Here is a 121896-nt window from a genome sequence, read left to right on the forward strand (position 1 = left end):
GCCTTAATTTATTATTATTATACACATCAAGGCAAAACCAAGGATAAATTATAAAACCTACCTTTTCAAAAAAGACTTCAATTGTACGCCCGTGATAGCCTTAGTTCCTATCAAGAGATCCCTGCGGGACAATAGACGACCGCAGACGCCGGCTCTGCCAAAGTTACAAAACGTATAGTTATACTAGGGACCCATGTGGATGACTAAATGCCTAATAAGGTAACGCGCAGTTTCTTTATCGTTTCTCACCTTATTATTCCAAATCTTCTCGTCCAAACTCCTCGTCAAACTTCCTCGCGTTTCCAGCATCAGGAAGCGCGTAATACGCCAGCGGGATTATATCCGGCTTGGGGAGGAATTAGAGCTAAAAAACGGACTCTATTCCACCATAAGGGAAATGGAGGGCAGACTATTCATTACATCAGGGTGGCTAGTGGTCATTATAAACACCCGAATGTTACTTCTAATTAAACTAGAACCTGGTAATACCACTTGTAGGTAATTTTTTGAAAAAATCAAATTAAATTATAAAAAAATAATTATAAATAATAAATAAATATATACAAAAAAGGTCACCTTATAGCCCAGTGTGAACCCGCCACTCCTTACAGTCTTTCTTACATATATCGATTCATCATCTGACAATTTTTATACCAAGTAAATTATTGGACCCTGTATTAAAGAAATAACGAAGAACAACTCACATACTCAATGCCTTATTTGCCACTGACGTGTTTTAATACAATAATGACCATATTTCATCTCTGTCATTCAATCCCAAAACTGTAGTGTGATATTTTTCAATCAGTCTGGCTTCCAATCTATTTAACCTTGTCTGAAGTTGGCTTTTTTCCAGGTTGCCAACTAAGCAAAGTACTGACCATTTAAAGTCGTTTTCCGAATGATTAAAAGTCTGGAAATGTTGTACTAAGGGAGCACCTTGGGCTTTACATTTTATTCGCGACTTATGTTGCAGTATTCGTTTTTTCATCGGTTGTATAGTCTGTCCAATGTAGTATTTATTACACGGGCATTTGATGCAATAAATTGCATTTTTGGAATTACAATTAGAAAAAACTTTTTGGTAATGTATTTGGTCATTGATAGTCAATTCTTTGGAATCCTCTGTTAAACAACATGCCGAACAATTCTGGCATCTATAATGGCCCACTACAGGTGGTAAGTTTAAAAGATTTCTAAGATCTTTTTTAGGGGGTATAGTTGGTCTATTTGCCTTCACCAGTTGTTGCCGGATATTTCTACCCTTTTTAAAAGCAAACAGAGGTTTAGGAATTCCCAGGGTTTCAATCAATTTCCAATTCTTTTGGACAATCTTTTTAATTTTATTTGCCTTGGGGTCATATGTCAATACACAAGTCAAGGGGGTATTTTTGTCTTTTTCTTTTGGTGTTAGTAATTCCTCCCTTGGAGTATACCAAGCTCTTTTTAGCGCACCTTTCACAAGTTTTTTGGGGTATCCTCGTGCTATCAATTTCTCTTTGAGGATCTCTGCATTCATGAAATAATCTGATTTATTGGTACAGTTTCTCCTAATACGGAGAAACTGTCCATATGGCAGATTCTCCTTTAATGTGCGCGGATGACAACTTGCAAAGTGTAGTAAGGTGTTTCGATCTGTGGGCTTGGTGTATAGACACACTCCTAGTTTGTCAATTTCTTGTTGGATGAATACATCCAAAAAGTTGATCTTCATATGATCAAAGCTCATTGTAAACTTAAATTCCATTGTCCTGAAGTTCAACCAATTGTGGAATTCCTTTAGTTGAGAATCATTTCCTGCCCAAATCATAAAAATATCATCTATATAGCGACACCAAAACCCAATATGATTTTTAAAGGGATTGGTGTCGCTATATATCCATCTTTTTTCAAATTCCGCCATCACCAGATTGGCTATTTCAGGCGAAAAACTGCAGCCCATAGCTACCCCAGAAATTTGGAGATATAGGTCCCCTTTAAAATTGAAAAAATTGTTTTTCAAGCACAAGCTAGCTAATGCTACTAGAAATTCTGTTGGGACTTGATGAGGGCGGTCTCTTTTGTCAAGGTGGTATTCCATCACAGCCAATGCCTCTTCTTGGGGTATATTCGTATATAGAGATTCGATATCAAAGGATACCAAGAGTTGTTTTTCTTTATCATAAGGTAATCCTTCAACCTTTGATATCAAATCCATAGTATCTCTTATATACGAAGGGGTCTCTTTCACCAATGGGATTAGAAAGGTGTCAATATATTTGGCTAATGGCTCTAAGATAGACCCACAGGCAGACACAATTGGTCTGCCTGGTGGATCTATCAAGGTTTTATGAACCTTCGGCAAAACATATATATTAGGTGTTTTAGTATTGTCATTATTCAAGTATTCGAATTCATTTTTGCATAGCCATCCTTCCTCCAAACCCTCCTTGGTAATCTCCATGATTTTAGATTTTAAATCAAGTGTGGGATTAATGTCTAGTGCTCTGTAATGCAAGGGATTAGATAATTGACGAATTATTTCTTGGTCGTATTTTTCTGTATCCCACAGAACGATTCCTCCCCCCTTGTCAGCCGGCTTGATTATGATCGCCGGATTATTAGACAAGTCTCTTAGGGCTTGAAATTCATTTTTAGAGCAGTTAACATTATAGAAAATTTTCTTTTTTTGTAGAGTGTCTAGTTCGCGTAAGATTTGTTCCTCAAAGATTAGAATTTCTGCTGGTAAAAATATACTTTCTGGAACAAAGTTTGATTTCTTTCGTAAACCACTTATGTTAATTTGTTCGTTGCTTTCTCTTTCTAGGAAAAATGCTTTCAGTCTGACTTTTCTGAGAAAGTGTAAGATTTCAGTTTTTGTATCTACTGGATTTTGTAATGTTGTTGGGACAAAGGATAGGCCTTTACTTAAAATCATCAATTCAGTTTGGGTAGGAGTGTATTTGGACAAATTGTAGATGGGTATAGTTTCTATTTTGTCCACTTTCGCAGTATCACATCTATTTAACGTCTGTATGTTTTCTTGCGGGTTCTGAACGTCTCTGAATCCTGATTTTGGTACTGATCCGGGGTCTGGTATTGGCCCTGTTGTTGATACTGGCCTGATTGAGTATTGAAATTTCGCCATCTTGCTCCTCCTCCCCTGCCTCGATACCTGCCTCTGCCAAAAAAAGGTTGGGATCTAGGGTACTGAGAATAGTTCTGATAATTATTGTATGACCCTTGATCTGAATCAGAGGATGTACCAGAAAAAGTGATGAACCTATTTCTTGACCTACCTCTGTATTGTGAGTTTATTGAACTTGGATTATTATTTTGATAAAAATCCTCCTTCAAATAAGGATATGTCTCTTCCAGTTTAAAGTTTTTGATGTCTCTAGCTACTTTCGTAGTTTTTTGATTAGTGGTGTGTATCTTGAAATCTGCAATTGTTTTTTCGACTGATTCAAGCAAAGATTTGCTATCTTTTATCGTATTATCTCCTAGAATTTCTTGTTCTAATAACTGAATTTCCTTCAATTCTTCGTCATTTAATCTAAGGGCAGTTTCTATAGACAATGCCATCCAGTCCCTAGAGCATTTTGTTCCTACTCCCCCAAATTTTCCCAAATATACCTTATCAGTAATAAAAATTACTGGGATATTTCTCACTTGGAGGCCTACTGGGACAGTGTTATTTTTTAAATGTTCCAAAAGAACCTGAGCGTGTAGTTGGGTTCTTATGTTTTTCTTTTTCAGTTGTTTCAATCTTTCAATTTTGTCAATGTTCAAGACTTGAGTCGCACATTGATCTCCACTTAACAATGAGGGAATCTTACACAGAGCACTAATTTCTTCTTCGGTATAACTAACCAATACAGGTTCTGTCATGTCAATGAATATCTGTTCCCTTGCCAATTTGTATGCTCCAATGTGAAAAAAGAAAATATTTATCAAAGTTGGGAAGAATTAGTATGGCTAACAATTTCTTTTATTCTCAATACTACTCATAAATGATGTATAGTTATTTCAATTGTATACCCTCACACTTAACCAAGTGCAATCACAAACTTTCAGAAGAAAAGGGGGAAAACCCATACTAACCCTTTGGTGTCTGGGTACTTAAACAGGTAGAAAGGAAAAACTAACACCTAGGGATTAATAATATAACCATGTTACGGTGACGAGAAAAATCAAATATCTCCTCCCTTGAGTTAATTTATCCTCAAATATAGACTATGTTATCTTTATTCTTACTAGTCATACATAGAAAATCCGACCCAACAATGAATATATCTTTCCTTAGATCTGCATCTAAGTGTATTTATTGTTTTATATTTCACCAAACATATATAAGAAGATTAATCTTTTAGACATATATACAAAAACATTTATAATATTTACATTCTTTTCTTGAAAAAAATCAATACACATATACATCTATACGACCCTATATTTGAATTAGGATGCTTATAGGATTAATCTGTTCCAGCATTCCTTTCTGATGAAGATCAAACCTAAATGAGAACTTTAGAGATCTTTTTTCATTTTGATCTCTACTTTCTTAAAAGTGCTCCGCTAGACATGAATCAACACAAAATTTAATCAATTAACTGGATGTCTTCCAATTCGTTGTCGACGCGTTTCAGCCCAAAAATTTTAAAGGCCTCATCAGGACTAGGGTACATGTATATTCGATTTCGTCAAAATTCACCTATAAATACAAGTTCAATATTTCTGTATTACTATTTTTTTATATACAATATAATACAAACCTATATCATTATTTACACTATATATACACCTTGGAGCATAAAGACGGGTCATGTTGTCTCATATTTACAAACAAAAACACATTTTTAGAGAATCACTGAAGTGGCGGGCAAAATATATCCCGATTCAAATGTGTCAAACACGAACATAATAGTGCACTAAACACCACTGTGTGTCGATTATCTTTATGGATGCAAATATTAAAGAAGAAATAATAAATAAACAATATTTTGACTTGAATCTCAATGTATATATATATCCAACCTCCCTTGCAACTAAAGGGAGTGTGGCCTTACGAAGTGTAATATTTCTTAACCAAGTAAGTACTGAAGAAAGACTTTTAATGTAGTACCTGCGGCACCCTGATTCACAACTTCATTCATAGGGAATGGTGTGGTTCCATAACAAGATCCAATTCATGGAAAAGTACTAAAACCATCTTTACCCTGATGTACACACATTCTAAACTTACTAATAGAATCCGTGCTGTCGAGGTGTCTCGTAAAAATATATTCGTAAAGGACTTCTCCAAGCCTTCATTCAATGGAAAATCATAACTGCAAAACAAAATAGGGGATGCCTAACCGTAAAACGCCTTAATTTATTATTATTATACACATCAAGGCAAAACCAAGGATAAATTATAAAACCTACCTTTTCAAAAAAGACTTCAATTGTACGCCCGTGATAGCCTTAGTTCCTATCAAGAGATCCCTGCGGGACAATAGACGACCGCAGACGCCGGCTCTGCCAAAGTTACAAAACGTATAGTTATACTAGGGACCCATGTGGATGACTAAATGCCTAATAAGGTAACGCGCAGTTTCTTTATCGTTTCTCACCTTATTATTCCAAATCTTCTCGTCCAAACTCCTCGTCAAACTTCCTCGCGTTTCCAGCATCAGGAAGCGCGTAATACGCCAGCGGGATTATATCCGGCTTGGGGAGGAATTAGAGCTAAAAAACGGACTCTATTCCACCATAAGGGAAATGGAGGGCAGACTATTCATTACATCAGGGTGGCTAGTGGTCATTATAAACACCCGAATGTTACTTCTAATTAAACTAGAACCTGGTAATACCACTTGTAGGTAATTTTTTGAAAAAATCAAATTAAATTATAAAAAAATAATTATAAATAAATAAATATATACAAAAAAGGTCACCTTATAGCCCAGTGTGAACCCGCCACTCCTTACAGTCTTTCTTACATATATCGATTCATCATCTGACAATTTTTATACCAAGTAAATTATTGGACCCTGTATTAAAGAAATAACGAAGAACAACTCACATACTCAATGCCTTATTTGCCACTGACGTGTTTTAATACAATAATGACCATATTTCATCTCTGTCATTCAATCCCAAAACTGTAGTGTGATATTTTTCAATCAGTCTGGCTTCCAATCTATTTAACCTTGTCTGAAGTTGGCTTTTTTCCAGGTTGCCAACTAAGCAAAGTACTGACCATTTAAAGTCGTTTTCCAAATGATTAAAAGTCTGGAAATGTTGTACTAACGGAGCACCTTGGGCTTTACATTTTATTCGCGACTTATGTTGCAGTATTCGTTTTTTCATCGGTTGTATAGTCTGTCCAATGTAGTATTTATTACACGGGCATTTGATGCAATAAATTGCATTTTTGGAATTACAATTAGAAAAAACTTTTTGGTAATGTATTTGGTCATTGATAGTCAATTCTTTGGAATCCTCTGTTAAACAACATGCCGAACAATTCTGGCATCTATAATGGCCCACTACAGGTGGTAAGTTTAAAAGATTTCTAAGATCTTTTTTAGGGGGTATAGTTGGTCTATTTGCCTTCACCAGTTGTTGCCGGATATTTCTACCCTTTTTAAAAGCAAACAGAGGTTTAGGAATTCCCAGGGTTTCAATCAATTTCCAATTCTTTTGGACAATCTTTTTAATTTTATTTGCCTTGGGGTCATATGTCAATACACAAGTCAAGGGGGTATTTTTGTCTTTTTCTTTTGGTGTTAGTAATTCCTCCCTTGGAGTATACCAAGCTCTTTTTAGCGCACCTTTCACAAGTTTTTTGGGGTATCCTCGTGCTATCAATTTCTCTTTGAGGATCTCTGCATTCATGAAATAATCTGATTTATTGGTACAGTTTCTCCTAATACGGAGAAACTGTCCATATGGCAGATTCTCCTTTAATGTGCGCGGATGACAACTTGCAAAGTGTAGTAAGGTGTTTCGATCTGTGGGCTTGGTGTATAGACACACTCCTAGTTTGTCAATTTCTTGTTGGATGAATACATCCAAAAAGTTGATCTTCATATGATCAAAGCTCATTGTAAACTTAAATTCCATTGTCCTGAAGTTCAACCAATTGTGGAATTCCTTTAGTTGAGAATCATTTCCTGCCCAAATCATAAAAATATCATCTATATAGCGACACCAAAACCCAATATGATTTTTAAAGGGATTGGTGTCGCTATATATCCATCTTTTTTCAAATTCCGCCATCACCAGATTGGCTATTTCAGGCGAAAAACTGCAGCCCATAGCTACCCCAGAAATTTGGAGATATAGGTCCCCTTTAAAATTGAAAAAATTGTTTTTCAAGCACAAGCTAGCTAATGCTACTAGAAATTCTGTTGGGACTTGATGAGGGCGGTCTCTTTTGTCAAGGTGGTATTCCATCACAGCCAATGCCTCTTCTTGGGGTATATTCGTATATAGAGATTCGATATCAAAGGATACCAAGAGTTGTTTTTCTTTATCATAAGGTAATCCTTCAACCTTTGATATCAAATCCATAGTATCTCTTATATACGAAGGGGTCTCTTTCACCAATTAGAAAGGTGTCAATATATTTGGCTAATGGCTCTAAGATAGACCCACAGGCAGACACAATTGGTCTGCCTGGCGGTGAATAAAAGGAATTACTTACCCACTGTGTGGCATGTCGAATAAGGGCAACCTTTTGTTTTGGATATTTGGAGATATATATATATATAAATTCACTGAAAAAACCATAGGTTTCACACATGTTATAGTTAGCGGAAATTTTACTGATAAAAAACCAATGAAATTCCCCCGTTATAGTTAGTGCAGGCAACTATAACTCACGCGACCGCAATCCTCTGCTGATGCTAATACTGTATTTAGACACTTATTTGCCCAGGTCTTCTTCCATACATTTTTAGCTATACATATATTACAAATATTTTTTTTTCATAAAGACACATATGTCATCAGCAGAAGATTGCGGTCGCGTGAGTTATAGTTGCCTGCACTAACTATAACGGGGGAATCTCATTGGTTTTTTATCAGTAAAATTTCCGCTAACTATAACATGTGTGAAACCTATGGTTTTTTCAGTGAATTTGCAAGGTTTTTTAAATGCTAATTCCTAACTATAACGTGTGTGAAACCTATGGTTTTTTCAGTGAATTTGTACGGTTTTTTAAATGCTAAGTTACTTTACGCCATTCGTGGCGTGCGCGCCCACTTAACGCAGTTCGTACCGTGCGCGCACAGTGAGCACGCGGTGCGCTTCGCGCACCGCGCGCCCACTTTACGCAGTTAGTGCCGTGCACGCACGGTGGGCACGCGGTGCGCTACGCGCACCGCGTGCCCACGTTACGCTAGATGGGCCATGTACGCACGATGCGCTTCGCGCACCGTGCGCACATGGAGGACATATGATGCACTTCGTTTTGAAAGGTAATATTTTAATTTTTCGTATATTTTATAAGCCATGCACAAATGGTGCCCTTCGGGCACCATTTGCACACGGGGTGGAGAGAGTGTGGATAATTTTTTTTTTTATTATTTTTTTTAAAAATATTTTAGTTTATCTCAGGTGTAATAAGCCATGCACAAATGGTGCCCTTCGGGCACCAATTGCACACGGGGTGGAGAGAGTGTGGATAATTATTATTTTTTTTTTTTAATTTTTTACCGTACGCGTACGGTAAGCGTAATCGGCGAAATTACCGAAAAAATAAAAATTCCGTTTTTGGCCTTGGGGGATCTTTGGGGACTCCCTCAACATGGCTATGTGTGTGGGAGCTGTCTAAACAGCCCCTTTACATGTTTTTGGGCTTTATATTTTAAAAATCACTCTCAGTGCGAGAGAGAAAATGGCGGCCGCCGCTTCCTGGTTTCGGCCGATTCGAATGTTTACTTAGATCTAAGAGCCAATCAGAATCGCGCTCGCGCACGTCACCGTACGCGTACGGTAAGCGTACCGTAAGCGCACCGTAAGCTGGCTCAGATATATATATTGATTTAAAGGCTATTTTCTCAGAATCTACTGAACAGATTTACACCAAACCTACAAAAGGCACTTCCTTGACCTGAGGACTACCTCTCTGCCAAATTTCTAGTAATTCTGTTCAGCCGTTCGGGCTGTAGCCCTGTCTAAAGGTCCTATGGAAAAATGCATGGGAAAAACGCGTTTTGGGACCCCCCTTTTATCTCAGCCCCCGCTTGACGAATCCCCCCGAGACTTTCAGGGTAGGAGCGGAGCGTAGCGCCCCACCTATTTTGAAAAATTTGCGAGGATTCGTCGACCGGCGCCAAAGTTATTCAAAATAGAATGTTGCGGATTTCCTATGGAAACGTGGTCCTAACTATAACTACCTACTGGCGACCGCCAGTAGGTAATATATATATATATATATATATATATATATATATACCACCAGAAACCTTCCCTTTACGAAAGGAACAAGCCCACACAGGTTCGCAGGGGTTTTTTCTCTTTTAATTCAGTATCACAGGTGTGGCATGACCGGTTTCAGCTCCATTGCCTTTATCAAATGCCTCCATCACCGTTTTAACTAACACTGTTAACTTTTAAATGTAGAGTGCCCCGCTTCAATTGGTGCAGACACTCTAGCAGGCAGGAAAAGTCTCCCGAACTCGGTGCTCCGAGCTCTCGCGCTGCAGGTACACTCTCGTAAGTACTCTCCCCAGTGGGCGGTGCCTGCAGCTTCGCCTCACCTGCCTGGATGTCATCGAGGAGAAATTGAGGAAGCCCTGGATCCTTCTTTCAGCCGCCATTAACCCACAAGATGCCCAAACGCACTGTCCTTAAGTAAGTATATGCGTTGTTCGTGAAGTCACAAATGGATTAAAATCGGCATAATCCTTTGATGGTTGGCGGCGGTTCGGCGTTCCCCAAGAACGTTGAGAATGACCAAAGCTTTGCCACTGCTGCCGCCGAACTACTTCAGAAAGGGGGCTTTGAGGTGCACGTGGCCACACACCAACATATGCCACCAGAAACCTTCCCTTTACGAAAGGAACAAGCCCACAAAGGTTCGCAGGGGTTTTTTCTCTTTTAATTCAGTATCACAGGTGCGGCATGACCGGTTTCGGCTCCATTGCCTTTATCAAATGCCTCCATCACTGTTTTAACTAACACTGTCCACTTTTAAATGTAGAGTGCCCCTCTTCAATTGGTGCAGACACTCTAGCAGGCAGGAAAAGTCTCCCGAACTCGGTGCTCAGAGCTCTCGCGCTGCAGGTACACTCTCGTAAGTACTCTCCCCAGTGGGCGGTGCCTGCAGCTTCGCCTCACCTGCCTGGATGTCATCGTGGAGAAATTGAGGAAGCCCTGGATCCTTCATTCAGCCGCCATTAACCCACAAGATGCCCAAGCGCACTGTCCTTAAGTAAGTATATGCGTTGTTCGTGAAGTCACAGATGGATTAAAATCGGCATAATCCTTTGATGGTTGGCGGCGGTTCGGCGTTCCCCAAGAACGTTGAGAATGACCAAAGCTTTGCCACTGCTGCCGCCGAACTACTTCAGAAAGGGGGCTTTGAGGTGCACGTACATACACACACGCACATCTAAAATTGATTGATATATATAATTTATCTTCTGATTTGTCAGGGAGTTTTTTTTTCCCTCCCGTCTGCCATTTCGGTAACATGGAACAAGTTCCCTGGAACTGAGCTATATGATTGGCTGGCTACACTGAGGAAGAAAATGTTTTTACCGCCATTATAGGACTTGGTGACTCAATTCCAAGATCTTGAAAATGTTTTCACAAAAGGGCATAAGGAAGGCAGTGTAGGGACACACTGGCATCCATGTACTTGTTGTGGGAACCCAGTGGGGAGCTAAAGGGGCTGCCCCATGACACTCTCGCAGGAACCAACTCAGCTTTCCTGTGAGGTACGTAGTTATCCTGCGGGAGTCGCTGTACATGCTTCCATCCCACGGTACTGCAGCATCGCACGGCCAAAGGACATGTGCAGCAAGACATTGGCCAGTGGTGGTGCGGTTGGATGTGGCAGAGGGATGGAGGGGGTTTACCAGCCATGGGGGTGTGTTTGGCAGAGGTGTTGGGCACACAGCTTTGCTGGAGGACGTTGGCTGAAGGTTGCCTGAAAGGTGTTTGTGCATGCTCAATTTGAATATGAACAAAAAAAAAACACCGAAATTCACTGGAAAAAACAAAGGTTACAGTGAAGCTATAGTTAGGTATGGTAATAAGATCTTAGCTTACATAAAATAAACAAATTCACTGAAAACACAATGGTTAAAATGACATTATAGGTAGGTGTTGAAGTGAGATAAAAATGATTACTTAAAACATTAAGAACAATGAAATTTACCAGTTTTAGTTTAGTGAGCTAACTAGAACTTGGGGCCCACCATGCACTACTTACCTCACTTATTAGATCACTCGTGACATGTTAAATGAAATCATTGAGGATATCACAGATGACAGCTCAAATTATGTTATTAATGTCCTCATTGATGACATCACAGTCATTGTGACAGCATCCTATAGGGTTTGTGGACTTGAGGAAATTCAACATGCTAAACCTGTGGCCACTTTTAAATTCACCTTTATGGGATTACACCCTTAATCCCACAACATTTTTAAGTTAAGACATTGTCAGTTATGCTTTTGCCACAGAAAAAACACCTTCTACCAGGTCCTGTGGACAAACTTCTGTAGTTTGGTACAATGCACTGCAAGTATTCCGGAGATGGGCACAATGGCATACAACCTTAGAGCCAAGCTTATAACACCAGTGTTAGATAAACTACATGAGAGTTGGATACCCCTACAATATACATGATTCAATAATCTGCATTATCTTTAAAGTTTCTGAGACATTCTAGAAATAAACAGCCACACCTTATAAACATCCTTGTTACAAAGACTTTGTCTACAGGACTCTATTACAACTATTTTACACATACATGTATCCAGATGTCCACTGGTGGACCATCTATTGTCGACAGAAGCTTTGTCCTTTCTCAGATTTTTGGAACAGTTAATGTTAATGAGATTTATTGCGCGCACAAATACCCAGAGGTGTCTTTGGCTTTAAGCCACAACCTACTTTAAAAACATACCTCTCCAACCAACACCAGGTGCACTCAGTCTGTACCTTGTTTAACATGGAGTAATACTTGCACCCCAAATGTTAGTAATTTGCAAATGGTGTGCCATATAACTTAACATGTAAAAGCCTGTACATGTACACTCAGTAACTTTATGCTGTGTGTGGTTATGGGGTTATCAGTGATGTCATCCATGATGACTTTTGAGATGTCATGAGTAGTGTAATATGAAAAGTCATAAGCTATGCATGCGGGGGAATAGGTTATAGTTAGCCAAGTAAACTGTAAAACGTTTGTTTTTATCTTAGTTCAACACCTAACTATAAAGTCACTTTAACCTTTGTTTTTTTCAGTTAATGTAGGAGTATGTTTTTGAAAAAAATCTGACAAAATGAAATTTTATTTTAAAAATGAAGTTCATTTCTTACACACATTAAATTGTATTTTTAAACTTATTAAAAGAAAGGTATACTCATTAAACCAACTTTTAATTAAATGTACTAAATATTCATTAGAAATACTAGTGAATGGTGGAATTTGTCATGAATTAATATTTTAGAGTTATTAAATACATACAAAATATTAACAAAATTATGTAGAACAATTATTATAAATAATGATTGATTGATTGGCTTTATTTCGATATATGAATTTAATAAAAGCTTTACAACAAGTAAAAATAGTCACAGTTATTACAATATATACAAAAGAGAAATAAAAACAGTGACATGATCCAATAAAATACAGTTAAAAATAGAATTAAATTGAGACTGACAGCCTTTTTACACGAATCAACCAAGACCACTTTAGAAATTTTGACACCCCACAAACCACCAAGGTGGATGTGTCGGACAAAAAGATGCGTAGGGCCACAATGTGCTGGCGAGTACCTAAAAGTCTACACAGTGGTTTGAGCCAGCGCCTCCTAGGTGTACAATAATCTGGGCATTCAAAAAGAATATGTGCCACCGTCTCGACCCGCGTGGGACAGAGGGCACAGAAGGGGGAGGACTGGAGGGAAATAATGAAGAGTTAATTTGCTGCTGCACTATTTGAGCCATTTCATTTTATTAGCTCTATTTTAAAAAGAATTGCTTTTAATTGTTTTCCAATTCTATTTAACATGATTTTCTTTATTAATAAACTTTATTAGTCTTCCCTACACACCTATGAGCAGTAGCAGATTTACATGCGAGTAAATTTTAATTTACCTCTGTTAATAGGCCATGTAGTCTCAATGCACCTTAGGTAAACTGCACGTAGGGCTCAATTCAATATTCAGTCGGTGACTGAGCACAGTTTTAAAAGTTAGTGCCTTAAACAAAAAGGTCAAGATTAGCAGTGTACAAAATAAACAATTTCATGGGTGCCTAATGTTTCCTATTCTGATCTTGGTTCCCATTTCTTCTAACGTGTGTGCCTAAAAGCTAATATTGAGAAAAAAAAGAGTGGCAAACTGTCACTCATCTGACAGACAGGGCATGGATCCTAAGAATTCTACAGCTTTGCGATAAGTGTAACCCCTCCAGGTGACATTTTCTGGTGCCTTAATGTGGAGGGTCTGTGTAGCATGGCTTCTATGACGCTGCCATTCAAGTCAGCCAATTACAGTTAAATTGTCACAATACTCTGTTCTCCCATTCTTGTGGGTGCTTTCACAGTGTACTTCTTAAAACTCAGGGGTTCCTTCAAAACAACTTCTTAGCAGATACATGTATCTGGCCTCGTCTAAAAACAAAACTACACTACTAGGCAATACCAGGATAGTAGAACATAAAACTGTTGAATAAGAAACATAATAAAAGTGCAAGTCATGATCAACATGGAAACAAATACATAATGCAGACTAAATGGCTAACGCAGGTATTTGTATATCGTTGTGCGACAAAGTACTCAGGATTGTGTACAGGGAACAGCTGCAAGTCCCAGAAACCATTGTTTGGACATTGGTGCACTACTATCTAGATTAGAATTCCTAACAGTTATGGCCACCAAGACAGAAATCTTCCATGGGAAAAGCTTCAGATTACATTATGCCAACATCCTAGTTAGGCCTAAGAAACTATGGGATACCCAGTCAAAGGAAACCAGTGCATAAGACTCATGAAGGTTTAAAAACATATATATATTATTCCTTGCTAAGTCCCAAATAGGTTTTGTGGTCCACAAATCATCCACACAATAAGTGGGCTTTTCAGTTATGGCAATGGTGCAATAGCAGAACCGTAGTCATTTGTTCCTTTATTGCGCTCTAGTGGTAGATTACCTGGCAGCCACAATGACATCCATGATACTTTGTTGGAGGCTAAGATAGGTAAACACTAACTCTCCTGTCACCACACTGAAATGGAGCCACGTTATGGAGAAATGCCACCATCTCACTCATTTCATGGACAAGAGGGTCTCTACTCTAAAGGGGGGTTGGGGAGGATGATATGGTCCTTTTATAAAAAATGGAGCAAGACGGGCAACTTTATTTGTTGAAGACAAGTTGGCACCACTATTATAATTATATAATGGGTTGTTTGATCTTTTGGAGGGATCGTTAGAATCTGAGGATGGCATATACAAATTGACATTTTCTGTCGAATATTAGGCAACCCCCTTAAATGCAGCTGCAACGGCTGTATCTGGAATTTAGTCAGCAATGGAATCTATAGCTCAGCAACCCCATACTAAAAGGGAATTGAGGTCTTACTGGTGGATTTATCACTTTCCTGGAAAGAGGAAGCATCTGATCAGGTAGTCTGCCCTGGTATTGAAAGATCAGTTGAAAAAAAATGCAAACCTTTGATCACCTATTGATACAGCTCTACTGCCCCTGCTTGTTTCTTCCCACAGTAGGGACCTGGGATCCAGATCTAGGACTATCATGCTAGATCTCACCACTGGTAGGAAGATTTTCAGTGCTACAAAGAATACCTTTACCTCCAACATGCTTTAAGTGGAGTTACAAATCTAATCTGTCCCGGAAGGTGGTGAAAAACGTTCCCACATTAAGCCTCTCACCCACACTTCGAGTCAGTTGTGACCATAAGTTGTACCTGGATGAAGAAAGAGCATCCCACCACAATGTTTAGAGCGTGCGCACACCATCTCAAAGTTGGGTTCAAGGATGAGAGAGAAACTGAATAGACATGGATTGAATAACCCCCAGATTGTCCAAACTAGCTCCCCTTAGAAGGCACAAAGGAGAACTGGTGCAATGAAGAGAAAACACAAGTCTGAAGAAGATCCTTAGGGTCGAGATTAGGCTCCATACCAAAATGATGTTTGGCTCTGACTCCTTTCCAATGCTGCATTGATCAGGAAGCAGTTTATATGGGGCTATGGCAGGGAAGCCATTGAATGGCAGTCAATCAAGCCAGCATGTTTATAAAGTGTGGACTTGACTCGATCCAGTAAGTAGAACTTGAAAGTGGTGCAGGCGGCCCACAGGATATATTATTTGATGTAAGCTTTGACCACACTCACGTGCATGAGTGGTGTGGATCGATGATTAGGGGCCCAGGGTTGCTTGATTCACTTTGTGTGGGCTGTACTGATGGTCACATTTAATATAGCACCAAGATGTGTTTGATGTACGGTTTGACCATACTGGAGTGCAATAGTATGCTGGGAACAGAGTGGTGTGAACCGAGGATTAGGTGTCCAGGTGAGTCAATTCACACTTAGGGCTACCCTACCTTTCTTCTAACATTGTTTCTAAGCATAGATGTGCTGGTTTTGTTTTTTAGACACACATGGTTCACTAAGAAACAAGAGTTTGGGGAGGTTCGGTTCCATTTAATCTAGAAATAACATGAATAATATCATTCACTCATCAAACTTGTGGCATGGAGGATATACTCTTGGGAACAACGTATGCTATAAAAAATCCATAGGCCAATAAATAATTGGATATTGGCGTTCACTGTAGTAACCAGAACATTGAGGTGGTGACATTGAGAGGACCTTTGTACTTGGACAGAGTGTGGTGAGTAGATATTTGGTCAGAAAGTGTATGTTGATTTATGGACAACATCAATACATGGACTTGGTTTTCTCTTCTCTCTTGATACAATTGTATTTATCAAATGACAATGGTCCTGAGGACACCAAACGAATTATAATACGGATTGAAACAAACACCCCATCCCCTGTTATATCATTGAAATAAGTGATGAGAGATTGTATAAGGATAGATGCCTATGTCAACAGTCCAGAATTACCTCGGGGATGTTGTACAGTGTACCTGTGATATATATACATATTATCTACTGGCAGTCGCCAGTAGATAGTTATAGTTAGGACCTATTTTCCATAGGAAACTCGTTTTTTGTTTTCCCAATAACTTTGACGCCGGTTGACAAATCTTCGTGAAATTTTCAAAACTTATGGCCCGTTACGGTCAGCTCCTATCGGGGTGATCCGCCAAGCGGGGGCCGAGAAAAAAGGGGTGTCCCAAAACATGTTTTCTTCATGTTATTTCCCATAGGAAACTTCAGACACGGCTGATCTGCTGAACGGAATTACACCAAATTTGGCAAAATGGTAGCCCTTGGTTCAGAAAGAACTCTTTTTGTTAAATGGTGTAAATCCGTTCAGTACTTTCTGAGAAATTCAAGAAAAAGTGGTGAAAAAATCAATTTCCCATAGGAAACTTCAGATACTGCTACAGCTCAGACTGCTGAACGGAATTACATCAAATTTGGCAAAAAGGTAGTGCTTGGATAAGAAAGCACTCTCTTAAATGGTGTAAATCCGTTCAGTAGTTGCTGAGAAAATCCAAAAATAACAGTTACGATATCTATGGCCGCAGTGGATCCGTGCACCCTGCCGATCACGAGCTGCATTCTAATTGGCTGTCAACACTTCATACCAGGAAGTGTTGGCAGCCATCTTGTGCCTCGGTAGAACCGAGCAAAACCAAAGGAAATGATGGACGGAGTGTTGAACATTGCAAGCACTCACCCCCAGTCAACTGATCTGGGTTTAATCCATCACCGTTCTTTAGCCCACTCTGCCACCCCAGTTCAGACAAGGCCATATGCAAATCAGTCTGACCCTGTGCCTCATGGGAACAGTCCAGCCCGAACTGCTAAGCCATGTCTTCCCTGGACCGGAAACAAGCTTCCTAGGACCGGTTTCTGGCATTTCAGCTGTCTTCAGCCAGGCTTGCTGAATCGAGTGGCAAAGTGAGCAAGGGACTCACGTCTGAGCATACCCTGCCAACTTATGACGAACAAAGCGCTACCAAAGGGGGTGGTGATGGACGGAGCTGCATCCTGACAGGGAGCTGCATCTTAGCAGCTCCCAGTGTGAAAAAACAATGCAGTCTCCCGCAGGAGGCAGGGGCCGTGAGGGCATTGGGGCTCCCCCCACGGTCCCCAACGAGAGGGCCAGCCCCTGGGATGGAGTCCCCGGGGCTAGAAGTGGCCGGGGAGGGGGGCCACCCGGCCCCCCTCCTCAAAATAAATACAAAAACGAATGGCCAGGCCCCAGAGGATGGGGTCCCCGGGCCTGAAGTGGCCCGGGAGGGTGCCACGCAGCCCGCCCTCCCCCCCCAAAAAGAAAAAGAAAGTCCGGCCCTGGGGGATAGGGTCCCCGGGGCCAATAGAGGCCTCAGGAGGGGGGCTGCGGTGCCCCCTTCCCGGGGTAAGGCCCTGGGGGATGGGGTCCCCAAGGCCCAAAAAAAGTAATACGAAGGGGGGCCACAGAGCCCCCCTTCTAAAAAGATATAACAATACAGAACACCGCGATCGTGCCGGAGGCCCCGCCTCGTCCCAGCAATACTCTGCAAACGCGCCCAGTGGCACGTTTTACAATGAGAAATTAATTCCCCTTCAATACTGGGGGTTCCTGGGGGCCAACTAGCCCACCAGGTACCTCCAGTAAGCGCCACAGAGCTGCGTTGCAGAGAGGTGGTCCAGGCAACGCCCCTTTTTACACCTCTTTGCAACGCAGCTCTGTGGCGCTTACTGGAGGTACCTGGTGGGCTAGTTGGACCCCAGGGACCCTCAGGGTTCAAGGGGACATGATCCCCCAACTTAAAACACGCCACGGGGCACGTTTGCACAGTGGTGAAGGGAGGGGGCGGGCCTGAGGTGACGTGTGTAAACACGCCCTGTGGCGCGTTTTAAGTTGGGGAATGAATTCCTCTTCAATCCTGAGGGTCCCTGGGGTCCAACTAGCCCACCACGTACCTCCAGTAAGCGCCACACAGCTGCGTTGCAGAGTGGTGTAAAAAGGGGCTTAATCTCCCAACTTAAAACGGCCACAGGGCGTGTTTGCACACGTCACCTCAGGCCCCCCCTCACTTCACCACTGTGCAACGCGCCCCGTAGCGCTTTTAAAGAGGTAGTTTTAATCTCCCTGCCCTATTATGTACTAGGGCCTTACAGAGGAGGTCATGCTAATCACAGGGGTACCCCAATGCATAGTGTTCCCTAGTGTATGTAGGTGTTTTCACTGTATTCTAAGTGTCTTTTAGCATAGCACTGGCTCTAGACCCGGTTAGTCAGTCAGTCCCCACCAGTACCTGTCTGAAAAAGTTGTGGGCACAAGATGATTTTGCAACAAGGCTTCTTTCTGCTCCTCTGTTGGTTCTTTCTGCACATGTCTTGCTTCTTCCTGCCCTGTTCTTCGTCTTTGTGGACTTCGGTTGCTTCTTTCTGCATTTATTTTACTTTCTGTGCGTTTTTTCTTCTTTCTTCACATGTCCTACCTCTGTAGGCATAGTTAGAAACTAGCATTTGAAATACCTTTGAAATTCACTGAAAAAAACCATAGGTTTCAGGCACGTTATAGTTAGAAATTAGCATTTAACCCCTTCGATGCTCATGACGGAGCGGTTCCGTCATGAGCATCGGTTGGGCTGTGCTCATGACGGAACCGCTCAGTCATGAGCACAGCCCCTGGGGGAAGCGCTGGCGCTCCCCCCCTGGGGGCTCGATTTTCGCACCAATTGGGGGGTTGGCAGCGGAAGAGTTTCCGCTGCCACCCCCGAGCCCCCCACGCTTCCTGATGACGTCAGCACGCACAGCGCGCGCCGACGTCATCAGGAAGCGTTGGACGCGCTGGAATTCATTTCTTCCAGTGCGTCCAACGGAGCAGGTAGGTGTTTGGCTCCGGTGTGGCGGGGGGGGGGCAATTGGGAGGCCTTGAGGCATCGGGGGAGAGGAAAGAGTATTTCCTCTCCCCTGATGTATCAATGCTGGGCATTCCTGCTCCACGATTGCCCCACTAGACATCAGGGATGTCTTTTTCTTTATTTAGGAAGCGACCCCTTGGGCAAGGGTCGCTTCCTTGGCGGCATAAATAATTGGAAGACTTTTCTGCTCCCCCTGGGGGTAGATCGGTCGTCTTTCTGTCCGTTTCTGCTCCCAGGGGGGGGCAGAAAAGCCCACTAGACACCAGGGATGTATTTTTCTGCATGAGGAAGCGACCCCTTGGGCAAGGGTCGCTTCCTTTGGGGCATAAATAATGGGAAGACTTTTCTGCCCCCCCACCTGGGGGCAGATCGGTCGTCTTTCTGTCCGTTTCTGCTCCCAGGGGGGCAGAAAAGCCCACTAGACACCAGGGATGTGTGTTCTTAGAAGTTAGGAAGCGACCCCTTGGGCAAGGGTCGCTTCCTTGGCGGCATAAATAATGGGAAGACTTTTCTGCAGATCGGTCGTCTTTCTGTCCATTTCTGCTCCCAGGGGGGGCAGAAAAGCCCACTAGACACCAGGGATGTATTTTTCTGCATGAGGAAGCAACCCCTTGGGCAAGGGTCGCTTCCTTTGGGGCATAAATAATGGGAAGACTTTTCTGCCCCCCCTGGGGGCAGATCGGTTGTCTTTCTGTCCGTTTCTGCCCCCAGGGGGGGCAGAAAAGCCCACTAGACACCAGGGATGTGTGTTTTTAGAAGTAAGGAAGTGACCCCTTGGGCAAGGGTCGCTTCCAGGGTGCAATTTTTTATAATATGTATTTGGCCCACCCGCCCCGGGACACAGTAGCCTTTTTTTTTTTCCTGCTGTTTTCTGCCCCACCTGGCACACAACCCGATTGACCATTTGGGTAGTAACATAGCATGTTATAATGTGTATTGTTATATTTTTTGTGAATTGCAATTGCAATGTTTTTTTTTTTTACTTTTTTGTTCTAGGAGAAGGCTTTTGCTCTTTCCAGTTTGCCGTTTCGTTACTGGTGGTTCTGCTGTTTGTGTAGTTTGGTAAGAGACTCTTTTTGTACAATGATTTCTCTGCATGATTTTTTTTTGCAAATGGTGTAATAATAGCAGTATGTTTGGTTTTTGAGTGTCAAAAACTGTTTGCATTTGTGCTCGATGTGTATTTTGTTGTCTTGTGAGTAATTGTTTTTTTTTTTCTTCTCTCTAGTTGGATATCGTTGGTTTTTGCTGTGTCACTGCAGAGTAGGTTCTGGTGAGTGTAGCTGTCTCTTGTAATTGAATTCTATAGTTTTTGAGTACATTGATCTTTGTGATAAAGGTACACATTTCTTTACTTACTTGGTTTGCACATGGTTGGTTGTTGTTGACTTGTTTGTGCAGTTTTCTATCTTAGTAAGTATAATGGCTAGCCGCAGGATTACTGCTCAGCAGGTTGTTGGTTTGCTTTTTGAGTCTTCCTCTGACCATGGTTCAGAGACTGACTCTGCATCTGAGGGAGAGATGGCAGGGGACGATTCTGGCAGTGAGTTTTCTCTCCATATGGAGTCATCGGATGATGAAGATACTCTTAGTGCGGATGAAGTGCCTGTGTTAGAGGAGGAGACTGATGTGCCGATAGTGCAGCAAGAGGCATCTGGGCTGCAGCCTGGGGCTGCAAGGCTTCCTGTTGGTGTAGTGCGGCAAGAGGCTTCTGGGCTGCAGCCTGCGGCTGCAAGGCTTCCCGTTGGTGTAGTGCGGCAAGAGGCATCTGGGCTGCAGGCTGGGGCTGCAAGGTTTCCTTTTGAAAGTGATGACCTCTGGGTTGCCCCTGGCATGGTGCAGCCGGCATTGCCAGACTTTACTGGTGCTCCAGAGTGTAGAGTGAATACTGAAACATTTTTGCCGATACATTTTTTTCAGATGTTTATGGACAATGTGTTTTTAGCAGAGATTGTTGAGCAGACTAATTTGTATGCCGAACAGTTTTTGAGGGACAACAGTGCCAGTCTTAAGCCATACTCTAGAGCTACCTGGTGGACTCCCACAAATCTTGAAGAGATGAAGAAGTTCTTGGGTTTAACTTTTTTGATGGGCTTACTAAGGAAGCCATCAATGTCTTCATATTGGTCTACTAGTCCCTTGATGGCAACTGCTATTTTTCCGGCAGTCATGAGTCGTGACAGGTATTTGCTTCTGCTTCGGATGATGCATTTTGTTGATAATGGTTTAGCGTTGCGACGAGATCACCCTGATTGTGACCATCTTTTTAAGATTAGGCCTGTCCTTGATCACTTTGTTGATCGATTTCCTGAGATCTATGCTCCTGGGAAAGAAATTGCAGTGGATGAGTCTTTGGTGTTGTTCAAGGGCCGCTTGGTTTTTAGGCAATATATTCCTAGTAAGAGGGCACGCTATGGAATAAAGCTGTATATGCTGTGTGACAGTAGGACTGGATATGTCTCTAATTTCAGGGTGTACACCGGTAAGGAATCCAGGATTAACCTCCCTGGTTGTCCGTCCACTTTTGGAGTGACTGAGAAAATTGTTTGGGAACTTGGTAGAGGAATTTTTAACAAAGGCCACCATTTATATGTAGATAACTTCTACACTGGTGTGCGTTTGTTCAGGGAATTGGCCAAAGTGGACACTGTTGCTTGTGGCACAATCCGCTCTAACCGTAAAGGTTTCCCAAAAGAACTGGTTTGTCAAAAGCTTGTGCGGAGACAGTGCAGTGCGTTGCGAGGAGCTTCTTGCTGTGAAGTTTTCAGACAGGAGAGATGTCTACATGCTGACTACCATCCATGATGAAAGCACTGCACCTGTGACTGTTTGGGGTCAGGTCGCTGAAGCGCGCAAACCTGTGTGCATTTTAGACTATAATAGGCACATGGGTGGTGTTGACAAAGTAGATCAGAGGTTGGAACCTTACGCTGCTCTTCGTAAGGCTTACATTTGGTACAAGAAGTTGGCTATCCATCTTTTCCACTTGGCAATGTTTAATGCTTTTGTTGTGTTCCAGGATTCTTGCCCTGAGTCAAAGATGACTTTTGCTAAGTTTCAGGAGTCTGTAATAGGCAGCCTTCTTGTAGTGGAACAGGCAAGTGTTCCTAGAGTTGGAGTGGTGGAGGATATTGCTAGATTGAGAGATCGACACTTTCCTGATCACATTCCTCCCACACCCTCAAAAGATTTTCCTAGTAGGAGATGTAGAGTTTGTTGGCGAAGAGGTATGCGGAAGGAGGTTCGTATGTACTGCCCCGACTGTCCTTCTAATCCTGGGCTGTGTGTCCCGGCTTGTTTTAGAGCGTACCACACGCAAAATAATTTTTGGGAGCATTCATGAGTGGTAAAGTGAACTGCCTGGTCTGTATTCTTTTGAAAATTTGATTATGTTTCAAGGTTGGCGTTAGTGCAATGTATTTAGTTGGTGATTTTGTGTTTGTAGATTTGTATCTATTTGCGATTTGTTTGTGTTTTTATTTTTGTCTTTAAAAATCCTAAATGTGATGGCGGTGTGTGTAGGCTGGCGCTTGGCTGTTGGTGTGTGTGGACTGGCACTTGCTTGGCGGTGTGCGTGGAATGGTGCTTGGCTGGCGGTGTGCGTGGACTGGTACTTGGCTGGCGGTGTGCGTGGACTGGCGGTGTGCATGGACTGGTGCTTGGCTGGTGGTGTGCGTGGACTGGAGCTTGGCTGGCGGTGTGCGTGGACTGGAGCTTGGCTGGCGGTGTGCGTGGATTGACGATTGGCTGCCGGTGTGCCTGGACTGGCGATTGGCTAGCGGTGTGCCTGGACTGGCGCTTGGCTAGCGGTGTGCGTGGACTGGTGTTTGGCTAGCGGTGTGCGTGGACTGGCGCTCTGCTAGCGGTGTGTGTGGACTGGCGCTCGGCTGGCTGTGTGTGAGTAGTGACTTGCTGCTGGTCACTATACACACTGCTAGCTGAGTGCCACTCCACACAATCCATCAGCTTGTGTAGTTGCTGTGTCAGGAATGTTGGCGTGTGAAAGTGATGGGCCCTTGAATGGCACTGTGTGCTGGTGTGAGTTTTGTTATGTGATGGGCCCGCGGCTGGCGGTGTGAATGGTTTTGTATGTCTCACACGTATGAAAGGTGTATGAATGGCCTGTAAAGAGGTTGGTGCCTTGTCGTGGCTTTACAGCTCACAAGCTGTGAGTCAATGCTTCAGTTTCTCGTGCTTTCAATTATTAACAGTGTTTTTCATTTTTGTGAAATCACTTGCTAATACAATTGTATATACTGAACCATCACTCACCCTCGGGCCAAATCCAACCAGTATGTGTGTGTGTGCTTGAGGATTAGATGGCTGTGCAGTAATATTTGTCTTTCTGAAGCAAGGTGTACCTTGTCCCTTTTTGTGAATTTTGTAATGTGTTTTGCTTTTGTGCCCGGTGGTGCGAATGGTCTTGTTTGTATCATGTATGAAAGGTGTGTGAATGGCCTGTAAAGTGGTTGGTGCCTTGACGTGGCTTTACAGCTCACGAGCTGCGAGTCATTGGTTTGGTTTTTTGTGAATTTAATTATTGACAGTGCATTTCATTTTTGTGAAATCTCTTGTTAATAAAATGTAATACACTGAACCATGACTCGCCCTCATGCCAAATCCAACCAGTATGCGTGTGTTTGAGGAAAAGATGGTTGTGCAGGAATCTTTGTCTTTAGTTTCTCTGCCAAGGTGTACTTTCCATGCAAGAATAACCCACCAACTGTAGATATTGTTGAAAACCCTTGGGAGTTCATGGTGATGTCTCTCTTGTGAATTCAAAAAGTTTTTTTATCCCCAATGTCCTGCAAACCTCAAAATGTCTGCCACATTTTCATTGCAATATTGTTCCAAAATGCTCACGCTGTAGAAACAAACCAATAATTATGTCTAAACTATCTGGTTTTGCAAGGGGGGTCACTTTGGTTTTTGGCCCGGTGCTCGGCGGCCATCTAGGGAAACCTACCAAACCCACACATTTCTGAAAACTAGACACCCGGCGGCTTCCATGGAGGTATGGCTTGCGTGGATCCCCAACGTTTCCTTACCCAGAATCCCCTGCAAACCTCAATTTTAGCTGAAAAACAAATCACTTTTTTCACACATTTTGGTGTGGGAAAGTTGTGGCATCACTGGGCTCACACAAATTTACCACCACCCAGCGTTCCCCCAGGTCTCCCGGTAAAAATGGTGCCTCACTTGTGTGGGAGGCCCAAGTACCCGCGGCAGGCAAGGGCCCAAAACGTAGTGAGGCGACATCAAAATGGCCTTTCGCAAAACCACCTGGTTTTGCAAGGGGGTCACTTTGGTTTTTGGCCCGGTGCTCGGCGGCCATCTAGGGAAACCTACCAAACCCACACATTTCTGAAAACTAGACACCCGGCGGCTTCCAGGGAGGTATGGCTTGCATGGATCCCCCAACGTTTCCTTACCCAGAATCCCCTGCAAACCTCAATTTTTGCTGAAATAAATCACTTATTTCACACATTTTGGTGTGGGAAAGTTGTGGCATCACCGGGCTCACACAAATTTACCACCACCCAGCGTTCCCCCAGGTCTCCCGGTAAAAATGGTGCCTCACTTGTGTGGGAGGCCCAAGTACCCGCGGCAGGCAAGGGCCCAAAACGTAGTGAGGCGACATCAAAATGGCCTATCGCAAAACCACCTGGTTTTGAAAGGGGGGTCACTTTGGTTTTTGGCCCGGTGCTCGGCGGCCATCTAGGGAAACCTACCAAACCCACACATTTCTGAAAACTAGACACCCGGCGTCTTCCAGGGAGGTATGGCTTGCGTGGATCCCCCAACGTTTCCTTACCAAGAATCCCCTGCAAACCTAAATTTTTGCTGAAATATTCACTTTTTTCACACATTTTGGTGTGGGAAAGTTGTGGCATCACCGGGCTCACACAAATTTACCACCAACCAGCGTTCCCCCAGGTCTCCCGGTAAAAATGGTGCCTCACTTGTGTGGGAGGCCCAAGTACCCGCGGCAGGCAACATTGAAAAAAAATATATCTAAAATAAAGTTTGGGCATATAGTTAAAAAAATATTTTGAAAAATATAAAAAAATATGTTTGAAAAACACATTAAGTTCAAATAATATTTTTTAATTTTTAAAAGAATTAATATACACTGTTTCACATATGTAGTTACTGTCACATGTACAACTGAGATATACATTCAATCACTAACACACCCTTACATACACTCACCCAACCATACAGTCCATCACAGTTGCACTCTTAAAACCATGCACCCATAGAATCACCCACTCACACATCTATGCACAGAGTCACACACACCCCACCCACACATACATACACTCAGGCACCCATAAAGATACTCAGACAAACAATCAATAACCCATAGAGACACTCATATTGCTATTCACAAAACCATGCAGCCGTTTATACACCAACAGATAGACAGATACAGACATTCACACAGTTTAGTCACTAGTCTGCAGTAAGATACATTTAATGACTCACTTACAGAGTCAGTTACGCACCTAGAAAATCACCCATTCACACACTTGTACACCCACTTATTCTTCAACAGGCCTCTCCCTATATATATTAAACCAGGGGTCTCCAACCTTCTCTGTAGTGAGAGCTACTTCTGCTCAAGAAAAGTCTGCCCGAGCTACTAGCAAATTTTATAACTGTAAAATAAGGACTATACTATGACCACCATAAGCAGGATTACCAGTAGTTACCACCCAAGTATTCCAAGTACGGGTAACACCAGAAATGCCGGGAAAATCTTCATCAATATAAAATGCCTCCACCTGACTTGTGAAGTAACATTCAAATCTTGACATGCCCTATGGCACAAAGGACATAAATACAGCAGTAGGTCTCCCCAGCTCAGCTTGAATTATCATTCATCAGTTTCTTAAAATGCACATTTTCCTATCAAATACCATTTTCCACTGTGGGCGAACAGACTCAATTTTCCAGAAGAAAACCCATTTTTGAAAGCAAAAACTGCCTTTAAAATATCAGTTTTCAGAGTTTAGGAAATGCACAGTCCCAAAACAGCAGGTTGTCATTTTCATTGAGTACTCCTATGTAAAGACTACTTTGAATACCCAGGTATTACAGTCATATGCCATGGATGCTCACGACAGCACCACTGATGCCTGTATTATGCCAGTAATGCCCACCATTATACTATGACCACAGTTATGACAAGGCTGGAAACCATAAGGGTCAGGGCAGAGACCATATATCAGTCATGACCATTATTATGCTAGTAATGAGCAAATGTAGACCAGTCACACTCCTAGTACGTAAGTGATGGCTGCCAGTAAACCACAACTAGACCACAAATACCCCAAATAGTCATGGATGACCATTTTTATGTCATTGGCACTATTATGCCTGGAACAAGCACAATTATGTCAGAGATAAAACCCCTATGATGGGGGCTAGCATACACATTTGGTGGTCCTTGACACCAGGCTTAGCTTTCAGGAATCAATAGTGTTTATTATAGACGCAGATAAATGCTGATGAGTCTCTTAATTTTCTCTGGTCTGGATCATGCCCTGTTCACAACAGGTCTTGCGCGGATCATGCACCCAACTGACACATTTTCACTCTGACTCCTGCAGTCCCACACTTTGGTGGGTCAGCACTGATTACTGCTCAGGCTACTGCTGCCATGCTTCTTTTATGGTCCACTGTTCACCCACGTTGTGTCTGATACAGCAGGGACTACAACATGGTCAATCTCCTTGTGGCTTAGTTATATTGAGATTGGATACAGACTGTCACGCGGCAGGCTCTATAGGCTGATACAGTGTGTGTCTGAGTATTAGTATGAGTTACTTCCAACAGTACGGCTGGCTGTCACTGTAAGGTCTTAAAATGAGCAGTGCTGCCTTTTTTAATAGGCATCCACTCTGAATTTGATACTGGCTTGACACCTCTGAGAGCTACTTTGAAGGTACTGGCGAGCTACCAGTAGCTCACGAGCTACTCGTTGGAGACCCCTGTATTAAACATATTAAAACTGTTCAGAAACACATACTCAATGGAGGACGTCATCAGTGATGTCACTGACCATATCATGAGTGATGTAATATGTGACATCATCAGCAGTGCATTGCGGGGGCGCGAGTTATAGTTAGCTGAACTAACTAGAACAGGGGAATTTCTAGGGTTTTGTACGAGGGAAATGTCCAGCTAACTACAACGCCCCTGAAAACCTATGTTTTTTTCAGTGAATATATATATATATATATACACACATACATACATACATACATACACACACACACACATATATATACACACACACAAACATATATATACATAAATACACCCCCACCCCCCAAATTCTTCAGAATGTAGTTTCCTCCAGGGGGTCAGCTGCACCAGGTGTCACAGAAATCATCCACCATAAGGCACTGTGCAAAAATGTATTCATGTCACCATACATAACGAGACGTGGGAAGCCAACACCTTCAAACTCGTGCAGAATTCTTGGGTCGCCAAATGAGGGACAGGGGGACTGGATGGTGGTACTGGGGAGCGCAACTGTTCCAAACCACTCAAAAAACTATTTTGATAATATGGGTATGGAATGGTAGTGAAGAAAAAGCCTGCTGTCCTCACTGAAGTGGAGTAGGCCACTAAAATGGTGCTGTGGAGGTGATAAATCCACAGGACTCCGTGGGATTTCAAAGCCTCCTGAGCGTTCAATGTTTGCCTGAGGCGCCCGGAGACTTTAAAATATCAGTTTGGAGAACAGCTTCCTTTAGATATCCTGAGTTTAGGGAGGTAGGATGGGGAAGTCAATGCTACAATCAGAGGATACATGTCCTTATTCTCAGGCAACCATGCAGAGCTTCATTTGGCAGTGCATTAAAGCCTTTGCCTTGGCTGCATGGAAAACGCTGGTTGGATGATTGTACTGCGGCCTTTGTACACGCGTCCAGGTTGGTATCCTGATTCTCCAAGCACTAGTTGTGTGGAGACTGCATTGGAGACAGAGAAACAGAGGTGGTGCCTATCCCTGAAGGTCCTCCTCTAGCAGCCTGGAGAGGGTCTGGGAATTGTAGTGGGGCAGGTCTGTCAATGTCAGATGATTGGGATCTGGATCCGGGGGCTGGTCCCAAGGCACCAGGGTTAGCATAAACTGCATCACAGGCACCTGAACTTGGGAAGGATGGACTGCAGCTGCCATCCTTGCATCAGTGTGGCAATTAAAGAATACAAAAAGGAGCCTGCACGGTTGATGAAAGACCTCATTCAGGTACAATTTGACCTTGGATACCTGGAAGTGTTGTGACCTTGACAGGCTGGGCAGTCAGAGCTGTCGGTTTGGTGCCTCTTCAGTGCTGGGGCAAATCCTCAATATGAGTGCTATGGCCTGCTGGGCTGTGAAGACGGATTATTATTAAATATTCCTTTTCCACTATGTTTGCATCTTCTTGTTTTAGGGAGAGGACAAGTAAGCACTGTGCGAGTCTGGTCTCCTTCCTTTCCTGTGGAAGGCTCTCTCCACTCTCAGTCATGTGACAGCAGAGGAACTTGGCACAAGCGCAAGGTCAAAGGAGGAATCAGGCTCTGGACCCATCCTGGCAGACTGGTACTGTAGAATACAACACATATAGGAGAAGCTACATCAAGGAGCAAGTCTAACAAATCAGCAGAGCTCAAACCAGAACTTGGGCCCTCGACCACACATCTAAGGAGGAAGCCTATATCTTGGTGCAATTGGACTGCAGCATTGAGTTTAAAAGGTGAGGCTGACTTATTCCCAAAGTGTTGCTGCACTTTGGGACTTTTAAGCCAAGAAAAGGAGCTGTGGTTGATGTGATAGTGCAATGGAGTCTCCAGTGCCACAGGGTATTTAATCTCTAGAGAGTACTCAACTTCTTGGCACTTTGCCGGAAAACAACCCAAAATTGCTTGGGAGTTCCTCACACGTTCATTTGAGCAGGGTGGGCTAGCTGCGCCAGATATGGACCTTTACTTCTACAGTGCACAAGCGCAATTTGCACACTACTGGCTGTACCCTATCCAGTTCCTGGCCCTAACAGCACCCAAACAAGACCACACAGCTCTCTGTCTCCTTCGCAAGGCATTGTACCAGACCCCAAGGCCAAGCTAGACACTGTGAAATGCACAGTGTGGGAGTCGGACAAGCTGAGGAAGAGGGCCTTTATGGATGTCCTTTTTTGCCCTTCCATTCCGCTAATAGGCCACCCTGCATTACCCACCACACACAATGCTGTCAAAGGCACTAGACTGCGCAGGCTGCACCTCACAACCAAGAGCAACATTTATCAAGAGGGCTCCTTTATTACATCACAGCAAGCTCTACAGGGTCAAGCTACCTCTATGTTCACATGCTTCCAACTGAGAGCAGCGATTTGTGGGGTTCATAGCTTGTTCCCTGCGGTGCATCCTACTTTTCGAGCCCTTGAGGCCTTCCTGGTGAATCCGTCCCCGTGCAGGATGTTCACTAGAATATACACTATTAGACCTTAAGACCTGGCTGTTCCATCAGTAATGTATGCTGTGTAGGACTAGGAGTATCTAGGGTCTCTCTTTCCAAGGGGTACTTTCATAGCGCCGGGACACTCCTCGGAGTAGCCGTGCGCTTAATAAATCCCCCATAACATAACTATGTAGGAAATAGGTCTGGTGTGTACACCTGGCACTCAACAGGTGTGGTCTGATGCCCTTGCTACCCTCATTTCGGATGAACAGTGGCTCTTCTGCTGCGCTCAAGCTAGAGCACTTTCGGCCAACTACCGACTATGCTTAATCCACTTAAAAATATTACACTTGCGTATCGCACTCTAGAACGCCTACACAGGATGGGCCTCCAAGAGGATGCACACTGCATTCGATGTTCAGCACTGTGCGTTGATTTTTTGCACTCCGTTTGGGACTTCCCGGGTGTGGGATCGTTCTGGCATGCCGTTTTCAACATAATTGATGAGATTACCGACCTGCGACTAGAGCGGATGCCCCGGGTTGCACTGCTGGGTTATGTAAAGGAGATACCTTCAGACTGGAGAAAGTTGACTGCGCTCCTGCTACTACTAGCCAAGAGGCGAGTAGCGATGCATTGGGGATGCTGCCCTGTTTCGCAGAGGGATACCTGGCTTAAAGATGCAGCGCACTGTCAAGACAATCTGACTGCTTTCTGGGAGTTGATGCCTGTGAGATCGCATCCTAGAGGCATTTGGTCCCCCAACCCCCCCCCCCCCCCCCTCCCGGAGATATACCTGGGTGCACGGGTTTTGTGGGGACAAAGATGCCTCTGCTCTGGCTGCTTAGGTGGCAGATTAAGGGAGAACGTGTATAATGCCTGCGCTCCCTTGAGATGTTGCAGCTCAGGATACTGCGGGCTGCGCCTAACTGAGATGCTTCTGAGGCGCTGCTGATATCACAACTGTAGGATCCAGACCCGCTTTGCTTCCCGAGTGGCTTTATACCCCCCTTTCTTCCCTTGATGCAACTCCTTTGTCGGGAGTGAACTTTGGCATGGTGCAGCAATTGGCTACACGATATATCGTCATATATGAACCCTGTTGATGAACGTAATCCCCTTGTACTACTGCAACACCTCTGCTTCTCACTTATTGTATTTGTCTTTAAAATGCCGATAACGTATTATTTTTTTTAACAAAAATAAAATAAAAAAACCTTCTAGGCACTTTGTGGCCCTGCTCTTGGCTACCAGAACTAGCGAAAAAAAAGGATTGTTTGGCACTGGGAAATGGTCCAACATCCATGTGGGTTCACCTTACGCAAGGGCTACTTGCACAATTTGCAAAGAGGTGATGAGTGACCTCTAGAGAGCAAGGCCTCAGGGAAAGTTCTGTCCACACTGTTTACTGGAAAAAAATGGAACAAGCGAAAGTATACAGATGTGCAGTCAAGAGGATGTGACATGTGACTTATCTACCTTCGAGTTACTGACATTCAAAGCTCGGATTACGCAATCTTTGAACTAGTTCCTTGTCCAGACAATAGTTGTAAGTGACACCAACACGATGAGAAAAGAAAAAAGAAAGTATCGAACCATCTTTCTAAACAACTCTGAAGGTGCAATGTAGAGGATGCCATCATGTTTCCAAAGATGAGAACAAGGATTCAGAATATAAAATCAAGTTCACCTAAGGGGTAACAGCATACTTCCTCTTCCAAATAGCTGTGGCTGCCCCGAAAACACTCCTGTTCAGAGACAAATTGATTAAAAATTTAAAGAACCCTCACTGGAGGTAGAGGAGTCCCAGAGGCAGAAAACCTGAGGATATAGTCAAAGGTCTCCTACATTTAAGGTTATAAAAGTCACTGGCTAAGAGCATTTGACATATCTTTACTACACTTTGTCATCTGCCTTACCAGGGGTCAAAATATGGTTGGTTCATCGAAGTTCCTAAAAAAAAAAAAAACATTGTTGTTTCAACATCTGCTATTAAAAAAACAGCTTTATCAATAAGAGGATTATTTTAGGTTGACAAAATGTTCTTGGCTGTATGAGGGGGCCAAGCCCTCTCACACGGCAGTTGAATTTCTCTTTAAACATACCTAGATGTTTGTAAGCATCGGATTTGTTGTGAAGGTAAGGATTGATCCAAGAAATACAGACCTCGGTAGACACAAAAGGGTGAACTTTAATTTGCTATGTGCCCTCTGTGGAATCCTATTAGGCGTGATAGGTTTTTACCAAAGCTCTCTTAGAAACCAACATACACCAAGGGCATACTCTGACTACAACGAAAACAAAATGGTATGCAGATCCTAATGAACACTATTGGTTGATGTGCAAATAATGAGTTCAGAGGTACACACTAGAGGCAGGAGGAGGTTTCCTCCTTTCGGAAAAGGACCCTCACACACCCCCCCATCAGTGGGGTGTCTGCTCCTTATCGGGTCGGCGCTGCAATACCCTATCGGCACCCACTTTGGGGTCCTTTAGCGGAGATCTTTTTTCCTTTTGCCTTAAGGTGCAGTGCGTGTGAGGGCCCTAGTGAGTGTAGATGCGGAAGATACAAAAGTGAGGTTAAAACAGGAGGTAGAGGTCCACCCAGAAATGTTTTAATGAATGTGGCCACTCTCCTGATTAAAAACGTGAATATCGCGCACCCCTGTTATAAGGTCACAGAGACATGCGCTGTTGGGGTCAACATGTTTCTTGCCATTTTTTCTATTCGAAGGCAATTCTTCAGGACCGATGCAAGATCTATCCACACTTTTTGGAAGTGGTCCCTAATTAAATAACTAAGTGGCCACCCATACAGTACCCTAAAAAGTGGTACCTGTCGATCTAGGACATCCACCCCAATCGGGTCAGATTATTGTTTTATCGGTTTCCGGCAGGAGTTGACACTGAATAGTGCAGTGTCTTGTGTTATCCACGCTGCTGGGGGAAGACCTACCCTCACTCTGCCGGTCCCGGGAGGTGACTACTCTGACTACAGTCAGCCCCTGATGCTAAGTACATACTGACAGCAAAATTCGCTGTTATGGGCATTGAGGGCTCTTCAACTTCTGGTCAACTGGCAGAAGCATGCGCTAAACTTGACCCAAGTCCATTACAGGATTTATATAAAAAAAACTGGGACATGTCACAATGAGCAGAATTTAAATGAGTAGTTGACTCGAGCCGTTTTATTTAAAAAACAAAAACAAAAAAGAACATAAAACAATCAAGTAAAAACAGTCTTGATTAAGCCATTTAAAAGGATGTAACAATATGAAAACAGTATAAAAGAAAGTAAAGGAAATGTTGCGGTAACGACCAGGCTACAATGTTCTTCATCAGAGAGACAGTGATGTGGAGGGAACAGCGGATTTATCACAGTTCAAAGGCAGTGCAGTCGGATTATAACGCAAGTAAACAAGTTTCTTCCTGAATTTGCAACCCCCTCCCTCACCCCACCCCACTCCAATCCAATCAAACATCAAGCAACACTGTCCATCGACCGCCATAGTCAGTGCAGATTACATCGCAGGAGTACGTGATTTACTTCGTGGCGGCGGCCCAGGCTCCTCCCATGCGCCAGGTTTCCTTCAGTCCTAGGTGATGGGAGAAAGGCAGATGCCAGACCAGGAACGCCGTCCGCCTTTATTCTCCAGAAGCCTGCATCTGCTTGCAAAAGGCCTCGAACTGCTGCTGTTCTAGCTCAGTCATGACTCGGTTGAGAGCATATATCTAGAGGGGCGACAAAGAAAGCGCCGTGTGATGAAGGGTATGCAGAGATGGTATCATTCAGAAGTATACAAATGTTTGTGCCGCTTATACTGGCGAAGAAAGGTAAAACAGAGAAGCACAGTTTTCTTACAAGGATTTTTAAGGGGACTCTAATACTTTATGCCCCTACCCTCTCTCCTTGCAGCAGAACTATAAACTATGGCTCATGCATTTTGAAATAAAAGAAGAGCCAAAATTGGCCATTGGCATGACTGGACGGCCAGCTCCTTGCTTGCCAGCGCACATCATGCGTGCTCTCAAGCTGAAGGGTTTGGAAAATAACAGAAAAAAATAGTGAACCGAAGAAGAATCTCATCTCTGTAAAGAACAAACAGCAAACGAAGATTGTAATTTTTAGAGCTTAACTGGTGAGAAACAGCCAGCCAGGAACACAGAGGACAGACTAACCATAAGATCTTTAGAAAATCCTTCAAAGCATATGAGCTCTGCAAGACTCATTTGTTTTGAGGGCCTTTCCTTATACCTAAATGTGCAGACTCTATCCTCCCACTTCGCCCCAGTTTCTACGCAGTTAATGAGAGTGGCCACATCTGACCGGTACCTAGAAATGGTGCCCACTGTAATGTGTGACATATACATGCATGCACCTTCACTCAACAGATTACAAGTCATTAGTGCGACCTCAAGCTTCATAATGTTGAACACAAAGAAAATCCTGCAAGTAAAGAAGCATAGGACTGCAGGATATCAATTTACGGAGTAACGGTACTAGAACATTGCCTCTACTTATTAACTTCAGATATAGTAGGGGTGTAGGCTAGAGGGTAGGTGTTCTTTAAAATTTACATAAGTATTAGCACAGACGGCTAAAAATCATGTCCACAGCGTATTTCAAATGTTATTAATTTTCACTCATCTCTGTAATGGATGAATCTGGTAAGCACAGATGATCAAGATAAGCCTACTGTTTCCTGAAGAATGGCGAGGACAAAGCAGGAAGCTGATGAAACGGATAGCATTTCACTAGCCCTCTAATGTCAACCCTTGGTGAATGTTCTTGCACTTTTGATAATGGTCCACCCTTGATTATGAATTTTTCCCCATTATTTTTAAAATGGCTTTTATAGATTAGTACGAGGGCCTTTAATTCAGAGCTGTACCCAAGGGCTATCGAAACACAAATTGTTAATCAGGAGTACGTTGTGTAGGCGTCAGTTGTTACCACTACACACAAGTACAGAACTTAAATGGTTGCAATCATGGTTTTTTATTTAGCAATCGCATTCAAATGAAAACCCTTTCATAATTAAAACTGGTGTTGATGTCAAAGAACCTTTACGTAGACACCTTCAAAAGCTAGGTATTTAAAAACCACAATAAGTTTTGCCTCTCTGGCTCATGTTCCATTAACAACGACAGTCTATTGACAGACTGAGAAAAGGAAGCATACGGACAACTCCCATGACACCTTGATCTCACCAAGTAATTAAGAGTTGTTCTGACATTACAACATGCAGATTTCCATACTACAAAAGGGTTGAGTGATGCTAGGAACCACATGTACTGGGAGAACTTGGATGATGGGGAGATCGGGTCACCTGGATTGCCAATAATTCTGGCAAACGAATACAAGACAAATACCTTTGTGCTTTATAAAAATCAGATGGTTGGTCCATACAAAAGGGCATATAGTAGAATCATACGAGGTCAAAACCTGGAGGCTTTGGGTTGTATTCCTGGTATGTCTGAAGGGAATGTATGGGTGTTTGCGTGATGTTAGCAAAACCTTTCTAGACCTGGCACTGCTTCATGTGATTAAGCTGGAGAGGTGGGTGTCGGTAGACAAAATCAACGTAAGGGTGTCAGGCAAGTTAGAAAAGGTTCCCAGCACATGAAACCAGGGTAGTACGAGCTGTAGTTGGTTGGAGCAAGATGATAAGAACATCTATCCTGTCAGGAGTCTTTTTTTTTTATAAATAGAATGTGTATATTTTTTCCAGTTTCACATTATTGAATACATATCAAGCGTTATGTTATACAACTGTTACAAACATGCAACAAACTTTATAGCCATTCCATCCTTCCCCAGAGCGGTTTCCATGAGTCAAGTCGGGTGCCATCTGCCTCCTAAATGGCACTCACCTACAAGAGAGGATTTTATAAAGATATTCTCAACTGATGTAGTCCGAGGTGTTGTCAAATGCAGTGATGCAGGAAAAGGGGTCACGGTAAAATAAAATAATTGCCACCGATCACACAGTTTGTTCAACTGAGGAAAAGATGCAGGGACTGATGACAGGTTTCCTGGATTCACACTGCGCCATTCAGTCATTAGACTTTCATTAAAGTGCTCGCACTGGGAACGCTATCTGCATTTTAAATTCCTCGGCGTTGGCGTTGGTTGACCCTCTGCAGCAAGACAGCAGAGGAAATGGGTTGGGAAGGCAACTTTGAACAATGAAGTAAGAGCATGGGCGGCAGGGCAGGGAGAACCCGTTTTGGGTTCGAGGTACCGCGAGGCTTTCGAGCCTGTCATGCATTTGGCTCGAGCCTTCAGTGGCTCGCCCACCTGTACTAATCAAACAATGCCTGGAGAAAACCCACTGAGAGGTGAATACAAACAGCACGGTCTGCATGCCCACACTACTGGTGAACACACTATTCCATTAGGCCATAAACATATTATTTGCTTTGGACATCTGCTTCCCTAATGTTCTCACAAAGAGCAGAGCGGGAGCATAGTTATGGGAAAGAGTGAGTGACGCAAAGAAGGAGCACAGATTGAATGGGACAGGATGAATAGAGCGGTCACAACATAATTTCAAGGCGGCGTATGGGAGAGGAGTAGACTTGTCTGTCAATTAACGTTTTAGAATGAAGAAAAAAAGGATTTAAGAAGGTATGCTGGGGTCTAAAAACAAAGCATTTGCTGTGTTGCTACAGCTGGCAAGCTGCTGCCCGAGTCAGATGTCTGAGCTGCAACCACTTTTGGAATGTGGGGTGTGCCAGCACTATGACTCAAGGCAGCTCGTGGAGCCAGGCAGAGGTCTGGAAACCTTCATAGGGGCTTGCCAGGCACGTGACACAGGCAGTTATAAAAATAACATCACAGAGCATCGGCTTTCAATCAACGGACTGCCTTTCTCCGTTCTACAACCTTCTAGAAAAGAACATTAGGCAGTGCTTACTTTGTAAAATAATAAGTGCCAGGGCTATGACCAGGGGGCCACTGCAGCTTGCTATCGCCCCTGTCATTGCTGAGAAAACAACTAGTAACCATCTCTCTCGCCTGCAAGTGCGACAGTTCAGATTATTCCAGGTCCCCAAAGCTAAAGGAATGCTTGGGGAGGCAAGAATCTGTAATTTTTAATGTGTATTGTATTCATATCACCGTTGTTATGCTTATCTCTAAATTAGATGAGCAGCGCCAACATGTAGCAGAGTGTCATAAGTGCGGTGTTAACAGTTTAAGTGCAAGTGCTGAGGCTGGAAACCAATTAAGTGGGGGTGCGGAGAACCGGAACCCGCAGGGTCAAATTAAGAACTGGCAGTAGATGTGAAGAAAACAGCACAAGACAAATTCAAATTCTCCACCCTGCTTACTCTAGAGGAATTCAAAGGAGAAAGGGGTCTTGGATTTTTTTTTTTAAATTATAGCTGTAGTTGCCACATTCTGGAACAACAAACAACCTCCAGTGCCTTTTTATAAGCAAGCTGACAGAGTTTGAATGCACCTAACGAAACCAGAGGGACCATAAAGGCGGTGATTGTTAAATGGTCCAAAATCCCACATTTTACTAACAAGTCAAAAAGCAGGTGGCGCGGGGTGCTCGAGTGGAAACCAGAAAGCATTCAATTCAACCATCCTATCTGTAATCTTACAATATCGATTTTCAACTACAATAGTGCAATTAAAAATGTTCTTCAACAAATTCCAGACTAGTTGTCGACCAAAAGGATAGAATCAGAACTTATTTAAAGCCCATCGTATTTATTCTATATCTCTCGAATACACTCTTTAGTTGGTAGGGTATGGGAATTTATATAACAATTACTACCACTGATGAGGCACCGATGTGCTATGTGACAGGCAGCATGTTAGTGATAAGTCAAGCTTAAGGGTCGTAGTTAGACGTGCTGTTTCCATACCATGCAACTGTCAAGCAATTTGGAATATTGATACAAGACTGTACAAATTCCAGTGTGAAACAAATTTCCCACACTTGGTGTCAAAATATTAGTAACATTGTCATAAATATGGATAGTAGATGTTCATGCTGTTTGTAGCCAAGCATATGGGTAAATCTATTGTCAGGTAAATTGTGGTCAGTTTAGCATAGTTAATTTTGAGAAATTAGTTATGTTGAGTGTTTAAGGTGCCATTTAGGTTGAGAAGTCTTAACTTTTCAAGATGCAGTACAGAACTGTTTTACTGCAGAAGTCATGTTCTGTGCATAATAATACAAGAATAATGTCACAATGCCTCTGATCTCTGTGAAAAAAATTGTTTGATGGCTATCAAAGAGTAGTGAGCTGCGGATGTGAAGGCAGAACCATTCTGGTTTACTTGAGGTACAGTTGCATGGTTAGAGTTATTTCTATTTTTGCTGTGGTTGGTATTATTTTTGTGAATGAGGTACATATTGTAGCGTCTTACCTAGCCTGGGTACCTGCTAATGACTACACCACACATACGGAGTTTAGTTTTACACGTCTTTGTCTCAACCACTATTTCCCTCAACATTCTAAATCCAGCCTTCACTGCACTCTGCTTCTACACTTGCGTCACAACTCTACAGTCAATCAGGAGCCAAAAGGGTTCCATCATTGCTAACTCGCAAGACACTACTTCTCCCCCTCTGTTAAGTGAAAAATAATTTTAACTATAATATTATATATATAAATTTCACGCGCAAAGCCACTTCAGCAGCGCAAGTAGGAGAGCACTCGCAGGTCCTTATCAGAAGTTATTTATTGGTGCACAGACCTCCCCGCACTGACAGACGAGTTTCGGCAATCTGCCTTCTTCGATATATATATCTATAGATCTCGTCCTCTGTTCGCGGCAAGTTTCCCTCGGGCAGCCTGATAGTTGGTGGAGCTTGGTTTCAGCTCTCCGCCGCGCACCGATTTTACGCCAAGAATTAAGGCTTCCTTCTTTATATACACATATATACAATATGGCTTCCACACAACATATACATGTGTATATATATTTATATTTATTACCTACTGTCAAAAGCCAGTAGGTAGTTCTAGTTAGAACCAAATTTTCATTGGAAAAGCATTTTTTGTTTTGACAATAACTTTGGCGCCGCTTGACGAAATAAAAAAAATAAAAAAAAATATTTTGGTCAGCTGCTGTGTTGAAAGTTTCGGGTGATCCGTCAAGCGGGGGCCGAGGGAAAAAAAAGGGGGGGTCCCAAAACGGGTTTTTCCCCCATGTTAGGGCTATGGGCAGTTAAAAAATTTTGAACATGACTACAACCCGAATAGCTGAACAGAATTGCACCAAATTTGGCAGAAAGCTAGATGCTGGTCCAGAAAGTGTTCTTTTTGTGATTTGTTGCAAATCCATTCAGTAGTTCAGCGATATTTAAGTTTAAAAAAAATAGAGGTATCTGGGGACGTGTGTCCTTGCAGTGGACTCGTGGACCCTACTGAATATTGATTACCTGCCAACACTTCAACCAGGAAGTGTTGGCAGCCATCTTGGGAATCGGCCTGAAGCCAAGTCCTACAAAAAAAGTAAAACATAAGGAAAAGGGGGCAGGGTAGAAATACCCCGCCAGGGATTAAAAGCATTTAAAAAGACATTTGCCGCAATCTCGCGGGTGGATTCACGGCAAAAAAAAAAACCACAAAAAAAGAGACTCATGGACTCCCCGCATCTTCACAAGAAGCCCCCGGGTGAGTTCAATCCTGAGGGTAAGTGTTTTATGATAAAGTGGGGGGTGCCCATGCGCCCCCCCTTTGCCCCAGGGACGCCACTTCCCCAGGGCTATTGATTACAATTAGTGCGGGAAGGCCCGTATGGCGTCTCCCGTAGACCCAGGGAATGCCACCTCCACGCAGCTAATGAAGTGGGGGTGGGGGGGGGGGGTGGGGGGGTTTGCTGACCCCCACCTCCCAGGGGCTTTTTAATTTTGACATGGCCCTGGTCCCAGGAACCACCACGTCCCCTGGGCCAAACTTATATTCAAGGACTGGGAGGGGGTTGTGTGCCCCCCTCCTTGGCCTTTCTCGGCCCAGGGGACTGCCACCCCCCAGGGCTGCCATCTCCCGAGGTGCCCACCTCCGGGAAATAGTGGTTTACAATGGCTTGGCGGGAGTTTCACTGCTCCAGCCAAGTCATAGCAAACTGTGCTCACTTTTGTCAAGCAAGAGCATTGAAAATGCTCTTGCTTGCTGAAAGCGAGCATAATTGCTTTTGACAGAGAGGAAGTAGCAGGTCAGCAATGCCGGCTCCAGCAGGTGGCGGGGAGCCAACAAAGACTGCGGGGGACTTAAGGCTACCCCACAATACCAGTGGTGAGTGGGTGCCCTGCAGGAACCCACTTCAAATGGCCAGGCCCCGGGGATTGGGTCCCCGGGGCCCAAATCGGCTGAGAGGGGGGCATACAACACCTCTGCCATATCTGTAACTGGCCGGGGGATGGGCTTTCCGTGGCTGAATTTGCTCGGTGAAGGTCTGCATGGCCCTCTCCCCTAGTATTAATTTAACATTTTTAAAAAAAGGTAGGGGAAAGGGGTCCCCGTGGCCAAAATAGGCACAGGAGGGGGTCCGCTTGCCCCCCCCTTACCTTAAATTAAAAAAATTAAGCTGTGCCATGGGGATGGGGTCCCTGGGAACAAAATCGGACCAGGGGCTAGGGCCACGTTCCCCCCTCCCCCATTCAAAATAGCCTAGCCCCGCAGGATTAGCTCCCCAGGACTGAAATCGACCCAGGGTAAGGGGTGGCCACACAGCCCACCCCCATTATAGAAAAAAAACAGACCAGCAAGTTGCTGGAGGCACCGCCCCCTTTCTGCACTGCTCTGCAGATGCACCTCCTGGCACAAACTTGTTGGGGATGAAGTCCCCTTGGCTGCAGAGGGTCCTTGGAGGCCAAGTACTCCTCCTATTACCTCCAGTAAGTTCCACACAGCTGGACTGCTAAGTGGTCACCGGTGGCCACGCTCCCTTTCTCCACCACTCTGCAAACACACCTTATGGCACACTGCTGGTTAGGGGATGAAGTCCCCTTGGCTCCAGAGGTTCCTTGGGGGTCAACAAGCCCTCCTGTTACCTCCAGTAACGTCAACAGCAGGATTCCTGAGAGCTGGTTGGAGACCTCCCCCTTTTCTCCACCGCTCTGGTTTTTTAGAGTAAATTCCTAAGGTTTTTTTAAGTAAAGGTTACTCGGACGATATAGTTAGGAAACATAATTTAAAAAAAGCTTAGAAAATCACTGGAAAAAAACAACAAAGGTTACCGGACATTGTAGTTAGGCTCAGGTTTTACTCTGGGGGTCCCTACTGGCTTCCCACCCTCTGCGGGAGCCGGCATTACTTTGACACAGAGGGTAACGCTAATATGCAGTTCCCCCTATGTAAAAGCAATTGTGCTCGCTTTCCACAACCAAGAGCATTTTTTTCTGCTCTCGTTTGTTGAAATTGAGCACAGTTTACTATGGCATGGCGGTAATAATACCCTGACCCCTATTTTTTTTTTAACAGTTTTTTTTTATTGGACTCAGCTTCAAGCAGAGTCCCAAGCTGGCTGCCAACACCTTCTGGTTGAAGTGTTGACAGCAAATCAAATGTTGGTAGGATCTGCGAGTCAACTGTAAGGACTCACGTCCCACATTTCTATATTTGTTTTAAGTTAGATATCTGAAAAACTACTGAACGGAATTACATCAAGTCACGACAAGCACCCTTTCTGGACTAACATCTAGCTTTTCACCAAATTTAGAGAGATTCCGTTTAGCAGTTTGGACTGTAGTCATGTTCAAAAAATGACAAGCATTGGCATAGCCAATAAGTCTTGCATTTGGGACCTTATACTGGTTGATACAACATCTACTGTTTTTTTTTTAATGAGTATGTTTTGACACTAATAGGTACATTATAGCATTGCATTGCGAAGTACTTATTTAAAGTGTTATTTTTGTTTAACTGGTAGTCTCAACTACTACATCTGGAAGTGCTTTCATACGAGATAATGAAGAAAAAAAGAGTTCTTGTGAAATAGATAATTTGTCTGATAACACAGTTTAAGCAAGGAATCCACAAGGCGTCCAGGTTTTCTGGTTTCAGTTTAGCAAGTGCGCATTGAGTTATACAGTGAGCAATGAAAATGAGGCCCTATGGCCTTGTTTTGAGGAAAGAAAACAACAACAAAAAACACTGACTATGGTGTAGCGGGTCCCCCAAAATGTGTGAGCCTGGTGGCGGGCTATACCTGCTGCACTCTGGTGCTTGGCATGGTGCAACAAGACCAGCTGTGGTGTTGGAGGGCTGACTGTCACAGGCACGCAGAGCGCTGGCTGATGTACAAGCATGGGTGCAGGAGCAACAGCTGTGGTGAACTGCAGGAGCAATGGCTGTGGTATAGGAGAGCACTGACAGTGTTGCAGTACCAGAACATTGACTGTGGTGATGTCGGAGCCCTCAATGTGGTGTAAAAGTGCTGTCCGTGAAGCACAAACGCTGGCTGTGGTGCAGGAGCGCTGCGCCACTGGAGCGCTGTATCAGCTGTAGAAGCGCTGTCCTCTGCGCCTGAGCACTGACTGTGGTAAATGACTGAGTTTCAGCTTTCTGGATTGGTGCCTGGGCTGTCTGCCATGAGCCCCACAATGAGGTAAGTGAGCCTAAATGTTTGCGGCTGCAGAGACTGACTTCTTTTTCATCACCAGTCTCTGGTTCAAAAAAAGAGAGAGAAAGGCCGAAAAGGAAGAAAGGACGAGAAAGAAGAGGAAAACAACGAGAAAGGGGAAAGCATCGATTATAAAAAAGAACTTGCGAGTGTGATATGAAGAGAGAGGATGTATAACGTGGTAGAAGAAAAATGCATGAGTTGGAATCAAGACCGGATGCTATTGGTCTTCAACTACATGCAGACAATCCTGTCTTTATAATTATGTATTACAGCTCCTTAATATCGGTAATAAAATAGCACAGTTTTTATGGTTCTTTTAAGCATTTTAAGATTGACAGATGAAAGACTAAATCCCTGAAATTTAAAGAGATCTCCCCGAGTAGGCTCAAATCTATAGAGTCCTCCAACCTCGAAAACATTGATACAGTTTGCCATTGCCAGTTCAAACTGCCCATACAGACAAACATGTGTCACTTTAAAGGAGGCGGGGGGGGGACGTTTGTTTAATATCAGAGAAAATAATAGAAAACCCGGCCCAAAATCGGCCGACCCACTGTCATGTCAGACCAGCACCTACGGCTTTGTCCACTTTGGGAGCCCTGGACATATTCCGCATAGAAACGTGCAACAAACCTCACGGAAGCTTCTGCACTGGAGTGCTGATATGGGAGTATGGCAAGCTGCCTTTAAGTTCAAGAACATGTATTTCTTTTGACTCACTGGAGCATTATACCTTCATCCACGGGCGTGCTGAAACAGGTCTTAAACGAGTTTTAACTGAGAAGCATTCCTGCCACGGCCCTAGTGGCAATATTGCAGTGACTAGAAAGCGAACCCATATTCCATCCTATGTAGTACAACATTATAGGCCATTAAATCAAAACAGAGGTTGTTAGACCCGCACACAACCAGAGCCCAAGCATCTGAAAGTTCTCACCTACAGGACAAGTGACATGAAATACATCCTTGCCCAGGATCACACAATGTGGTTGAACAAGGGAGTTGTGACCGATACCAGACCTTCTGCTACACAATGTGCAATTAGCCACCAGATGGGTATCTCTTTGGACAGCACGTCAGTGTTTCTTTCCGGATTACATCAGAGTGAGGGCTACAGGCAGAACCCGCGTGTTATCATGATACGTTTTACATATTAAAAGCGTTGCCAAGAGTGATTCACCACAGAAACAGGCTAAGTTATAAACATATATATTCCAAATAGAACTACAACTACCATGCTAGCTGCGTTCTGATCTAAATGCGAGGAGATGGGAGCGGAACATGTGAAGCGATGAGCCGATATAACAATACATTTTTTACGCACGTGCTTAAGAGGCTCTGGCGCCAGGTTGAGAATAGCCAGTCTAAAATCACTTTGCATTCACCAGGAAACAGCCCTGTAGGTGTTTTTCTTCTTTTTTTTTTTATGTGGGGGTGACTACGCCTTCTTCAAAAAGGGAAAGAGAAAGGTCCCGAGAAGGATTTGAAAGGAACCCGGAAAGGACCATAGTCTCCTTGCCCAAAATCACTCCGGGATTTTCTTAAGGAGAATATAACCATACGTGTAGAACTGGCTGTCTCCACCAATACCCCCACTTGCCTTTGAAAAGGTAGTTATACTCGTCGTCTCCGGTTCCCATGACTGCAGCTTCTGTTCTAAGGTCTGTATCCGGAGAAGTGAAATGGTAACAGCCCCACCCTGCACCTGCTACTGCACTTCTGGACCGGCCCACATCACGGAAATACCCCTAAGTGCTACATCCCAGGCTATACCGGAACAAGTCAAAACGAAAATCATTAGAATCGCCATTTTGGAACAAGCCAAAGGGGCGGATAATATTGTAGCATCCTTGAACTGGCTGTACGGACTGTGGTACCGTTCTGCTACGTAAGCTTTACTTTCAGCACAGAACACGCTTGGATTTCATATTTGAGGCGCAACCCGCACGATCAACTTTTTATTTCATTTCATGCTTTGGGTCCCTGCGTTTGCTCTTTTTTCCATAAAGCCAGGGATTTAAGTGGGATGAAAAACATTATCTTGGAGGAAAAGCAAACCTCTCTGAAAAATCTTGTATGGGAACTAATGACCAGACCGAGGTTTTAAGGGGAAAGGGGAGTGAAAAGGACAAGGATACAAAAAGAGGAGAGAGAAAAGGATGAGGCAAGATGCGGCGAAAACAGGAGCGTCAACTAATAAGTTAAAAGAGGGGATGCGGAGAAATCTAAAGCAGGGAAAACAGAAACACACAGCGTTTCCCTTGGGGGAGCGAGCAGGGGCCCCATCTGTTTGAAAGTTAATTACAAACAGATGGTTTCAAAGCTCGCTCCCGCAAGGGAATCACCAAACGTGCACGCATTGCTATTGAAAGCAATGGAAAGTGTGCACGTTTTCGGCCGAAAGGGAATCAATTACTAAAGGTCCCTCCTGTGCAGCGCATGCGCGCTGCGTAGGCAAGACCTAATAAAATCACTATAGACTTAACATGGGAAAACGATTTGGTACACCCCCTTTTCCTCGACCCCCGCTTGATGGATCACCCCGATACTTTCAACCCAGTAGCTGAGCCAAAAAGGGGACGTTTTGAGAAAGTTTCATGGAGATTCGTCAAGCGGCACATAGTTATTGGCAAAACAAAAGACGCTTTTCCTAAGAGCTAGATATATATATATATATATAAAAAAAATTCACTGAAAAAACCATAGGTTTCAGGGGCGTTCTAGTTAGCTGGACTTTTCACTCGTACAAAACCATAGAAATTCCCCCGTTATAGTTAGTTCAGCTAACTATAACTCGCGCGCCCGCAATGCACTGCTGATGACGTCACATATTACATCACTCATGACATGGTCAGTAACATCACTCATGACATCACTGATGACATCTCAAATGACATCACTGATGTCATCATCCAGTGAATGTGTGTTTTTCTGAAAATTACATATGTTTTATATATGTATATGTCAAGGTCGATGGAAGAATAAATGGGTATATAAGTGTCTAAATGGATGATTTGTTTTTGAAAAATTGATTGTATAACTGACTGATTAAGTGTATCTTAGTGAATACATGGCTTAGTGAGTAATGTTTAAATATGTAAATATCTGTATCAGTCTCTCACTTTGTGTATACGTGGCTGCATGGGTTGGTGAGTAGCTACATGAGTGTCTATATAGGTTATTAGTTGGTTTTTGAGTATCAGTATAAGTGTCTGATGTCTGTATGGTTCGGTAGGGGTATTACGTAGTGCATAGGTGCATGAATGAGTGACTCACTGTTTGTATGTGTTGAAGACAGCATGTGTGCAGGACTGTATGGGTGGATGAGTGTGTGCATGGGTGTGTTAGTGAGTGAATGACTGTCTCAATAGTGTCTCTATGAGTAACTACATATGTTTTAAACTGGTATATGTGACTATTGGTGTATATAAGTGAGTATATGTGAGAGATAAAAAGAGTTCCTGTATGAATAAGTATGTGTTTCTATAAGTGATTGTTTAAAAGACTAAGTATGTGTAAGTTTCTGTAGAAGTAAGTGTGGTGGTGTGTGTATAACTGTATATGCAGGTAAACGGATGTTTGATTCTTTATTAGCATGAGTGACTATGTGTGTGAGTAACTTTATGGATGAGTGGCGTTGTGTAACAGGATGTATAGGTGTATGAGTACATATGATGAGTGAGTACATGTATGAGTGACTGTATAGGACTGTTGGTGAATGAGTGGATGTGGATGTGGATCTTACAATTACTGAATAGGTTGTTGTAACTGGTATTGGTATGTCCATTGTTTTGAAATGTTGAGTCTCTATTTTTGAATGTGTGTATCAAAGGTTATATTAGGGTGAGAGGAGGTCTGCCACTATCACAAGGATGATGTCATCAGTGATGTCATCAGTGATGTCATGAGTGATGTCACTGACCATGTCATGAGTGATGTAATATGTGATGTCATCAGCAGTGCATTGCGGGCGCGCGAGTTATAGTTAGCTGAACTAACTATAACGGGGGAATTTCTATGGTTTTGTACGAGTGAAAAGTCCAGCTAACTATAACGCCCCTGAAACCTATGTTTTTTTCTGTGAATTTCTAAGGTTTTGTAAATGCTAATTCCTAGCTATAACGTGCCTGAAACCTATGGTTTTTTCAGTGAATTTCAACGGTTTTTTAAATGCTAATTTCTAGCTATGCCTACAGAGATAGGACATGTGAAGAAAGAAGGAAAAACGCACAGAAAGAAAAAAAAGAAATGCAGAAAGAAGCAACAGAAGTCCTCAAAGACGAAGAAAAGTGCAGGAAGAAGTATAACGTGCAGAAAGAACAAACAGAAGAGCAGAAACAAGCCTTGTTGCAAAATCATCCTGTACCCTCAACTTTTTCAGACAGATACTGGTGGTAACTGAGTCTGACTAACCAGTCCTAGAGCCAGTGCTATGTTAAAAGACACTCAGAATACAGTGAAAACACCTACATACACTAGGGCACACTATGCGTTGGGGTCCCCCTGTGATTAACATGACCTCCTCTGTAAGCCCCTAGTATATAATAGGGCAGGGGATTAAAACTACCTCTTAAAACGCACCACAGGGCGTGTTTGAACACGTCACCTCATGCCCCGTCCCCTCCCTTCCCCACTGTGTAAACACGCCCTGTAGCCGTTTTAAGTTGGGAGATTAAGTCCCCTTGAATCCTGAGGGTCCCTAGGGTCCAACTAGACCACTAGGTACCTCTAGTAAGCGCCACAGAGCTGCGTTGCAGAGAGGTGTAAAAAGTGGCACGGCCTGCACCACCTCTCTGCAACGCAGAGCAGTGGTGCTTACTGGAAGCACCTGGTGGGCTAGTTGGACCCCAGGGTCCCTCAGGATTGAAAGGGAATTATTTCCCCAACTTAAAAACGCGCCACAGGGCGTGTTTGCACACGTCACTTCAGGCCCCGTCCCTTCCCTTCACCACTGTGTAAACGCACCCTGTGGCCGTTCTGAGTTGAGAGATTAAGTCCCCTTGAATCCTAAGGGTCCCTAGTGTCAAACTAGCCCACTAGGTACCTCCAGTAAGCGCCACAGAGCTGCGTTGCATGGAGGTGTAAAAAGGGGCGTGGCCTCAGAACACCTGTCTGCAACGCAGCTCCCTGGCGCATACTGGAGATACCTGTTGGGCTAGTTGGCCCTCAGTATTGAAGGGGAATTAATTCCTCAACTTACAACTGGCCAGGGGGCGCGTTTGCAGAGTGCTGCAAGGAGGGGGCGTGGCCTCCGGCGCGATGACGGTCTTTTTTTTTTTTTAGAAGTAGGGCTGTGTGACCCCCTTTCTTTTTCTAATTTGTTGAAAAAAATTAATTTGGCCCTCCCAAGGCCTTAATCGGCCCCGGGGACCCCAACCCCCGGGTCATGGCCTATTTTTTTTTTTATTCTTTAGGGGGGGGGGGGAGGTGCTGTGTGTGTTGCCCCCCTCCTCAGGCCACTTATGGCCCCGGGGACCCCATCCCCCTGGGCCGGCCTTTGATTTTTATTACTTTAAAAAAATATATATTTATAGAAACACCTAGGACATGCTGGACAAACCGTATGTACCTATCACCATGACGATTTGCGTGATATTCATTAAAAGGCGACTATGCATACAATGAATCCACGTAGAATGTATTCACACCGCTAGTGAAGCTCTGACATGTCTGACACCCTACCGTGCCTAATCCCGGTGCCCCGCTGGTGGGTACTCTCCAAGTAGACACCCTTGTCGTTTATTTATACAAACATGGGTAGCTATTGACGGGCACATTTAATACACATGCACACCAAGCCATTCAAAGGGGATTCGACAAAAATTCGACCAAACTATGCAAGAAACCCCCTCACGGTTAATAAAACACACATCCACCGCCGGATGTGTAATACTTTTTATTTTACTCTCTGGAAAGGAGACAAACCTCACTTGAGAATCACAGCGTGCTCCTGGCTGAGCCCAATGCTGTGTTACACACACCATTGCCCGCCGAGTGCCACACACCTCTGTGTTGTATTCCACGAGCTAGTGCGTATGCTATGACACTCTCTAGCCCATGTGCACTGTAACACCACCCCGTGAATATGTCATGCCACACTTGCCTTCGCACGGGTTATATTGCCCCATCTAACGTGCCTTCCTCGATGCCTATGTTAAAAGCACAGCGCTATGCCATACATATTATAATCTGGGATCCATATCTTTGTCACAGTGCATATGCAATGTTACACTACCCAGTACATATTTTATATTACAACTTTAGAGACTACTTAGGTTACAAAACACTGCCCTGTGCATATTACACTCCACGGCACATATCACATAGCAAGCGCTAGTGCCTGTGCTATCTCGCGCTCTCCAATGAATCTGTCATTGCGCACAATGTATTGCTTATTATATTTCAAGGCCCGGTTCATCTTATATCACACTTTTTGGTGCATAGTTTATACCATATACTATATCTAGTTTTCCTTTTCAATCGTGCTCTAAGGACTATGTTCTATATAACACTGCGTCCACCAACCCTTTTCACGGGCATTACATTTTGCGATGGGGGGTGGAGGGTCAGGGGATGTTTCTGCCAAGTGAGCCCGGAGTCACAGTCCCAAACGTCCTCTTCTTCCTGAATAAAAGTGAGATTATGCTGCATACTTGTTCATATTTTAAGGAGTTTGCACAGACACACATTTTAAAAACAATAAAGTTCCTAATAGCCACCTTCTATGAACAGTTAGCTTGCTGCCCCATCCACCTCCTCCCTATCCTCTGTTGTCTGAATCCATGGACTAGCCTCCTCCCTCCTGCCATGCATGGTCTGATGTGCTGCCACTGCCCTCCATTTAGCATGATGTACCAGTCCACTCCTCCTGCCCTCCATTGCCCAATTCTATGGCCCATCATTGACCTCCTGCTTAGCCTCTGTGCTTAGCTTGCTGCCCCTATTCTCCTTCCCCCTGCCCTCCGATGTCTTTGTGCATGCCCCTGCTCCATCCTTTTTGACCACCATGTTCCATGGACCTGCCACTCCTATCTACTCCGAGTGTTCTGTTGAGCTCCCCTCCCACCTGCCTAGCATGGTCAGATGACTGTAACCTGTCCCTGCCACCTCTACCCTGCCTGTCCACATGCCATTCCCCTATCCCCTTCCTCCTGTCCTCCATTGTCCATTTTACTGCCACACCCTTCTGCCCTCCCTGGTCTGTTGTGCTGCAACTGCTCCTCCTACCTGCCCCGCGCGGTCTGTTGTGAGGCCCCCCCTTCCCCTGAACTCTCTTGTCTGTGCCCAGGTCCTGACCCTCCTTTCTATTCTCCATGGTCCTTTGTGCATGCCCCTGCACCCTCCTTCTTGCCCATCATAGCCATTGTGCTGCCACTTACCCTCCCGCTTGCCATGCATGGTCTTCTGTGCTGCCATGGCCCCTCCCACCTTCCCTGTGTTGTCAGCTAGCTGCTTCTGACCCCCTCCCACCTTCCCTCCATGGTCTGTGTGTATGCCATCATAGTCTCACTGTTGCTCTCCATGGTGTGTCTTGTTTCTAGTGCCCATCCTGCCTGACCTCCATGGTCATCTTGCTGCTCCTGCCCTGCCCCCTTGCCCCCAGCCCTCTGTTTCCATGTGCAGACCCCTATTCCCTCCCTCCTGGCTGGTCGGTTCCATTGTAATGCCCCTGATCCGTCCCTCTTGCCCTTTATGGTCTGTTATGCTGCAGCTTTCTCTCCTGTCTGTCCATTATGGTCAGCTAGCTACCATTGCCTCTTTCCCCTCTGTTGTCCATGTGCATGGTCCTGTCCCCTTCTTATTGCTTTCTATTGATTGTTGGGCTGCACTCCCGTCCCGCATGCCCTGTGTGGTGTATTGTGCTGCTGCAAACCCTGATGCCTGCCCTGTAGGGTCAGTTTGGTGCACCTCTCAATGTCCCTCCTGTCCTCTGTTATCCGAGTCCATGTCCCTACCCCAATTCCTCCTGCCTACCATGATCCAATGTACCATACTTGCGAACATTTTGAACTTGGTAAGAGGGAGATTTTGAAATAAAACTGGGGTATTGATTTTCCCCTTTGAGTTACATTGAAAAAGAGAAGATTGTAGACAGGAAACAGATCAAGTAAAGCCCATTTGAGCTTAAAAACATTGGACGTTTCCTGGCTGAAACGGGTCTGTTGGCATGTATGGTTGTATGACCGCTGCCTCTTCCTTCTGCCCACAATGGTCTATTATATTGCCACAGCCTCTCTTGCCAGTCCTGTGTTGTTGGTTTGTTGCCCCTGCCCCCCTTTTCACTGCCCTCTATAGTCTGTTGTGCTGCCACTGCCCTTCCTGCCTGCCTAGTGTGGTCAAATTGTTGCCTCTGCACTCTCCTACCTGCCTTCAATTTTCAGAGTCCGTGCCCCTGGTCTCTGCCTCTCAACAGTATCCCAATGAACAACTAGATTGCTAACATTCTATATTTATTACAAAAGTGTGGAACGCCTGACGTCATCTTGATGTAATCAAAACTGTAATGCCAAGAGCATTTCCTTTAGAAATTACATATATGAGAGGGTCTTATTTGCATCAAAATTATGGCTAGTGCTCTAAAAAAACTAAAATGAGGACATATTTTCTGAGTTTTCAAATAGCGACAAAGAACTTTTAAATTATTTGTAATCTTAGTTTTTTTATCCAGTTGACCACTTGATTAAATGTTGCATCCAAGGGGAGAGGGTGTGGTGTTACTTCCAGAGCTGCAGACTTTGTAACTGGGGAACCAGGTTGGAGTTTCTGCTTCAGCTCAACATTCTGTGATTCTGGTCAAATCACTTAATCTCCCCATGTCTACAACCAAAATGAATTTGATCTTGTGTGATGTAACCGATGCTCATGTAAAGCACTCCAATACCTGACAAGTCTGCACTATATAAAACTGCAAATACACAAAAAATAAGTGTTTTGCACACTTCTGTCATTGGGCTACATGTGGGCTACATCTAGGTGATAGTTGTGCTCCATTTGGGCTCTTTTGTCTCTGGTGGCCATCTTGGGAGATTTATTTGTTATGAAGTTTCCTAATTTCCTCATTTACTGCAGTCTCCTCAGTAGGAAATGCTTTCAGTTTTTTACTTTGATTCCATCAAGAAGGTATTCAGATATGTCACACATTTGCCATAAATTCTGAATGTTAGCACTCTAGTTGCTCATTAGATCACTGTAGTAAAGCTACTGCTCACCACGGAAGTCTGCTGCTAGTATTATAAGTGCATGTTTCAGTCTGCATATCAGAATTTTTTAATGAAATAGAAGAGGATTTGAGAAGTCACTCAAAATGTGCCCTAATTTTTCTTTCTTCAGCACTAATCATAATTTCTATGGCAAAATGAACCCCCTCATTGTGTTCCTTTTTAAATTAAATGTTTTAAGTGTTACCAGTTTATTCCAATCAAGATGGCTTCAGGTGTGCCATACTTTTGTCATAAGTAAGACTGTTAGCGCTCTAGTTGTTCTTTAGAGCACTCTGGGAAGCTGCAGTAGAACACAAAGGAATCAACTGACAGTCTCTGCCCTTGTTGGATGTACATGTTTTACTGAGAATGTCAGACTTCATTCTTACATGACTGAGAAAGAGAATGTGAATTTACAGAAAATATGCTCTCAGTTTAGCTTATAGATCACCTTCCAAACCTCTGTGGGAAAAGCATGAGAAAATAGTTCTCTCAAACATGGTTCATGATATCACAGCAGAAGGCTTTTTCACATGGTAAAATCACCTTAGAACACACCACAATTCCTAAAATGAGTATGGTACCATCAACAAATGATTTATAATGTAACTAAAGTCTTAAAGCCTTCTATTAACTGCAATGCTTTTTAATGAGGTGCTATCATGTATATTGGTCCCAAGATGGCTGCCAACACTTCTTGGATGAAGTACTGACAGCCAATCAGATCTCACGATGAGATGTGTCGTTAGGCTCCGCCCAGATATAGATGTGATTTTACTTTTGATTTTCTCAGGAACTACTGAACAGATTGACACCATATATGCAAAAGGCACATCCCTGAGCTGAGGACTACCTCTCTGCCAAATTTCAAGTAATTCTGTTCAGCCGTTCGGGCTGTACCTTGGACTAAAGGTCCCTATGGAAAATTGCATGGGAAAAATGCATTTTGGGACCCCCCTTTTTTCTCAGCCCCCGTTTGATGAATCCCCCAGAGACTTTCAGGGTAGGAGCGGAGCGTAGCGTAGCGGAGCGCCCCGCCTATTTTGAAAATTTCGCGAGGATTCGTCAACCGGCGCCAAAGTTATTCCAAATAGAATGTTGCGGATTTCCTATGGAAACACGGTCCTAACTAGAACTATCTACTGGCGACCGCCAGTAGATAATATACACATACATACATACATACATATACGCATATACATACACACACACACACACACACACACACACACACACAACACACATACACGCACTTAAATCTCTTTAATCAATCTTTTTGGCGCTTTAATTGTTTGACCTGATCTTGTCATTGGAAACTGAGAAAAGTCACCATCAATGCCCAGAATCTGCGTTGACGGTGGAGAGGCAACAGCAGTCACTGGTGCTTCAGAACTAGTCTCTCCTTCGACATGTAGATCGGATGAACGAGGAGTTAAATGCCGAAAGTGAGAAGAGTCTCTCGGTATAAATTTCTCAGAGCACTGGACAGTCACCATGTGTCCCCTGGTAGTCCCCACTTGAAAAAATTATACATTAAATGGCGCATCAGATTTTCTTTTCTGCATCTGGCATTCAAGCACTCATTCTCCTCTCTGAAAGACGATGTCCTTCACATATCTTTTGTCAGCATACACTTTCATCATTTGTTTACGAACTAAGCACTTCTCACGGGTTGCATTCTCATCTTTCGCTCTCCAATTGGTCCACTGAGTAATCTTGGATGTTATTGTTCTCCCCAACATCAATGTCACAGAACTTTCACGTGTAGGCGAGCGAGGTGTTGGAAGAGAAGCTCTTAGGGTAGAATTTAGCGCAGTTTTAGATCGAGTGTCTCTAGAGTAGCATGCTGCACTGCTGTATTTAGCATACACCTAAAGCGTTCAACAAGTCAGTTGTGTTCTTTTGATGCTTTTTATTCAGATGCTCTAAGAAATCTTTGAACTCTCAACTGTTAAAAGATAGGCCGTTGTCAGAATTCAATACAGCTGGCACACCCATGTTGCAAAGATGCCATCTAGTCTCTCAATGACTCGGTCTTGAGTGGTAGATGAGAGATCTTCAATTAACAGAAATCATGAGTATTCGTCCACAATCACCATCAGGTGATGTCCACTGTCAAGTGGACCAAAATTGTCAATGGCTGCTGTCTCCCAGGCATACTTTGGGAGTTCCGACATATTTAAGATGTGTTGAGTAACTTTTGTAGAAAGGCAGTTGCATAGATGACAGGCTTTTAATTCCTTTTCAACCCGCTTATAGAGATATGGAAACCAGAGTCTGTCTCAGAGAGTTTGTTTTGTGGCAACAATTCCAAGATGTACTTCGTGAGCCACTTCAATCATTTTCTAACGCAGACTCTCTGGAATCAGGATCTTTGACCCTCACAGTATAACTCCTTCTCAAGTTATGGACAGTTCATCTTTGACATTTTTGTATTTTGATTTGTATTTTGATATTGAGGTCGAGGGTGCTGGTTTCATGACTGATGCGTGATTATATCTTTCAGATTTAGCAAGTCACTATCATGGCTCGTAGCAGTGATAATCTGGGTTAACGAAATGTTAAGTCATGTTATATACACTTGTAGAGCGCAATGCTGCCCCAGCAACAGGGCATCCTAGCACTAAATCTAACAGAAATCAGACAGGCAAGGAAGCTAAAGGTTGGAGAGAAGCCATGTCTTTGAAAATTTTCCTGAAAGCCCAATGGTCTTGCGTGCCGCGGGAGGAAGAGGAATGGAATTCCAAAGGGCAGGTGCCAGTGCCCTGGATGAGCGCCCCTTTGCTCTTGTCCTGCGCACCCACGGGACTCAGGCCAAATGCAGGTCCGCGGAGCGCAAGGCTCTGGCCGGAACATACAGCAAGCACAGCTCACTCAGAATTTGCGGATCCAGGCCATAGAGGATCTTGTGTGTAGTACACAGAGCCTTAAAATAGACTCTCTGCTCTATAAGCAAACAGAGGAGCAGGCGAAGGTCTGAGGCATGGCAATACTTAGGTAGTGCAAAGAGCGTGCGGGCATCTGCGTTCTGTGCCCGTTGAAGTCTTTTAGTCACAGATTTATTAACTCCAAGTAGTAACCAGTTACAGTAATCTAGCCGAGACAGCACGGTGGATTGGACAATCGTCTGTCGGGTGGGTGCGTCAAAAAATCCCCAAATGGGTTTCAGGCCGCGTAAGAGACCAAAAGAAGTACCTGCCACTGTGTAGCATGCCCTCAAGCGAGAGGGCACCGTCCACCAAAACTCCCAGATTCTTAACCATGGTTTTCAGTTGGGGGGGGGGTTCCAAGTGCCATGGGTCACCATTGGATTGCTCTATAGATGGGTTTCTTGGCCCACCAGAAGCTCTTCTGACTTGGTGGAATTCAGTTGCAAGTAGTTGTCAGCCATTCATTCAGAGATGGCCGTAAGGTTGCCATGGAATTTCGCCAGATCATGCTTAGAGTTGTCGGAAAAAGTGAACACCAATTGGGTATCATCAGCGTATGATACCATGGCAATGTTCCGGGCTTTGGCCAAAAGGCCCAGAGGGCGGACGTAAATATAAAAAAAAAAGTGGAGCTCAGGGCAGATCCCTGCGAAACACCACAGCAGAGAGGGTGGACACTGGAGGTAAAAGGGGGAGCAGAGACCTGGAAAGACCGATCGGTCAAGAAGGACGAGAACCAGGCCAGGGCCTTGCCACTGACCCAGATCTCCATTAAGCTGATGTAGCAGGGTCCTATGGGAGACCGTGTCGAAGGCCGCTCTAAGATCCAGCAGAATCAGTGCCAAGGTTCTGTCCTCATCCAAGGCGGACTGTAACTGCAAGTAGTGCAGATTCGGTGCTCTGTCTAGGACGGAAGCCATTTTGTGACCTATCTAGAATCGAATCTGCTTCCAGTGTTTCAAAATGGTGTTGACATAGGACTCCATGATTTTGGCAAGGTACAATAGCAGAAATATTGGGCAAACGTTTTCCGGCAGAGACGCATCCAGCGTAGGTTTTTAACAAGGGGATAACTTTAGCATGTTTCCAGGACTTAGGGATCACCGCCACTGACCGTGATCTATTAATCACCTCCCAGCCCTCCGATAGGAGGCAGTTGTGGAATATTCTAAAGAGGTCTGGTATTAGAGGGTCATCAGGGAGCCTGATTTTACCTTAGCCGGCAGGGCCTCCATGTCTTTAGAGGACATGGGCAGGAGATCCTGGAGGGAGTGAGACGTAGCGTCTATGAATGGATTCTCCTGAAGATCAGAGCAAGCCTTCCCCGGACAGAATGCGCTGTAGATGCGTTCCACATTGCTAATAAAAAAATTTAGCCAGTATCTCACGTCGTGAGTTCGAGTTTATGATGCTATTGGCAGCAGGCGGGGGTTTTACCATTTCTTTCATAAGGGCAAAAATGGTTTTAGTTGGATTTCTGCTAGTAGTGATTATGTTAGCATAGAACATTGCCTTGGTGTTCCGGACCAATTCAAGGTATACTTTAACTGCGTTCCTATAGGTTGTCTTTGCTGTGAGATCGTAGGAACTTCTCCAGGCCCGTTCTAGGATCTTAAATTTTTTCTTTTCCGCAATCTGGGACTCATCGTACCATGCGTGGGTTTGGATACGCTAGGTATGGGTCATTATTGCCGTGATACAGCAATCTAACGCTTTATTGACCCATCCCTGGAAGGCAGCATCAGCTACCTCTATATCTGTTGACCATTCTGGGCGGTGAGAGTTTAGAGTGGCTGTAAAAATGGTCGGGTCTAATTTGTGCCATGGGCGCTTCATTGAAGGTGGGCGAGGGGATTGCAGTGGGGGGCCTTCTAAGCAAAGTCTCAGGGAGATGAGGGAATGATCCGTCCAAAGCATAAGGAGGGGGGGTTGGCCTTCATAATCTGGAGTTTCGAAAATAAGGGGTCAAGGAGGTAGTCAAATGGCAGCTGGTGTGTTTGATTTTACAATGAAATTGATATAGGCTTCAACCATCTTGGGTGGAGTAAAATGGCCTTGTATAGGCACTCTAGAAAAGTAGTCCGCAGGGTTCTGATCCTTCCCTGGGCAATGCACAATGCTGTAATTGTATTCTTATAATCGCAGGTCCCATTGTGCAATGCAAGTAGGAATCCTGGCCTTTGGACTGCCAAATATAGTTAGTAAAGCTTGATGATCTGTTAAAAGTGTAAAAGACTTTCCATACAGGATTACATGAAAAGGTTTGCAAGCCTATACAACAGTTAAAGTTTCTTTATCAGGTTATGAATGAGCACGGTCTGTTTGAGACAAACTCCTACTTGCATATGCCACAAAACGCCTTCGGGTATCCACTGTGCTGGGCAAGGATAGGACCTAACCAGACTGGGCTAGCATAGACAACAACCTCTGTATGAAGCTTTGGGTTGAAATGAGCCATTTTAGCAGCATTCTAATTGGCTTGTTTGATTTTCTTCAAACTTCTCACATTCATGTGACAAATGAAATATTATTTATCACCATCACTCTCACAGGAGCACTTATAGTGGCAAAGTCTTGCATATATCGGAACAGTAGCTGGCCATCCCAAGAAATGAACACACCATAAAAACATCTTTTGAAAGATCAGCATTTGACACCACTTAGACTTTAGCAGAATATGGCCAAAGAATTTTAGCTTTGTCTTGTGAAACTCACATTTATCTACATTCAAAGTCAAATCTGCTTCAGCCAGTAAACCTACTTGTGAGAGAGCCTTATTGTGCTCTTTTAGTGTAGCTCTGAAAACCAATATGTCTTTGCTACAGTTGAATGCATTCATGACAGTTTGTATGACACATCGAATGACTTCTTGAAAAAGCTAGTCAGCCGATGACACATCTAAACTTAGTCTTTTGTATCAATTCAGACCAACATGAGTCGAAAAGGTTGTAATGTACCTGCAATTTTCTTCGAGTTCCAACTGATGGTAACCTTTATTTGAAAATCTCTTTATTTGTTTTAACACAAGGCACATGCATCATGACCTTACCCCCTCCACTGTCCGAGGACGAACAAATATGCATTTTCATTGTAAATCTCATCATGTAGGTCCTGTAGATGGTAACCTTTATTCAAATCAACATGAGGAAAGACCTTTATACCATTTAATTGCGTTATGTCAGCAATGTGTGGACCTGGATGTAGTTCTCCTTCAACTGCCTTATTTGCCAGACGCATTTCAACACATATGCATACAGCTCCTTCACTGTTCTTTTTGGGCACTACCACTATGAGAGAAACCCATGGTGTCGGACCAGTATAACGCTTAATGATATTATGCATAAATAACAATTCAAGCTCCTTTTCTACAGCATCTTGTAAATATAAAGCAATTCATCTAGGTCAACAACAGTACGGACATTCTCAATAATATGAAGCTTTACAAGCTTTACTTTCATAGTCTTAAGGTTTCCTAAACTAAGAAACAATGAAGTGAATTGACTTACTGTTTTGTGGTGTGCATTCATGTTGTAGTTTTCAGTAGTTGTTGTGAAACAGAGTAGGCAGGCACTTGATGATGTACCCTGAATCACATGGATGGGTGCTTTCACCCTCGTTTTCTTGAATTTCATGGTCACTACAAATAAACCTTGACTTTTTAAGGGGGTTGATGCAGTCCATGTGTAAACTTTGTTTTTTGTTGGCATAAGTTGCGGTAATGGAGACAATTCATTATATTTCTTCTCAGGAATATTGTTTATCGAAACACCATTGTCAATGATGAAAGATATCGAACAACCATTTACCTTCAGTGTAATCTTTGGACAATGATTGAATGACGTTGTTGCTTTGGCATCTCCACTTTTATTTAACTAACATTTCCATCCTATGCGGCCAATCGAACATGCACACTCTTTTCGGAGGTACACATCGGCATGGCACATGCATATTCTTCACTTTCAATTGATACCGATACAGAAGAACTGTTTGACGATGATTTTGATCAAAATCTACTTAGTTTAATGTTGATTTGTCTTGACTGACGTCGCCGCTTGGCCTTGTGGGTGCTGCAACAAATGTTGCTTCAGGGACGCTCTGGCCACCATTTTGTCTTCACACCAAGACGCACATGCTTTTTCATTTGCTGTGCAAACCATCACAAAATGGTTCCTTCCCACAGCCTTTACACAGCTACCCAATGGTGGGATATTTACCTTCGCAGGTAAATGAAAACCCACATCTAAAACACAACTTTTTACATGTTGACATCACCTTGTATCCTTCAGTCTTTTGCTTTGGCATACTTTTCACATTCATAACGGATTCATTCTGGGCACCACCGGGCTCTGTGTCAGCAGCTTGTCTATTGGCACGCTCTTCAGCTCTGGCAGCCATTAACACTCACTCCAGACTAAGAGTGTCTCTCAGCATTCATGGTCTGAATCTGATCTGACAAGCATCCATCAATAACTCTAAGATGTATAGCTTCTTCATCATTAAATTCATTGAACGAACAGTGATTGAGGAGTGTGTTGAATCTCTCCACGAAATTCACCAATGGTTTCACCAACTTTGTCGTTCTTGACTGAAAATGGTTTCAGGGACGCAGCAGCGTCGTAGACTGGTGTGGAACTTGATGACACTGCTTAGGGATCACAATGACTTGGTTTATGCAACTCATCTGTGAGGCCTTGCGATGTGCTGGCTTCTGAATAAAAAAATTTTTGTATTATGAAAGGTATCACTGACACACACAGCCGATTGCCTACAACCCTGGGGCCGGCAGCGTTTATACATAAGGCACATCACAAGGCTACTTTGCCCACATCCCGGAGGTCAGGCTTCGCCATTCTTAAGAGTTGCAGTTTTGGGTGATATACAAGGCGAGACTGCTGCGCTTCAGTATCTTGAATGAATATTAAAAGTAAGATTATTTTTAATTTTTTTTATAACAAACAAACAAGGAGGTGTCAGTTCAGCCAGTCGCTGTCAGGACTCTTACTTGTTGCGCAACAACTCGACAATGGAGCTCTGTACCTGTCGCCCATCCAGCCTGATTCCCTCCCGCCACTATCATGTCTGCCCACTAATTTCCGCCCTCTGTTCCAACCCGATCTCTCAATCCAAACTCAGCATTTTCCCCAGCTTGTAGTGCGCATCTTGGTCCATAATCTAGCCATGTCCTCTATGAGGCTGGGGTATTGGTTTCCACTTCTACTCCTGCCGCTGTTTCCGCAACCGTACCCTCTCCCCTGCCTTTCAGGTATGTGGTATATAGCCCCCAGAAGTTCTTCGGCCTGCTCCACAGTGGGAGCAGTTCGCTGAAGACTGCGTGCAACAGTAAAGGACATCGTGTGACCACTGTCACTGTGGGCAAGGGACCCCTTAACCAACACATTGCCACTCTATGTTTTGCCATCAGTAGGCCTAAGTCAACCAGTCTACGAGCTGCCTTCGGGAGTTTTTTTTTTAGAGTAGCACAGCAACGCCACCGCCGGGTCAGGAGGTATCTCCAATTCAGCTATAGTGCTGATCTCATGAAATATATTTTCCCAGAATCGAAAGACACCTGGGCAGCCCCACGCTAAATGTATGAAATCCGCTGTTGGTGAACGACATGTGTCACAGGTTGCATCCTCGCTCAGTCCATACCTGTGTAGTCTCTCTAGTGTGTAGTACACTCTATTAATATATTTGAAATGTATCAGTCTGTGTTTGCCGTGCAGTGATATTCGCTTCGTGTTGGTGCAACAGTAGGACCACATGGCATCATCAATTGTTATGTCCAAGTCACGTTGCCAGGCCAGCCTTGCCTTGGTGTACTGGTTAGCTCTCTGGGACATTGCCAATTTATAAATATTGGAGCCAAGTTTGCGGGAAGATTTAATTTTAATTAGATATGATAGTTCTTGTATCTCAGGGGGTTCGTCTAAGTCGTCCCCCAGTTGTTGGCGGAGCGCACTGTGCACTCTGTGGAACTGGAAGCGTTGCAGTGGAGTGGGTGCTTCTGTAGTGATCGTGACTTTGTCCCATGTTTTGGCGACGCCTTCTGAAAACAGGTCCCCCACTTTGTGAATACCCAGCGCTTGCAGCGCCTGTACGACCCCTTTGTTGCTGCAGGGGAACAGCCAGACCAGACTGCCCAATCTATTGGCATTTACGGGGAATATAACAGTGCCCCTGCTTGCTGGTGTAATAAGCTGTGCCAGGCATGCCGTGTCGAGTTTAGGGAGTCCAAGAACCCAGTTCTGCGATCTTCCGGCTCAAAGATGATGGCAGGGAGGGGGAGTGGGTCAGCAAACAACCTCTCAAGTCTAAGGTATGATATGTTATCAGCGCCTTGAATCCAACTATCTGCTTGCGCAGCTCTACAATACAGCTCTAGATCGGGTGCACCCAGTCCCCCCAGGTGGTATGGCAATGTGAGAACCCGCCATTGAACACGTGCCTGCTTGCAGGCCCAAGCTAGCCTAACTAAAGATTTATTTAGCCTGGCAAAAAAGGAGCGCGGTAGTACTATTGGCATATTTGTAAATAGGAAGAGGAATCTAGGGAGCACTACCATCTTCATGATGGAGACCCTACCGATTAACGACAGCTGTAGCCCAATCCAGGTTTCGACGTCGTCCTCTAGTTTGGCTACCGCAGTCCCATAATTCTTGCGAAAAACGATTTCCGAATCAGTATGTAATCTGATGCCGAGGTACCTGACCGAGTCGTCGGACCACAGCAGTGAGTACTCCATCTCAAATTGTGAAGTGGACGGAGTGAGCGGGAAGGCTATGGATTTAGTCCAATTGACCTTCAACCCAGAGAGTGCACCATAGTGTGCCACCTCTCGCAAGACCGGGGAGAGATTGTTTTCGGGATTTCTCACAAAGCAGGGTATCCTCCGCGTACGTTGACACCACGATTTCGTAGGTAGGAAATCTCACACCTCTATGGCCGTGATATTCCCCGAGCGTGCACGCCAAGGGCTCAGCGACCAATGCATATAGCATCGGTGACAAAGGGCAAACCTGCCGGGTAGCCCTGGCGAAGGAAATGAAGTCTTGGACCAGGTTCCCCAGTCTGATGCAGAGGGGCCATTGTATAACACCCCGAGGAGTTGCAAAAAGACAGGGCCAAGTCCCATTCTGGTCAGCACTTGCCGCATAAAGGGCCACTCTACCGAGTCGAAAGCCTTCTCTGTATCCAAAGAAGACCGCGCTAGCCTTCGTATCTGGTCGCACATGCTGCATTGTGCCGAAGACCGTACGTAGATTATAAGTGAGGTTTCTATCAGGCACAAACCCTGCCTGTTCTGGGGCACTAAGTTCCAGGGTCAAAAGGACCAGTCGGTTAGCCAGAATTTTCGCGAACAACTTAGTGTCCACATTAAGCAAGGAAAGCGGTCTATACGATCCACATTCCTCCCGTGGTTTACCTGGTTTGGGAATAGCGACCAAGATAGCTTCCCTCATCGTTTGCGGCATCTGTCCCGTAACGCACGTCTCTATGAAGGTCTTATAAAAGTTCACTGTGAGGCCATCCGTCCCTGGGGCGCTATACGCCCTCATTCCAGTCAGTGCTTCAAGTATCTGGTCTTTTTCAATGGGAAGTGAAAGGAACTCTCTGTGCGGGTTTGATAGAAAGGGCAACTTAATATGTTCCAAGTAATCTAGTATTTCCCCATCCATATCCAGCAGGCGTGAGGCGTACAGGTCCGAATAGTATTGTTTAAATCTATTGGCGAAATCTACTTAGTCAGTTAGTAGGTCACCCTCTTCCGATCGGATTGCAGTGATTAAAGTCTTGTGACGTTTGGCTTTCAGCAAGTTAGCCAGCACAGATCCCGGCCTATCTCCCTCCCAAAACGCGCGCGCTGTGGCATATTTCCCCAGATGCTTCACTTCACTGTCCGCTGCCTCCTGATACTCCTCCAATAATTCCTTCATTCTGTCTGTGGTCTCCCCGTCTGCCCCGGACGCCCGACGAGTTTCCAAGTCACCCAGTTTGCGCTCCAAAGTCGACAGTCTCTGGCGGATGTCGCGAAGTACGCCTGAGTGTTTAGCCATGGCCACCCCCCTAATGTATACTTTGAAAGCCTCCCATACCATCTGGATACTATCTACAGACCCAATATTACTAGCAAAAAAAAATTCTATAGCTTCTGCTATCGTTTCTTTAAAGAGAGGGTCCAACAGTGAGTAAGGAGGGAAACGCCATATGAATGGAGGGATTGTCTTCTTGGGGGTGGACAAGTCAGCAGGAGTGGAGAGTGGTCCGACAGTGTGCGCGGCAGGACCTGACATGCACGGATCTGGGACATGAGAGATGTCGATGCGAGCCAATAGTCAATGCGTGTGTGAAGGTTATAGTAGGCAAAGTAGTGTGTGAAACCACCATCCAGCGGGTGGAGCTTCCTCCATACATCAGTGAGTTCTTCGCTAATCATAACTCTTTCTATAGCTCTGACCGCCATCGCCGGCCTTCTTACCGGCCCCCTGATCTATCTAAGCTCGGGTTCCTGACAAGGTTGAAGTCACCACCGCAAAGCATATGTGTCGCCCCACATCCGTTCACCGGGTTAGCCAATGTAGCAAAGAACTCCGGGCAGTCGTAGTTAGGGCCTTATATGTTAACCAGTAGCAGATCCAATCCCCCTCCCTGACATCTGGAGATCACGAACCTGCCACCTGCGTCTGCCGCCAGCTCTCGCAACGTGTATTCAGATCTGGGGTTAACCCATGTCATTACTCCTCTAGCATGAGTAGTGAAACCTGCGGCATAAACATTACCCACAAGGCCCCTGGAGCACATCATTGGACTCTGCAGCAGGGCAACATCTATATTATGTCGGTTTAGATAGTTCAGCACTTTGCGTAGTTTGCGATGGTCATTCAGACCCCTCACATTCCACGACAGCGCTCTGAGGGAATCTATAGGTCTCTGGTCAATAGCCCCCCCCCTAGTCGTAACCATCCCGTCTGTCATGCGTCTCATAGCGTCCTGAGTCCTGTGGCTGATATATGTGCTGTACCTCATAAAACAGCACGGCTGACCTCCCCTCTGTCCTGGTAATTTAACAGTTTTGCTATGATTGGGCGTGGCGGGGCTCCCGGCGGGGGTCGGGGCCCTAAGGAATGGTGTGCCCTTTCCACCACGAACACGTTCAAGAACACCTCTGCACCCAGAAGGTCGACCAGCCGCTTCTCCACGAAACGTTCCATGTTGCCCATTTGTGTAGTCTCCGGCAGGCCCGTAATCCGCAAGTTACAGCATCTTGAGCGGGCCTCCAAGTCTTCCGCTTTTTCCTGCAGCACCCGCATAATCCTTCCGAGCTATTTATGGTCCGAATCCAGTGTTGTCTGCGCCTCTTCAATTTCCGTGAGTCGCCGATCAGACATATCTAGCCTCTCCGCATGCTTATCCAGCCTTTCCCCCATTTTGTCCATCCGATATGAGAGGGCGTCGATTTTCGTGCCCAGGGATGAGATGCCGCTCTGCAATCCCATTTTCCATAGATAACAGCAAACTACGGATATCCGGCTCTTCTTCCATAGGAGTTGGGGGCCGATTAGTCGCCTGCGAGGCAGAGTCATGCGACTTAGAGCGTGTTTGTTCGAAGGATAGCTTGGGCTGTTCTACCCATTGTCTTCCCTTGTGTGAGGGAGTTGCTCAAAGACTGTTGTGTGCTTCCGCTCTGGGAGTGAGCGGGCAAAGACTAGGCCGCGAGATCCCACTCAGGTAGCAATTGTGGCATTTCAATCCGGCAGGCGGGACGTGGTGTCTGTCAGTAGCACCATCGAGTATTCCAGCTACAAGGGGCGACACTAGTTGTTGCTGGTGTCACTTCTTTTTCTTGCTGCATCTCCACTACGTAAGAGGCCAGCCAGCAGAGCAATGCCAGCCCTGGTCACCTCTTGGGGCAGCCAGATCTGTATTGCAGTTTTCCCCTTGTGCTGCACTGTGCGAGGTCCACCCCACTCTGCTAGCATTTCGGGGGTTCGCCGTTATGCCTCCAAGGCATGCTGTAGTCGGTAGGTATGGTGCCACCTCCACCGGAATCCCCACTGCCGCAGCATCCGCGGCCCGGCCAAACCTGTACCGTCGGACCTCGTCTCTGATGACCAGATGTCCCCAAAGGTGCAACTCTCATTGCAGCGTCATCAAAGTCATTGCTGTCAGCGCCGGCCCCACCACACTCTGTGAACCTGTAGGGCCCGTATCTCACGTAATCCCTTGTGGTGGCCGGTGCACGTGAGTTTTCTGGCTGCACGTACCACAGCTACTCCGCTTGGCTGCAGTTCCTTGCCCATGCCGCCTGCCTGATGGTCTCCACAGGAATAATGCAACCCCAGCCGAGGAACCCCCCGTTGAGGACTCCGCCGCACAGCCGGGCCGCGTCCCTCAGTACTGTGTCTTTCAGATGCCCGCTGCCAGCGCTGACTTCCACGGCACTCAATTAAGCCTCGGTGGGCCCACCCAATGTGTGCTCCTGTGGCAGCTGGCGCTCACGTTCCCTCTGGAAGCACACATAATGGCGGCACCGCTCGTCCTCCAGACTCTGCCCGTATCGCCTGGGCTGTGAGCTGCTGTCTGCCCCCCCCCCCCTCCCTTTGAACTCTTCCGTTCAAGCGCCCCCGCTGCTCATTACCTCCACTGCGGGCCGCCTCGGTGTTTCTTGCTACGGCCCGGCTGCCTCACTCGCGCCGGGGGGGGGGGGGGGGGGGGGGGTGGTGGAGGGGGGTGGACTCCTCTTGGTGTCTGTCCTCAAACCTTGCAGCGCTCTCTCATACTCCTTCCCTGAGCGGGCCGCGGTTCCGTCAGCGCCCCCGTGGGGTCACGCAGGCGTCCGAGCGACTCAGGCCCTCGAGGTGTAGGGGACCGGCTCGTCTCCGCATGCACGGGGACGCAGCTCCGCCCCGCGGTCACTCCAGCTGGGGGGGTCAGTGGCCCAGCGCTCCGCCCGCTGATCATCGCGGTATCTTCGGACAGGGGGGGGGGGGTCCGGGTGGGTCAGGGTCAAATTTCCAGGATGCGACGGCCTTCCGACGATCGGATGTCGGTCTGTAGCTCGCTTTTCAGTGGTGGGAGACCAGATAATTGCAGGATTATTGATCGGTGTTAAGGAGCTCAAGGCTTAGGCGGCCATTTTCGTCGCGAGCCAAGCTCCGCCCCTGGATCATCTTTAATGATAGCTGGAAACATGAATTTCTACGCTGCCATCTGAAAAATGCCACTATTCCAAGAGTCGCTCTCAACTCTTTATTCTTGGAAGACCTGTGAAGTTGTTCTGAGCCCCACTCAGGAGTTTTGGTGGCTGGCCACTTCTTGCATGGAGGGCTCGGTAAGCACAACCTTGGGCACATCTTCTTGAGCCATTTCACAGAGTGCAGCAGTACGATTCTCTTTAATGATTTGGGTATGTTATTTATTTATTCTTTTATAAACCTACATTTGCACTTTGACACCTGGTTTATCTTACCTTCCAGTGCTTCTATTCTCAGTGTTCTTTTATAATTTTTGATGATCACTGTCAGTTCTTTGAAAATCTGTTCAGCAGTAACACTCTGTATAACTTTATCTTGTGTGGCAGCATGGTACCTTTACATATGGCCTGACCAGCAGGTTCTCGGCCAGCGACGTGTAGACTCTCTGTAATGCTTTTGTTGTCTCAAACGGCTTCACAGCGGCTGAAGCTGCGCTTTGACTCCGCATGGATTAATAATTGATTCTGTACTTTGACTGCACACGTGGCACGTAGGAGCAGTTTGCTTGGACCATGGCAAACTCTCTGGGAGAGAGCAGTCTATCTTCGGGTTACTTATCCCCTAACTCGTCACAAATTGTAGTGTCTTATCCAGCCTTGAAACCCGCTAATGATTACGCGACACATGGATTTTAGTATTACGTCTTTATTCGTCTGGGTGTAACTGCGAACTCAACATGCTAAATCAGCTTTCATTGCATTCTACTCTAACACTTATGTCACAGTTCTACAGAGTCCATCAGGAGCCATATTATAGTCTTTATTCTCGGCTCTCGGATGCTGGAGTATTGTCATTTAGACTTGGGTGTGGCTGTTAAGTAATTTCTTTAAATAGGATTATTTGGTACCTATGTTGCTAATGGAGTAGCTGAATAATAAGGATTATGCTGGCTCCAGAAGACTCTGGCAGGATCAAGCCTAGGTTTCTGAGTCATTTTAGGCCCAGGAGGGGGCTAAACGCCCCCCACTCATGCAAAGTTAACATTGCCCCCCTCTCTCCCTGGGCCACTCAGGAGGGTGTTAAAAGACACTCTTTATTAAATTTGCACAGATTTGCGGACCCTCTGCGAATCTGAAAAAAAAAATTTTTTAAAACCTTTCTTGGTCCCCCAGCAGGCCTAGGGGGTCCGGGTATCCCTACCCTGCCCACTTAAATATTTTTTTTTCCTTTTTGGTAAGACTTGGGACTGAGTCCCGGGTCATAAGATGGCTGCAACTACTTCATGGATTATGTGGTGGCAGCCAATCAGATCTCAGCTTCAGGTCTGTCGGCATCATGGAGGCTCCGTGGACCTAGCTATACAACGTTTTTGAGCATTAATTGCTCAAAGATTACTGAAAAGATTTACACCGAATCATAAAAAGCACTCTTTATGGACCAAGATCTAGCTTTCTGCTAAATTTGGTGTAAATCCGTTCAGTTGTTTGGGCTGTAGCATTGTTTAAAATTCCCATGGATAAATGCGTTTTGGGACCCTCACTTTTTCTCTGCCCCCACATGGCAGATAACCCAACATTTTCCATGAGCTAACTATTCAAAAAGTCGCACTTTTTGTTAACTTTGTTTGGAACCTTTCGTAGAGGTTTGTCAAACAGTGCCAAAGTTATTAACAATAGAAAAAAGGCATTTCCTATGGAAATACGATTCTAACTCTACCCAATACGATTGCCACTGGGTAACAGGCATGCAACTTCTATTCATGAATTCTCAACATTGATAGACAAAAAAAAAAAAATAATAATAATCAGGAAAAATACACAGAGAAGTGTTAGGGAAGCCACCAAAAAACATGGAGCGCAAATTACTTTGAACTAACACAAAAGTTATTTTCAAATTCAAAATCAGCTTTATTCGGTGCAACAAATCTCACCACAAAAGTTATCATTTTATCAATTTTCCAGAAGGATGAATGAATAGTCTGTCTAGTAATATTTGCATTCAAGACCTTCAAATTACACAAACATCCCTGCAGCAGATACATTCTTCCACTGAGGCATACTATTAAATAGTAGAAAGGTACTACTTCTTATGCAGTACAAGCAGAACCAAAAGGCCCGATCGGCACCTAAACTTCCAGGGCTCACAAGTCCTCCACATTTACTCACTCAACTACCAAATTGCTTATTTGGACTGCTCTCTCTCCATAATCAAGTCTCAGATACCTTCTCAAGTTTCCATTTGTTTGCAAGCTTTTAATCCCTCATCCCTGAATGCACAATTTTCTGAGTGGGTGGGTGTGGAGCATTGCGTCAAGTAACTAAAATCCTCTGGGTTGTAAAAAACCCAAGCGCTACTAAAAATCTGAGCTTTCTACATCAGTCAACCAGTTTCAGCGACTCAGTTTTGATTGGGGAAGAACAAGGCCCATCTGCATATGTAAATAAGTAAGGTGGTCACAGGTGGTCTCCTGATTGGTGTGGGTTAGGCCCCTTGAGTATTGGCGTGCCCCATCTCAAACTTCATTAACAGTATACCGCATACAGAAAATTCATTGATTGTGAAGTTTACCAAGCCAAAGAAGGTGCAGCAAAACCAAAGGGTGGTGTGTCTCTTGCCATTGCTACTGAAAGTGTAGAAATTATTTGCAAAATTCTGATGGTGGAGGTGCTATAATTCTCAGACTCGTTTATTAGTTTGCAGTTTCAAAAATGACCTTGATGCGTTCTTCCTCTGCAGCCCAAATCCTTTAAAATGTCCAGTATAAAAATGTTTTGTCTAGTCTGGTTAATTTCAGAAATCGACGCAAACTGAAACAGCTGCCATAAGGACAACCATTAATACTGTGACAGGAGAAATAATGGACATGAAGAATACGGTATTCTTCTAAAGTAAATAGTAAAAGGCCTATTGAGTCTAACAAATTCTGATTTCGGAAATAGTGTGCCAACCGAAATACTTTCCCCTATTGCTGCCCTACAATAGAATATTACCTCAATAACGTACTAGGAAACTGCTTCTCAAAATATTGGTCAAAGACTTAGCAAACAAAGGTATGTGGTCTATATCATCTTAACTCCTCAACTGGGATTCCTAAATTAGCGGGACACCATTTTGCCAATCTTTTTACTTCATAAATCGGTATTTTCACTGGTGGTAATCCAACTGGTTCACCTAAAATCAGATAAAATGCACCTCAAAGAAACCAATAATTTCTTACATTAAAGTTGAAGACCGAAAACATGTTGTCCTGCTGATGTGGAGGGATCTGGCAACCCTATTCCTAGTATTGCAAAACAGAGGCAAAGCCAGCACTGGGCAGCCGGCCATCTTGGAGTACAGCTCATGGAGAGCAGCAATTTTGATTAATTGCCTCCAGTGCTCCGAATCCAGTGTTGGTACCATCAAACGTTGAGATCGCTTTATAGACTGGTGGGAACCCATTTTCAGAGTTATTCTCAAGGTATATATTATAATAACTGAACACATATGACACACTGAAATAGTTGTAAAATCCAAGATCACAAAATTAAAAGATACACAATGGTGTTATTTTTGGACACTGGGCCAAAATGGGAGGTAAGTCCCAAATGCAGAAGCTACCTTTTTGCTGTGCTTTATCCCTCAATCGGGGGGGGGGGGGGGTTGTGTTACTATGCATCATGCCTCACTTTAAACAGTTACTGAATGTCTTGCACAATTTTAACAAGATATTTAGCAGAAGCGTTTTACTAGTGGTGAGGTTGTAGTGTCTTTGCATGCTGTTGTACGATTTTACATTTTTCACTGAAATGGTAATATTTCATTACACAAGTGGTTTTACACGTAAATTGATAGGTGTTGATTCCGAGTCATGCATGTGGAATTAGCACCTCCCATGGGTATAAGTTTCACCAGGTGCAGAAATTCACCAGGTGAAACTGAATGCTTATCTGCACACATTTGCCACTTGCTACAAAAAAATGTGTGGAGTCCAGGATTCACATACATTACAGAGCCCAGTATTTGTAGGATCAATGTAGTTCTGCATTATGGGCCATCGTGTGATGAGGCTGTGAAAAAGGCCAGAACTGGTAGTAGTGGCTTCAATATTGCCACCTTCTGTTACCGGTCATGTCATAACAACTGCAATGATGCAGTCGAACAGCGTGATGTATGGAAAGCTGGTGTCAGCATAGGGGAGCTGTATGCGCTACACTCTTAATCAGCGCAAATATGTAATAAGGGAAATGAATGGAACTCTACATCAATGATACATTTATCATTACTCCTATGTCAGAATACAATAAGTGTAGACCTTACATTCTATCAGTTTAACATAAAAATAGCATCTATTTCAATCATGGAAATATGAAATGAGAGCAGGTTTTAACAGCCCTGTCAGCCCAAATAAACGTTTGTTTCCAAATTCTTTGTTTCCACCACACTTAACGTTAAAAAGAAAAAAATGGACTTCGCTTCTGGTTATATTTCTCTTGCTGCGGATATGATTTTAAAATAAATGTAATATTTACTTTAAGTCAGCAGAAGTTCTTGACAGGTGTCTTACAAGCAAAGTACTCAAGCCTCTCACGCAGAACTCATAGAAAGAAGGATCAGTAATTTGTCAGATACTGCCTGCCAATTAACTTTGTGTGATAACACGGAACAAATGCTGCTAGAAATCAAAACACAAGCATCTTTAATCTTTAGTTTGCCATAAACTGCAAGGTGGCCTGGTGATGCTGCAGCACCTCTCACATCCCCAGCCCCAGGGCCAGAGCAATGGCCAGCTTCATAAGGGACCAGCTGCTCCCCGAGTGAGCGGTTAATGGATCCTTAAATAGAAAAGAATACGTGCATGATTTTATAAGTACATCCGGGGACTACAACAACAGGACAATGTATGTATGCATGCATTACTGCGAAATTAAAAGAATCAGCACGAGATCGATAGACAGACCTCGGCACCATCACTGGACCAAGAGCGATCTCTTCTGCAGACGCAGTTCATCATTTCTCGACAGACCCGAACTTCCAGTCAGGGCGAGGAGGTGCCCCTTTAATTCGAGCGGCGGCTCGTCTCTTGGCTGCACAGACATGGGCGGGGAGGGAGGGTCGGTGACTCAGAGCTCCCACTTTCCTGCAGTTGGCAGGCGAACAAGAACGCGTTGAGGCGGAGCAGCCCGTTCCAGTGTGCAGAGGCAGACGGAGAGGAAAACGCTGCTTCGCCCCGGGATCCAGCAAAGGCCTTCGGCGACCCCTCAGAGACGGCCTTACGACCACCACCAACTCAGTCAAAATGTTCCTCGTGAAGAATGTTCTCGGAGGACTATCAAAAGGTGGCCAGGCAGGTGGCATCATGAACGTAATTGGAGGGCTGATACCCGGCCAGGGTGGCAGCAGTGGTGGAGGTGGCGGTGGAGGTGGCCAGGCAGGTGGCATCATGAACGTAATTGGAGGGCTGATACCCGGCCAGGGTGGCAGCAGTGGTGGAGGTGGCGGTGGCAGCAGTGCTGGTGGTGGTAGTGGAGGTGGTGGTGGTTTTGGTGGTGCCAGTGGCATTCTCGGAGGAATTATAAACATCATCAGTGACGCAGCAGCAAGCTACAACCCTGAGCCCCCACCGCCTGCTCGCAGCAATTTTACCAATGTGGAAGCCAATGAAAGCCCGGAGGTCCGCCAGTTCCGCCGGCTCTTCCTGCAACTGGCCGGGGAGGACATGGAGGTTTGCCCAACAGAGCTGATGAACATCCTGAACAAGGTGGTTACTCGACACCAAGACCTGAGGACCGAAGGCTTTAGCCTGGACTCATGCCGTAGCATGGTGGCCGTCATGGACACTGATGGCACAGGGAAGCTGGGCTTTGACCAGTTCAAGTACCTTTGGAACAACATCAAGAAGTGGCAGTGCGTGTTCAAAAGTTTCGACCACAATCAGGAAGGCTTCATCAGGAGTTCCGAAATACCAGCAGCCCTGCAGGCAGCTGGGTTTCAGCTCAATGAGCAACTGCAACATCTGCTGGTCCGCCGTTATGCAGACGATGATGGAAATGTCAACTTTGATAACTTTATCAGCAGCATGGTCCGGCTGGATGCCATGTTTCGTGCCTTTAAGGCTCTGGATAGAGATATGGATGGGCAGATCAGCGTCAGTCAAGAGGACTGGCTCAAGATGACTATGTATTCTTGAGGACAAGAGGTGGGGAGGCTAATGTTTCGGTGAGGTGGAACCTTAACTTGTTATCTTTGGGCTGTTTGGAGCCTTGCCTTACAAAATCTATATTGTATTTAGTACTTCCCATAGGTCCATAGAACCCAATGTTAACTGCTGATGCCTCAGATATGAAACACAATGTAAATCTGCAGCTGTATCTCATTTTTTTTCAATTAGGCTGAGGGCCCTGCAGTATGGGTGTTATATCGCCAACAAGAAACTGTCCTTATTTCATGTTCCTTTCTAAAGTTATAAAAGCTTCTCCAAGATAAACTGTTAAACTTCCTTGCAAAACAGATATCTTTCTGCCAAGTTAAAAATAAATGTGCAGATATAACCTATCAAACAAATTCTATACCGTATCCAAATTGAATATTTTAGTTATCGAAATGTTCTTTAGTGTACATAATTATTATTTTTTTTTTAACAATTATACTGTTAGTATGTGGTTTTCTGTTTACCTTTATTTTAATGGCAAACTAGATTAACATTATAGGTAAGATTGTTACCTTAGACGCTTCATAATAACCCATTTCAAATGTAAACGGTGAAAAACATTTTGGAAAATAAAACTCAGCGGTGCAATTTAAACGAAAAGCAAGTGGCTGTTCCTTTGTGCATATGGTCAGCGGAGCATCCACAAACAAAAACGCTTTATTTTTCCATAAACCTTTCGCTCTGGAACAGATCATGTCCCAGTGCCGACTGTGCCACACCCATGAGAAATTTCGAGCATACAGAATGGAAATATAAACTGCAGCGAAACAGGAGCTCAGTAGAGCCCAAACAATAGCAATGCAAGGTGATGCGATGTCGTGCTTAAGTTGTGCAGGTGGTGGGCAACGGCAATCATTTCTGGAGAGCAGGACTTATGCTTTTTATTACTAGAATTTAACCCAGGGTAAGATGCAGAAAATCTAAAAACGCAGAAAACAGCAGAAAGAAAAAAATAAGAAAAGACTGAGAAAGAGAGAAAGCAGGGTTGCAAAAGAATCTGCAAGAGTGAGATAAAGACGAATTGTAGGTCGGTGGAAGAAAGAGGCAGGAGGAGAAATCAAGGAAAGGTAGCCTTGGTAATCGGTAACCCTGACATTCGGCACTGGGCTCCTAGGGTAACCTTTAAGCCCTTGTACTAGTTATAGACATTAAGAACTGGGGATGCAATGTAGAGTCTATAGCGCCCTAGACATGGCTTCAAAGTACGAATGTAAACAAACCGAAATCCCGGCATGCCAACCGTTTAGGTATTTCTTCCCAAAAAAAAGTAATTGCGTTGCACTCAGTTTCAACTGGACCACAACATTAGTGACTCATTTTGCAATGAGCCAGGCTCTGAGCTCCCTAAAAGTATCAGGCCAGGGTTGGACTGGTATTAAAAATCGGCCCGGGTGCGCTAATAAAAAATGGCCCACATTTGCATTTTGCCTTTTCACAAAACACTGCTTCGGCGAAATTTTATTTTAAAAAAAGGGCGGGGGGGTGGGTGTTAAAAAAAAAACAAAAAACTGCACGGATTAGTTTACACTGGTGAAACACACCTGTAAACAAGTGAGGCCACTTTTGCTCAGGCCCCTTACCCCGCTCAATGTATATGTGTATATATTATATATATACATATATATTTTTTTTTTAAAGGGCAGCCCAGTGAGAGAAAGGGAGTGACACCTCTGCCCGTTGGAAAAAGGGGGGTAATGGACGCCCATCTGCCTCCAGGAAGGCCACTCAGGCACCCACTGGGCCGCTGGCGGCATCCAACAACGCAGAAACCATCCAAATCGGCCCCCCAGGCTGCTCAAAAAAGCAGCCCACTGCTGGAAGTTGGATACCGGCCCCTCGGGCATTGCCCGAGTGCCCGCGCTACCAATCCGACGCTGTATCAGGATTCAAGACATGCAAGTTGCTGAGGGTGTCCAATACAGAGGGATCGTGGGCTCAACCACAGATTTTAAGCATACAACTTCACTAAATTATCTAGTTAACTACGTAAATGAGTTCTTTTTGGGGCAAATCTATGTAAAAATGTTTTACATGGATATACTGAAACATTGTTTGGGTTTGGCCATCCTGAAACTCCACTGAGCACCCCTATGATAGACTGTGTTAATAAGGTGGTATTAAGTGTAGCCTATGACTGGCTATAGCACAACTGAGTAATGCTACACACACATGGCCCTCGAAATCTCCAATGGGAAGGAGGCATGACAAGTGTGGGAGGGCCAGGTATATGCATGGGGAGGAGGGGGACAAACCAAAAATCAACAAATGGTTTCGGGAGATTTTTTGTTAAACATTGTCCAATTTTGACCACATTAACAAAATACAGTTAAGTAGTACCTTTGATAACTTGGTTCTAATCAATACTGTTGCCGCTGCAGAGTATTTATCTTTGACACTGGCGTGCAGCCAATCTGGGGCCGCTGAACATTTCCTCCTCTTGCAACATGATAGACCTGTAGTGGCCACTGTTCCAGTCTCCAGGCCATTCCCTGTGCACAGTGGCGCACAGCTGAGCCATAGGTGTGGTGTTCTCATCTGCAGGCGATTCCGCCAGCAGCTACAGTGGCCGGGCTTTATTGGGTTAAGCCATTTCCTGTGGGCAGCACAAGCAGCGGGTTATTCCTAGGGCATGTCTGAAGTGTGTAAGTAATTAAACGTGGGTGTTAATGGTTAGGGAGCCCACCAAATCAAGCACAATTGAGGATTTTTGTAGGTTCTCACTCATAACAATAACACCCACTTAGTAGAAATTATTTCAGCAACAGTACTGGTCTCAATCAAAACCTTTAGTTCATAGAAGTGAGGTTATAATCATGAATAAATATTTCGCAAATTTCACAGAAATGACATTGTATGTGGTATTTGCATGGAAGTATGTGATATATGTATACTGCGAACCTAGCCAAAAAGACAGTGGAGCTGTGTACAGGGGCAAAGGAACGCTTATACTCGACAAGTGGTAGGAGAGGTAGATGGTTGTTAGATTATTTTTGCACTGTGATGTAGTCATACATGTGATAACTATTTTAGAAGTGATCCTATAGGCTAGTTTGGACAAAAAAACTACACTAGTCCATTTACGCACTAGCCAGACTCAAAAATGGATAAATATACATTACAATATACCCAACCACGTGGTACACATTAGTCTCCTACTGGTCCACACCAAGTGCTTCATCTCTATACTGGAATACTTGGGTAGAGGGAAAATTCCACCTTAAGATTTCAGCCCTCTCAACCACAGGTCTTGCAGTCACACTCTGGTCGCCAACGACTGCCTCCCACCCAGAGAAGAGGAGACGAGCCTAGCAACCCAAGTGTTGGTCATGCCCCCATCAACCAGGCTCTTCTGCTGTCCACAAGACATTGTCTGCATTGAATATGCGGACTGCATTTAAAATATACCGCTAGCAAAGCCTGCAGAGGAAGAGCCTAGCTAACAGCATGTCTAAGCAAGTTAATGTTCAGATGCTCTAAAAAAGCTTTAGGATGTTAACTGCCGTGCTAAAACTGAAAAACGAACCTCCTTTCAAATCCACGCTACGCTGGAGTCACGCCCTTCCAAGGGAAGCTGGGTAAGTCTCCTTCGCCAGAACAACACTTATTCTCTTTTTAAGGGTCTTTGCTCTGAAATGTCATTCCTTGCTAAGAACAAAAGTGAAAACTTCAGGCATAAAAAGGCTATGGAGAGGAGGAATTTTCCAGGTAGGTTTTGGAGGGCCCAGAAAAGACTTCTTGGATATAAAATACAGGTTTGAACTTCCTTGGAAGTGGATGGGTGAGGGCAATAGGATGTAATGAGTGAGGCCCTTTCAATTTTTCTCTGGCGGGGCAGAAGCCTGCTAACTTCATTATTTCATAGGTGTTCCGAACATGAGCAGAGTACAAGCCTTGCTAAAATTTTAGGTATAAATCTTGCCCAACTGGAGATTATCTGCCTTTGGAAATATGAGAAGCGCATGGGGTGAACCCTCCTGCCCAAAACCGACCACTCTTAGCCCAGGGGAAGGAGGCAAAATCTGCACCTTTAAAAGGTTACATAGGCTCTGCACAAAAGACCCAACTGTGATGGACCTGCCCAGTTACAACACTGGCCATTTAGCAGAAGTGTAGATCGTTTCTGCGAGTGAGATTGGTTGCATTGGTTTCTGTTCATGTCACCATCTGAAATAACGGCCTTACATACCATCATTGCTCTCTTTTAGTGCTAACACACATAGTGCTACATTGCACTTCTGGGTTGGCTTGCGCTATATAGACCCAACAACAAAATCCACACAAAACAGTATGTTAGGCAACATCACAACAGTACTTTTTTTTTTCTTTCTTTTTTAAAGTTTTTATTTATTGCTTTTCAAGATCGATACAATACAAATCGAAACAAACGACAAAAACAGTGGTGTGTAAATTGCCATATGTACGACCTTACATGAGACAGAGCAGTTTTCTTAATAGTATAATGAACTCGGCGATGCCCGCCATATTATGCAGAGACAATATTTGTTTACAAGTAAACATACAGACTTAACGGTGTTCAATGTGACAATAGTAAGCAATGTCCTCCCATCATGCACATTAAATGCCAGTCACAGAAAAAAAAACTCTGCCAATTCCCAATTAGGCACACAGTGAGGCACAATATTATGTGAGTCATCCAGGACCATCACAACAGTACTTAGGTGACCAACAGTGAGCTCTCACATTGCTCCCAACCGCACCTGCCATTCAGATACACCACAATCATCCATAGTCACTGACACCAGGCTTAGAACATCACTCGTAAATGCCTTCTGGCAGACCTATTTAGACAACAAAATCACATCCCTACAGCTCTTTGAATAAAACACCACTCCCTAACAAAAGATGGACCGCAAGTGTAGCTCACTGGTTAGAGGAGGCATACCCTGAAGCAGAGATCAGACCCGGGACCTGGGTTTGATTCCCGACGCGGCAGGGTCCAGAGCCCAATTGTCCACGGACTCGATAATTCTCGCTTCGGTGCCCACTCTAAGCACGAGTTCACACTATGCAGCTCTGGGCAACAAGCCTGCTTAATCTCCACAACGGCCCCCCGCGGCGGGATGCCTGGCTTTCACCTTGGGGATGCCCAGTACGGGTTATCTTACAGGGAAAAACCAGGACGGGTTCCCAATGCAAGCGCCAAGATGCCCGTAGGGTGATAGCTGCGCTCTACAAGTACATCAATCAATCAATCAATCAACACAATAAATCATCAACAGATGACTCAGACGCTAGTCTGCAACGGAATCATATGATGGCGCACCTGGACCGTTGAAAACACAGCAAGGCCATTCTAATGGCAGTGTGAGCTATACAAATGCCAACAACTCGAGCATAATGCAGGGACAGGTGATATTATTAAGCAAGAATACGGTTTAGCCTTAAAAGGGTGTAAGGATGAGTTTGTCCAGTCAAAATTATAGCCTGTAATACACTTTTTAGGTCAGGCCTTTGAGACAGCTCACCAAACTAGTGTTTTTTTGGAAATTAAATCAAACATAATTAGGGCTCCCAGTTTGATGGTATTTATTGTTTAAACATTTCTGTCTGTATTTATCCATATTTATTTTCTTACCCATTCTATGGATATTGATCTATATTCATTCAATGTTTACAGAGCAAATGGAGTCATAAAATTGTATATTTCCACATTTAAGTGATAACTTGCACTCAAACATTGATGCCTGTCGCGTTTTAGCAAATTAGGCGGCCAAAAATGGCAAATCATTACAGCCACAGGTAAATATTAGCATTATATACAAATATATGTTACACTATGCCTGTATTTAAGGACATCTAATCCCATTTTTTACCTCCCCATGTTTGTGTTCAGCTGTTGGCCTGAAATTCATGAAGAACAGCATGGAAAGTCATTCACAAGACGCACTATTTTTTGCATTTAAAAATAAATACAGACAGGAATCACATTTTTTCGGTCTGCATTTATCTGTAAAAATCAGTAAAAACTGAAAATTGGGAGACTTGTACATAATATACGTTCATAGACGGGCTTTAGGTTATCGAGCTTTATCCACTGATCGTTATTCATATTTTGTTCCCCCTCACCACTGCTTACACCATGCGGCAATAAACAGTCCACTCTGTCCATTAACTTCCTTCACTTTCAGCGACTGCAGAAAACCTACACCAAAACATAGTTCATTTCCTTTAGTTACAGAAATGGTAAAACATATATTTAAATATTAGCCATTTATTCAGTTTGCACTTAGGATGCACAGTTTGACGGGGATTTACTTTCCTGCTCTTTCTTAAAGTTGCTGTTAAAAAGTGGTTAAGCGACATTGTAATATTGTTGACTGTATTTGCGTGCTCGGTTAAGGGTGATTTATTCTTGTACCTTCACAAGTAACATGGCAGAACCGAGATATGCATTTAAAAACATAGGACGATCATCAGCTCTGCTCGTGTCCTCTGAAAGATGAGAAGAAATGGAGGTAAGGAAGGAGAGTGAGAAACTGAGGGAAGAGACAAGAGAATGAAGAGGGAAGTGAGGGGGAAGAGTGAAAATAAGAAAGAAAAGAGGAAGACAGGAAGTGTATTTGAGAGGGAGCATGGATGAACAGGAAGATAGAAGCCTGAAATAAAAGAAAGAATGGATAGAAGGAAAACAAAGAATGAAAGAAAAGGAAAAGAGGACCTGGGAGAAATAAAAGGACATGGAAGCGATGCAGTGCAGTAACTAAATTGACCACGTTCTAAAGTGGGTTCTAATCTTGGCTGTCTAAGCGGAGATAAAATCACTAAACTCCCGATTCATAGTTTTGGGCACAAATGGAGCATCTGTGCAGAATCACAGATCCTGGGTGAATTAACATATCTGTGCAGAATCACAGATCCTGGGTGAATTAACATTTCCCATCACAGGCCAGTCTTAGAAATGCAAAAAGTCCACAAGTTCAGAAGATTTTTGCCAACCGCAACAAGAGATGATGGAAAATTGCGTTCCAGCAGGGTGGCAAATTAAAGTATGGCAAACACACATCATTTCGTAAATTTGCAAATATTCAAAATCTGTCATTTCTCACAATGGGAGCACATGTAAATGTATTCTTGTAAAATGCTAAAATAGATGCTTTGCCAGGTCGGGGAAGGAAACTAAAATAACTCATACTTCATGGTGCGCCAGGGAATGGTTTTCACCGGGAAAACCCTCAAAACAATGAAGAGAAAAGAATTGTGCTTTACCAAAGTGAATTTTCAGCCCTATGAACAATACAGTTCAGTATTCAACACGGTCAGGGAGGACCAATTTATTTAAACGAGTACCACAAAGATTGCAAACTCTCTCCCAAATTAAGTCAACGTTTTGTCCTGTCCTAAATGTGGAAGAGTGTTTGGAAGGCTAATAATCAAAATAGGGCTCAACAGCATAAAACTACTGAGAGTCATATTTCCCAAAGACTGTAAGTGGAGTACTGCCAGGCATCATTAATAAAGAGTTGATAACATCAGAGAACAAAAAGGTATATAAAGTATACAAATGATGGGTGGAATTCTTGAATTATTCTCAGCCACTAGCTATTACTCGGGCCGCTTCCTAGTTCATCGTTTTTTTGTCCAGCATGCCACCCAAGACAGATATCAGGCATAAGCAACCCAAGTCCGGTTTTGACTCATTTGGGGTTCTTCAGTAGGGCATTGAGCGATAAACAATGGGTTTCCCTCAATGTTCATTCTCTCTGTATATTACGGAGGGTATACATGCCGTTATAAAAACGCAGCACCATTCATCCATGTAAGCCAAAAGAATTTCAGAATGGCACCCTGCAGCTCTGCTGCAAAGCACCGGTGGGGACTACTTTGCATTCAAAAGCTCAAAGAGTAGGTTTGACTTTAACACTCCTTCAGTGCCTGCAGAGCTGGAAGCGAGTGCTGGGAACTCCACACGTTCCCTACACAATTACAGGCGTATTTTCTGCCTCTCCTTACTGGTAGAATTCTTGGCACTCGAGTAGCAGTGAAAGTGACAAGCAGCAAAGTCTTCCATGCCTGCTGCGGAATGAGACCAATAGTTATTAGCTAGCGGGAGAGCTGAGGTGGAGGGAATGAGGCCACGCAGACGATTCACACCGCACAGGGAAATGAGGCAGCCAGACGTTTCAGGCATGTCAGGGAGCCGAGGCGGGATGAGGTATGCTGCAGACTCTGGTCTTATAGTAAACTTTGCTACAAAGGACATCAGACACACATACTGGCAGGATAAATATGGGAGTTCTCCCTCCCTAGACAATGCCGTGTTACGCACAAAATGAATTGGCGGGCGAAAGCAGTCACAATGAAGAATGAGTGACAGTTTACAACTGTGAAGGAACCAGGGTAGACAGCACAAGCTTGTTTTTTGAGAAAGAGGTAAGATGTTGAAGATTTTTTTCAGTGCGCTGTTGGGCAGCGGCTGCGTTCAAGATTAATAAGTCGTCACACTCGGCCCGTTGCACCCTAAATGCTCTCAACCTGAAAAAAAAAACTTTCTAAATAGTCAGCGGACAGCAGCAATTTTCCAGGCCTTTTTGAGGATACGCCCCTTTTTCCTCCCTCGTATGTTTTCCCAGTTCAAGAATGCTTAGAACCAGGTTGTACGCCACTATTCAGTTCTACATTTAAATACATTTGGAATATAAAAAAAACTTTCTGCTTAGTACATGCGAAATGGGGCGGGTCTCTTTTATGCATTACATTGAAAAGCCAGAAAAAGTGCTACCCACTTTAGAATTTAATACCAGTCAATCACTGTTTGTTTACAGTGTGACATTTCCTTCTAGCACAGGCAGTAGACTGGAAGAAAACTATGCAGAATAGTTCCTGGATATTTCCACTGTGCAATGGTCCAGCGTGCCAATGTTATTTACCTGGAGATAGCTACTATATGTGCCATGATTAGGTTGTATTGTTTCAAGACATTTTCCAATTTCACAAGTACAGACTGTACAATAATACACAACTGTGAGTTGGGCAAAGATTTTTGGTGACAAACCTTGTGCATTATGTCACCACAACATATGAATAGGATCATAATAAACGGTTACCAAATATTTATACTCTATAAATGAAGATCCACATATTATAGAAGTAGAACAGTACTACAATAGAGAAATAGTACGATACATTATGCATAGGTAATTACAAACCCATTTGGCTATAAACTTCAGAATGCTTGACCAAACTTTACTAAATTCTGTTTAGGGTCCTAAAAATACACATGCACTTACATAAGTGAAGTTTGGTAATGACTTAGCAAGGACTTCAAATCTTATCATAGCCAGTTTTTTATAATATATTAAAGCAATCATCTTTGAAAATAGTTCGCTTCAAACTGCCTAACTTGACATATAGATATATAGATGTTTACCACACACCCTAGAAGGTGCAAGGAAAGTGTCTACTAGAGCCCTGTTTGAACCGAACTGGACTGGCTCTGCTGACCTTTTTGGAAAGCTATATAGAGTGCTTTTCAGAAAATCAGGTAAGGGATGAGGACCAGAGAGGCTTCTCCGACTAATCCTACGAGTTGTCATTTACCTTCTTCAGAAGCTGGAGATTATTCAGAGGCGGAAACTCGCAAAGAAGATTCAAGAAGACAGAGAGTCACATTTTGCAAAAGGCAATCAAAAGAAGTTAGAGTAGAGCCAACAACACTTTCACTTAACCTGGATCCCGGATCCAAGAGTGAGATACATTTTAGATCTTCAAGAGATTAGTGATCCAAGTCCACCAAAAGGGAGCAGTGTCAGCCAAAACGTATTGTTTTATGTAAAGACTTCACTTTACAAGCCCCTAGAACAGGGAAGCGAGGACCGCTGGTAGGGAATTGCCCAAGGCCCTCCATTAAGGACAACGTTATGTTTACACCCGAACTAGACAATAAAATGGGCAAGTTCAGGGACAGGATTTCTTAGGACACCAGTGGGTTGAGGGGCAAATGGTTAAGCCACACAGTCATGCCACAGTAGCTGTGGGATCGATTAGACCTCTGACAATTTTAGAGAATGGCTGAAATGTCCAAGGGAATGGGTAAAATGTTGATCCAGAGGTTCTCTTTTGTGGGCCCAAAGATCTCAGTACCTCTTAGGGAATGTCAATTGTGCCATTTTAGTAAGTGCTGCTGCTCGATTAATCTTTGGAGGAAGTTGTTGACACTCAAGGTTGTCTGTTCAGAAAAGCCTTTATGAAAGAGATGGGGATGTTTGTTCAGACCATTACTGCTCTAGACAAGTACCACATTTTTTAGTGGCCCGTTCTGCAGAGTGCAGCTCAAAACCCCTTTGCTAACCAGGAGGCCAAGTGGGTGGTGGCTGGCAGGTCCAACACAGCTACATTTCCACCATCCCACCAAGAGCAAACTGGCATTGGTTCCACAGAAGAGAAGGCAGAATCTCAAGATCCTTTACAGGTGGAAGTTATCCCTTCTTCCAGAGCAGGTGATGGAGGGAGGGTCTGGCTGTTTCTGGAGGAATGCAACGAGAATACAAACAATGCTGATGTCTGTAAAAAAAGTTTCATAATACGGTTCGGGGAGGGGGGGGGGGGGGGGGTGGATGGAGCGCAGAAAGGAACAATCTGTATGACAACTACCCATTCAGTGCGCCCTGGAGAAAACAGCCTCTACACCAAACATACAAGAATGAGAAGAGAAGGTGTAATTTAGGTGACATTTTTACAACTATGGGCTTTCCAAAACAATATTTTCTTGGTAAATAAACAAGAGAGAGCATTATGGGCTGTAATGCACACTAGAGAAGTCAATGGTTGGTTGGTGTACAGGCATTTCAATATGCAAGGGATTCACCTGAAGCACTGGTTGCAGTCAAAGGACATGGTGGCTATATGAAGGATGCATACCGATTGGTACCAGTGTACATACCCTCAACAAGGATATCACCACAAGTACAATTTGGGGAAATGTGCGAGTTTAAGACTGTTACCAGCCCCCTAAGGTTTTTGGAAGCTGCCGAGACCATCTGTGGCCTGGTTGAGAGTACAGGCAGGGAGGCTAATTAGTTACTGAATAACATTTTGATGGCTTACGATGCAATGGTTTTTCTTTTGCAGGAGTATATGAAGACTTACTTGCCTGAGGACTTAGGAAGAAAAGATGGACTACGTTCCAAAGGACAGAGTTTCCAATTGACTCAGCATTTTTGTTTTGTTTCTGTAAACATAATATTCATACAATGGACAATTTCTACTCAGTGACAGTCAAGAGATCAGGATAGATTATCATCACAGTACATCAGGAGTATTTAATCATCATCATTTTCCATATCCAATCGAAAAAAACTCAGTGTTGGTTAAGCCTCCATCTTTCTAAGGGCAAGAAAGCTTCAATAATTAAGGGGCGCAGACCGTCTCAGCAGCAGAAAGTCTCTTTGGGACAGGCTGCCAAGAATGTAAGGGTGTTAGCCTCTTCTATCTTGGGTGATTTTTCCATGTCCAATTCACTATTGTGCCCACATGAGAGACAACATTATGCATCTACAGAAAGGCCTGTTCTACACAGAGTAGTCCAGCAACAGAGATTCACTGGTGGCTGGGCCAAACAAGGCCTCGAATAGCAGAGCAATCTTTTGGTCAGCACCATCTGTGGTTAGAGCCAGAAACCAGCAGGGTGGGCTGCTGATTTCTGACTCTTAACACAGATGATGCTGCCTCAAAGTGCTTGGTGCACAGTGTTGTCCACTGGAGGAAGGTGGTCAGGAGACGAGTTGCAGTTGCACAACAATTGCTTAGAGGACCTGGAGTGATGCGCTGCATGTTCAAGGCCAAGATCCATTGGTGCATCCTCCTCAGTACAGGCAACGTGTCAGCAGTTGACTATGTCCACTGGCTATGAGGGACAAGATCTAGGATGTCGGCAGAAAAGGGTTCTTGGACAAGATGGAAGGACGAATATGGCTGCTGATTGGAATTCTATTGAAGAAATCAAAAAGGTGATTGGTGGACCGCTTGAATGAATGTCAGCCACCGGAAATTACAGTGTGCCTCAATACAGTCTATTTTTTTTTTTTGCAGGTCATGCCATCTCACACAGGAACCAATCACATGCAAATAAACTTTGGTCCAGTCCAATATGAACTGCAGTACGGCTCACTCCAGGTGGAAACAAGCAACCTAGACTGGTTTCGACCTACTTGGGCCTCAGTAGGGGGGTTATCAACCCAAATCCAATTCAAATGGACATTAAATTACAGATTCCTTTTATGATATAAGTTATCGTACATTGTTCTTTAAATGTTCATTTCGGATTGTTTATTGAGATTGCTACTTTAGGACATGGAACTGTTACAGTTTTCACAGCACCGGAAAAGGAGATTTTTGTTCAAAGGCCCAGAAGAGAAGGAGTAAAAGAAATGTTAGAAAATGTGATAGCAGCTGGTCAAAGAACTTTGAAGAACGTAACTGTAGCTCACTGCTTGTTCTTAGTCGTGAGTTTTTAAGTGCTTTTCACATGACTTTATGGGTAGTGACATTTATTGGTTACTGTTGGCTATTTACCAGTTTATTAAGTATTTTTTAAAAAAATCAAAAAAGAAGCATAATCTTTGCCTCTGTATTCATAACAGAAAGGCATGACAGCTAGAAGCATTTACATTCACACACAATTCATGTCCTCAGGTCACTCCTTTGGCTGCAGCTCCATACGCTGGGGCAATATAAGATATTGGGCATTGCCCACAAATCTCTTCAAGTTGCACCCAGGCCTGTGTAACCTCTATCTTCCTATTATACACCCACAGTTGACGATCTGTGATGAGCCTTTCAGAATCTAGGGAACATTCGGTCTCCAAGGCTTAAAAAGATTTGGTAGAAGAAACTAAATTCCTTTTTACTGCTATTCAGATGCTTAAGAAATAATGTCTGTGTAGAAATTAATCCAATCAGCAATTTATTAAACCTTAAGTACCATTCAAAAGTGTGTTTGATCATTATTTACCTTAATGAGATATACCTGCTAAAACCAAGTCAATGGCTGCACATCTGTGTTTTAGCCAATGATAAAATTGAAAGGACAAAATGTGCACACCTAAGTTGATCAAAACGAAATGTTAGATATTAATATTCAACTCAGTGGTGCTACGGTACTGCACCCACTGTCAGACCAAGTGCCTGTGAACTAAAGAAAAATATGACTAGCAAGAAAACTTGCTTGTACCGGGCACTGTTCACTGGGTCTCCATCTGGACCCTATTGGATAATTCAGTTTAAACAATAATTAGACATATTGGCAGACAATATTCATCCAAAAATAATTATATTCAATGTACTCATGAATTATACATTATACATTTTATGTACAACAAAACCATGTGATTTGCGGTAAGTACAGTTTAAGCGTTTGCACATAATTGTTCATAATACAAATCAATCTTGATGTAACATGAAACGAAGAAGATCAATTCATCTGTTTTTCAAAAACGGCCGATGCATTTTGGGACTGTGGAGTCCCTTCCTCAGGGGAAAACCATATGTTGTCAACAATGCTCAATAAAGTTTTGACAGATTCCCGTCTTTGCATGGAACGCTCACACTCAGCGGTATATAAGTAGAAGGCTCGTTTGGATGCTTCTATGTGGAAAATGTCCAGTAACTGGCTCGAGATATTGGTAATAAATAATCCAGGATTCAGCCGTAGGATAAGAATACTTATATCAGTGAAACTGCGTAAAATACTTGCTGCCTCAGCTCCCCCTGCTTGCCTCTGTTCTTAATCTGAGTGCCCTTTCCCCTACCTCTTGCCAACAATGGTCAGCTTGCTGCCTCTGCCCTCCTCCTGCCTGCCCTTTGTTCTGTCTGTGTGCCTCGGCCCCTTTCGCCTACCGTCCCTGGTCAGCTTGCTGCCCCAATCCCCCTCGCCACAGTGTGGTCTTTTGTGCTGCCACTGCCCCTCCCACTTGCCCTCCATGGCTAGCCTGTGGTCGCTGCCCTCTGTTGTCCACGTCTATACCCCTGCCACTATCCTACCACTAGCATCTGGGTTTAGTTTGCTGCCACTACCCTGCTTCACTTGCTCTCTGATGCCGGTGTGTGTGCCTCCCTTTCCCTTTACCCTCCATGTTCCATTGAGCTGCCACTGCCCCTCCCACCTGTGCAGCATGGTCAGCTTGCTTCCCCTGTTCCCCCCCTCCACCCTACCCTCCACTGCCCTCCATGGGCCATTGTGCGGCCCCACACTTCTCCCCTCCATGATCTATTATGCTGCAACTGCCCATCCTGCCCAAACTCTGTTGACTGAGTTCATCACCTCCCTCTCTGCCCTGCATGGCCCTTTGTTCATGCCCCTACCCCCTCCCACCATGGTCTGTTATGCTTCCACTAACCCTCCTGCCTGCCATGCATGGTCGATTGGGCTGTTATTAACCCTCCCACCTACCCAGTGTGGTCAGCTTGCTGCCCCTAAACACCTCACGCCTTCCCTCCATTGTCTGTCTGTGTGCCCATATTCCCTGCTGCCCTCCATGTTGTGTTATACTTCCACTGCCCCTCGTACCTGCCCTGCATGGTCAGCTTGCTGCTCCTGCCCTCCGTTGTCAGTGTGTGTGCTTCTGCCCCCTCCCTATTGACCTTATGCTGTCAATGCCATCCCGTCTGCCCCATGTGCTCTATTGTGCTGCCACTACCCCTGCAACTTGTCCTGCATGGTCAAGCCTGGTGCACTTGCCACCTCCTTGCTGCTCTCCATTGTATGGACACAGACTCAGACACCATTCCTCCTGCCCTCCATGGTCTGTTTTGCTTCAACAGCCTCTCTCCCTGTTCTGCATGGTTGGCTTGCTCTCCCTGCCCTCCATGGTAGTTGTTCTGCCACTGCCACTCCTGCCTGCCTGCCCTGTGTGATCCGTTGTGCTGCCACTGACCTCCCGCCTGCCTGACCAGCGTGGTCAACTTGCTGGCTCGGTCCCTGCTCTCTGCCCCCCGCCCTAAGTTAATGCGCCTGCTCCACCCCTCTGCACAGTATTCTAATTAACAACTAGAGCGCTAACATTCTGTATTTAGTACAGGTGTGTGGCACCACTGAAGTCCTCTTGATGGAATCAAAACTGTAAACCTAAAGAATTTCCTGTAGAAAGGAACAAAATGAAATTATGGTCAGGGCTCTAAAAAGCTAAAATGCGGACACATTCTCAGAGTTCTTAATTAGCAACATAAAATAAGTACCTATTTTTATGTTTTGTTATTCAATTAATCACTTGATAATTTGCTGCAAAATTTACTTATAATGTTTTGCACTCTTCTGGCATTCGGCTATATTTGGACTAAACCCGAACTCCTTTTACTTTGGTGGCCATCTTGGGAGACCTTTTTTCTAGCAAGCTCCCTCATTTCCTCATTTAGTGCAGTATCCTCTGTATGAAATGCTTGCAGTTTTACAGCTTTGATTCCATCAAGATGGCATACAGGTATGCCACACTTTTGTCATAAATTCTGAATGTTGGCACTCTAGTTGCTCATTAGAACACAGTGGTAAATCTGCAGTTGATAACAAGTGAGTTAACTGGCAAGCTGCTGCTGGTGTTTAAAGTACGTTTCAGTCTGCATGTCAGAATGTTCTACTGAAATGGATGCAGAAGATATTTCAGAACTCACAGAAACTGTGTCCTAATTTTGCTTTCTACAGCACTAACCATAATTTCTATGACAAAATGACCACCATCATTTTGTTATTTTCTTTTACAGCTTTGATTCAATCCAGATAGCTTCAGGTCTGCCACACTTTTGTCATTAGTAATGTTAGCACTCAAAAACATTCAGAGACGCTGAGGTAGAACACAGGAGAATCAATTCTATGTCAAGACTAGAGGATCAGATTATGGTTAACTTTCTTTACTGTTGTTCTCACAGCAGGCATTACACAAACTACATTACCCAGTAGGAATGTGTCAAGAACTAGAAAACAAGACACAAAACTGTCCAATCGTAACCTTAGTAACCTTATAAAACAGTCTGAATATATGTTACTTCTCTTTCTCTGCTGCTCACAGCAGCTCAGCTAAGTACCATTTTCTTATCTTGAATAATTAACAGCTTGTTAGATTGAGCTTTAATAGAAGAATCCTTTGTACAACCAAGAGGGTTCCTAAGCCACCTTTTTGAAGTCAAGAAAAAAGGTCATCAACTTAAGAGAGTTCAATGGGTGGCTGGTCTACAGTCATTTCAAGATAGAGGGAATCCATCTTCTGAGAGCAATTGGATGGTAAAAACCAAAGGAAATGATGGACGGAGTGTTGAACATTGCAAGCACTCACCCCCAGTCAACTGATCTGAGTTTAATCCATCACCGTTCTTTAGCCCACTCTGCCACCCCAGTTCAGACATGGCCATATGCAAATCAGTCTGACCCTGTGCCTCATGGGAACAGTCCAGCCCGAACTGCCAAGCCATGTCTTCCCTGGACCGGAAACCAGCTTCCTAGGACCGGTTTCTGGCATTTCAGCCGTCTTCAGCCAGGCTTGCTTGAATCCAGTGGCAAAGTGAGCAAGGGACTCATGTCTGAGCATACCCTGCCAACTTATGGCGAACAAAGCAAAAACCAAAGGAAATGATGGAGGGAGTGTTGAACATTTCAAGCACTCACCCCCAGTCAACTGATCTGGGTTTAATCCATCACCGAACTGCCAAGCCATGTCTTCCCTGGACCGGAAACCAGCTTCCTAGTACCGGGGTGAGTGCTTGCAATGTTCAACACTCCGTCCATCATTCCCTTTGGTTTTGCTTTGTTCGCCATAAGTTGGCAGGGTATGCTCAGACGTGAGTCCCTTGCTCACTTTGCCACTGGATTCAAGCAAGCCTAGCTGAAGACGGCTGAAATGCCAGAAACCGGTCCTAGGAAGCTTGTTTCCAGTCCAGGGAACACATGGCTTGGCAGTTCGGGCTGGACTGTTCCCATGAGGCACAGGGTCAGACTGATTTGCATATGGCCATGTCTGAACTGGGGTGACAGAGTGGGCTAAAGAACAGTGATGGATTAAACCCAGATCAGTTGACTGGGGGTGAGTGCTTGCAATGTTCAACACTCCGTTCATCATTCCCTTTGGTTTTGCTTTGTTCGCCATAAGTTGGCAGGGTATGCTCAGACGTGAGTCCCTTGCTCACTCTGCCACTGGACTCAAGCAAGCCTAGCTGAAGACGGCTGAAATGCCAGAAACCGGTCCTAGGAAGCTTGTTTCCGGTCCAGGGAAGACATGGCTTGGCAGTTCGGGCTGGACTGTTCCCATGAGGCACAGGGTCAGACTGATTTGCATATGGCTATGTCTGAACTGGGGTGGCAGAGTGGGCTAAAGAACGGTGATGGATTAAACCCAGATCAGTTGACTGGGGGTGAGTGCTTGCAATGTTCAACACTCCGTCCATCATTCCCTTTGGTTTAGCAATTGGAGGTTTCCCTTGGATCTGAGGGATTAGTTTCTGACAGTTCCAATTTTTCCTCCTCATGGGCTTTTTCTCCAGTGCATTAGGAAACATCAGCTATGGTAATTCAAGGTTCATCCTTTCGGTCTATCGTCCACAAATACTGTTTTTTCAAACTTCTAACGCCAGCTGTAGCATGGCTTCGATTTCAAGGTTGCAGACTCAATCTATCTAGATGACCTCATTCTGATGGCAGACACACTGCACGTACTTCTTCAACAGACTTAGATGGCACTGTGCCTGTTGGAGGAACTAGGCTTCATCATATACTCAGAGAAACTGGAACTATGTCCCAAACAATGCATGGAATTCTTAGGGTTGATCATAGATTCCAAAGCAGCATCCTTGGTTTTACCCCTCCACAAGATCTCCTCCATCAAGAGGGAGCTCAGGAGTGTGATAGTGGCACCGACAGTGTCACTTTGCTTGACTGCCAGGATAGTAGGACTTCTATCTTCCACCATTAAAGGGATATTCTCGGGTCCCCTACATTACAGGGCCCTTCAGCATCTAGAGATCCAGCACATTCAGAAAGGACTGCCATACTCAGAAGAGATATGTCTATCCCAGGAGGCCAGAACTGAAATTGATATAGTGGCTGAACTACAAGAAGACATGGAACGGGAGAGAAATCTTTAGACCGATCCTGGACGTAGGTATAGAATTACATGCCAGCCGCTGGGGAAGCTCGCAGCAGAGATATTTCCACTGGGGGACGATGGTCTTAAGAAGAGGTAGCCCTACACATCAACTGCTTGGAACATCTAGTGGGTTCCTTCGTCATCAAAAGCTTGGCAAAGGGCAGGTTCCGATGTTAAATTCTTCTAAAGATGAACAACGTATTTGCGATCTAGTACGTCAACTAGCTTGGGGGAGGGGGGAAGGAGGAGGTGCGGTGGGCGATCGCTAAAGATTTCATGAACTATTGTCTACAGAGGGGGAAAATCAGCATCACAGCTGTTCATCTGCCAGGGCAGGCCAGTATTGTGGAGGAATGGAACTCCTAGTTCCTAAAGGATTCCAGGGACTGTCAATTTCACCCATAGGTATTTCAGCAACTGTGTCTCAGATGGGTACTGCAGAGCAGGGACTTATTTGCTTCCAGACTGAATGCTCAAGTTCCACAATACTTCAGCTGGAGATTGGACCCAAGGGCTGCTCACATGGATGTGTTTCTGCAACAGCTGGCGAGGATTCTAATGACTCCGATATGGAACCCTCAACCTTAAATCCCACTACTTCTGGGGGATGATTACAACCTCTCGGTCATGATTCCATTACACCCACAGATCCTTCAGGGGCCCGGTGGAGAAACCCATCTGATAATATTGGACAACCTTCTATCTCTCATAGCATGGCGCATTTCAGGCAATCCTAGAACGTATCATCTTCATACCACTGTCCTGAGCAACAAACACTCACAAGACGTACAGATCAGAGTGGGCAGCATGGTCTAGTTGGTGCGTGGAAAGATAAACTGATCTTGGACATTGTCCTGGAATTGAATTTTTAGCTCAACTGGCAGAGGGAGATAAAGCTTACTCTTCCATTAATTCCTACAGATCAGGAATTTCTGCAGGGCACACTCCAATAGCAAACACCCCAATTGGTTCACATCCTCTCAACTACAGGTTAATGAAACGTATCAGGTTGTCTCACTCATCCGCCACCAAAATATTCCAATTCATGGGATGTTGACCTAGTGTTGAGGATTTCCACCACTTGGCCAGACAATTCAGACGTCTCAAAAACAGCTTTTTGCCAAACTAGCAATGCTTTATGTCTCATTTCTTTCACAAGAGTTTCAGACATGCAATCTTTGGATCTACTGGGGCGATGTTTTCCCCCTGACTGGGTTGTCTTTGCGATTGCCACAATACAAAATCTAACACTCACAAGGTTCTGTGTTCTTCATTCCTGGAAAACCTCAAACTCTGTGTGGTGAGGTATCTTCAAGAATACGAAAGTGTGTCAGAGAACTCTGACTGTGAGGGGTTACTCAACTATTCATTTCTGTAACAAAGCCTCACAACGTAGTATCATCACCCACATTAGCTAGATAGGTGCGATTGGTAACGCAAGAGAGAGGGATCGATAGTTCCTGCTTCCCAGTCCACTCAACTAGAAGTGCAATGTCTTCTAAAGCCATGATCCTTGGGGCTAAACTGGAGGCTATCCTTAGGGTAGCAGATCAGTCCTTAGATTCTACTTTCAAAAAATTATATTTCAAATCAACTACTGAAATGGCTACATTGGTGGCAAGTAAGCTTTAAATTACCATAATCTGAGCTTCTGATCCGGACATAGAATGAAACATTTCATAGCAATCCTGATGGAAAGTTTCAATTCTATTAAGGAGGCAAGAATTATCCCTCCCGAAAGGGAACATCTTTCTAAACCCACCCAACAGTTTGTGGTTGTGTGTTCCAATTTAGTAATTTGATTTGTAATATTATAAATATTTATATGTTGTAGGCTCTCAAGTACTATTTATGGTTATTTAACTTGCTCTGTATGCATTGTCGGACATTTGTTGATCAAATGCAATATGTCTGTCGCAACAAAAGAATCTTCAACCTGTTATTTCTTGTTTCAGTTTCGGAGCAGAAATGATTAAACTTGAACACTGATAGATTCTTGTTCGAAGGCCTAAAGAAGACCTCTGGCTGACCGCAGTTTTCTCGAGCAAAGAAAGAGGAGGAAGGAGTATATATCCAGACTGCTTTATATGGTTACTAAAGTTATGATTGGAAAGTTTTGTGACATGTGTTTGTAGTTCTTGACACATGCCTCTTGGGTAATCTAGTTTGTTTAATGGCAGCTGTGAGAAAAACAGTAAAGAAAGTTAAGCATAATCCTTGCCTTCATGTTCTTAATAGAATTTAAACTTTGTCACTATTGCTAGGAACTTTTTCATTATATGTCAGGACCAGATGCTCTAATTATGCTTCCCAATCTTTACTGCATAACTGTCAGCAGCCAATTAAAATATTAGGTTTGAAATAAATATATTTCCCCACGAATACCACACACAATTACTAGTTACATGTACCAGTCAACATGGATTTAGAAATAGAATTGTTAGAGGCACCATTTTGCCTCTAATTTCTTTGCTGCTGTGCAGTCGAGTGAAGTCCACATTTTTACATACTACTTTATTCTGTTATCTTGATTGTGGATTTTCCAAAATTACTATTTGCATAGACCTCGGATGCACCACACCCGGGTCTTCGTGTCCAATGGGATTGCCCGTTAATGGATGGTTATGTTCCTGTCAGAATTGTATGTTTGTCAAAAGCAATGTCGCACTTTTACTGCTGTATTTTCTCTCTGGTGGTATCAAGGTATCCCTCTGGAGTCGCTCGGCTTGGAGCATTTTCTTGTGGAGTGAGAGAAGGCTGTGCGACTACCAAGTGACACCGCAGTCTATATTACAATGTGCGTCAGTGAAGAGTGCGCATCAGCGTCAGTTTTTCTGCAAGCATGTGAATCCCCCATGAGGCCGCAAACCCCAGCTGAAATTCTTGGGTTCCCCATGTGGTTCCTACATTGCCCGAGGGTTCAAAGCACTCACCCTCCAGGCGATGCTCCCATGGTGACGACCCCTTTGGCAGAGTCCGACGGGGTTGTAAAACCCGATCAAGGGTCTCCCTAGGAGCTCTACTAGGCTTGCTCCCTTCATATTCTAACTTTGTCTGATCAGACATGTCTGCCTTGGGTTTATTGGCTCTGTAGGAACGTAGGATCTTTCCCCACTTTTTGCCTGGTGTTAGTGTGTTTTGACTGTAATACACTGGGATCTTGCTAATCAGGACCCCAGTGTCTGTGCTCCCTCTCCTCAATTTACTGGCAAGTACTTTGTGCACCCTACAATTGGCATACTGGTGCAAGTCCCTAGTATATGGTACTAAGGTACCTAGGGCATTGGTGTACCAGGGGTCTCCCATGGGCTGCAGCATGTATTGTGCCACCCATGGGAGCCCATGCAAACTTTGTCTGCAGGTCTTGCCATTGCAGCCTGCGTGAAATGGTGCATTCACCTTGCACTTGAAATATAAGGTTTTCCTGATATTACGGTCACAGCACTTAAAACTTATAAATCACCCCTACGGTAGGCCTTTCAGCCCATAGGCAGAGTGCATGATTCCAAGTGTGAGGGTGCCCCTGCATGAGTAGAGCCACTCCTACAAATCCCGAAGTCCATTCTCTGGCTTTGTAAATGCAGGGAAGCCATTTTAAGGTATGTAGTGGACACTGGCCAAGTTGAGATGTCCAACTACATAATGGCTTCACCGAACCCGGTCATGTTTGGTATCAAACATGTTGGAATCCTGCAACTACACTGATTCCAGTGTTAGTTGCATGACACCATGTACCGGGGGGGGGGGGGGCCTAGAGGACACCCCCCCCCCCCATGTCTACCTGTGTAGCCTTGCAGGGTCTGCGTGCAGGCACGTGCTGCTGCTGACCCCAGACACTGTTCTGCCCTCCAGGCGCTGAGCTTAACTCAGGCAGATCAAAGGATTTCATGTGCAGGAGAGGTGCGACTACCTCGCCTTTAGAAATAGGTGTCTTAGGCTAGGGTGGGCACCGAGCACCTCCAGACTAATTTGAAGGGCACATTTAGTGCCGTCCTTGCATAACCCAGTTTGGCCCAGTTCAGGGAGCCCTTGGCTCCTGCTCTGGCACAAAACTACACATAGGACAGGGGTGTGACAACCCCCGTCAAGCTCCTCCCTTGGTAGGTGCCCAGAGTTCCTCCAGGTGGCCACTTGATTCTGCCATTTTGAATCTTATATGGGCAGAGGCTCCTGGGAGCATTTGACTGGTTAGCCCACCAGAGTAGCGTCCCTGACCCCTCCTGTCGGGGGGTTACTGCAGAAGTCGTCCTACCGCCTTTCTTGGTCACTTAAGAGCTCCCCCGAGGGTGGATCCTTAGATTAATTCAGACTTAGTCTTCAAGAATCGACTGTCTTCCCCTGAAGATCTGTCTACAGACTCTTCAGCTGTTGCTGCTTGAACCAAGCCAGGAACCAGTAGGAAGGAAGACTCCTACTGCAACTTCGTCTCTGTGCTCTTTCAAGTTCGAGAACTTCCATGGCTGTGCATTCTCCAGAGTCACCAAGGACTCTGCATCAAGATAGCAAGAAGGAATCTTCCTTGGAGTGAAGGAGTCATTCCCCGGCTTCCACAGGCACCTCGATGATGACAACCGACTTGTAGATCCTGCTGTCCCACGGACACCTCCTGGCTCACCAACACAGGTGGTGGTTTGTTGGCTCTCCAGAGGCCTGACCAGTCTTCCCTGCAACTTGGAAGACTGTAATCCCTCTCCAGCTGACCGGAACCGCATGCCCGTGCACCGCGTCTGTTTGCTGTTGCCAAGGCTTGTTGGCTCTCCTGACCAAAGAGTTTCAAGCTCCAAGAAGCCCTAGCCTTCAGCATCCCACAGCTTCAAGAGAGATGTCCTCCCTGCTTTTCCAGCGAAGTAGGCATCCCTCTTCTATGTGCTGCCGAGGCATCCCAGCGACTCCAAGTGCCTGCTGTCAGAGGGTCCTCCTGGGGTCTCCATCGATTCCCCCTGTCTCACATGTTTCCTGAGGGCCAGTCATGACTAACACTTACTGGATGAGTTCATCAGACCTTGCTGGTCTGCAACACAGCAACTCTTTGTGCAACAAATCTGTTGCGTTTGCCATGGCTGTTGGTGGTTCTGCCGGCCCCTGACCTTCCTGCCTCTCGACAACCGACGTGGGACAGTTAGTGGACTTCTCATGTGATTCTGCATCCTCGTCTGGGCTCCACAGCTGCATCTTCATGACCTCCATGCTGCAGCAAAATACCGCCTACAAGGGCTGGTATCGTGCTCCTGCTCCTCCTGGACATCTCCAGGTGGTGTAGAATCTGTCCCCTCTTTTTGCAGGTACTCCTCGTTTGGAATCCATGTCTGGGTTCCACCCACCTGGTCAAAGAAACTCTCCAGCAGCTGGACATCCAAGGTTCCCCATTGACGACAACGTGCGGTTCTGACACCATTTCGCACCCGGGCTTCCTGGTGTAGGTATCCTGGTTCCCCTGGGTATCCACGGGTGGGGTTGTCCTCCAACTGTCCCGTTTCCATAGGGTTTCTACGGGGTCCTCTGAAAAGGGTCCTGAATCAGTGAAACTCCAACTGCAATTTCCCCAAGTTATCCTATGGACATTGAGCCAGGGTAATCACCCCTTAACACGGGCGCCAAGCAAAATGTAGTTACTTACCTGTGGTGTTTCCGTGCGCCCCCTGACCCCTAGTTCCTTGGGTGTTAGTCGTGGTTTGGTAACTCACCTCGCATTCCATTTTCTTAGTATATGGTTTTACCCACCCATAGGGGCCCATGTGTTTTATGTGCTTTACTTACCTGTTTTGAAGTATATTTCTATGTGTATTGATATCTCTGGGTAGGAGACATACCATAGTAGTTTTGGCAAATAATAAAAACAAGGCTGTAGTTGTGTTAAAACAAGCATTTACAATGCAATGGTCTCGGCATTGGTAAAGTTAGAGCTATTGGCATTGCTCGTGACATTATTTTTGTTTATGTTTTTGTTTTTAAAACATTTAAAGAAACGGCATTGTCATGAGCAATGCCAATAGCTCTAACTTTACCAATGCCGAGACCGTTGCATTGTAAATGCTTGTCCTCTATGGTTTTTATCAGCGTATATGTCTTTAATTCTTTCCTATCAGTTAGAATCACTGTTATGATTTATTCAATGCCTGAAAAAAAGTGTGAGGCAGAATACTCTTCAACGTTTGTGGTTTTTTCACACTCAATATATTGTAGGAGTAAACCTTTACAAGCTAGTAAAGTCTTTCAGAAGAACCGCACCTTCTGAAGTAGTTTTACTTTTCCCCTGAATGAAAGTAATGATGACCACAGAGCTGAGGACGGGTCACGCACGCGCATGCAGCCCGGTCTGCGGCTGACAGAGGAGGCGGCACCGCACCCCAGCTCCGGACTCCCACGGGAAACCGAACATTCCCAGCTTCGAGGAAGGGCCCAAGTCTTCTGAGTATCGAAAACTCGAAAGAAAGTCTCCACAAGTAACCGAACAAAAAATCCCAGACTGATGTTGATCCTGAAACAAAAAACCTGACCATGTTTCTCCTGCACCTGCAATCGCTGTATCGGTTCCATAGCGAAGAGCACATTCAATTTCAAGCATTGTGTCTTATAAATAAACCTCTTCAAGTATGAGCATTGCTCCATGGCTACGCAATCAAAGTCTGAGAACATCTAATTCGCTCACACTGCTACTTCCTTAATGTAAGCTACTTACCTTGTAGGTGGATTTTTGCAGCTGCAGGAGGACTCAGTAAGTTACATACTAGTTAACGAAAATGAATTGATCTGCACGTTACAAATACCAGCAAGGCCTACTCAGCCATCAATCCTTTCGAGGTCAGTAAACTAAGCACCATTGAACTCGGTGATACTAACACTTCTCTTCCAAAGACACTTTCAAAACTAATACCTTCATTCTCAGACCCCTCTAGGAAGTTAGTTCATCATTGTAAATTTGTAATATTTTCTTGTACATTCCTCACCCTAGCTTGCGGTGTTTGATATTGTGTTCTTGCCTTCTATGCTCTTACCCTACCTCTTCTAATTTCCTGTTTATTTTTGTAACGTTCTATTTTGTAACATTTCTCTCCTGTAATGTACTGGTTCTATTGTACAGAGCTCTGACACCTTCGGGTAAATGTCTGCGCTACATTAAATAATTAAATAAATAAAATCACATCCCACATCCGAATGAAGTACACTACGCATCTCGGGTCTCGCATAAACACACACACCCCTAGGGCGGTGTCAAATGTTCACGTCACCTGGAAAGCAAAAACATCCACGTGAATATGTTCTCAGCTGGCGAAGCAGGTAATGAGGCAGCGCAGTATAAACAAATCGGTCGTAGAATCAATCAGCATAAGTTATGATGACAACGCAACCCACCCGCCCCCTCACCTTTGCGCTCCTCGTCGATGCGCAGACCCTGCGAGATGCATTCGAAGGCCTGTCGGTGAGCCGCCCGTACGCGCTCCGCCTGTCGCTCCTGCTCGGGCCCTTGAGTGCCGCAAGCCGCCATGCCCGGGGCGATTCTTTGCCAGCACCAGGCGCACAACAATCCCACTTGCACAAAGTTAGCTCTTGTTCCAGAGTGCACTCTTTGTTAAATGGTGTAAATCCGTTTAGTAGTTCCTGAGAAATCCATATATTTACAAAATATTAATATCTGATGGCCGCAAAGGATACGCGGACCCTTCCGATCTCTAGCCTGTCTCTGAATGGCTGTCAACACTTCAAACCAGGAAGTGTTGGCAGCCATCTTGTGACTTGGTTGAACAGAGTCACAAGGAAATGGGTAAAAAAAAAATGATTACAAAAAAAGAAAAGGGGGCAGGGTAGAAACACCCTGAGCCGCCCCCCCCCCTCCCCTCCCCCCCCCCGGGCCCTGAAGAGCATTAAAAATGTTTTTTTTTTTTTTTTTTAAAGTCGGCAGGAGTGCAAGAAAACCCGCTTCGTTTAATTAAGCCCCAGGTGGGCCAGGTTTCGTGGGCAATGCCAAAATATGCTTGGGGGCCCGCAGGGGCCGTCACATGCCTGGGGCCATACTGATTACATGCAGGGGTAAGCGGCCCCCACCGCAGCCCTGGGGACCGCCACCTCCCTGGAGCTTTATTATAATTTAAATGCTTGGGGGGGGGGGCGGGGAGTTCAGGGGACTACCACCTCCCCAGGGCTATAGTTATTACATGCGCAGGGCCACACGGTCCTCCCGCAGCCCCGGGGACTGCCAGCTCCCCAGGGCTCTGCTTTAAAAAAAAATAGTGGGGGGGGGGGGGGGTTGAGCCCTCCCACAGCCCCCAGGGACCACCACCTCCCCGTGGCATACATACATTTGTAAGTGCGGGGGTCTGTTGTGGACCGCCGGGGACCACCACCTCCCTGGGCCTTTAAACACGATGGGAGGGCAGCCCCCCTCCAGGAGCCATCCAAGGCCCTGGGTACCGCCACCCTGAGGGCCGGCTCCAGCAATGTCTCGGGGTGCCCACCCCCAGGACATTGCAGTTTGCTATGAGATGGCAGGAGCAGAGCTCTCGCTTGTTCAAAGCGAGTACACTTTGCTTTTAACCCCCAGGGAGCTGCAGGTTAGCAGCTCCCTGGGTGTAAAAAAGTAACGCCGGCCCCCAGAGGCTGGAGTCGGCCAGGACCGCGGGGCCTTCAGGCTCTCCTGTGCTCCCTTTAAAGATGGCCATGCCCCAGGTGGGTGGGGTCCCTGGGGCCGAAAATAGCCTGGAGGGGCAGGAGGGGGCATGCGAAAGGGAAAGCACTGCTGGTGGGGCTATGAGGTCCCCTTGCATCCGGAGGGCTTCAGGACTAAAGTGGACTTCCATCGCCCAAGCAGAAGTGCACCAGAAGGCGCAATTGCAAAGTTGTGTGAAAAGGGGGCGTGGCCTCTGACTACCTCTCAGCAATCCAGCTGTGTGCCACTTACTGGAGGTAACAGGAGGGCTAGCTGTCCCCCAGGGACCCTCAAGAGGCAAGGGGACTTCATCCCCTAACCCAGAACGCACCAGGAGGCGCGTTTGCAGAGTGGTGGATAAAGGGGGCGTGGCCTGCAACCTCCTCTAAACAATCCCACTGTGTGGGGCTTACTGGAGGCAACAGGTGGGCTAGTTGGCCCCTAACAGCCCCCAGCAACGAAGGGGGACTTCATTCCCCAACCAAGAGTGCGCCAGGAAGCCTGTTTGCACAGTGGTGGGCAAAGGGGGCGTGGTCTGCTACCAGAACTTAGCAATCCTGCTGTGTGAGACTTAGTGGAGGTTATCGAAGGGGTAGGTGGCCTCAAGGATTTCCTTGGGGACCAACTACCCCATCTGTTACCTGGTATCTGCTAACAGGTCTTCAGAGGCCACGCCCTGTTTATCTACCGCTCTGCAAATGCACCTCCTGGCACACTACTGGTTGGGCGATGAAGTCCACTTTACTCCTGAAGGACTTTGGGGGCCAAGAAGGCGTCCTGGTATCTCCTGTAAGCCCTACGCAGCGGAATTCTTGAATGCTAGTCTGAGGCACAGCCCCCTTTCTCCACCACTCTGCAAACGCGACTACTAGCTATAGAAGCATTTGCAATGCAATAGAGCTATTGGCGTTGTAAATGTATACGTTTTTTTACTAATGTTTTTGGGAGTGGATGTACGTTGTGTGTAATGGAATTATATGGTATGCTGTGCAGTGAAATTATGTGGATAGAAAGTATGCGGTATTTAGTGTATAGGCCAGGGCACAGTGCTCTAGTGGTCAGTGAATAAAAGCTAGGGTCCTCTTAATTAACTCCTTTCCATACCAGAAGCCGGACCAAAAGGAGGCACTTTTAATCACTAGAAACGTAATTTTTCCCCAGGAGGTTTTATTAAATTTTAAAACAGTAATTAACACTGTCATTTCTCAATACAGACATATAGCATGCGTTTCAGAACAACAATAGCAAACATAAAACCTGCTAATTTTTAAAAGACATTAAGTTATTGAGTGAGTTCAGGTAATAACGCTTTCTGAATCCTTACGGTTAATAAAAAAACTTTCGCATAAAGTGTGATTTTCATATTCCATTAACCACAAGGTTATTTAATGTATGATCTTAGATTCCAGCATTGGCAGGCCAATTGCTCTATAATGATGACAAACAGCATGGGGGATAAGGGACACCCAGTTGAGTACAACTAAATAGCATATGTCTGACGGATAAATGTCCATTTAACGTTATTCTGGTACAGTTCAAGTCCCATTGATTCCAGAAGAAAAGCCAGAAAGGCACAAACCACTTAGTCAAATTTTCTTTCTCAATCCACAGGTATCACAATATTGCTCGAATGTATTTTATTTATTTACTCAATGAATCCACAGAAATACTGAAATTGGAAACAGAACACATCATCTTAAAATTACAACTTAGACGAACCATTTAAAACATACCATTAAACATCCTCAACTCATCATTTTTTTAAGTTTACAGATACATCAACTGGTAACATAGTTTTAAAAAAAATGCATACAGCCACACAATGTCCACACAATCCTGCATCAAATTATTTGTTAAAAAGAGAAATCATTAAAATGTAAATTTGCAGATAGATTGTCTGATATCATATTTAAAAACAAAATACTGCTCAATGACAAAGGCTCTTGGAACCACCAAAAAAAAAAAAAAGCTTTTTAGTCAATAACATTAACAGATGATAGGTTAAACATTACGCCTCATCATATATCGCAGGGGACATTTTTTTACACAATGGTAACAAATATTTGGACCTCAAAATTTCTAGGCCTGGATAAAAAGCTGCACAAGCACTAAATCTTGTATAATGGTGTTAAGAGAATTGGCAACTCTGCATCCCCTGGACTCCCCTTTCCTTAGCCCATTGATTTACGCTTAATGGGAGCAGGCCAAACCTAAACCTCATATAAATAGACCTCACATGAGAGTTCAGATATGCTCCTAAATAAAATTGTATTGCACCATGAGTAACAAGGGAAAAATTCAATTGTAATCTTGGAATTTGTTGAAAATGTGCTAAATCAACTTGATAGTTTTTAAGTTTTGTTAATTCTTTCAAATTTGAGATCAGGATTTTAATCGAGTTAGACCCAACAATAGATCCAATTGAGCTGCCGGGTCCCAAAAAATGCAGTAAAGGTAAACACCCTTTCATAATCATGCACAAATACACCCCAAATTAGTTTTTTTTAATAACATCTTCAGGACTACTAAACAGCTTATAAGCTTATCGGAGAATATGACCAATGCCCTGTAGTTAACGACAACTCCAAACTAATAATTTCTATTGTGGAGGACTGCCCAAAAACTAAGTAATATTTCCAAAGTTTAAATTTGATGCCGTTGTAACTTTTCAAACAGCTATCGAGTGAGCCTCTGCTGCATTTGTATTATGGAAGGGATTTTTGAGACACACTTTTGATAATGATGAAATGTCTCTACCCCCCCACAGAGTTAAATACATTCTTTAAGTCAAACCCAATTGCAGTGGCTTTTGAGATTTGCCCCTTGACATGGTTAGACCATGAAAAGATGTTTAAATAAGAGTCCAGAGGTAAATATACACTTGAACTATTTCTAATTTGGTCCCTTCGTAAAACCATTTAGTTTGAGATTTCACACGTGTCACCCATAACCATATTTTTTCTTTTCCCTACGGCATACATTATTAGCGAAATTGGTTTCAACCCAAATTTAGGAGGGTGCGCATTCAGTGCATTTATAAGTTCGAGAAAATCAGCCACGTAAAGGGAAAATAAGAGGGGCAATAAAATACAGCCTTATTTAAAGCCATTTCAAACTGCAATACTGGAGGTATATTCAAACCCAGAACAGAGTAAGACTTTTAACCAGTTGTCAGAATATAATGATATCAGTGAACTGAATAGCATTGCTGGAATGCCCCAATGTATTAATTTTGCCAAAGTAGGTGGCGGTCAACTCTATTAACTGCGTTGCTAAAATCAACAAAAGCAATATAAAGTTTGGCCTTCCTCAACTTCACATAATATTCAGCAATCATTACTAAAGCTACAATGTTATCTATAGTAGAACAGCCCTCCCTGAAACCACACTACTCCCTTGAGAGAAGAGGTTTTGTGTTTACTCATCCAGAAATTCAGTGAAAAAGGCATTTACCTATTATATCTAATAGGGCAATAGGCCTATAGCTTTTATGGTCATTTCTATTAACCTTTATATAAAGAGGAATCATTATACTACCTTTCCAAGATGATGGGACAGATCTGGAGTGTAAACAATGATCAAAGAGTTGTTTCAAGTATGGAGCCCAAGGACTGGGCAGGATTTTACTATACCTACAATAATTTTATCCCAGGCCAGACGCACAAGAGTTTTTTAACCCTTTGATTGCATTGATGATTCCACACTCAGGTCTTCTCAAACTATTGGGGGTGGGGGGGGGGGGGGGGAAGTAGGGGTGGGGGTATGGAAGGCTCCAATTCTAGCAAAGAATACTGTTTTCCTGTACCTGCATACAGTTGCTCTATATATGGCTGCCAGTCGAATTCATCCAATGGATTTGGTTTTTTGAAGTAGTCTTTACCCAAGCACTTTGCAAAGATGAACCAAAATTTACTAGCAATTCTTAAAACTAGAGCACATTGCAAGGACCATCAAAATCTCACTATTTGAGTCTCCCTTTGTTGCCTTTTGAACCAATTAAAATTACCAGTCTTTATCCTAGAGTAAATACTAGTTTTTGAAGTAGGACGTACAGGTTTCAACAAAGCTTTACTGATTTTTCAAAGGAAGATATGGAAACATTTTATAGAGAAGAGTTAACAAGATGTTGAATAGTCAAACTTACTTTCGCATTGTTAACTGGATTGATCACAAAAATCCTGTTTAGAAGGGTTCTTAAGGTCCTGTCACCATCAGAACCAACATTTAAAAGGTAATTTGATAACCTGAGACCAATCAATAACTAGAGATGGCTGCTCCAAAAATTAGAACCTAATGTGATACTAAATAATGATTTAGAGTCTAAATAATGGATGAAAGCATAACTTAAGAGGGACCCGAGGGCTTCACGCTCTCATGAAAAATTATCTACAGGGTGGTTGTTAAACCTACCATTAATTAATACTACAATTAATTCCAGCGCCCAATCAAGTAGTAAAAGAGCCATCTTGTTACTCCTTTTATTAGGGAGTACTGGATCAGCAAAGTCCCAAAGTGAATCAAAATTGGAAAAATGATGCTTCCGGTAACGAAAAGGAGATTTTGGTATTAAAGTCCACTACAATTAGTAAAGTGGCTTTGGAAAACAAATTCTCTGCTTTTGAGAACAGCAGAGAATAAGTAACAAATCATTCTTAAAATCACAAGATGGTGAAAAGTACACATTACAAATAAGATATTCCACTAAACAATCTTGACTATGTAAAACAGAACAGTAAGCCATAATTGCAAAATTCAAAGAGAAAATCAGTCTAGTAAATGCCATCCCATAGTTGATTTCAATAAAGTACAAATGCCCCCTTTAGGTATTTTCAGTCCCTGCGTTTCCTTCAATAAAGTTTTTTATTTCAAACTCTTTACAAGACCACGTTTCCTGCAAACATACCACCATACAGGAGTCAAACAAAGAAGCAAAATTAGGAAATGCACACAGATTTTTTTAGGCCAACAATATTCCAATAACATAGTGACCAAATGTTAATCTTAACATCAGGTAGGATTCAGAAACTTAGGGAGCCAAAACCAGGGGGCATCAGCTCCTATGTTTCTACGAGACAAAGTCAGGGACTTTTCATAAACTTCTCTATGGCTATGTAGTTGAGAAAACATTACATTTTGGGCCTTCAATTTGATATGTAGATGTAATACATAAAGAGCCACAGGTCTTTTGACTATATCTTTTGCTGTGTATGAAGGATTGTGTACCGCTAAGTCAATTCCCATTTTTTAAAATGTTTCCCTAAATTGTGAGATTTGTTCTACCACTGTATTTGATAAAAAGAAAGCAGTAGATTAATGATGAACCTGACCATTTATGCACCTTGAAGAAACTTTAACCCAATCTATATCACTAGAGGAGAGGAGTAAAAGATCATAAATGTTATAAAACAATTTAAGATTATTTTGTCTATTCAAAACAATATCATACTCAAAGGGAAAAAAAATCTGAAAATGATAATAAAAGGCTTAGACTGATAATCTGCAGAGTGATTCAAACTCTTAGCTCTGTCATTCAGAGAATTCAAGTACCTTTGAACACAGACAGATGATGGCACAAAAGGGGTTGTTGTCAGATTCAAAACAAGTTTTCTTTAGAAACAAAGCAATTATTAGGAGGAATCTGATCACCCTGTAAGGACGAGATCTCCATCTCACAGCGAGAAAAGAGAACCAACGGATCATTGAATTGGTGCTGGAGGTAATCAAGGTGAAAAATTAAGGCTTGGAAGCGCGTTCCCGACGAAACGACTTAAGAATTCTTGGCCTTCCGGAGTCGACAGCTATCTCGAAAATGGAGCCCTTCATTGATACTCTCTTGCGTGAGATATTTGGTTCAGTACTTTCCCCGGTCATGATCATTGAGAGGGCGCACCGCTCGCTTGGTCCCCGACCGGTGCCGCGCGCACCGCCGCGCCTGTTCATCGCACGCCTCCTCAACGCTATCCTTAGAGAGGCAAGGGCTAAGAGCCCCATCACCCATCTGGGTAACAACCGGTCCTTCTTTCCGGACTACAACCCAGCTGTGCAAGCTGCTCGCAGGGAATTTGTACCAGTAAAAAGGCTTCTACAGTTTTCTTCTATTCCCTGCCAAACTGAAAATTACGCATGACGGGCAGGCACATTTTTTTTTTTTTTTTTACAGATCACAAGTCGGCCTTGAAATTCACGAAGCATATTTGCCTTTGCAAGGCTTCTTAGGTGACCTGCAAAGGCTCCACAAGATCGCCAAATCTAAGCGATAATGACTGATTATTATCTGCCATGTTACACTCTGATGTCACTTATCCACATACACTACCTCTGTGCACACATTGGATTGTTGTAGTCAATGCGAGGCCAAGGACTTACTGCATGTGTGTGATAAGGGAAATATCTAGATGGTATACTATATTTATGTCGCTGTTAAACTGTTGGTACACTCACTCTTTAACTTTTGAAGAGCCGGGGTGGGTTTCATGCTATAGTAGCCTGGCCACCCTGCCACATGTTAGGTGTTTGCCGTCGTTCCTCCCCCCCCCCACCCAACAGGAGATCCCCCATTTGTTAGAATTTTAAAATTGGGTTCGGGCTAAGAATAGGGAGGGTGGGAGGTTTGCATTCTCGACCTAATTGGGAGGTTGTAGTGGGAGGGGGGTGGATAAAGGATATCTGGAGGCTTCGCAATGGCACAGCGAGAGAAGGAACGCACGCCACACCTGCACATAACAGCTGGTCTAGGTTAGATTACTGGTTTCTGAGTGAGGATGCGACTGAATGGATAACTGGTGTCACTACACTTCCACGCACACTCTCCGATCAAAACCCGGTGCAACTGGTTCTTAACATTCCAACTATGATTCACCGGCCATTCACATGGCGATTTCGATCGTCGGCCCTATTGGATCCCACTTACAACGACACTATTCGCAAAGCAATAGAACACTACTTTAATGTCAACAAAGGCATGGTGGACAGTGCTGCAACATTATGGGAGGCATTTAAAGTAACGATTCGGGGGGGGGGGTCTGCATCAGCACTACAGCCGGCATCCTAAAAGACCTTAGAGCTAAACTCACTAAGGTAGAGGCCACCCTACAGGAGTTAGAGAGGGACTACACTGATCGCCCATCCCCTGATACACTGGCACGAATACATGAGCTAGTCCTGGAATATGTCACTCTAGCAGAATCGGAAACTCATTACATCTCACGCCAACATGTCGCCAGGAAATATGGAGAGGGTGGGAGACTGGGCCGCAATCTAGCTGAGAAAATCAAAACGTGCGTAGATCATCATCACATGGATAAAATAACTGATCCTAAGGGTGTGGAATATTACAATCCTTTGGATATAGTAGAACAATTTTGCGGATACTATGCTAAAATGTATACCTCACAGGGGACAGGGCAAGACTATGCGGTGGGAGAATATTTGGAGGACATTGCCTGTGCGTGGTTAGCTGATGGCCATCTGGATTATCTAAATCAACCGATAGATAAGAAAATGAAAAAAAATGAAATTTTGTACTTGTATAGCGCACTGATGCCCCAGCGACGGGGCGTCCTGGCGCTTGTACTCATACCGCTGTTGAACCCTTCCTGGCTTTCCCTGTGAAATGTCCACTCCTGGGCACCCCCAAGGTGAAGCCAGGCATCCCCACCGCTGTTGGGGCCGTTGTGGAGATTAAGCAAGCTATTGCCCAGAGTTGCAGAGTGGGACCCATGATTAGAGTAGGCACCGAGGCGAGAAATATCAGGTCCGAGGAAATTGAGCCCAAGACCCGCTGAGGCGGGAACGGAACCCTGGTCCCGGGCCAGATCTCTGCATCAGGGTCTGCCGCTCTAACCATTGAGCCACATTTCTCCACAAAGGCATAAGGCAGACTTAAAAGCAGCGATTTGTGCCCTACCAAACGCAAAGGCGCCTGGGCCAGATGGTCTTACCATAGAATTTACAAAGAATACACAGACCTCATCACACCATGCCTACTAGAGGTATATGCTGAGGCGCATGAAACCGTGTTTCTACCTCCGTCTCTCCATCAGGCTTTAATTATCACCCTGCTGAAAAAGGACAAACCTCCTGACGCATGAGACTCATATCGGCCTCTCTCGCTGATCAACATTGATGCTAAAATACTAGCAAAAATTCTGGCCACTAAGCTCCAGCCATTGATGCCCTGTTTGGTCCTGCCGGACCAATCTGGCTTTATCCCGGAACGATCCACATCTCATAATCTGAGGACCATTTTCTCAATGCTGCATGTCCTCAACCCACAGCTACATGCGGCGGCTGTGATGCTTGACGCTGCTAGAGCGTTGAATTCCATTGAGTGGAGCTATATGTTCCGCATCCTACAGCGAATCAGGTTTTCACCAATTTTCTTGGCCTGGGTGAGAATACTGTACGCGGACCCCTCTGCGCGGGTCCGGGTGGGAGGTCTAACGTCCGAGCCTTTCTCTATCAAACGCGGCACTCGTCAAGGATGCCCCTTATCATCGTTGCTGTTTGCTATTGCACTTGAGCCCTTGGCATGTGTAATACGCCAAAGGCACAGGGAAACAGCTCTAAATTTTAATCATAGACCGGTCGGTATCTCCCTGTATGCCGAAGACATGGTGCTCTTCATCAGAGAACCTACTTGTTATTTGGCACAGGTGTTACTAAAATACATCAGATTCGGACTGATATCGGGCCTCAATATTAACTGGGACAAGTCAGTTATCATGCCTCTGACGGCGAACACTCCCCCTCCAACTATGGAATACCCACTGGTTTGGACAACAGACCCGGTCAAATATCTGGGGGTTTGGATTCATCAAGACCCTGACGTCGTTATACGGGAGAACTATGGGAGGGCATGTGTCACACTGGACCAGCAAATTGACAAATGGATAACATTGCCATTGTCCCTAGCGGACCGCATTGCAATTGTAAAAAGGGTGGTGTTGCCGCGTTTCCTATATTTATTCTCTAATGTCCAGATAACACTAACAAAACATTTTTTTAATACGCTGCGAACATCTCTGCTCAGGTTGATCTGGGGAGGCACGCAGGCTTGGGTGAAGTGGACTACCCTTACACTTAACTATGATAAAGAGGGATTTGGTACGCCGGATCCATACATATATTACCTCAGTGCGCAAGCACAGTATGCATATTTTTGGTTACATCCCCATGACTACACCTCACATGTGGCAGTTGGAGAGGGCGATGCCTATCCGACCCCCCCCATGTAGTCTTTTTACTCACGCACGACGAGGCATCCCAAAAACAGAAATAAACACACTAGATACCACAATTGCAGCGTGGCAATCCGTAGGCCAGCTCGCCAATAAATTACATATATATGCCCCAGCAATGCCCCGGACGCATCACGCTGCTATATCGGTGACGCAGGAAGAGGGCCCCATGCGACTACTCAAAAAGGCAGGCATAACTACAATGCAGGACCTTTACCCGGGCTGCACTTTCCTCACCGCCGAGGCTCTCTAGTATATTACTAACCCCACATTACTTTTCCAGTTCCCTATCCATAGACTGAGACTGGCAATGAAATCACACTATACTACATCGGTAGAGCCTCCTGTTCTACAATCACTACAGTTGCTATTAACTACTCCCACAAGGAGAAAGTTAATCACAAAACTGTACAGGGCAATAAGAGCTGAGAAAACCACTGGGCCAGATAAGAGCCTTGCTAGATGGATTGATAGGCTGACAGCCCCTATGACACTCACGGAATGGGAACATGTCAGCAACCTTACGTCAAACATATCACACGCCCCTTCGCTTACACAGATATGGTTTACGAGATTCTAGTGGCTGTAAGCGATATGGCCAATTGGAAGCTGATTTTATGCATCTCGATTGGGAATGTGAGAGGGTGGCCCAATTTTGGAGGCAGGTGGTACAACAAATATGGGTAATGTCTGGGTCGGAACTGCAATGCACACCGCTGGTATGCCTATTGTGTTATGTTCCTCATGTGAAAGGGGCACTGGGAAAATTCATACGAATTGCGCTACTGATGGCCAAACGTCAAGCTGCTATAAAGAGGGAAGGAGTACCAGCGCCAAATGCTGACCACTGGCTTAAAGACTTGATATACTGCAAAGAAAATATGCAAAGAAAATATGGAATTGTACGCAGAGGAACTCCCGACGTCGTCCAAGCCCAAAGATATATGGGAGCCTTTGCGTCAATTCCTGCAGTAACAAGCCATGGCTGATTCTCAATCTGGAGCAGATTAGTGTCATGTATGGGAACTTTTTACCATTCAAGGTGTACACTGGAGACGTTGATCTGATATGTAATGCTTCTATCCCCGTGTTGAACAATGACACCTTGTTTTTTGGTTGGTTTTATACATAAGCTGCCTTGCATGGTAGCGGTCTGCTTAATTTTGCTTGAAAATCAATAAAAACACATTTAAAATAAATAAACCAGCACTGCCACCACCTCCACCATGATGCTTTAAAAAAAACATTATTACAGCAATATTGCTGCCAGCTAGGTTCGCATAATTCACCTAGCCCACTTAGCCCCCGTTGGCCACGTCTACTGGTAACCCGGCCCAGCCACGCATCCAACCACCCCAGCTCCCCGAGGAAGAACAACACAGTGGTGGCAGTCATCAAAATGTCCCAATGGGGGAGGAAAGAACAAGGTGGGGGGAGAGGGGAACAAGCAAGTCCAAAGGCCAATATCAAAATGGCCAAAACCTACCGCTACACTGGGGGATGAAGAGCAGCTTTCTACAACTCAACACGGACAAAACGGGAGTACTCATCATGGGCCCACACCCCGACGTCTGGAACGACACCTGGTGGCCCCCCACCCTCGGAAGCCCACCCACCCCCACAGACCACGCACGCAACCTCGGAATTATCCTGGAGTCCGAACTCAAAATGGACCACCAGATCAACTCCGTCGCATCCTCCTGCTTCCACACCCCCCGCCTCCTACGCAAGACCTTCAAATGGATCCCCCTCGAACGCAGAAAGACCATCACTCACGCCCCCGTCACCAGCAGACTTGACAACAGCAACGCACTCTATGCCAGAATCAACAAAAACCTCACCCACAAGCTACAAAACATCCAGAACGCCGCCGCCAGACTAATCCTCAACCTGCCACGACACTGCCACATCACCCAGCACCTGCGCACACTCCACTGGCTCACCATCGAGGCAAGAATTACCTTCAAGATTCTCTCCCATGCACACAAAGCCCGCCACAACACCAGACCAGCATACCTGAACAACGGACTCAAATTCCATGCATCCCAAGGGACCCTATGATCAGCCCAGCTCTCCCACACCGTGGTCCCCCGCACCAGGAAGGCCAGATCGGGAGGCCACTCCTTCTCCTTCCTCGCAGCCAGAGCCTGGAACGCCATCCCGCTCCACCTTAGACAGACAACATCACTCCCCATTTTCAAAAGGGACCTAAAAACATGGCTCTTCGATAGACCTCCTCCTTGATGGACAGGATCTTGCACCTCCCCTCCACCCCAGCGCCTTGAGACCCTTGCGGGTAAGTAGTCGCGCTTGATCATGATTGATTGACAAGGAGAACAGCAACAAGCGGAAACAGTAGTAGCGGTAACCGACTGTATTCGCTTGCTACCTGAGGCGGAATGAGGAGATGCAACAATCGCTTTAAAGTGCGAGCATGAGGACGAACAGCAGGCAAAAGCATGACAGCGTTAGGGGTATCCTGCTGAAATATATATTTTCATAGGCTTATTCAATAAAGTCGATTATAAAACAGGATGTCTTGCATCAGATTGTTTTCAATGTACCCAGTCTGAAATGTGCGAGTCCGGTTTGGAAAGATGGCCACTCTATCAACCAAGATTTTATTGCAAAGCTTAGCAAAGATATTTAGAATGGCTATGCGTCCAAAGGAAGAGCAAAGCTGGACATTTTGCCTTAGCTGAGGCATGATCATGAATACTGCTATGCTGCATGGCCAGTGATGCAGAGTTATCCAAATCGGAGGTCCAGGACCTCTGAGGAAGTGGAATTTTGCAAGTTTGATAGTTTTTAAATCTTTAAATAAGCCCAATTACACAAAATTGCTTGTTCAGTACTGCTATGTATTCTACGGACCAAAGAACATAAGACTATTTTGATTTATAATTCTGTTTGGCTTCTATAACCCTCAGATGTGTCTGTAAAATGTACCTTTTATCCTGAATTTTTTTCCTCAGTTATGACCCTTTGTCCTGAATTTTTACTTTCACTGCCCAGAATGTGTGTCCATGCCAAGTGGTAACCCTGGACTAAACTTAGCTAAAAACTTCAATACGTCTTACTCCTGATCAATCAGTTCTTCCCTCAGCCAAGCGATGCCTCCCAAACAGTCATTACGTCCAGAGGCATTTAATGGAGTCTACAATTTGCAGAAGAATTTCAAGTGTCTAAGTGTACTCTAATAGAAGTCACCATTGCATATTAATAGATATGTAGTTGTGGACTGTGGCTCAGGAACACTGACTTCACCTTCCCATTAGCGATCATATTGCATAGAGAAAAGTATGGGAACTGTGATTCAAAGTACAGTGGGAGTCAGAGACCTGGCTAAAAAGAATAAAATCTGAACTACTGTATTGGCCTTTCACCTACAGATAACTGCATTATAAAATATAATGTAAACACTTCAAATGAAAAATAAATGTAACTTAAATGTATCTTTGGGGAAATGCATTTCTCAGGTATGAAAGCTTGTTTGGTTAATGCGATTAATTCCGATGTCTGTGGATGTGACTGGACGGCCACTGATTTGAATCCTAGTGGGTGCACGGAGGTAATAGTGATGTGTGATTATAGAGCTAAGAGGTCCATGCTTGTCACAGAAAGCACTGTGGCTATATGTAGGTTTGAAAAACTAACAGCACACGGTATAAATACACTGTTGCAAAATGTTCAAAAACATTGTTTAAAATATTTAGTGCTTTGAAGTTATGGTTAGTTAAACGCTATCAATTATAGCCTGTCCTGGCTCCCAAGTAGCCTTTAGATTTGCCGATTACCCAATTGCACACATTTACAGTTATTTCAGGTATCCGGGACCCTGGAGAGATGACAGCTTAATTATTCTCCAGCTGCCTCTGCCTTCGCTCACTTGACAGTAGAGTGGACGCTCATGTACCCTTTTCAATCTGCGGGAACTCACAGCTCAAATACAACGGTTGATTTTCTGAATAAACTGTGACAGTTATGAACAGTGTTGATCAGATTAATAAAGCGTGGGAACGTGGTTTCCCAGCCCAATTCGACCGCAGAGTGAAAATATAGCTCGTATGAAAGACAGAATTGTTAGGTACTGCCTCTGTGTCAGTCCATAAATGTAACTTCTGTCTGCCAAACTTTGCTTCCATATTGCTCTTGATTCGCTACATTGTCCGCCCATCTTTTAATGACATACTGGTCTCCATCCACCTTTTAATTTCTGTTTTTCTTTTATCACCCCGCTGCCCCTCTATGCACTATCGTTAACCCCCATTTGACTGCATTTCCACCACCCACCCCTCCCACTCACTACTTTCCACCCTGGCACCATCTCGGTCTCTCCCCCATCACCTCTCGGCTCTATGCCTCTCACCTCCGCTCTCTGTCGCTGCTTAAGCTCTTGTTGGGCGGCCCTCTGTTTTGCCTTCTCCAGCCGGTTCTGAGATTGGTCTTTAGCTCGGGGCCGATCCCTGCGCCCACTGGCTGGCTCCATGCCCGAAGTTCCTGCCCGATGGGTGTGTAAACAGGGGTGCGGAGGAACGACGACAGGGAAAGGGGCTTAGAGTCACAAAGCTGCGGCCATATAGCCTGTTGGGTACGTACTATCTCACGCCAGCAGGCGGCAGTAAAGGTTTGTCGCTGTCAAAGTAAAGCCGCTCAACAAGAACGCGAAAGAGTCTAGAGCTGCTCAGAGTGGTGAAGAAAGACGAGTTTAGAGCTGGAGAACAGACTAAAATGGAGACCATAGTAGCAGGGTCAGCCGAGCATTGTGAGAAACATCTTTCCTCCATTTCGATTTGAGTATAAAGACAGAGAAAGGACAAAACCTCTGTCATGGAAAGGAAAGAAAGACACATACAGAAGACACATAGACAACAAAACCACTCTAGTTCGGGGATGGGGAAAGGGTTAGTCCGCTCAGCTCCGATCGTTTCCGAGATTCCGACTAAGCTTGCACTGGAAAATTAGAAGTGGGTGAGGCAAAATAAAATAACAAGTGTGAGTCGAGACAGTAATTAACAGGGAGATACGAGCCACAGCGAACCTGTGGTGTGCCTCAAACTGTTTGAGTCAAATAGTCCGTACAAGCCAAGCTATGAAAATATTTTGCCATATAAATCATGCCACAAACATGATAACTCTTCAAAATCACATAAAACGTACCGGATGGCCACGTCCACAGCGTCCCAAAGCGTTAACATGGGAAAGGACGCGTTTCGTATCAGATCACTACATTGAAACGCATTTAATACAAATTATCGTTTTCAAACTTTAATTTAGAAACAATCTTGCGCCCTGGCGACAGTGACTTTACTAAACTAAGAGGCAAGCCAATTGTCGCGCACTCTATATGAGGCCTATTTTCTTATTATACATGGAGAAATATTATAGTTTATTAAATCAAACACAAGAGAGTTTTTTGTACAGACCAGATTCCGAACTCACCTATTTGAAGCTATGCTCAAATGTTATAATGAAGAACAAGCATTTACAATGCAATAGGTCTCGCTTTTACGCGAGTTTGAGCTATTCACATTGCAAATAACAATGCCTTTTATTTGCGTTTTCGTTTTTCAAACATAAATAAAAGGCATCGTCATTTACAATGCCAATAGCTTAAACTCGCGTAAATGCGAGACCTATTGCATTGCAAATGCTTGTTCTAACATGCTGTGTTTTTGTTGAGCTGCGACCCATGCCGTTAAAGGTACTAGAACTCTACCCAGGTTTATCTCCCCTAATGAGGCAACAGAGATGTCTTTTATGCGACTTGCAATGCGGCGACATTAACTAGTTACGTTATAGCATATTTATAGCACTTCCAGATATAGCGCATCAACACCCTGGAGGCAGGGTGACAGAGCGCTTTACAGTAGAGAGCATTGATGAACATAGGGGTTAACTTAAGTGTAGGGGACGCCTTTGGCATATTGGCTGGAAACTGACCCACAGGGGGGTGAAATCCCCTCCCCAAATTGAAGTAGAGAGGTGTGCATGCCCCGTCATTTGTAGTGGCACAGCTACCAAGCAGCCTAATTGCTCACGTGACACTTCCTGCCATGTTGCATTCTGGAACTTGTAGTTTTGTGTCTCGGCCTTCCAACCGTGCCCATCCTCAGATCATGCACGCAGTGAAGTTGCCTCTAGTTCATTTGAAGTCAATGGGAGAAATAAATTCTCCCTATTTATGTTTTTAAAGCGTTGGTATATATGTGCTCTCCTTCAATTTTTGAAAGACCTGGGTATCTGTGAATTCAGAGAAGTAAGACTGCCTTTTCATACTCTCTTCATAAAGGGGCCCAGAGTCGGGTGGCAGAATAAAGTGCTCGAATGGACTGGCCCGACCCGACCACCGCACAAAGCAGCGCCACAGCCAATCCTGAGCTCAGCTCCGCGCTCTGGTTGATCACACTGAGACCCGGTCACCTCCCTCCCGGGCGCTTCTCCGCGCTGCTGCACCTACATCACACATGGGCAGCTAAGGCCACCTACACATTCCCGGGTGACAGGGAACGATGCTGGTAATGGAGGGTGGGTGTGCATTGAATGAGTGCGAGGTGTGCGTCTTGTGTGTGCTGATGAGCAGCGAGTGGGGGGAGGAGAGAGAAGTTGTGAAAAAGCAGCAGCGGGGAGAGAGGGCTGTAGTTGCCTGGAAGTGCGACGTCACGGTGCATGATTTCCAAATACGCATTCAGCCTGCTGTCAGTTTAGTTCCGTGGCTCGCCCAACAGGGCAAGAAAACCAGCTCAGATGCCTTATGACTTCCTGGCCATATCACTGTAGGAACACTAGACAAGCATTGGCCGCACGCGCGCCTCGCGCTTAAAGTTGAAAAAAAACGAAAAAAAAGACAAGTTATTGCAAGGGGTGAACGGACACTCTCGCGAGAGAGGCCGTTATTAAACAAGAAAATAACTAAATACTTGCAAAGAAACGACACTTGCGCGGTACATGCAAGAGAGATCTCTGGAGATAAACAAACCAGTCCGCAGTTTCTCGATGCCCACGTAAAATGTTCAGGGAGAAGCGGGAGATTGAAGTGTGACCACGTGCCACGCCACCTGAGCAGGATTAAAAACTCAATCACTCTTTCGGTGTTCCACGTGTGCTTGTTAAAGACCTACGCGAGCGTGTCAAGATATTACAAACACAGAAAAGTAATAACTAAACCTCTAATAGCAATCTAAACGGGAAAATAAGTTACTTCGCTGTTACTGAAATAAGCAAAAGATACAATTTAACCACATCGTTAAACTTAACAAAATAGCAATGTAGCAGATTAGCGCGGAACCGCCAAATCCAACAAGCATTGGCCGCACGCGCGCCTCGCGCTTGAAGTTTAAAAAAAAAAGAAAAACAAGCCTGGCGGAGCGGCTTGGGGGCGGGGGAGCGGACCTTTTGAAGTGCTCCCAAAAGGCGGATTGCATGGCGGCACGATGCGCATGATTGTGCGCGTGCTAGCCATGCAATCCGCTTTTTGGGAGCACTTTTGAAACCCGTATTCTATAGTCTCGCTTTGCAATCGCTTACGCGATAGCAAGGCGCGACCTAAAAAGGGGCACAGTGATATAAAATGTTTCCCTAGGATCATAGTTTGCTCTAGTGCAGAACCTAGGATTTATATCCCAGCTAGGTTTTCACATTTTTCGTTGTTCAATTCAGTCACTAGATCTTTCTCTTCTCTCTTATTTTACATCAAATGCTAATGTTTGTCTTTAATTCTTGGTGCATGAGGTTAGAGCATGGGTGGTAGACAGGACCCACATGAAAGCTTAGCTGTTTTGAGCTTGAAGGTCCAAGAGGAACTTTAGCTGAGCCCGGCATCTGGCTCTAGCATTCAGAGGCTCCCCACCTCTACTAGAAAGCCATACAGAATATAGTTTGAAAAAAAAATAAGAGTGCTAACCTGGGTTAAGATTAAGCAGCCTGATGAACATCAGTTGCTTTGGCACAGTAAGGCTCTAGGGTGCAATTCAATATGGATATATGTATCTGTTGAGGGAAAGTCACTTCCTAGGGCAAATGCCTGAGAACCCTGGTGAACTGTATTGTACTGTAGCATTTATAAAGCACTTTGTGCTCTTGTGTGGGGCGCTGAAGCGTGGGTAGTAGGCAACAACATGTGATCCTATGTGGGAAGAATTTTGTGCTCTGCATGAGGGACTAGCAAGGTATTGTTGTCGTGGAATGCAGTGCCTAACAGCAAAATGTAAGAGGGGCAGTGAGAGATAAGCATGCAAATTATAATTATAGTTACTAGCAAGGTATTGTTCAGGGGTGTGGAATTTTTTTAATAATCTACTTGGCCAAGGGACAAAATGCTACTGAGATCTACATGTCCTGTAAAATCCACTTGTCCCACCTACTGCATAAATCAATTATAAGGGCTGACAGAGAAACAACTGTGTCAATTTTTATGGGAAAATATGTACTTTTCACACTGCTCGCCATATACGCAGGATGATATCACAGTCCGCTTTATGCAAGGGCAGAATTAATGGTGGATAAATTTGCTCCACGAACCAGCAGCCTCTCCTATAATATTTATACCAGGAACCGGCACCCCCACCTTTAAACTGGCCTCAAGAACCAACACTCACTCGACTTAAACTGGGCTCAGAAAATAGCACATGCGTTATCATCTCAGAAAACAGCACCCCAGGCCATTCAACTCCTAAACTGAGCATATGCACCAGTGCCTCCCTAATTTTGTCCCACGAGACAGAGCCCTCTAGAGCACACCCAGGAGTCTTCAGCCACCTCTAGAGCATGCACAGGAGTCTCCAGTCTATCGACAAGGCCCAGGAGTCTCCAACCCTGCAACAAAGTTGAGCCTTTGCTCACTAAACCAGACGCAGAAGCCAGCATCAGCACCCAACCTCCCTCCCAAACCAGGCCACTAGTCAGCACCCCATTCACACCCAAATAACTCAGGCCTACAAGCCACCATACCTACAGTCAAACAAGACCAATGAGCCAGTTTCATCAGCCCTCTAAAACAGGCTGATCTGCCACTGTTATTACTCCGCTAAAACACAAGGTCAAGAAGCAAGCGTCCCCCGAAACACGGCCTAGGAGCAAGAATCCCCTCTAAACTTGTCCCAGAGGGAGCGATGTGCATAAATAATTTACAGCGGGGCAGTCTGCACAGTGCACAGGTCCACAGATGAGGAAGCAGGCAAGCATAATGGACCGAGAACTCAGAAAAGAGAGCTGAAGTCCGCTACTCCAGCACACAGGTGGCTGGAGCCAAAAAGATAACTTCTGCAGGAGGGAAAAGCAGCCAAGAGCATAAACTGCCTACTTGCACACAATCAGAAGAATATACCTTGACCTTCTACACGCCCACCCGCCAGCTACGATCGACCAGCCACGCCCTCGCCACCGTACCACGCATCCGCAGAGCCACCGCCGGAGGAAGATCCTTCTCCTACCTGGCAGCCACGACTTGGAACTCCCTCCCCATCCACCTTCGGCTAACCCAAGACCATCTCTCCTTCAGGAAGCAGCTCAAGACCTGGCTGTGCAAGCAGTAACGTACCCCTCCCCCCCAGCGCCTTGAGACCCTTCCGGGTGAGTAGCGCGCTTTACAAATGTCGTGATTGATTGATTGATTGATTATACACATTACAACCATGATGGGAATTAGTTCTCAATCTAGCAACTTTGGAAGGATTAAAAGCATAAACCACACATCAACTCACCCTCCAATTTGTGTGTGTTGTCCCTCTTGACATCACTGTAATTTCACATTAAAAAAAACTGAAAACTTACAAGACTCCAACAGCATTCCCCAAACGCAGAATTCACCCATTATGGGGGGGCAACCACTTACTTAAATGTCACAACTGAAACTACATGGGATACCACAAGCAAGGGGTGTAAATAAAGTGAATGAGTATAGAGAACTTGAGAACAGAGCCCATCCAATCAATCAAGGAGCCACTGTTGTACGTTCACAGAGAGGAAAAGTAACAGAGGAAAAGAGCACACAGCTAACTTCCATAGACCTAGAAAGGGATGCATACAAGGACTTTAGAGACAGGTAAAAGCAGACGACCAACAACCTGCGCAAAGGAGAAAAGTTTGAGAGATATGAGGTAAGGGGCAGCCCACCTCCCTGCACCCAGAAGTGGGTATATGCAGCGCGCACAGAGCAGGCGGAACACTTCTCCCTGCACCCATCCGGATCAGAGGGGTCAATGGGACAGACATAGAGTGGAACGAGGGACTCTTGCCTCCCTGCACTAAGGTGAAAGTGATGTGTACAGAGAGGCAAGGGGTATGGGACCATTGGCGCATTAAGGGGCCCATCCTGCCTGAATTAGGGAAACACAGGTTAGAGAAAGACACACAAAGACTGTACATCACTGAAGATATAATCATTTTAAACATGATTACATTCTGTACTGGTAAGAACTGATCCAACAAGAACTTGCATGAATTGCAGGATAGGAGAGGCAGACTGGGAAGCATCTTTCAAGAAGCGAGGAATTCTGCCGTGGGACATTTGAAGAAGTTAGTGCTAGGGAAGGCCCCTGTTATGGCTGGGTTTATAGCACAGTCTTTGAAACCGAGGGAAGTAGCTGGCACCAGAGACGGGTTTCAGGTAGGGGCTGGAGTTGGTTCTTTGGTTAGGGCTGGTAAAAGGGAAGAGTCGTTAAATGGGGGAGAGGCCAATCCCCAGAGGATAAGGGGAGATCGCGAGAATGGGGTGGGATGGAGGGTCATGGGAGGCAGGTCAGTGCCAAGTGAAGATGGTCTGTGAAAGGAGGTGCGGCCTATGCCCCCACTTCTACAGTCTCATGACATACTGGATGTTTAGGGTGATCCTAGCACTGGTAATGTTTCCACATCTGCATCCCTGGAAGTCCCTTAACTGCAGCCTCTTCTCTCTGCTCAGTGGCAGGGCCAGAGCGGCTGCCTCAGTGTCTCTCTGTCTCTCTCCTCTCCCACGCTGCCAACTCTCCTCCTCTGGTGGCTGCCCCTTTCTCCCTCCCCAGCGTCTGCCCCTCCCAGAGCCCGTCCTGACAGGGAGGCACACCTATCCCCGTTCACAGGCTGCTCTCTGCCGAGCCCGCCTGGTCTGTAATTCTCTGAGCTGCCTCTCTCTCTGCACCCAGTTCTGACCCTCGGATAATTTCTTCCGGGCCTTCCCACTGAGCAGCCTGCCCACTGTGTCACGATCCCGCCTGGATCCGGAGACTCCTCAGAACTCGTGCGTCGCAATATGGGTTCCACTCCTTGATATCCCCAACTCACACAACAATTGCACAGAGTATTAGGGCGATCAAGTAAGGGAAGGGAATGGATGGGAACAGCGGGGAGTAGAACTTGTAACACAAAATACATATAAAAGTATACACACAAGTACATGCAACTCTACACTCAAGCCTACTTCTGACTGGCCGCACCAACAATCACCAGCTGATACTTCCTAGGATTCAACAAGTGGTATTTTCTCATACCCAACACTTCAGTTCCGTAAGAAAAGACATGCAGCGTGAAATAGTGTATGCATCAATGAGTCAAACACACCCCCAGCCCCGGACTTGCTTAACTTCAGCAACCCTCGTGTTGGGGGAGTTCTAGTAAGAAAGTTATACACAAAAGTGGCCTTAATCTACTTGCAGAGATATCTAAAGCGCCACTACAAAACTCTACATAGCACTATATCGGAGCGGTCTCTAAAGGTTCGTATTTTCCCTTAATCTGTTTGTAGAAAGAGCATTTGGAAAAAGGGCGTTCTGCCTCGTCCTCACGGTTTCGTCAATTAGACGCTGGGGAGAGAGACGGATGCTGTTTTGTCTTTGGAACGGCTCGATCCGAGTCCTAGTTCCGGCATCCACTGAAGGTATCCACTTGCGCTTACCTTCAACGATGCCGGAGTTTCAACCTTACTTGTCTTGACCGGGGAAATAGAGACCAGCTACTAAGCGAGAGTCTGCTGGCGGGAATTGCAGGCAGTCCCCGTCTCACCGTCGAGTTCCGGCGTGCTTGTCCGCTCGGTCTTCTCCCAAGGCGCAGTGATGGCTGCCAAACCTCGGAATCTCCCTGAAAATCGGGAGCGGGCGAAAGGCACACATCCGCGTGTGCTTCGTACTGAGGCTGTATCCGTGGTGTAACGGGCTCGCACAACAAAAAATAACGCACGCCTCTCTGACGCGGTTCTCCCTACTTTATGGACGTAGCTCCGCCTCCCTCCTGTAGAACCGGGCTTTCTGGGACTTGTGGTTCCATGCAGGCGCCAGCTCTATGTTTCCTGACAGTAGGTCCCCCTGTCCGGCGCCTCCTAGAACCCGGTTTAGCGGGGTGTCTGCGATAGAAAGCCCTGACCGCCCCCGGGGCATGCACATTGGTGCAGGATTCCCATGAGTCGTCCTCCGAGGTGTAGCCTTTCCAGGACACCAGAAACCACAGTTTCCCTCGCCTATACTTGGAATCCAATATACTCTTTACCTCGTATTCCACACCCCCGTTAACCGAGATCGGAGAAGGTGTTTTCCGCCGAGCTCCTACTGCGGGTTTCAGGAGACCGCAGTGAAACACGGGATGAATCCGGAGGTAGCTCGGTAGCCGCAAACGATAAGCCACCGGGTTGATTTGTTTCACTACTTGGTACGGGCCTATGTATCTGGGGTGAAACACACTGCGTAGTTTGAATCGGATGTTTTTTGTGGACAACCACACCATGTCCCCTATCTTGTACTGAGGTCCATCTATTCTGTGGCGATCCTCCCATCCTTTATAGGTCAGCTTGGCCTGCAGCAAATTTCTCCTCACCATCTTGTGTCCAGCATGTAGGGCCTCTAGGTGAGCGTGAACCGATGGCTGATTCGCTATGGTGTCTGGGATGGTAACGGGCAGGATGCGGGCTCTATAGCCGTAGTTAGCTGTAAACGGCGAGTCCCCCGTAGAACTGTGAGAGGCATTGTTGTAGGCCAACTCAGCCATCCAAAGCAGGGAAACCCATGATTCTTGTGCTTCATTGGCGTAGCACCGCAGATATTTCTTCAGAGTCTGGTTAAGCCTCTCGGTCTGCCCGTCCGTCTGGGGGTGGAAACTAGTAGACACCGCTGACTCGACATGCAAAGCCTGACACCACCTCCTCCAGAAGCTGGCTATGAACTGGGGACCCCTGTCCGACACCACAACTTTCGGGAGTCCGTGTAATTTAACCACGTTTTGAAGCACCAGTTGTGCGGTCTGTCCGGCCGTGGGCAGGTTCTTGCATGGAATAAAGTGACCCATTTTGGTCAGGCTGTCTATTACCACCAGAAGCGCAGAACACCCCAGGTCCATGGGCAGACCTGTGACGAAATCCAGACTGATGTGTTGCCACGGCAGATGTGGAGTTGGCATGGTAATCAGCTTTCTTTTTTTCTTGGTCGTCTCGTTTTTTCCTCTCGCACAACGTTCGCACCTAGTAACCCATCCTTGACATCCTGGGCTAACGAGTCCCACCAGAAGTGCCTTCTCAACAATTGGACGTTTTTTTTAAAACCGGGATGTCCGGCCAACGGGGAATCATGACACCATGCAAAGGCTTCCTTCCTCAACTGCTCCGTCGGTAGATACAACAATTGGTCCTGAAAAGGTAGCCCCTGTTTCAGAGTGCGGTTTGGCTTCGCTTCGGCCCATTCCTCCCATTCGTGTGAGGTCTTATAACTTCGTATCTCGTCCAGGTATTGATCGGCCTTGAGAACGCACACCACCTTAACGGGATCAATGATGGGCACTGGAGTGACGGAGATTGGTTCGCTGTCAGTCTCCAGACGAGACAAGGAGTCAGCCTTGCGGTTCTCCGCTCCGGGTCGGTAGGTGATAATGAAATTATACTCCTCAAAAAAGAGCATCCACCTCATTTGCCGTTGTGACAGATGCCGAGCCGTTTTAAGATACTGTAGATTTCTGTGGTCGGAGTACACAGTGATGGGATACCGAGTTCCCCAGAGATACGGACGCCACTCCGTGAATGCATTTTTGATGGATAACAACTCCTTCTTCGCCACATTGTAATTCTTTTCTGCCGGGTTCAGTTTTTTTGGGCAGATAGGCTACCGGGTGTAGCTGCCCAGTATGTTGGTCTCTTTGTGAGAGGATAGCCCCTATCGCTTCGTCGGAAGCATCCGCCTCTAC

At 44.8% G+C, this 121896-nt stretch overlaps 2 protein-coding genes across 2 annotated transcripts; one reads left to right on the forward strand and one right to left on the reverse strand.

The window, feature by feature from the left end:
- Window positions 1-33176: 33176 nt before the first annotated feature.
- SVBP (small vasohibin binding protein) lies at window positions 33177-112398 on the reverse strand. Its single transcript, XM_085614883.1, has 2 exons — window positions 112130-112398; window positions 33177-33416 (listed from the first exon to the last, which is right to left on the reverse strand). The coding sequence occupies exons 1-2, from the start codon at window positions 112247-112249 to the stop codon at window positions 33330-33332; spliced, it is 207 nt and encodes a 68-aa protein (XP_085471009.1). The 5' UTR covers window positions 112250-112398; the 3' UTR covers window positions 33177-33329.
- Window positions 70723-72394, forward strand: LOC146867286 (calpain small subunit 2-like). Its single transcript, XM_085604016.1, has one exon. It carries the CDS (start codon window positions 70883-70885, stop codon window positions 71771-71773), a length of 891 nt encoding a protein of 296 aa, XP_085460142.1. The 5' UTR covers window positions 70723-70882; the 3' UTR covers window positions 71774-72394.
- Window positions 112399-121896: the final 9498 nt, after the last annotated feature.

Source organism: Triturus cristatus, chromosome 1_2 (genome assembly GCF_964204655.1).
Source record: "Triturus cristatus chromosome 1_2, aTriCri1.1, whole genome shotgun sequence".
Taxonomy (NCBI): domain Eukaryota; kingdom Metazoa; phylum Chordata; class Amphibia; order Caudata; family Salamandridae; genus Triturus; species Triturus cristatus.

Bases quoted from the DNA above. Each gene is read 5' to 3' on its own strand.
- LOC146867286 (XM_085604016.1), top strand. From the start codon at position 70,883: ATGTTCCTCGTGAAGAATGTTCTCGGAGGACTATCAAAAGGTGGCCAG.
- SVBP (XM_085614883.1), bottom strand. From the start codon at position 112,249: ATGGAGCCAGCCAGTGGGCGCAGGGATCGGCCCCGAGCTAAAGACCAA. The intron at 33,417-112,129 runs GTGAGAGGCATA...TCGCCCCTCTAG, and splicing joins AGCAGCGACAGAGAGCGGAG to ATATATGCTCTCAACCGAGT.